We start from the raw sequence: 144,179 nt of genomic DNA, 5'->3' as shown, positions 1-144,179 counted from the left end.
GCGATGTTCTGAAACACGTGTGGGAATTTCCAGCTTCTGCTCTTTCTTTTTAGATCCTGCTAATATCATTTATATAAATGCAGACATGCAAATTTTCACACCTCAAACTTCCTTTTACTTCTCTGTTATCCTCCTCCTCTCCTTTTTAATAGATGCCTTAAAACTCTATGCTGTTGGCAGATTCTCATCACCAGCCTCCACTCTAGATCCAATTATATCTGCCTGACTTTTTTTTTTTCCTTTTCTCCTCCACTAGAAAAAGAGAGAAAGGGGAGATGGGCTAGAGCGCTGTTCCCAGTACAGATCTCCAAAGCGACCTCTCCTCTTGTGCCTGTGGAAATCATTTGGGATCCTTCAGCTCTGCCATCACTGTCACAAAGGACAGAAGTCAGTCCTTGAACTTCCTATAGTATCACTTGCTGACTCTGCCACCTTGTTTGTGAGCTCTGGCTGATCTGATATTTATGACAGGGGCTTTCTGTCTGCCCTTTGAATTCTCTCATACTGAAGAGCTGTCAAAACATTTATCAATAATAATGGTAACTGAGAAGTGTGTAGTCTGGGGACTACAACAGTAAATTGTGATTTTGTTTTTTCACCTCTGCTACTGGAAGTCTATCCTGCATGTGTGTGTCCCCTCTGACAAGTGAGAAATTACTTTCAAGCACATAGATTCCATCAAATTTTTGTTCCTCTGATTTTTTTTTTTCTCCTGTTTTTCCAAGATGAGTGGTGTGTTACAGCTCACAAGTCTCTTGACTCTCACATGATCAAGTAAAGGAAATTTATTTTAGTGGCCCAAAGCCCCTGCTAGTCTCTGCTTGCTCTGTACCTTTTTTTCAGTTACATTCCAAGTAGCTGCATAAACCTTTTCAGGCCATGTCATAGCTGAGCCTCAACACCCTAAATGCGCTTTGATTTTTGCTAGCCATTTCCATTTGACATTCTGCTGCTGTGAGCTGGGAACTGCTGAGTTTCATCCCATTGTTGCTATTGGGTGGATTTAATAACACTTTGCAATCTGATAAGGCACCTTCCAATACTAAGCTAGGTAATTCTTCTAGTAGTGTTATGTATGAGAATTAATGAAAGCACGTTCAAATATCTAGTTATATTCTAAGTGACAGAAAAGGATTGTCTTGTTTTTCGCTCCACTCTGTGATAGAGAAAGCCACAACTGAACAAAAATGCAGACTTTGGAAAATCAGGGTGATAAATCTTATTGAAAAAATGATCATGAATGTGTTCTGGGCTAAGCTTTGTCTTGGACCTTGTTTGATGAATTCTGTGAGGAAGATAGTACCAAATGTTACTGCTCTGATGCTATGCTTTAGAGTTTTATCCCTCCTTAATATCTCTGTCCAGGAGTAGTCTCCAATACCAGGGGTCTAACACATACTGCTTGAAACAGAAACAGACTTTAACCCTGCGTGTCTTTTACCCTGCTCCTGAGGGAGAAGGCTTGGCTTCTAGGATTGATCTGCTTTAATTTTTCAAGACACAGGTCATGAGCAAATACTTTTCCTCTTCAATAGTGCCACTGAGAAAGCATTCAGTTCTTTTACAATATGGTATAAGACAGAAGATGCTTTACTGAAGAAAGAGCAAGGAAGGGCATGCCCCTGGGGACCTGACCTCAGTCAGGATGTGATACTGCAGATGCTGCTGAAAGAGGGGCCGACCACTTGAAAGATCATGAGATTTGTGTGATGTTTCATAAGCTAACTGCTTGTTCATCCGCATGAAACATAGGTAAAAAGGTCATGTTGTATTTTATTATATTGCTCTTCCAAAATCAGAGTATAGTTCTCCAAATTATATAAGTTGCTCTTCATGTGTTTTGCTGTCTGAACAATATTTAGCCCCATTGGCACTTTTTAACTTTCTACATATTTTAAACTACTACAGATTTTTAAATCCTTCCTGTTTTATATAGCTTTCACTGTGTGAATCCCTGAAAAAAAATACTTGAAGTTCCCTATACTTACACTTTTGAGAGATGAAGCTGTGCCAGAATGCCTTCACAGATCCTGAAAATGGTAATTACAGAAATGGAAGTTACATGTACGCACCAAGAACCTGGGGAGCTGCGATGTTTCAAGCTGCAAATAGATACATGGCCTAGCAAAGTTTACCGTGGTGACTGTTGATAACAGAAAGGCACAGAAGAAATGTGGACCAAAGCAAGTACTTTTCTTTCTTTTTCCATTGTTATTGCTATTTTCATTTTTACTTCTGGTGACACACGGCTTCTCAGAGGAAGTCTCTTACTGGCCTCTGCTCTCTACAAGTTTCTGTGACAACCTTAGCTCTGGAAGGACAGAAAGAGGGACTGTAGTGGGGAGAACAGGACCAGAAGGCTGCTGGGTAAATGAATGCAAACTTAGAGATGGTAAGAATTTCTTCTCTGTCTATGAAAAATGCTAATTAAAAATTAAATTCATAAAAATCAGTGAGGTTTTTTTCATTCTCAGCAACTGAACTATGAGAAACTGTCAATTTTTCACCTTAGCCAAGTTTATCTATATTTTGGCCTTTCAAGGAAAAATATATTTTTTTTTTTTAAAAAGCACAGCTTTACTCAGAACAGCATTTGGCTGAAACATGCTTTAGTTTTTCTTCAGATAATATAAATCTTTCATGTAAATTCTATACTGCCTATTGAAAAAAAAAGTTCTTGAAATCAAATTGCTGGCCAGCACTCACTCAGCACTGCAGCTGGCCTGAGGCCTCAAATCGTAGATTGCAGTCGTGCTGCAAATGACTTTCCTCCAGCATTTCTGAAGGTTGCTGATCCTTCACTGCATATTTTTGTCTTGATAGTTCCTGGTGCATGGCAGCTTTGCATGTTAGCAAAGCATCCCTGTGCTGTCTATAGCTAGCGCTGCGAGTGCTGCGTCTCTAAAGATGAGGAAGCAGGCTGCCTTTAGGATGAAAACCGAAGGCCCGGGCATCAGGCTGAGTTGTACTCGACAGAGGAATCTAACATGCATAAAGAGGGACCAGCACAGCTTTTGTGATTCCCAGGGTGCAGATGTTCTCCTAGTAAGTGTTCAAGCAGCCTCAGTGCCATTCTGACGTGGCCTGGATCGTGATCGCTCACAGCGGTGTGCTTACGCTGGTGAGATCTCCCCAGGGCCCTTCTGCAAGCATTTTCTCCCTACAGGGCCTGCACCCTGGGCATTGACAGCACACAGAGTTTGTCTTGTCTTCTCAATGTTACCTGAAAATTTCTCCATGCAGAGACAACGCGTATCTGCTTCTTGGAACACGTTTATGGCTTCTTTGTGTTCCTGGAGCTGTGCGCAGGTACTGCTTTAACAGCCAGGATCCAGTCTAGAGAAACTCAGTTAGAGAGCCATGAGGTCAGCTTCTTTAGTGAGGAATTTATAATAAAGTTTGTATTTTCGTACAATAGGTGACTTAGAGTGAAAGGACACATTTAGCTTATGATGTCTAGAAACACAATGCTGTCTTTGTTGGGTTGTGATGTCATTGGTGATGAAGGTCTTGCATCACTGATCTCAAACAAGGACATTTTCTGCAGCTAATCTTTGCCTAGATGAGCAGATTCTCTAACAGACACCCTGAAGACATTTCTGTTTATTCTAAAACAGATTTAGTACCTATTTAGTACCTATTTTTCCTAACAAATGATGAATTATTATTGATAATTAAAGTAATTGTTTTATTCTTCTTCTCCATCATCTTGTTGTAAATAATGTCTTTAATCAATCACAATTCTGTTGAGAGCATTTGGAGAAAAAGAAAAATGTAAAAAGCCATTGCACCCAAAACGCTGCTCTGCCTCACTGATCATTCTCACAGCCGTCAGCTACTCAGTGCCCCAGTTCAGTGGAGAATGCCTCTGAAAAGATTTCTGTTGTTTTCTAGAAACCTTTTTGTAAGAACAATATCAAAAAGATGACAGGAAACATCCACATATATTATTCACTGCTAATACCAATACCCTCTTTCGGTCTTTTTATAAGTGACACCAGGTGAAGAAATCTGGGATGACCTGCAACAGAGCAACCTACTTAGCTCTGCTTTGAGGTGGGCCTGTACTTGAGTAAAGGACTGCTCTAAACGTTTTGCAAACGCTATTCAGTAACTCCTTTTTTTTTTTTTTTTTTTTTAATCACAGAGACAGCATTGGGTTTTGTAAATGCTTTCCTTGCCTGCAATTGCTAATAGTTTTTCAGATTACGGGAAATGGGATTATGTAAGAAACTTTCACTTGTTTTTCTCTGATTGCCTTTTACGTTTTGCCTGGAAAAATTCTAATCAATTTCTTTGGGTTTTTTTTAAATAGCCTCTCTGCTGCCTGTTTCCTTTGTAGGGCCATATACATTGGCACACTCATGTACAGCATGCTGATGGCTCTGCATCATTCAGCTATGATCCTTCTCAGAAAAGCAATCTGGAAAGATCATTTCAATTGCAAAATCAGCCCTTCACTTCTAGATTCATCCTTCTCCACTGTAGATAACTAACCTAATTGAGGTTTTAGGTGAATCTTACAAAGTTGTGCCTCATGTCTCTCCATCAGCAGTAGAAGCCAGAGGTGACTGAGCTCCTAACTTGTTTGATTCAAGTTACATGTCTGAAGTGTGGTGAGATGAATCCTGGTTACTGCCTCATGCATTTTGTGCATCTGTACTGGAGTTAAAAACATCGTCACAGAGCACAGGACCCAGTTTTGTACAGTGGGGGCTTTTGTTATTCACAGTAGGGTTTGCTGCAGTATTTCCTGTGTACTCTTACAGTCCCCTCTGAAAGCAGAACTAGTGTTTTCTGGGCAGGTTTTTTCACAGTGCTTATTGCCCTCTCCATGCTTTATGGACTGCATTGAATCAATTGCCCCATCCCTGGTTTGCTATTATCCACCTTTTGATGATAGGTATTCAGGGAGGGAGAAAGTAAGGGCAAAACTATCCATGAATTTGGGCTCTTGGGATAGCAAGCTTATCTGCACTTTTAGGGCTAGTCCCTCCTTGCTGAGATACAGCTGTTTGGTTTTTTTTGGGGAAAGTGTTTGGGTATAAGATTCTGTGTTCATATAGCTAAATAAAACAATATCCAATACTGAGCTGAAGCACTGGGCAGTAATTACTCATATCACTTGGATGGCGGGTTACTCCCCGCCGTGGCTGGGCTATGCCAGTTGGCAGTCTGTATGGCTAAGGGAAGATGGCTCCAGAGACCATCCCGAACAGGCAGGAGGGAAAACACTGTACAGTGCCTGAGCCCCTCCTTAGTCCCTGACACGCTCCAGCAAGCCTTGCTTCCTCAAACCCTCCTGATTGCCCTTATGCCAGGCAGCATGGCATGTGTATTTCACATGCACTTACTGTAAAATTGTCACTGCTGAAATCCCATGATGTGTTTAAGTCCCATGATTTCAGATATTTTGAAATAAACACCATTCCCTGTCCCAATCATGCTTTAAGGCCACACAAAGCATTACAAGGGCCCCAGAGGACATGCAGGGCCAAGTCTATGCAGTGTGGATGTGACCCACTGTGGGTCACTTGGCCTCAGTCTTGGTCTTGTTGTTATTTAGCAGTACAGATATAGGCAGAGTGGCTGGAGGTGTGGAGACAGGTACCCCTGGGAGGGAAGAGCAGGTGATGGCGGTGCAGACTGGAAGATCTGGAGCAGAGGGAGCTCCTGGTATTTAGGACAAGTGAGGAGGAACCATTTGCAGCCCAGAGGCACTGACAAAAGGCTCTTCTTTGGGCCAACAGTAATGTCATTGTGGGATTTATGCAAGCTGATGGTGCAGCCAAAAAGTGGTGTCCTGAAGGGAAGACTGAAACAGCCATTGCTTGTTGGGATTTACCTGTGCTAGTTGTCCAGGTCTCCTGCCCGTAGTCTAGATTCATATAGAATCATAGAATCATAGAATGGTTTTGGTTGGAAGGGACCTTCAAAGGTCATCTAGTCCAACCCCCCTGCAAGGAGCAGGGACATCTTTGGCTAGATCAGATTGCTCATCCAACCTGGCCTTGAACATTTCATATGTTCTATTTTAGGTGTCTAAAAGATCTTTAGATCTTAGTGAAGTGAAGTGCACCCTGAAATCAGGCACACAACTGTACTTGGATGAATGGCTGTCCCCTTTGTGCTGAGAGTTCTGGGGAAAGCTGACAGCCTGAGCCTGTTTCGCCTTTTTTTGTTTGTTTGTTTTCCCCAGTGCTATTTGGTACCAGAGTTAAATGCAGCAGAAGTTGTGCCCAGTGGGAACTTCTGTACATTTAACACTTCTCCAAGCTCTGGCACTGACAGCTAGAGCAAAGCTAGGATGAATGGACTTGATCAGAGAGGTGAATATCTGCTTCTATCAGAATATGAAAAAAAAAGGGGAATTATTTCTGATAATTTTCCTTCATGCAAGTCTGCAAGGCTTTTTCCCCAAGGAAACAGAAAATGGGAAGTACTTTTTTGGTCAGACATGTCCTCTGTAGATTCTGTGGTTTGTGCTCCTTACAACTGTAGTTACTGACTAGCAACAAGTGGTTACTGTTTTCTACTATTATTTTTAGAACCTAAATACAGACAGTGCAATAAAAGTAGAGGGAAAAATAATGTAGTGCTTCAGACTTGCAGTGTTTGGAAACCAGCTGCTGAAGTCAGAGGCTCATGCACTAAGCTCTGGTATACCTGGTAATACTGGCAGGAGCTGGATATATATGTCTGCAGTGTGGGGAGTTAACAGGTGACAGGTCTTGCAAATAAACCAGACACGACATCTGTAGATCACAGCCTGTACCAAAACCCAGTGGCTGCATTTCCTGTGCCACACTAGGAGGCACAGGGCTGAAATTTTCAGTGGTAAGCCACTAGCCTTAGGCTCTAACAGCTGGAAATTATGGAGACTGTTATCAACTAATGAATGCAGAGTAGGACCTGTCAACAGATAGCTGAGTGCTACTTTACTCCTGGCTTTGCCCTTGCAATACAGGGCAGTGGTAAAGGTCCTTCTGTAACTAATTTAACCTTTGTAACTCCATTTCCTTGTCTGCAAAATAGGACAGTTGGGTGATCACGTTTGGAGAAAAGATCCACTGATGAGAAGAGCCAGATTACAACGTGGCGCTGTGGTTGTTTGCCCGCGTGCTGAGGAAGCCTTTTCTTTGTTCTTGTTCTGTAATGGCCTGCTTGTCCTTTCCTTCACCTTGCATGTGGCATTCCTCTAAAGGGAACCACGTGGGAAGGGCCACATCACACAGCTGCAGTCACACCTGTATTCCTGTGCTGAGTGTTTTCTGCTACCTGACTCTAGAAGGGTTTCCACTGAGCCCGGTGATAGGCTTGGCAACCTGCTCTTTGGATGTGCCTTGCTCTCTTCATTGTCTAGGTACAGCAGCAGTTCATTCCCTCTGAATGTGGTCCAAAATGTAAAAGCAAAAGCCAATGCCCTTATCTTGCTTGCTTGGTGAAAGCTGAATGAGAGTAGTCTTTATGTGACTTTCATCTGGAATCTGAACTCCACTAGGTTTGCTCAAATGTTTAATCAGCGTTGCTTAAATGTTTTAGCAACTTCCTACTGAACCTCAAGACTGTAATAAAACCTGGAACTGAGCAATTTATTTGCAAGCCTTTAAGACAATTCAGAAAATTATGTTCTCTTCAGAAACGCATCCTCCAGGAGCACAGAAAGTATTAGCTTTCCATTTCACCCACAAAGAAGAATTAAATTTCATTTTTAGTTAGACTTTGGCACATTCACATCCTTCCTCTCTAGGGAACCTGTTTTACTAATGGCTATAAAGCTTTTCAAGCTCCCAGAAAGGACTGTAACAGGCAGATATTTCCATAGGACATCAGAGTTATGCATGTAACGCGAGACACAGCCTGTCTGTAGCTCAGACATTTCACCAAAGCCTCCTGCTTCAGCCATGCAGCCTGCCAGTGCAGAGGCCCTGGGAAGGATCAGGGGTTTTAGGTAGGTGCCCTAGTTCCCTTCCACCAGTGCAGCATGCATGAGATGAGGCTTAGCAAAACTCACCTACATTCCCCACTCAGTTCTGCCACCATTTTTGAGCCTTACCTGCAAGAACCTCTGCCCTAACCTTTGCTGGCGAGCAAATGCCACTCTCTGTTTCATTGCATTTATACAAACATCCACTAATGACTCAGCACTCCATCTACAGAGTGATATAGGACAAAGATCCAGAAAGGACTGAGGCTGAATTTTGGTGCCAAGTTCCCCATCTGCAGGAGTGGGGTTCACCTCTGTTCCCTCATCCTGCCAATTCCTTCCTAACCTTGGAGGTTTCTGGCCTCCATAGGTATCTGCATCTGTTACTAAGATGTTCTGCAGATACCTTCAAAAGTTACCTTTGGTAGGGCCAAGCAGGAAAACCGCTTTGCTTATGTGACAGGCTGTACTAGGTCTGGTTGGGATGGAGTTAATTTTCTTCGTAGCAGCTTGCATGGTGCTGCTATGAAAATCAGATTGCTCAGAGGCTTGTTTTTGTGGTCTCTTGGGTGTAGATGGCAAGGTTTTGATACTAGGGGGTGAGGATGCAGAAGTGGCTTCTGTGAGCAGAGGCTGGGGTTGCCCTCATGCTGCACACAGCTAGTTCCAGCTCCACAGTGGAGCAGAAACAGCAGGAGCCAGATGAACTCCTCAGCCAAGCAGCTGGCACCTCTGTGAAAGTGCATTTAAGAAAGGGCAGAAAATGCCACAGAGAGGGGGAGGGAACAAAAAGAGTGAGAAACAGCAGAGGGAACACCAAGGTCAGAGAAGGAGGTGGAGGAAGTGCTCCACAGTGCCAGAGAATATATCCACCACCACAACCTGGAAAGGGCCCAAGCTGGAGCGGAGGAAAAATGTGACAAGGAAGAAGCAGCAGAGAGAAACCCTTCTGTGCCACTTGGGGTGAGGGGAAGAGTCTGCAGTGGAGGAGTAAAGTTGGGCTTAGGAAAGGGGGCAAGAGTGTTGTTGGTTTAATATCTGTATTTTTGTTTCTTACAACCTAGATCTGTAATCAAATACCTATTTTAAGTGGCAACAAATTAAGCTAACTTAGACTCATAGAATCACAGAATGGTTTGGGTTGAAAGGGACCTTTACGGATCATCTAGTCCAACCTTCTTTGCCATGGGGAGGGACATCTTTCACTAGATTGGTTTGCTCAAAGCCCTGTCTGACCTGGCCTTGAACACCTCCAGGGATGGGGCTTCCACAGCTTCTCTGGGAAGCCTGTTCCAGTGTCTCACCACCCTCATAATAAAAAATTTCTTCCTTATATCCAATCTAAATGTACCCTCTTTTAGTTTAAAACTGTTGCCCCTTGTTCTATACGTACAGACTCTGGTAAAAAGCCTTTTTCCATCTTTCTTATAAACCCCCTTTATATATTGCAAGGCCACTATAAGGTGTCCCCAGAGACTTCTCTTCTCCAGGCTGAATAGCACCAACTCTCTTAGTCTTTATTTATAGGAGAGGTGTTCCAGCCCTCTGACCATTTTTGTGTCTATTTTCTCTTTCTTACCCCAAGTCAAATCTGTTTTTGCCCATGACAGTAATTGCTAAGTGATCTCCTTGTCTTTATCCTAACACATGAGCTTTCTTGTTCCTGTTTTTTTTCCTACTTTCTGCCCCATGCCATTGAGGGGGTGAGAGTGGAAAGTGAGCAGGTGGGTGGGAGTTTGACCATTGGCCAAGGCTAACCCACCAGAGGTAGTATCCTTAGAGCACATTTAAAACACAACCATAGAACAGCCAAAATGGCTCCTCTTGTGGCTGGAGTGTTTCCCTGTGGCATACATTCAGTCCCTTCCTCTGCTTAAAAGAAGTCAAATTCTTACCAGCCTGCCCTGTTGGCTATGTATTACTCTGGCTTTCTGCCTTGCCTATTAAAGTTGTCATTAAAAAAAAAAAAAAAAGATGAAATTTTGGCCTGGACCAGAGATGGTAGAGAAGAGTAAGCATTGCACTGACTTGGCACATTGATGCTGGCTACTGTCCTGTCCAACTGTTTTGTGTGGAGAAGTCATTGAAAGAAATGTGTAAACAGTCCATGGAGCAGGGATCAGGATCTCAGGGATCCCCTCATCCACCTGTGCAACGGGTCTGCTCAGCAGGCCAAAGAGTTGTACTCTTGTCTCTCAAAGGATTTAAGGATATCAGTCTTTGATTTGAGAGCCAGTAATGCAGGAAATTATTTGATGAAAAAGGACCCTGTCTTTTAGGGACTAGAATTTCCTAAAGTGTCCTTGGCATGCAGCAAGTCTAGAGAGCTCAAAGAGATCATGAAGGCTTGCATCAAGTTCTTATTCAAGTCCTTGCTCTAAATCAGCCAAAGTGATTATTTGAAATTATCTAACCATTAGCTGGACCTCTTTCTCTCTGGCTTTAAACAGCCAAATCTCAGAAATGGGCTCACAGCTGACATTTCTCAGCAGAGACGACTACATGTTCTTCTCGGTGGCCTTCCCTGTTGGCTAGGCTCAGGCCTTTGTTTGGTTTGCCCATTTCTAGTGAAGTCAGCTCCACTTTCTACTGCTGTGGGATATTATCTGGGGAGCCCCAAACTTCTTACTGAGGACTGTGAGGTCTCTCTGAGTAATTCAGTTCCTCTTTGGATTTAGCCCTCTGGTCAAAGTATCAAATTTGTCTTGTGATTGATCCTGGTTTTAAAAACAGGTCTCTGGAAAGATGAAACAGTATGTTGTATCCTCTAACTTTGCACATTACACAGGGGCAGGTTGGAGACTACAGCCTCTGAGCTAAACAAATCTGAGACAAACTTTTGCAGGGACCTAAAAGCATTCTCAGAGTTCCCTTCTGAGTCTTCTCTTCCTGTGATAATCCAAAACTAGTCCTTTAAAAAGTCAGGAGGCTTGTGCTTCTCTTGATCCCAGCAAGACTCTGCTAACTGTGTTGCGTTTCAATACTCTGGGCACTATCTGATCAATTGTCTTCTCATGGAGAAAAGGCAGATTTTTCTTGTATTGCCATCACTCCGGGAAAATAAAGAATAGAATAGAATAGAATAGAATAGAATAAAATAAAATAGAATAGAATAGAATAGAATAGAATAGAATAGAATAGTTTTGGTTGGAAGGGACCTTCAACAATTGTCTAGTCCAACTGCCTGATCAATTCAGGGCTGACCAAGTTAAAGCATGTTATTAGGGGCATTACTTTTGCCACGGCTATACTAAGAAATATCTTTACTTAATTAGCTCAATGGATTATAGCATTTACTCACGATCATACACAGAGGTGCCCTTGGGTTTGGGAAAAAGCTATATTGTATGTGGAAGGATTAACCGAATCAGTTCTTCCTGCAGAGTAGCCAGATGTGGTTGTTTTCATTTCCAGGCAGAGAAGCCTGGCTGTAGCCCTGTGAGGGTATAAATCACTGCGAAGACTTTCTTTGAAACTCAGCAGTGTGGGCTGATATGATCCTAGTTTCATCTGTCCTCGATTAGCTGTGAAGCCAAGTCTGGCAAGGATATGGTCTTGTGCTACCTGCGGGCTTGTTTGGGTTTTTTGGGTGATTTTTTAACTTCTTCATGTCTTAGTTCCAAGTTCTTAAGTCCAGTTTAGCTGTTGACCGTAGACCATTAGTGGAAGTAGTAAGTGTCTATGTTTTCTGTGAATTTCCTCTGAGTCATGAAGAGTTGGACAGTAAAGCAGCTAGCACTGGAAGAAATAACCAGAGTCCCAGGTGGTAATTATGGCCTCTTCAGATTAATTTTTGAACTTGTCTTTTTAGAAATTATTAATTATTTAGATACTAACAAAAGCCATAAAATAAGATTTTATTTTTTGTTGTTATTGTTCTTCCAGGAGCAATGGCTCTCTGTACATAAAACCCCAGAGAGATTGGGTGAAAACCAGTGCAAACAACATTACTTTTCAGCCACTGGTGGCTGACCAGATGAGCACAAGCAATTGGTCCATCTCTGCTGTCACTCTTCCTCAGCAGTAATGTATCTGACTAAAAAATTTGTTCTCAAGTTTTGTGTATGGCTTGAGTCACTCTCTCTGGGAATGTGCAGTGCTGAGCAATGCAGCTATTTTTTTCTAATGAATCTGGTGATATTTCCTACATTGTAAACTGTCCTGATGGCGTATGTACCTGTTCTGGGGTCATCATGCCCTTTTGCCTGACTCTGGTCAGGCACATGTGCTGCTACATAAGGATCAGCAAACACACCCCTTCTGGATCTTTAGCTCAAACTTGTGTTCTGTTGTGTTCTAATTTGGGAATTTGGAAGAAATACAAAACCTCTGTGACATTAACTTGGTGAATACTTTTGTTTAAGTTGAATTATCTTGCAAGGCAGAAGTAGACTGGAACTGAAACTTCACAGTTGAAATTCTTGGATTATATCTATTTTGTTGGGCTATATCTTGCCTGAAGGTGAATTAGATCCACTGTCGTCTAGTCCAACCCTCCTGCAATGAGCAGTGACATCATCAACTACATCAGTTCTTAAATGCTGGTTTTAGGTGTTAGCGATTTAATTCTCACCACAGAGGGAAATGTTTTTACCCCAAAGTACAGATGGGAAACCTGTGGCAGAGAATTTTTATGTGGCTGCCAATAGAGAGAACTTGGTGAATAAGAGGAAGGCCATGTGGGTGTACAGCTGTAGTGGAGTCCCATCTACCCAAGCAGAGCTAATGGCTTTTGAATTGAGGTGAGGAGGAATTGTTGGTTCTCATACTGCTTACGACAGAGGAAGCCAGGGCCTTCACTTTCTGCTTTTCAGTTCCACTTTGTAATCACAGTTTGAGGACCTGAATAGTGTAGAGCCAGGATGATTTAAATTAATCATTTAAATAGATACAGTGACTATCTTATTGAATCTCAATGAATTGTTTATGTGTGAGCCTCTGGTTGCAATGTTACCCTTAATCAAACACTAGGAGAAAAGAAGCCTTCAAGTTTTCATTGAGCTCCACTGTTTCATTTCATCTCATAATAAGAGTTTCCCTATTTTATTTCCTTTGTATCAAGCCTAAGATCAAAGCAATAACTTTGTTAAAAAGCAATCAATTCTAATCAGTTTAATAAGCAGCAAAGGAATTGCTTTGACTAAATGAAAAGCTTTTAGCCAAATCTCTGTGGCTATCAGACTGCGCTTGCTGGCACTGCTCTCTGCTGCATGTCCCAGCTTCCCTCGGTCCCTGCCCCAGTCGGTCCCTGGGCAGTACATGGCCTCCCTCGCAGCGCTGCAGCTATCTGCGTGCTTTTCCCACTCTGGGAGAGTGAGCAGTTTGAGCCTGTTCAGCTCAGATGAGAAAGGGCTGAATAATTACACCTTGGAGACTTTCCTGGAGCGAGCTGAGGGTAAACAGCAGGCAACTGGAATTTTATTCACTCATAATCTAGGCAGAGCTTACCCATCTCTTGGTGTCCAGCGTGGAACATTTGAGTTTATTACTTCTTTCACTTGCCACTGCCCACTCCAAAACCAAGCAGTAAGTTGGTGCATGTGCTCAGGACATTTACTTCCTGGGGCTTTCACATACCAGGGCCACATTTCTGAAATTCCTGCTATTCTTTAAAACATAAAACTCCAGTTACCTCCAAGCTTCTGGGGTTAACTATGTTCCAGGCACCAAACTTTACCTTTTTGTAGACCAGTTAGGAGAAGATATTGCTTCTCCAGAGGAGGCTGCTTGAGCGAGGTAGACCACAGTTTAACAACTTAATTTACTTTATGAATTGCATGGCTGATCTGGAAGGCCAGGCAAGAAGGCTGTGACTGGCACTTGCATTAGCATTACCTTCAAGACGACAAGCAGCCTATGCTGACTGGTTCTGCCTATTCTCTCCCAAACGCTGTTTCTGCTATGCACAAGCCTGCAGTGAGGAGCATGGTAGAAAAAGAGAGAAGAGCAAAATAAATACTGAAGACAAAGGCTGAAGCATCAGAAGACCATAATCTGCTGTAACCACAAATCAGATTAGCCAGTCATGCAGGACACTGGCAGCACCGCAAAGAGATGCCGTCTTTGCCATAACCAATGCAAATACTGCACCAAATTATGTATCTTGGTTACACAGGGAAAAAAATTATGTAAAAGTAACAAGCATTTTTATTGCATGGCCTCTGAATCCCCTACAGAAAAGCACCCTCAAAACTCCTTCAGGTCTCTAATCTAACTACTTACAGACCTCAGCAGTGATTTAAAAGACAAGAAGAAAACTTATTTTAGCCTCTTAAATTAGAACAGTATTTATCAAGCCTCAGATATTTTTGGTACAAAGCCACTATTTTAATGGTTTTAAAATGATAAAATTGACAAAAAACCTGGCAAAAAATGTCCTTATTATGTATTCTCACATGGTGTTGGGGGGACACTTGATAGTGATTATAATGATCTATGATCTATGAACCTTATACTCAAACTTATTTTGGTTCTTGAGCAGTGAGCAGCCAGCATTGCATCCTCAAAGGAGGCCAGAGAAGTGTTTTAAAAGCTGTCAGTGGGAGTTTTAAATCCACTCAGGACTTTGTTAGTGTTTGCGTATTTTGTAAGACATTCAGATACTACTAAAGTGATGAGCAGCAAGATAAAACCACAAAGCAGAGTGGTAGTAATAGCTACCACTGTAATAGCTGCAGTTGGGTCAAGGACAGATTAAGTCTATTTGTCAGAAGTCAATTGTTTGACTTATTTGATCTAATAGACTTCTGCGGTGAGCTGCCGGTAAGGTAAGCTCTCAGAAAGTGAATGTTAATGCAAAGTCTGTGGATTGCTTTGCCAAGTGAGGCGGAAGTCCCATTTGCTTCCTGTTACCAGTAGAGATTTCAGAAAAGCTTGTCATGACCAGTATATGTTTCCATTGCCCCAACAGATCTCAGACCCATGCAAGAAGCAAGTGCCTCATGAGAAGAGATCTTTGTTCATTACATAGCATCGTACAATCACAGAATAGTTTGAGTTGGAAGGGACCTTTAAAGGTCGTCTAGTCCAACCCCCCTGCAAGGAGCAGGGACATCTCCAACCATATCAGGTTGCTCAGAGCCCCATCCAGCCTGGCCTTGAATGTTCCCAGGGATGGGGCATCCACCACCCCTCTGGGCAACCTGTTCCAGTGTTCTACCACCCTCATTGTAATTTTTTTTTTCCTTACATCAAGTCTGAATCTACTTCCCTCTATTTTAAAACCATAGAGATCATCTTTCAAAAAAGTATATAAATAACCCACAGAATTCAATCCCATTGAAGGTATAGGTTGTAAAGTTCCTCTTCTTACCTCTTGGTCTTAATGCTACAGACCTCAGAACACTTCTTATTTAAGAACTATCCCTTACTCTCAAGGTGAATTGGGGGTAACCATGCTTTAAGAGGTGCCTAATTACATATTTAAGTGTGAGCCTGGAATCCTCCATCTCCTGCATGATAAATCTGCCAAAAATACATACTGACCCAAGATACAGTCTCTTAAGTAAATGAAAGACAGCTTGGAAATTTTCTCATTCACTATTTGCTGCTGAGACTAGAAAAGCTCACAGGGGTCTGTGGAGAACATAGCAATGGCATGGAAGATTTGACAACAGAACTGAATGCAGGCAAAGGAAATGTCTTTATTAAAGGGCTTGATCCAGCTATACTTAATGAAGGAATGTGTCTTACCAATGCTTTTGAAAGAAAATTGAATTGAGCTTGGATAAGATTTGAGAAGTTGCTGATGGATTTTAATACTGCTGTCACAGCTTTTAATCCCGTAGGTAGGCTGCTCTGACAAGGTGATCGGGAGCACTCAGCATGGCTTCACCAAGTCATGCTTGAGCAACCTGGTAACCTTCCTTGACTTCAGCCTTAGACCCTGTGTCCCAGAAGATCCACATAGAAAAGCTGATGAAGTATGGGCTGAATAAGTAGACACTGAGGTGGACTGAAAATTGGCTGAATGGCCAGGCCTAGATTGTGGTGATCAGTGGAACAAAGTTGTAGACCAGTAACTAGTAGTTTACCTAAGGGGTCAGTATTGGGTCCAATCCCGTTTAATATCTTCATTAATGATCTGGCTGATGAGGCAGAGTATCCCCTCAGCAAAACTAGGAAGAGTGGCTGATATACCAGAGGGTTGTGCTGAGGGACCTAGACAGGCTGGAGAAATGGGCTGACAGGAACTTCATCAAGTTCAACAAGGAGAAGTGCAAAGTCCTGCACCTGGGCAATAACAACCCCATGCACCAATATATGCTGGAGGCCACCAGCATAGGTGGAGAAAAGGACCTGGAGGTCCTGGTGGACACCAAGTTGAACAGGAGCCAGCAATGTGCCTTTGCAGCAACAAAGGGGTAACAGTGTCCTGGGCTGCATTCAGCAAAGTATTGCCAGCAGGTCCAGGGAGGTGATCCTTCCCCTGTACGCAGGACTGGTGAGGCCACACCTGGAGAACTGTGTCCAATTCTGGGATCTCCAGTACAAGAGAGAAATGGACATACTGGAGAGAGTCCAGCTGAGTTGATTGAGGGATTGGAGCATATCTCCTATGAGAAAGGCTGAGAGAGCTGAGATCATTCAGCATGGAGAAGAGAAGGCTTGGTGCGGGGGGAGGGGATCTTATAAATGGGAACAAACTGAAACACAGGAGGTTCCCTCTGAACATCAGGAAACACATTTTTCCTATGAGGGTGACTGCGCGCTGGCACAGGTTCCCCAGGGAGGCTGTGGAATTTCCATCCTTGGAGATAACCAAAAGCCATTTAGACGTGATCCTGGGCAACTGGCTCTAGCTTACCTGCTTGATCAGTAAGGTTGGACCAGATGATCTTCAGACGTCCCTTCCAAACTCAGCCATTCTATGATTCTGTGATTCTGTGACCTTTCTCTGTAACAGATTGTGAAAGCGGAAGATGAACTTATAACTTGATTCAAATTTAATATTAAGCATCTTTGCTCTAGCTAACTTAATATATGAGAACAATTTCTGTAATGCTTTTCCCAGATCAAATAGTTTGAACTGGAGTATATTAAGGGAATAATTTACCCGAGACCTTTGGGACTGAAGGAAGCCCCCACAGGAAGAAGAATGCCTAAAAATAGATGTGGCAGATGAACATGAGCATTTCTGGGTGCCAGATTACACCTTATATAATCATGCTCATCCTTTGCCGCCCACAACTTCCTCTGGACGTGCACCTTGGCTTGGGCAACATCAGTGGGGACCTTGCATCCTTCTTCTTCCAAAGTAGAAGGTGTGAAGCAAGTCAGCAAGAGGCGGATCTCAGCCAGCTGATGACTGGGCAGGCCCAGGTACAACAGAGTGCTGCGTGGCAGTCTTACAGAGGGCAGAGCTGTACACAGACACTAAGTAGTTCTTTACGCTATTACGGGTGTCATGACATAGCATTTGGACTGTGCTTTTCAAAGAACACTCTGCACAATTGTATTTTTAATGGCAAAGCTGTACAGAGCTGTAGCACAAGAGTGTAATCAATCACTGCCATGTTTTCTGATGTTTGCTAATGGCAGCTGTGACATGCTATTTAATATGAAAGCAGCAAGTGTTTGCATCATTTCTGCTATGGATTGACACAGAATAACCTGGCAAATGTATTAACCTGTTCATTTGACTTTAGTTTGTCTAAATGCTTCAATGTAGGCTGTGAATTATTTTACTTAGAGAGCATTCTTCCCTTTTAAAATAGAGCACCCTCCTTGCCAACCCTTTTAAGTATCTCTACTATAAAGCAGTTGCAAATACTAAAGCCAAACCAGCAAAACATGAGAATCACCAGGCGAATGCTGTTATTTTAAATTTACCTTCACATACTTTTCCTAACAGTACCAGGGGTATATTTCTTGTATTTGATAACACACATCTTGCTGATTAAGCCAGGTACTAATTAGCATACCCTGCATTTAAGATTCCCTAGTGACAATCAAAGAACAAAGGTCTTGGGAATGATTAACAATCAAAGCTGAAGATAACAGTTGACTTCAGATCAATCTGATCGTTACCAGAATGCATTTGGCTACAAAGACATGAAGTAACCCCTGTAATCCTTTAAATGAGGTTACTCCAATCATAAAGAGGCCATAAAAATAGCACTTGAAATTTAAGAGGTTTACGGTGGTCAGCGCCCTAGACTAGTTGTTCTGAAGAAACATCAAAGGAAAATATTCATTGCGCATAAAGCCTGCTTAGGCTCTGGGGGCCGTTTAACACCTACAGCACAGCTTTCAAGCTGGGGAAAATGCATTTCTTTTTCCTGTCCTTACACAACCAGTTAACTCTCAGTTCTGTCTCTCCCTCTGTCTCCTCATCTTCAATAAATACAAGAGATCTTCTCTTACGTAACAGTTAGGTGACTTTCTTTCTTTGGAGTGTGCTGTTACACTCTACTGTAAATATGATCAACTATGCTTTTTCAACTTAACGTTCTGCTTTAACTATGCTGAATCCCGAAGCATATTCTATTTTGGGAGCATCCTAGCTTTTGGCATGCTTATATAGCAAGTCCTCAGCAACCTGAAAGTAGAGTGGTGGTTCACGTCCAAGGCTGCAAATCAGCTTAGCTTGATTGCCGACGGATATGAGAGAAACACGTGTCTGCAACTATTTGTAATTTTCTCTTGCTAGAACATTTTTGGGGGCAAAAAAGAAAATTTTAACCCATCCCATTGAAAATCTCTCTCAGACATGTTATCTACATCTTCTTAACACACTGTTCTGGGTTTGGTAGTGTAGAAAGAGTAGGAAGAACAATTTAAACCTTACTGAAATCGAGCAAATTGGATTGTGGCGGCTAAGTTCAAGTGAAAGCTTCTTGTATATGAAGAGCTTACAACTATTTGACTGGCAGAAAGCCATGTGATCTTACTCTTATAATTAGAAGGGGACTTCTAGATGGTGACAATTCCTACTGCTCCTCTGGCTGCACGCGTGCAGGTGAAATGAATAGCGAGGGATGAACAGCAAGAAGGGAAGGCAGGATGCCGCTGCTCTGTTGTCAGTGCTGCCACTTGCTGTCTCTGTGACAAGTCTGTTACTGTAATTTCCACTCTTATTTATCACCTTAATGCCAAAGACTCAGGAATGATGGATGCGGTTCCTGGTGTGGTAGGTACTCTGCAAACACAGAACAAAAAGGCAATTTCTGCCTCTAACCCTCAGCTTGCCATCTAAGAATAAGATACGATCCAGCAGGATGCAGACAGCTAAATGGGAATAGGTGGGATCCAGTGGAGACATTATGCTTAGTGTCAGAGGCAGGAGGCTCCAGCTACCAGCAGTGTAGCTGGCTGGTAGCATTTTGGTGACATCATGGCAAAAGAGAATTTAAGAAATATTTGAGGGTGCACGTAAACAAGTCTGTAGAACTTCATAGAGCACCTGTCTTGTGTGATGGACAAGATGAAGAGAAATGACGCAAGAATAAAGAGAGAGGATTTGTGTTGGGGCTCCAAATAGGTCAGTCCTGACACAGTGCCTGATCAGAAAGCATGTTTTTATCCCTCTGAGAATGACTACAAGACCTAGGATGGGGTGGAGGGTTGAAGAGCTGGGAGTGAAAAGATGAGAAAGGAAAGGCATTTATGCAATGCAAGAGGAAGAGAAAGTGAAGCATTCAGGCAGCAGCACAGGAAAATTATTTTCTAGAAGGATTTTGAATGAGACAAGTAGATAGCAGCCATACTGGTAAAAACTACCTGTCAGGCTGAGTTGTTGCTTGGACATGGGGACAGAGGATGGAAAAGAGTGGCAAGGGTGTGAGGATAGCAGTGTCACCACAGCTGATCTAGAGAAGAGAAAGGAGACATGGTGCGACAGACTGTAGCCCTGTTGACTTTCTGTTAGTGATCACATATGTATAAGGAGGTACGAGAGAGACAGACAGATTTGTCTGCAAGTGAAAGGCAGGCCCAGATGGCATAGAGCAACAGATCTGTCAAATACCTACACACAGACAGCAAGTGAATCGGCTTGGATAGCAACTGGTGAGATTAACAGGGAGCAAGTATTGATGGAGAGTAGACAATCAAGGATGCAGCTCTGGGAAGGATGCTCAGGTGACTGCTGCTGCAGAGGATGCAAAGGAGGAGCAATTAGGGAGGGAGGGGAGAATCAGAAGTCACTGAAGCAAAGCTATGAAGGAAAATGTGGTCAGCAGAAGCTGGCAGGTTGCAGTGGAGAAGGCTGGTTGAGAGCTAATCCTGAAGTGTGCATTGAACCAGGTTCTTAGACCTCCCAGTGAGTACAGTGCTGCCATAGTTTTCCTCCATTACCCTCTCTTTCCTGGCACACCAAGTCCTGCTGGGTGTGTTTTAGCAGGAACAGGCATCTGGTAAGGCTATTTTTATGCAAAGAGGAGGTGCCATCCTAAGGGCATGAGCTCGGCCAGCCACAGTAGACAGCAGATGTTTTGTGGGAGTTGTCACAGCGAAGCCCTTGCACTTCCCTGCCACTGCCAGCACCTGTTATCCCTTTATTTTCTTCTCCAGCTGACGGCTGGAAAGAGGCAGTGGAAGAAGACAGGGATCAGAGACAGAGTTTGCCCAAAACAGAGGTGCTTCCTGGCCAGGTTGCCCGCTGAAAGCGGCTGTGTTGAGCAGGACCAAGGTGGGAGAGGGCTGAGCAGGCAGAAATGTTTATGGAGAAATGCTGCTGAAGTGCTACAGGAGGAGGGCAGCATTCTTATGGACAGAGGGCCAGAAGGAGAGGTTGGGGACTTTTGGTTTTAGTCCAAGTCCAGTTCATGGTGTGAGTTTGAGTGAATGTCCTACTCTGCTCTACCCTCCCTGTCATTCAGCTACCTGTAAGGTAATTGGATGGTATGAGGTTTGACTGGTACATGTGCAGTGCTTAGAAACCTCTGTGTGATCCTGTTCTCAAAGTGCAAAATATTATTTACCCCAATCTTGCAAATACATTCTTCCCACTTTTCACAAGTTATTTTGATAACTAGAGATTCTTACACTTCCAGACACCTGTTGTTATTTCATCGCACATAGAACAGAAATAAAACTAGCTCCATGAATTTCAAGAAACTTTGCTAGTCTAAAGGAACAGTCTGAAGACCATGAGCTTGTGGAGGATGACCATCTCTTCAGTTTCCTTTCTGAAAGACACCTTAATCTAGCCAAACTTCTCACATGCATTAAGCCAACAGACTTTGAGTGGTTTCCCAGGTTACAGTTCATTAGCGTCTGTACCACAGAGAACACTGAAGTAAGGACATTGCAAATTTCATTGTTGCGTGGTGCTAGCAGAGAACTCGCTTCTCATACAGATGATTAGACAGGCTGTGGTACTTCAAGTATTTTTAACTTGTGATCTGATGAGAGTTTTAGAAATAGGATAGCTGGTATACAGGATCACATGTAAATCCACAGTTCAGAGCATAAGGTGGTGCTCTTCCAAGTTTATGGCATCTAAGAGCCACTGTCATATAAATGATACCCGCGGGTGGGGAGGATTAGTTTGCTGAACGCTCTGCTGGGCTCCTCTTTCTAGAACCTGCACGCTGACAGATTTTCTGACTACAGGAGGGATCGCTTAAGTCCTGGGGGACTGCTGGAAAACTGGCACTGTTGGCTAAGACACCTACCCAAGTGTGTGGTCACAGAAAATAAACACCTGTAGCACTCTCCCCACCCCACTCCAAGGAAATATCTCCTTCAGCTGCATGAAAAACAAAGTGCCATTTAAAGGTCATGGGAGATTGGGGAGATTTTCTGTGTTTTTGCACATTCAGAGGACCCGATCTTGAAAGGTTCTTCCTGTGGGAAGACCATGACATCTGCACAGGGCTCCAGCAGCCTCAGTGGCCACCTTGTAGATGCAGTTGTCCAGCCACACAGAGCATCTTCCAAGGACCAGGGCCATCAGTAATCAGTCTAGGAGGTGTGATGGCTCATCTGCTAGAATTAGTGCTTGTCACACTGACTAGTGCTGCTTCCTTGGTCCCCAGACTCTGCTCCCTGCGTGTATCTCACCAGCTATCTTGTTCGAACTCCTAGGGGCATGTGGCTTTGGTGGCCAGTGTTTAATAGTGCCCAACACCATGGGCTCCATTGCAGTATTACCATAGAGTAACAGCAGTAACAGAAACAGGCTGGAGAGGACAGTGCATCTTTTGTGCTTGATGCTGTTTCAAAAGAGCTGCATAGCAATATACACTAAATTGCTGGAGTCTGACTTCAGAGACATTAATGACTAAGTTTCATGCTGATTAAAAGCTACTGAAGGGAAAGATGAGCCTGGAAAATGAAAACAGGCTTCCTCAATTCCTTTTCCAACTGTCCTGTGAAGGAGGAAAATGAATCTTCGTAGAAACTCTCTAGGAGTCTCTCTAGCAACTCTCAAGTTTCTTTCCTGGATTTTTTGATGGATGGCACAGCTCACTGCAGAGGTTATTGATACATTCAGACATCAGTTTCATAAATCTATTATTACTAGTATCTCTGGGCTAATTAATGCTTGCATGAGAAGTTAATGAAGGACAAAGACTCTTTACTGCTGATGGTCTCAGTGAAACAACTGTCTGGAACATCTGAAAAAGCTATTGTCAGTAGCAAATTACCTTTACAGAGAACCACATGAATATAAATCTCTCAGAAAAGGTGACATGCTCTTTATTTTGTGACTCTTATTCTAATAGTGGCCCTATGGTTCATGTGCAGTATCTCCCTGATGAACCCTTTTGGCTTTTTGATGGGCATCTGTACAGCTCAATGTCTCATCATTCTGCAGTTCTGGCAGAGTCCTGTTTACCTGCCACCTGAGACTTGTTCTTCTGTCTAAAAACTCCTTGTCTCTTCTCAGTCTGATTTAACTGTGTCATGACCCATATGATCCCTGAGCCAAACACCCGAATGTAAGCAACATTAATGTCACTGTGTGTCACTGAGCAAACAAGTGTCATGTGCCCTTCATCTCTGCAAGGTACTTCTGTACAGTGCTGCTAACTTAAGCTTTCATTTGGGTGGTACCTTTATTTGTCTAATGGATAAGGGCCAGTGAGTCCTCAGACATGGGCTTGGAGATACATTAACTCCTATGTGGTAAATCAGACTGGATGGGAGTGTGCATTAGAGCACAAATCCTGCTTGAACTCAGGCAAACTAAGAGTAACAGGACAGAGAAATGTAGGTCTGGTTAGCAGTGTTAACATTGTCTTCAGATGGGATCATGTTTGCTACTCAGTTTAGAAGAAATGTGGCATACAAGCTAGATGTCATGAGAAGCTACTACTTTTTCAGTTCCTTTTGTCCTCTCTTGCATATTTAAGAAAATATGAAACAAGATTGCTTTTCCTTCTTAGAAAAAAATCATAATTTCTGCTGAGTTCTACTTGGCTGGTTGATGAAATTACTTTCCACGTGGGTCATGATTTATCTGGCTGGCTGGGTATGAGCTGTTCCTCATCCCATCACACTGTGATTCTTCTGAGATTGCTACAAATCCCATGAAAGTCCCTAAACTCTGGCTTTTACCATTGGATTTAAATTAGCTTAAAGACATGTAAAGCTGCCAGGGGAAAGGGAGCTCCTTGCTTATTTGGTTGCTTGGGAAGTTCTGGTACATTTTTTATCCCTGCTGGTACTTGAAATAACTTGCAAAGACAAATGGTTTTTACTCAAGTTGTCTGTGTGTTGCTCAGGTTAAACCCTGAAAATGCATACCAGCTAGGGAAAAAGCCTTGAACATGGCCAATCAAGGTTTTTCACATAAAACTAAGCCTACGATAGAGAAAACTGGCTCATCTCACAAAAACTGTCTGGTACTTGAGATCATAAGTGACCCTACGAGCATCCTCCTCATTCTGTTTTGGAAGGGCAGTTCAGGTGTAGACCTGTGTTCTGGATTGAACCTTTACAGTGTCACTTCTCTTGGTCATCCTTCATTGATCTTGCTAAGACAGGAGCCCATACCTTGTTCACAGAGAGGTTATTTTTATGTAATTACTTCACAGTGGTTACACTTAAAGGAAAAAGTGTTTTTATGGAAGAGGAAGGAAGAGCTGCAATGCTTCTGTTAGCATCTTCAGCCAGGTAAGGGCACGCTGTGTGCCCTCACAATCTCATGTGTACAGAGCATTCTTATAAATATCCACACAAGCGACTGCCTCCAAGCCTGGCTGAGGTTTTATCAAAAGCTTATTTTGAAAATATCTTTAACATAATAGAGAGCAAAACTAACTTGATCTCTGTGTAGCCTTGAGGAAGAAGAAGAAGGGAAGCAGTGGTAAGAATTTTTTTCTGTCCTGTAGTGGATCTGATTTAGCTTGAGGAGCAAGATACTGGTGACTGCGCTGCTGCAAACTTTCTTGACTTCGTAATGGACAGACAGGATGAGTTACTCACCAAAGGTCATGCAGGAAGCGTAAAGCTGAGCAGGGCACTGACCTGTGGTTTTCAATAGGGACTACTACAGAAGAAGCTGTTGAACGATTATACCTCATAGTTCAGGGAATTCTACTTTCAGGAAGGGCTAGATGAGTGGAAAAGTAATTGGAGAAAAGATTAGCCTGTTGCATAAGCTGGAATGTCTGTCTTTCTTAATACTGAGTAGCATGAAGGAAAAGAAGTAAAAAAAAAAAAAATCAAAGAAACCTCATTTTAGCGACAGCGTAGATTTTCTACCCCTGCAGGGCTGGACTTAAGGGAGGACCAGTTTAGTAGCACTGGTATGTAGGTGTTATGCAAATCAGAGTAGGCTTAGCCACCCGATCAGCTGCAATTGGTAAAAACTGCTACATGCCTTAGCAGGAGCACTGAACCAACACAAACTGTAAAATCCTCGTGATGCTTTACAAACCATTTCATCTTTCAAAAGATGTCATAAATAAAAGGTTTCTTTGTGAGAAAAGATCTGGAGAAACAATAAACCAGCATATCACAAAATAGTCAGCTCCTGGATTGTCACTTCTAAAAAGGTGAATGTGTCAGAAATGATAGGGACAAGACGAATGTGCCTGACTAAGGCTGTTCAGGGAGCTCACATTAACTTTACTAAGAGCCATAAACATGTACATGTGAACTCATTCATCTGCAAATGCAGAACATAAGTGCTGAAGAGACTGAGGTAATTAGTTTGCTCATGAAAAATAAGGAAAATACACCAATATCTGTGCAAATGCAAAAGGCAGAGAAAACAACTGAACATAAAGGAAAACATGAAGGTATGATGCAGAGTGGAAAATGCTAGTGGAAAATACCCTGCATACTGGGTCGTGTGCAATAATTGTTACAGAGTTTACAAATAAGTAAAATGAAAAATAAAAAAGCATCATACTAAGGCAAAAAGCAGCAACTTCAAGTGTGAGATTTGGTATGTATATGATATGATGGAAGGTAAACAATTTTCAAACATCTGACTGGCCTTAACTACAGCGGTCAGGCAGTGATATATAAGTAAAAGTAGCAAACATCAAAAGAGAGTAAAGAGCTTCTTTAAGATCAAGAGGAGAAACTGGAATAGTTACCCAGCAAAAATGAGACCTGTAATGGAGAGAACAGAGTGGGACAGCTTTTGGACCACAGAGAGGATGCGTGGCTTTCACATCAAAGTTAAGTAAAAGCTATCTATTAGGGATGCTCAGAAAACCTATGTGAACTCAGCAGAGAGCTGCAGATGTTGGGTTCTGTATTGCTAACAGAGTAGAACTACCCTTGACATGATGGAGGGTATCCTGCAATGGTGTATTTCCATGCTAGGACTTCGACTCACAAATCTGAGGACAGGGAGCGATTCAAAACGCTTCAGTGTTGCCACAAGGAACCCAAAATATTTTTGGTGAATGCTATTGGAACTGCAACTCTGCTCTACATTACAAGAACAGGAGTGACAGGGGGACAGACTGGTAACTGTTCTCTTACCTTGAGCAGCCTTCTAGTATGAAAAGACAGCAACAGAAAATAAACTGTGCAAACAATACAGACCCCACTTTCTTGTGAAATTTCATTGAGCCAGGAAGATGAACACAGTATCTGTACAAACCCAACTAACTCTCCATACCCAGGTCATTCTTTCAAGTATACGCAAACATTGATACTTCAAAAATCAACATTCCAGGTGCATTGGTACCTGAAAAATGCAAAAAGTCCTTTACTGAAGCAAGATGAGCAAAGATAGCAGAGATATAATGAGCTAGGGTATGGATATCTGGCAAAATATTAAGGCATTTTTAATTGCAAAAGGTTAAGCAGTAAAAATACCCCACATTTCCAAAGCAATGATATTGGCTCAAGAATGGGCAAAGCTGAACAGGCAGATAAAATTGCTAAGATTTTTAAAGAATGCTACAAAAAGCAAAGAAAATGAGCAATAAGCTGTTCCTAGATGGAAGAACATTTAAAATACATTTCAGTAAAAGTAACCCTGCTCAATGGCTGATACTGTAGCTGGGACCAGCATTACTCCAGCTTGCCAAGACAGAAGAGACACTTGCCAATCAATAAACTAAAGCACTCTGAGAACTGCAGGGTCATGAAAGGATCTAACTGGTTTTGTGAAAAAGGATGGACTTGCACTTCATGGGGACATGAATATGTATAGTCGCTACAAACATGAGGCAAAAACATGACGATAGAAGACAGTGAAATATTCATTGTCTTGAGATTTGAGCATCAGCTCTTAGAAAAGACATAGGCCAAGCAACAGCTATTGGAGGGAGCACCCAAACCAGAACTGCAGAAGTGGGACCAAGTGCCAGGGATTTCCTGCAGTTCCTGGAGACACACGCTCTGGCCACAAGTAACTTCTCTGGAAAACTATATGGTAATAAAGCCTGAAAAAGCTACTGTTCTAAACTGAGAGGAAAATACTCTCTGTTGCTAAGGGAAATCAGGGCTTAGTTAACTCATCACTTTTTCATAGCAGATTCACATATATGTGAGTACAGAACATGCCTCCTGATATGCATTCGTGGAATGATCGCTATATGAGTTTATTAACTCCTTTCATATATAACTCCGTTCGTAGACATGACCTTCATGTTAATTTTGCTGTGTACATTCTAGTACCTGCCATTCTTGACTACAGTGTGTGGAGATGTTCCTTTGCTAGCTTGGGCACTGGATACTCAGCAACACAGCACACGGTTTGGTGCCAGCTGATCTGAGCCTTTACCTAGCTTCTTATGCGTGCCACATTTAGCCGTTGGGCTGTTCTTCTTACTGATGTCCCTTCTTTAACTCAGTCTTCATAGAGACAGGCTGCATTTTGCATTTTGCAAATATGCCAGTTTTAGGTAACAATTTAGCTCTTTCTGGGATAATGAGGTATGATCTGGTATAGTGAAAAATCCAAAGTACCAGTACTGTGATAACGCTTCAAATATTTTGGGGTTCTAGTCTTGGATTTTCATTCCCAGGCAAAATGTACACACATCATAAATACAACTACAATGTAATGGCAGCACTTGTCTTCTGCCTCCTTGATACTGAGGAGTTGGAGGCTTAAAATAGTGATGTGCTTTCCACACGGCCAGTATTAGGTAGACAGATGGTACGCTGTTCTCACTTTGTAATCATGCAGCCCATATTTGCATGGACCTACATAGGCAAACACAGACCACCTACTGCCTGGTAGTCAGCATGTGAGTACAAAAGGTTAACTTGCTAGGTTTGCCCTGGTAATTACAGAATTGTAAAGTGTTTTCTGCACTGCTGAGCGCATTGGTGCATGCTGATGATTTCCTAGGGTTTTTAAAATATATGTCTTTTATTTTAATAATACCTCCTGAAATGGAGAAGTATAACAGAAACTGATGTGCATGCAAAAGAGACTTCCTTCTCCCTTACTGATTGTATACACGCAACTGGGAAAGTCAGGTTCCCCTCACGCGTTGTAGTTGCTGAGTTAATTAGTGGCATATTCTATAAACGAGGTCCAGTTTTCAGGGGAATTGTTACATTTCCTTTGAAGCTCCTTCTAACACATAAACCCATGATGGAAGTGTCCTAGTTCGTTCTTTGTTCTTTTTTTTTGCATTAAAAAATCCAATCCATTTTGTAAGTCATTCTCAACAGCGGCTGCGGTGATATCACTGTTTGGTTTAAGCACCTTTTTCCATTTAACTTTGCCAGGATTATACGACTTTCTATCCCAATTGTATAAGCTCTGTAGCGGTTGTTTTGTTGCCTTTCTTTGTAGCTAAGCTTATCTCAATGTGATTTCTATTTCTTTATTTTGGAAACGTTGCCTTTATTAAACTTTTGCTTTCTTAGATAAAATATGAAACAAGCATTGCAGAGGTGTGTAGGGAGATCTATTGTATAAACAAGCAGTATCTTTTTCTGCAGATATGGAAAACCTCTTTGTTTAGGGAATTTCTCAGATAGATGAGGGGAATGAAACTCTACAGTTTCTCTGCACACACGCTCTATTAGTTTTGCTGGGGTTTCTCCAAATAAAAAAACCTAATTTTAATACTGGGTTATTACCCAGAAACGTGTTGCTAGGGCTGTACAGACAAGTTTTTCTTAATTCCCTCTTCTCTGAAATAGTCTTGTTATACAAGCCTCAAAAACACTCAGAGCACTGGGAAGACTTGGTGAGGCATATCATCTTTCATTTTGTGTGTTGCCTTGTGTACAGGTTTATCTAATCAGATGGAGATTTCAGAAGCCTGGATCCATCACAGTTGTTAACATCAGCTGAGGTTTGTTGAGTCTTTGCTTTCATCTCTCTCAGCTTGTTGGCAGAGAGCAGTTTCCAAATTGATCCAAAGCAACTATTTCTTCTGGAATGACTATAAGGAACAGTTGGCTAGATTGTGCAGAATTCATTTACTACTCTTATTCTTTTCTGTATTGTCATCTCTTTCATATGGCTTGCTATGGTGTAGGGAAAAGATCTGATTTCTCTTAAGCAAAAAAAAAAAAAAATATATATATATACACACCATTTGTTTCTCTAGGTGCTGATTCACATTGTGTGCCCCACTTTAGTCATAACCTCGTCAGGGTCCTGATCACAACTGGTGCATAAAACGATACAAATAGTGTTTGAACGCTGAGAGCTGGAACAGTTGCTGAACTGACAAATGAATCCTCAGTTTTTATGTTCTTCAAAAATTTTGTAATATAGGGCTGGGAGCCACTCAAAGTTTCAATGTTTTGCTGGCTAATGAGAGGTTTTTATGGCTGTATGGCTGTGTGTATGTGACAGGATGGACCAAGGAAAAATATCAGCCATGTTAGTGACTCTATTCTGTATTCTGCAGCATGCAGCTCTTGTTCTCTATGTGTCTTTTACAGGAAAATATTTTAATTCCTACTGGAATTCCTCCTGTGAAACCACTTTTGGAGAAGCAGAGAAACTGATACTGATGCAGAGACTAATGCATCTACCTTGAGGCTATTCTTTGTTTTTCTTTTTTTTTTTAGCACAGCCAGCCTAGCCCAGCAAAGGGAAATAAGATGTTAGAAAAGGTAAAGGGGTTCTTCATACCTTTGTTTTCATAAACACAGAGGTCTCCTTCTTATGTGCATTACTGAAAAATGTCTTTTCCTGTGACAAATTTAAAGATACCTACTAACACCGCTAATCTCTGATGAACAAGCCCATGGGAAAGAGTGAAAGAGAGAGTGATTTATGTGGTGCTTCTTGAAACTGAAGGGCACTCACTGGGTTCATCTGGGGTTGCTTTCATCAGTCTCTATGTAATTAATCCTCGTTAATATTTGTGTGAGATGAAAATCAGCCCCCTAGAGTATTGTTTATTAAGGGGCATTCCAGATACTCTTAATTTGGGAGAAATGTAGGAAACGATTAAGTTTCTTAGTGGAATACTACGGCAGGAACTATGGGAGACATTGCGTGAACACAGACGTGCATGACTGGTCAAAAATGAGCATTTGCCTGGGGACTGATTGAGAATATAGACACTCTCTGTGTGCAGCAGGCAGAAGGAGCAAAATCATGTGGAGAGGATGAGAAAAATGAAGAAACATCTTGCCAGAGGGCATGAAGAGTGACACTGAGAAAGACTTTGGAGGTGGAAGGCTAGCCAGACAGGCGAATGTCAGTTGCAGAAGGAACTGGCCGCCTGTGGCTTGGGGTTCTGATGTGATCAGCAGGACAGAATTTCACATAGCTTTATAAGTAAATCTAGAAAACTTCAAATGTGGATGAATAGTTGCAGACAGAGAGTATGGAAGAGAAAAACACAATGTACAACAGGAATAAATATTCTTCTTTAACAAAAATGCAGCATTTTGTAAAATATTTTCAATAGCTTTCCTGGTAGATAAATAAGCTACAGTATTTGAAGACCCTGACGTTAGCGGTAGACTTGGGTCCACAATGAACTTCTGAAATGTTTCTGAATAAGTGCATTTTACTCATTACTGGTCAAAACATATTAGGCTAAATTCTCAAAGTCCAGTGACATCAGCAGAGCAGACAGCAGCAAGGTTTGGTAAGATCAGGATTCCAGAGACAAATGCATTTGAATGTAGTTTGTGTACTGAAATGGAAAATTACAGAATTAAAATGTGTAACGGCAAGGGTAATAAGATGAGAAAGGAGACTTCCAAAAATAGAAAGATTTCTTTTTTTAATTTTCCAACTTTCTCTCCCTTACTGGCATTGACAAACTCATCCTCAACCAACCTGTGGTTTTTCCTCTTGCTCGCAGGGCAGGGTCACAAAGACTCAAAATAAATTTCTCTGTCCTCCAACCCCCACCCATCCTCTCCAGACCACAAAGGCATGTGCTCAGTGATCATTTCTCAGTGCCTATTTCTCTTTTTCAGTTATGGCAAAAATGGTGTGACTAATGATGATAATGCAAAATACAAGAATTACCTGGTTGCTAGTATCAGTGCTTTGGTGGAAAATACATCACCCACTGGATCAACAATACGAACCCAGTCTCTGATACATCAAGCCTTGCTACTACAGTACTGTGTGAGGCTTGGGCCTGAAATACTCAATAGAAGAGCATATTCTGCCATCTTTGGCAGTGTCTTAAATAATTCAGTTCCCTGCTGAGAAGACATGTAATGGGGAGCGAAACGTCCAGCAGTTCATGCAGAAAATCAGCCTTTCCAAATTTCTCTGAGGAGATGCCATCCAGAGAACCTGGTTGGAGCTTCCTAGAAACAAGCAATGGACAAACCTTGGCCTTCCTAACATCCAGTGTTTTCTCTGACTTTGCTTGTGGCTCTCTCTACTTCCCCATCTTCTTCACCCTCCTCCATTTGGACTGTGCTCTGTTCTGCCTCATTACATACATCAAAAGCTCCACTCTAAGGCATGTGCAAATTCAGACAAAAGATGAGTGCTTCTTTGGTAGCATGGAGGATGTGCTGGGTCTCTGTGGGGCCGAAGGGAGTGTGCTAGGCTGGGGGTTACTGCCAAGCTCTCACTGAATCAGAAGGCTGCAAAGTTCACTCAGGTGGGTTTCCGCAGTCTTCAGGAATAGCATATAGTGGAATTACTACTTCTCTAGTTTCCAGTTTCAGATTTCCTTCTGCCCTGCCCGGTTCTTTTGCATACTCCCTTGTGAAAGGGTACATATCTCCTGCATACAGATTTTAAAAATAAACATAAGTCTTCAGTAGCTCTTTAGCCCTACAATGCATCATCACATCAATCTTAAAACCCCAAACCGTAATTATACATCTGGAGAAAACGCTAGCCACATTCTTAACAGGAAAATACTTTTGCCCACATGGATTTTTAATGTAAATCACATCAACTATAATTTCATAAGCAAATATGCACAGCCCTTTATAAATCCTCAGCACAAAGGAAAAAAATGTATGAAGCCAAGTTAGGAGAAACACCTTGTTAACTGTTTGTACAGAAATTAAGAAATTAGCAAGATTCATGGAGAGGCTGGATGTTTATGACTATAACAGGTACCCTGATTCATTAGCTAGTGTAAACGGAAAAAAACCAACCTACTAAACAAACAAACAAACAAAAACTACTGAATGATCAAACTTCTTGAAGTTTCAGGATTTAAACTAATCTCCAGCTAGCTGGCATTAAAAACAAGCCTTCTTGTTGAGACTCAATTTCTTCAACCTTCTTTTGTAACCTGTAGTACTAATTGGCACTCAAGATACATGCTGGACTTGCTGGATTTTGTATTTGTTTCCACCTGCAAAGCCTCTCCCTATCTTTAATAAATTACATTCTTCAGTCATTTGCATGAATGGATGATCATTAATACTGATTCTTACTAAGCCTCTACACGCACACATATATATATTCACAATGTGCAAATTATTTTCATTTTACCTGATGGAGTTATAGAGTGATCTATTGAGACATGACAGTGTGTGCATGTTGTAAATAATTCAAGAGTGAAAGAAGCTGCATGAGCCTTCAGAATAAATATTGCACCTAAAGTCAGACAGACATTTTATTTCACTTCCTCAAAATTCCTCAGGTAGCAAAACAGATATGACTGAGAAGTTTAAAAGTACAGTTGAGCAAGAGCTAAAACATTTTATCTCCTTCCCCTCTAAACCCACTTCTCAGCAAAGTCTGAGACTATAAAATGTTTACCTGCTAAGTATCACTAGATTTTTAAAAGTGTGATGATGCCTTAGTACCTTTGAGTTCACCAGAAAAATGATGAGCATTCATCCTAGTCAGGTATTTTATCATGGCAAAGAAAAGATTTTCAGTGTTCTGGATTCTGTGGTAATGATTTTCTTGTTATGGCTTTTTAAACAGCCTATAAGTAAGAAAAATAGAAGCTAGGATACTTGCCTGTTGTAAGTTAGCATTTGAAAACCATGAGTGAGCACGCCTATGCTCAGTGTCTGTTGGTCACAAGTGATTCAGTGTAATCCCCTTTAGGAAGCTCTGGGCCAGGGCCACTGTGTCAGTGACAGCAAAACCCAGTCTGGGTTTCATGTAACTCTACTCACATTAAGTGGTTCATCTGCCTGTTGAAACATGGAAAAAAAGTATGAGAGCTTGAGCTTGATTATTATTCTGTGAGTAACTTTAAGTGTTTTTTTTTTCCAGATGACTGGCTTGCTCAGAGACTTGATGATGAGCTGAAAGATTTTTCTTCCCTTGGTCCTGGGTCTGTCAAAGTCAGTGAGCAGCAACTTGGACAGAAACACTGAGAAAAGCAGAAGGATAAGGAGATCTTTCAGTCAAGAGATGAAATGGGTCTTCATTCAGGAAGGGTACTTGATGTAAACATTCAAGAAAGAGTAGCGGTGTAGGTACTTATTAGCTTTCTAACTGCCGCAAACTGTGCACCAGTGCAAATCTCAAAAGCTGGGGTTGATGCATTCCCACCTCAAGCAACTGGGCACAAAGGGACGCCTGCCATGGCAGCTAACGCAGCCACGGCACATGGCGGGACAGGCTGTGCTGGGCATGAAGCAGAAGTAAAGCAGGAGGCAGCTTCACTCTGGAAGCTTTTGATCTCTTCTAAGGGGACAAAAACAACAAAACAAAGCTGTGCTCTTTTCCTTGGTTTTCATGGCAAAGTCACAGCTAAGCCTCTGGAGATTTTGTGGGTTTGCTTTGCATTTAATTAAAAATTCATTAATTAGGATTAATTTAAAAACTGAAAATCAAATTTTAAGGCTAGGTAAATCTTCCAGAATACTTGGTTGTTTGTTTTTTTTTTTTTAAATTAATTTGTTAGAATTTGGAAGGCTAAGACAGGAAATACAGTTCTGTTACATAGTAGCTTGCTATGTAACATTCACCTCAATGATCTGATTTATTTCCAGCTTATCAATCATCTTGATAATTTGGGCAGGAAAAGTATAATAGATTTTCAACAGTGAGAAAAACAAATTGCATAAAACACAGCCCATCTCTTCTTTTCCTTTGCACAGTCAATGCCAACAGCATAACTGACTCTGTGAGACTCCATCAGTCACAAGGCTGAATGCAACTCAGTACTTTTTTTAAGTGATTGTGAAATGGACAGCAGATCAGTTCTCTCCAGATAAACATTTATTTAGCTGTACTGCTATGCTAGTTCAAAGAGATTTGATATCAGTGGTTTTTTTTTTGTGTTGAAAATTGTATAAACTATCTTTTATCAAAAGCTGTGGAGTGAGTATATTTTATGATGACTATCACAGCCTGTCTGATGCCCTGATGCTCTGCCACCCTGTTGTGAATCGGCCTGGCTGTTCGCTTCCACGTGCTTCCAAGCCAACCGGGTGTGGGTGGGATCTGCTCCTCAGGGTTTGCTGATATCAAGGTCCCACCAGTGTCCCAAGCCTCAGTAGACCAGCCCCCTCATGCTCCCTCATAGTTTACTTAAGTTGTGAGCTATGTGGCTATCTCATTTCCCACCTGACCCTCTGCCCTCCTCCCTTCAGGAGGAAGGCACTCTCAATAGTGCATGGTTAAATCAGTGCTTCAGGCTTGTAGGATCTGGCCTGCCCTCTCTCTCCTCAAAGCACTCCTAATGTGCAGTGGCAGTTGTTTTCCTGCACAGAGTAGACTGCCACGGCTCTGGACAAGAAGCCCCACCAGTAATGCTTCCATGTCCTTGTGGATCCATGGGCAAAAAGAAAAAAAAAAAAAAAGCATTGTTAAAAGAAGAAAGACTGTTGAGAAACAGAAAGTCAGTAAAAAATTCAGTTGACCCCAAGGGCACCCTTCCCAAGGAGGGCAACTGTGGAGTGGATACTATAGGCCACCCTGGGCACCAAGAGCCAGGTGCTCAGCGTACAAGTCAAACCACAGTTGCTGTTTTGCTATACATGTATCCCACTCTGCCAGTCTACAATGACAGAATTTTTCTAATGGCCACCAGTGGTAGGAACGATTCTTCTTTTAATCATCAAGACAATTCCCAGCCCTAGGGAGAGGTTTCAGACATCTCCCAGGACCCTTCCTTTGCCCACAAGTGAAAGTAAGATGGTTTTAAGCATGACCTAAAGGGTTATGAAGAGTAACTATAGCTCAAGTCTCTAACGTTTTTTTTCTGAATCTGTTCTGAACAGACCATTTTGTGTGGCATAATTAAATGTATTAAGTGTTTCTGTGGTCGATTTGCCAATGCGTGAAGTTAATACGATCTTCATTATAGGGCCTTTTTTGAGCTTTTTTTGCCTAACACATAGTTGAAACACTGGATTTGCCTTTGTTACCTTCACTACAGACAACATACAGTTCAGTCAAGCTAAGGCTGTGTAAAGTCGCAGGAAATCATTTCATGATGTGAGCACAGGCTGCAGCAGCTAAGAGTTCTTCCTTCCCATGCTTGAGAGCTGTCATTATGGTATTTTAGGATATACAGTGACAGATTGACAAAGGTATGCTTTAGTATTTATCCACAAGGATAATTTAATACCCACTCCTGAGCAGAATGGCTCTGTGTATTCATTTGCATAATTGGAAGGGGCTTGCCATATCTAGCTGCATTTTTACTTCCACTAATACAAATCTTCTTTTTCCCATAGCCTGATTAAACTTTGCAAATATCTTGGATCACAATTCTCCAACGCTTACAGCCCACTGCTATCAGTAGGGATTGATTTGTTTGAGGAACCTGGTATTGGTGACCCTTAGCAACATCATTTCAGTTGCCTGACCTTGCTGATAATAGGACTAACTCCAGTGGTCATCTCCAAAGAGCAGTACTATCATCTCTTGTGTCAAAAAGGACTTTAGGTACTGAAAATTCTGCACAGGGAAATTTTATTTTCTTGTTACAGGTAGAAAGGTGGCCTCTGGTCACTTATAAGAAAGCAGTAAGTTCAAACACATGCTCAGCAGCAGCCCAATTAATTATATATTTTTAAATTTCAAGTTACCCCAAAGCATGTCTCTGGATTTACTGTTGGATGACTTTCTTTCATGTTTAGCTGCCTCCTCACTCCATTGTTTCCATGGTAACATCTCTGAAACATTGCTTCTTTCTGAGGACATGAAATGTAAAGTGGCTAGAATATTTGAGTGTTTAAATATTTAAATGAAAACAACAAAAAGATGGTGGGGTGAGTCAGACACGGCAGGTAGGTGACACCCACAGTAGCTGCTATTAAATTGGACTACGGAATAGTGCTACCTTTGTTATTCTCTTACTACAAGCTGAAAAGAGCAGCCAGCTCAGAGGAGCTGTGCTGAACCTGGCCTATCCTGGTGCTGAGAGCCAGCTTAGCACACTTATGACCAAGGCCAGCTGAAACAGCTGCTAAACTCTGCAAGAAGTCAGGAATAGCAAAGAAAGTAATTTGCAGGAGCGCTGTATTTATTATTTGCCAGTGATAACAATTTCTTGTTAAAATGGGCAATAGCTACTGTCTTAGCATTTTACTGTGAAGTCTGTTAGGAGGTTAACATGGAAATACTGTAAAAAGTGTTCTTGGCAATGCTTGAAAGTATGCCAATGTTTGCTTTGATAGTGTCTTTTCCTTAATGGCAGCAAACGTCAGTTATCTGGGTTTGGAGGAGGCTATGCCGCAGATGGGGTGGTTTTTGTAAACTTAAAGGGAACTTTTATGGAGGACGTTCTTCTTAAAGTACTGCAGCTGCAGCTATCTCTCTCTCTCTCCTGCTACACCGACCCTATTCAAATCCGCAGTACAAGACTTGGTCTTCAAAGTGGATGTAGTGGTGCTTGTTTCCCCTTTTAGCTCGTTTCACTTGCCCTTCCGATCTGCTTTGATTAAGGTTCCCTTTGCCTGCTCTCACAGATGGCTGTGCCTAGCCCACTTGCTTAGAACCATCTCCCTGTTCTCGTGTACCCAAGCTCTCTCTTCCTTCCTTTAAATCCCTCCTTAGACAAACACCTTTCCCCTTGCTGTTCTGAACTTGAATTCGGAACCAGCCTTCTCTGTTCTCCCCTCTCTCATCTGGTGATAATGGGGAGCAAATTAACCCTCCTATCTTATCCCTTCCACAGGAGACAACATGAAACAGCAATGAAATAAATGACCTGAATTCCTCACAGAAGACACTCCATTGAGCACTGTTCCTGCTCACTTCATTTCTCTGATTGCCATTCCCTCTAGACTATCATTTTACATTATTTTATACACTGAATTTATCTTCCCAGGGCAGGGTTGTTTTCTTCCTACTGTCTATAAGGGAACATGATTTCTACTAGCTTTACAGAAATAAACTGTAAGAATATTCTTCCTCTTCTCTGATTGACAGCTACAATTCCTCTTAGTTTTAACATGATAGCCTTTCAATAGAATAAATTTTCTTCTTTGAAAATCTGTGGTCAGATGAGGGGGAAAATTCCCAGAACTCTCCAAGCTCTGCTCACTAACAGCGTTAAAAAAAGATGCCAGCCAAAGTAGGAGGTGTAAATTTTCTTAACGTTATTCACCATCATTAAAATATTAAAGGCTTTGATAGGCAGTCAAACAGCAATTTCAGTATCAAGATGGATATTCAGTTTCAGAGCAAGCCCACTCAACATCAGGGAGAGTTGATATTGCTTTTGAAAAAGGGAATGAACAAGATGACCTCTCTGGTTTCCCTCAAGCATATGTTCTACAAGTGTCTGAATAAAGACAGTTCTCACCTTTTCCATATTGTTCTTTCAAGGACATCAGTTGCCAGGACATTCATTCCTGCCTGTGCTTATATAGCATTTGGAGTCTGCAGTTTGTTTTTTCCATAGTCATTAAGGATGAATGCTTAGTCTTTTCTTAATGATTTTTATGGACTAATATAATGAGGGAAAGGAGCTGCCCTGTTGAATCTGTCTCAGCTACCCCAACAGGACTTTTCACTGAACCTCTTTGGCCTCCAGACTTTCAAGCACGGAGATCATCTGAGGCTTTTTGTGTGTGAGAATTCTCCACAGCTTCCTCCTGTGTATTCATAAGATCACAGCAGTCTGTGGTTTGGGCTAACAACACATAGCTGTTGAAAAATTTTCTCACTGCAATTAATCAATTTTTGCTTAGCTAATGACCCTTCTCATTCTGAGGGACTAGCAAAGGGTTTTGGAAACAGATCTCAGTGGGTATGAAAGCTGAACAAAAGTGTGGTTGATTGAGGTGTGTGAAGGTGTTTCCTCAGTAGCTGTTTTGAATTTCACTGTATTTCACAGACATACAAAAACTTTCCAGAAAGAAAACAAATGGAGAGCGTTTTACAGAACTGAATTTAGTTTTTTTATTTTGAAGAGGAATGACATTATGGAGAGCAAACAAAGGTGTTGTACAGTGATGGAAGAGAGAGCTGCAATTAACCTGCAGAGCTTTGACCAGCCAGAATCCCTCATGTTTACCGTGATACCAGCTAACCTCATGCCTCACAGTTACGGGTAAACACAGTCAAATTTCCCCAAGCTTCTGGGAATAAGGCCTAGAGTCCATGCTAAGCCCAAACCTATGTGTAGATTTAAGGGGAGAGTTGAAGAGGAGGTGGAAATTCTGTGTACAGAGAGTAAAACAAATGAAAAATTTACACTGGAAGATCAAGAGGTGGGAAACAGAGTCATGTGGAGCAAACAGAGGGAAAGAACAGGGGAAGCAGGGAAGTAAGCAGAAGAGAAAGTGACTGTGAGGGCAGGGAGCAATAGAAAATCACTGGCAAAATGTAAAACCAGTAGAATCAATTGAGGGTGCGATTCAGTGGAGACAGCAAGCCTGAGAAACCGAGAAAGACAGAAATTGTATGTGTGTAGGGGAGGATATGCTGTGTAACAGAGTTCCTGTAATTTGACCCCCATTTCAGTACGGCTTTATGCACGTGCATGAGTTCTTCAAATCTGGCAAGCATTTAAGCAGATGCCTATATCCCTGAGAAACCTAGTGGGCATTAAATATAGATGCTGTGATGAATTTGAAGGACTTAGACAACACTGATTTAAGGAGGCAAATATTGAAGGTTTTCTAACAAACTCCCTTTTTTAGGTAGATATTGATCGAAACCTTATAGGCAGAACACCATATTGAATTTGACTGAATATGCTTAATGTCTCTCCTTCTGTCCTGCAAGAAGACGTTTTGGTGGGCTTAGAGAAATGCATACAGCCAATGCACCTAAATTAAAATGTGTTAACAGCACGTGGGACATCAGGAGTCAACTGATCTTATTTTCTTGTAGCTTAAAGTAGATCACATTAAGAGCCTAGATCTGCCTGATACCTTTTATTCTTATTGTATAGCAGCCTGACCTCATTCCTGGGCTTATGTGAGCTTGTTTATGGCATGTCGGATATGAGGAACTCTTGCTTGTAGCACTCCTGCATACTATGGGAGAATCCCGTTATTGTTAAGTGACTACTGTTAAACTCCCAAGTAGGGTCTGGGTGAGTGTGTGGCTGTGAGCTAAGTGTTGAATATGGGGTGTAACCACAGATGCTCATCAGAAATAGAGAGTAGCATTACCCAAGATTATTAAAGATAAATCAGCAGTAGAAAGACTTCAAGATATAAAACACAAAGGAGGAGTTGGGTACATTAAAGGAAGATGTGGTTCCATATTACAGTGTGAGACAGACGATTTCTTCATAGCATTTAAATTCCAGTTCAGGGCTGACTTATTTATAACCTTGGAAGCAAAACAAAGGTCTGAGTTAAACTAAAAAAAATAATTATATTAAGGAAAATTTTTGCCTTTGAAGCATGCAAAAGTACAGCATGATAACACAGCTGGCAACTGTCCACTAGAACTGGAAAATGGATGGGAGATGAAAATCTGAGAATGAGTAGAAAGACATTTAGAATCTTAGCACAAGGATGAGTCCTTTGATGGCTACTACAGTTGGAGTTTCTCTCTAAATCCAGTGGCCCCAGTTCAGGGTTTACTCATCGCAGAGACTCTGGCGGAACCCTCAGTTCTGGTGCCAACAATAGATCTGCTTTCCAGATTTCAAGTGTTTTTCAGTAAAGCACCTTTCACTAATGCTTAAAGAGCCACCTAAGGATGTATGGTGGCCTGAGTTACAGTTCAACATTAAAATATTGATGTGCTAATATTTGCTTTCTGCAAGATTATTTTGTCAAGTCATACTAGTGTGTGCTCCTTTTACAGGGTTTGTGTCCTAAACAAGTACAGAATTGCCCCCTTTTTGACAGGCAGGTGATTATGAACAGCACCAAGCTAAGGCTCTCTCCACCTTGACCAAATAGCAAAAGTCTGAGTCTCCTCCCTCACCAATGGCTTTCCTCTCAGTTGAGTTTTTATGACTTACGGGAGATTTTTTGGTCTTTTTTTTGAGGGAATGTTGTTGGTTTTTCTTTGATATTATCTCTTGGCCTTGTGGATAGGGGGATTGATACTGGGATGCTGGTTGGAAAAGCTGGCCTTGCGCAGGCCCCTAGGGCTGGCTGGGTGCCTGTCATAAACGATCACGTCCTAATCCTCCGGGCTTCTCAGCTGATGCATTCTCAGCTCTTCTGTGCTGGAACAGTCTTCATGGCCAACTAGCAGGGTCTCAGTTTCTAGTTACCCTGTTGTACTGCTGCTGCTTTTCCTGCTTCTTTTAGGGGGTGCCATGGAAAATTCATCCAAACATTATACTTCTCCTTTGACTCTCAGGAGCATCAATATTTTCTTCTCAGATGAGCTACTTTCATGGATCTCCTGTGAGACACTTCCGTAATTCAAAGCCTTTTGGCTGTTACTCAGTCCAAGATAATAATTGTGCTTGAGATGAAAAACAAGCAAATTTGGCAGTGCTAGTTGAAGCTAGCATTAGTCTGTGCTTCTAGTGAGACAGTTTAGCGTGGGGCATACACGGAAGTTAAATGATTACAATGATAAGCACAGTAATAAGAAAGAAAAATTGCTTCTTGCCTCTGGCTTAGTTTGAGACAACAAGTGCTATTTAATATTTTCTTCCTCCGCACTTTGTTTTGATGATATTTCTCAAATAGCTCTAATTTCCAAAACTTAATTCTTTCAGGAGAATTCCTAGATCTAGTCTGGAAAACATTTTGTTCTCATTATAACGGAAACAGAGAACATCTGGAGCATCACCAAACCACTCACTGTGAAGGCATCACTCAGAAAACCATGTATGTCTTACTCTTCCTTTTTTTTTGAGACTATTAATGGAAAGATCCCACTGAATTTATATATTGTTGTTCTGGTTACAGGAAGAAATAGCAATAATTTAAAATTTTTTAAATTAACATAAATTTCTGGAACTTTATGCAGAAAGCATTTGCTTCTTTTTTGCCTCTAACATTGTATCACTACTCACTTATACCCAGCATGGATGTCTTAAATCAGAAGAAAGTGTTGGGACATCATTCCAGTAACAACCTCCATGTGAATGGCTTGACTGTGGTCAAACAGACCCTTCAGGTACGGGTCCTGCCAGCTGTTGGGGGAGAGGGAACTGGAGCTGAATTCTGCAGCACACCACTGCCCTTTGAGACATCCTACACAAATAGTTACCTGACACATTTTCACAGGAAACACCAAAATAAAAGCGATTTGGAATTCTGTTCTGAAAGTTTAGTATTCAAGAAGAATGTTGAGGCTGCCCTGTGATCACCAGACTAATTAAAAATGCTAATCAGAAGCTTGTATGATTAGGAGATTAGTAGTGTCTGAACTTTGATCTGCCTCATTTGTGTACATAGAGAGGGAGAGACACACACAACAATGCTGAGAACTGCTTTCAAGGGTAGCAGATTTCTTTTGTGTAAAGGATCCACAAAAGATCTCTTCACTTTTTTGATTTTTCTTTCTTGCTTTCAGTTCCTCACAGGCATGGCCCAAGGGTTTCTACAGTCACTAACTGTTACCTCTAAAACAGACAACTTTTTAACAACCAGAAAAAAAGAAAAAACCCTATGTCAAAAAAGGCAATATTATCCTTGCGTTCCCGTCACTAACCACGTGCTTTGGTTTGATCCGTGTGATGTTCATAGGACCCAACAGAATTAATGAAAATCCCTCACATGTGAAACTCAGGACCTCTAACAATGCTTCAATTCCATGATCTTTGTGTAAACAACCTATAGACACAAATAAGGAATATCTGCGAATCACAGCCTCATCTCCAGACTCAAACTCACCTCCAGAAAAACTTGTCATTGCATGTCTTAATATCATTAACTCTTCAGATCTGGAGTGCCGTAGCTTTGAAAATGTCTTCAATGTAAAGAGCAAGTAAGAGAATAAACTTGGTAAATACAAAAATCACAAGGAACACCTGCCAGCTGTGGGGAGAGACCCAACCATCAGGACAGCTTCTAAGCCATGGCCCCAGTCTGCTTATCAGTGAAGGAGATTATAAACTTATGGTAAGTGGATACTGAAAAAAACAACAAATCTCTGCAATCCCTTCCAGTGTCACCATCCTTCTACTGCTAGCTGCAATCTTGTCAGCACCACAAGTCCTACTGAACATAGAACAAGGGGATGGCAGACTGGTGTTCACATTGCCACTTTGATTGGAAGGGGAGGCTTTAGTCCCAGAAAAGAGATGATAAAAAGCAATATGAAGAATTATCTCTCAGGCACTATGATAGCTGAAAGGGTATGCAGTGGCATCTAACTACGCAGTGGCATTTCTACCGACACAGCCAACCAACAGCTTCACCGGAGCTCAAATGTCTTCAACAAAAAATACAGTCCACTACAAATAACAGTCTGATCTACAGAGTTTCAGTTGCCTTTATGCAGCTTCCCATGCCTCTGTGTCTAACCAGCCTGTAAGTTGTTTTGGTCAGGGGTGGCTTTCATAATTCTGGGTTCAACTGTGAGATTTCCTGTGTGGCCATGGAGAGAAATAAAGGGACATAAGCTGACTTACCTTTACTACTGCATTTCTTTTTTGGAGTAGGCAAGAGCTTTCAGAGTTACTTTTCCTCTCTCAGCAGCTACAAAGAGAATGAAAGAGAGGAGACTGGAGTGTGTCTTAGTGCCATTCCTCTAACACACAGTTGTTTTCTGCTTCTCTTCAGTTCTCCAGCCTGAGTAATCCCTTTGGTGCTTCAGACAACTGGGCAGCCTTCAACGTGAATCCAGAGCAATTTCACAGTGTGTACCAGAACACCTTAAGCACTATGCTACTGCATCTCACTATAGCAGATATAGTTCATAAACATAAGGAAAAACCACATTTGAACGAACATGGGAAAACACAGAGGATTAGTGATATTTTATTTGTGAAGATTTGCTTTTGTAGGCTAGGATATTTGTACTATAATTATGATACCATTACAAGCAATGCCAGATACGAAGTGTTATATGTTCTGAAGCAGAAGGGCAGAGATCCAGAGGGAATCACCTGAAAGGCCTTCCATTGCAAACCAAACGCTGCATCGAAAAGAAGATCAGATGAGTTAATCTCGTTTTGTCTACATGTGCTCCCTGACACGCACAGCACTTAGGGATACTCTGATGGAACACAGAACCGAAGCCTGTAGGAAGTTCCCAGAATTGTCCTCGTTGGCTAACAGTAACCACCTAATTAACATAAAGACCAAATCTTAGTTTCCAAAAAAAAAAAATAAAAATCTGCTTTGGGGCAGTCTGGGACAAACTGCTGTTTCACAAAATGGGTCGTTCACTTTGTCATCCCGAACACCACACGTTTGTCACAGCACAAACGAAGTGCAGCGGGGACCAGGGCAGTGCCATTCCCCCCCATGGAAGTCCACCTTGAAACGCATCTCGCATCTCCTAGAGACCCGGGGAAGAGCCCGGGTGCCATCAACACCCGCCCCGCCTCTCACCCCGCGCTCTCCCCCCGGGCCCCACTGCCGCGCACCCCGCAGCCGCTGGCCCCTGCCCGCCCCTTCGTTCCGCTCCAACGGCCGCCTTCGCCCCTCGGCCCCCGCGCCCCAGGCCGCGCCAGCCCCGTCCCCCGCCGCCCCAAGGGCTCCCCGCGCCCCAGGCCGAGCCAGCCCTGCCCCCGTCCCGCACCTCGGCGCCGCAGCGCTCACCGCCGCCCCTTCCCCTCTTCGCACGGGTGGCCCCGCCAAACGTGGCACCGAGAGCGGGTCGTTCCCGCGCCGTTTTAGGGGCGAGGATTCACGCACCCGGCTAATTCCGCCCTCCCTGAAGGCTGGGGGAGGGGAGGGTATATGCGCGTTGCCATGGGCGCCGGAGGAGCACCCAGAAAGTTGCGGGAGAGGGGCGGGGAGAGGAGAAGGGGGCCGGGCCGGGCGGTGGGGGCGCGGCCGCCCGCTGGGGCTGAGTGGCCGCTCGGCGCCGCGCTGAGAGCCCGGGGGGCAGCGGCGCCCGCGGCGGCGGCTGTGAGGCTCACCCGCCGCCAACGGCTGGCGCCAGCGGGCGGGAAGGAGAGGATAAACTTCGAGCTTGGCCGGAGCGGGCAGGGAGCCGCATGGATGCCGCCGTCCCTCGGTGCTGAGCCGCCGCCCGCGGGGCGCTGCGGGGCGGCCGCTGAGAGAGGAGCGCGAGGCGCCGCCGCGCCGCTTCCTCCGCCACCGGCCATGGTGCGTGTGGGGCGCGGGGCTCAGCCCGGCCCCTGAGCGCGGCGCCCGGCCCCCGCCCCCCGCTGCCGCCGTCTTCCCCGCGCCCCCGCCCGCCTCCACCTGCCTCTCTGCTTCGCCGCTGCCGACCTGAGGTGCTGGGCATCGGCTTCACCTCCGCGCTGCAGCCCGCCCGGCATGGAGCCCGCCGCGGGAAGGCGCCAGGAGTGAGCCCCGCTTTGCCACCGACCTGTCGGCTGCCTTCCATCCCCCCAGCTCCCATGGAGCTGGACGAGACGCCGCTCGCCCCGCGGAAAACCATGCTGCTTATGCTGAGGAAAGTTCGCAAGAGGCGGGAGATGCTGCTGCAGCAGCTGGGCTTCATCTGCGCCATCCTCTTCTTCGTCTGGTGCATGTCCAGCCTGCTCTCCAGACTGGGTGAGTGGCCGTGCCGGCCGGAGCGGCCCGGGAGGGCGGCTGCCGCCCCGGGGCTTGGCGGGCTCGAGCGTCGGCGGCCGTTACCGTTCTGAGTTTCTCGGTGGAAATACCCCAGCGGGCGAGCGGGGCGGGGGGGGCGGCGCGGGTTCCTCCGGAGAAAGCCCCGCGCCGGGCAGGTGCGTGGCCACAGCCCCCGGGTGGAGCCGGCGGCGTCGCTGGTGGCCGAGGGCTTGGCCGGGCCGAGCCCGGCCGGTGGCGGCATCGCCGTGCCGCTCGGGGGGCTTAGGGCCGGGGCCCGAAGCGGAATCGCGGGGCAGCGGCCCGTCCGGGAACGGCCCTGAAGTAGTTTTCCCCCACTGTCGCTGCGTCAGAGCTCGGTCCTCTTCCGCCGCTTGTGGTCCCCGCTGCAACTTCGGGCCACCTCTCCTTTTCATCCTTAGGCTGTAAACCTCCATCAGCACAACTGCTGCTTTTCTCCATCTTCTCCCTCCACCCCCAAATTACAGTGAGGATTTGACAGAAAATTCTGCATTTTAGGCAAGGAACTGTGCTAATCTCACGGTTTTCATAGAGAGTCTTTTGCATCCTTTCTGCAAGTGCCGTGTCGGTAAACCGATGCGTTTATAATTAACGACATTATTCCCATTCGGTTTTTTTTCCCCGCCTGCTGGCACAGTTTGGGCTGTAGGTGTGCAGCTTCGGGCCCTCTTCCTGCAATGTGCTTTGCATCCCTCAGATAGGAAGTGTAAGGTGGGACAGCACATGGCTCTCCGGGTAGGGCTGCCAACAATCCTTGAGGATTTAGAAACAAAATCAAACTAAGCCCAGATCCTACATCCACGTTTAATATAAGAAAACCAGATTTCAGCAGAATTAGGCTGTGTCATCTGCTTAAATTAAAGCTGAAGTTAAACTGTGTGCTTTAGGGGAAGAAAAATCCAGTGGAACTTGTCATGCTTTCTAATGCCTCAAACTATTGCCTGGGTTGTTTTGAGATATATCTAGGATGGCAACAAGCCATCCACATAAGAATTCAGTGTCTTAGACCATATTAGCATATTGCTCATCTTAGAACTTTCAACTTTTTTTTTTTTTAAGAGTATACTGTTGCTTTCTTATTTAGAACTGTCATACCTATGCTTCTTCCCCCCCACCCCGGCCCTGCTTGGCACCAGCTAGTTATTTTCACAAACTTACTGGTTTGTGAAAGCAAGTAATTGGGGTATGATTATATTTACATAGTTTGAGGTGGGGTTTTTGTTGCAGATAAGAGTTTTTGAGAATTTTTTTAGGTTTGGATGAAAAATGTCATGACTAATTAAAGTTTTTAATCTCCTGGGTTATCAACTAAATCCCTCATAACCTAATTTTTGATGGTATGCTGCATCAGGTAGTTTTTTTTTCAGCTGCCTAATTTACAGTATATTGTATCCATAAACACTGACCATCTGTTCTCTATGCTTCTTACAATTGTGGCATCAGATTATTTTAGCAAATACTCTAGGCGAACTAACTTCCAAGCTAGATTTTTTTTGCAAGACTCGCTGTAGCAAAGCACAAGCGTTACATGATGACTGAATATGAACTCTTAAGATCAGCTGTGGAAGAATTTTTGTTATTATAATATGTTCATTTGAAATGGATAAGGTTGAGATGGAAGTGATTTAATTAAGGGGTTCTATTCTTCCTTTGATTATTATAATTGCATACCCTGTATTATCACAAGTGCTTCTTCTGTACTCTATTCAGCAAGTTCCATTGAGAATGCTTCTGGAATACGAGTTTAGGCAGAAGCTCCATTGACTTCTAAAGAAGTGTGTTTTTCTTGAGGCTTGTGGGGATTCACAGTGCAGTTATTTTCCATTTTCTTTGACAAGTTACGGAGGGATTGATATTACCAAGTATACCCAACACTGAAAAGATCAACCCTTAGACTCAGAAGAAACCAAAATGTAACTGGAACATGTCCATATGCCTTTTTTTTTTTTTTGTGAGAAATCAGTAATGTAATATGTGCAAGTGCAGATGACTAAATGGTAGTGTGATTGTTGTTTATGCCAGTGTAGCTGGGCTGGTTTCATCTATAGGAACTGCTAAGTGTTGGATTTCACTCACGACAGCTTGTGTTGAGGTACAACCTTCAGCATTTGCTTGCTGCAGAGTATTTTCCTGTTGTGGGTCACAGTCAGGTATTCTGAGACAGCCAGAACATGCTAACGGCTTGGATGCTGCACCTTCACAGCTGGTTTCACCCTTTCTAGCTAGGAGCACCTCACATACGTATGTTGGAGTGTGTCCCAGTCGCACCTTGATTTTGCTGCTTTCACATACTGATGGTTTGTCCATGCTCCTTGCTTAACATCCAGTTAAGATGATGCCGGAAAACATTAGCAACAGTGGGCATAACCTCTTTCTATTTAATATAGGCCGAGAATCAACTATTGCAGACAGAGGCGTTTTGTCAGAAATATGGAGGAATAGAAGATTGATGGCATCGCCTAATGGGACACGTGAAGAAAAGAACTGTACAGACCCAGGTAAGATGGGGAAACTTTGCAATGTTTTATAAGCTCTTGAGATGTATTGCGTAGTGCTGTCATCACCAAGCTGCAATGATATGTTAGGGTAAACATAAAAGTGTCAAACATGAAAAAAAAGCAGGACTGTCCTGTATAGAAATAAGGATTATTTTGCTATATAGTGCTGTGACTTTATCAAAAGTAAAAGTTAATGTTCAGATATAAGAATATTTTGGGGTCATTATGAGACTCGTGCTGACAATTTGATTTCTCTAATTTTGATTCTTTTGGTGATTATTCCTTTCTGGCTGATGCTGTGTGTATTGCGCTGGTAATGAGAGGTGTACTCTTCTTGAAACTATGGGTAGCTAAACATGCAGTGTTTGAGATGCCATCTGAGCACAGTCATTTGTGTTCCTTACCATTATGCATTTAATCATGTTTTGCTAGTTTAATGATAAACTATGTATGCAGAGTAGGAATTTACATTGTGTGGAGGGTGACGATGAGATAATATGGAAACTCTGGATTGATTTTACTTCAGGATGTCTGTCCTGGCCCGCTGATAATGATTGATTGAGGACAGGGATATATGACGCATTTTAATATCGGTGTTAGTCCACAGTGCTTTCATCTTTCCATCTGTCTTTCCAGCGTGTATTTCCTTTCTCTCTCTCGTTGCCTCGCTGTGTTTTACGGTGTGTGGGAGATGAGACGTTTTGCCAAGGGCACTAGCCAAATTAATTTAAAAGTTCAGATTTTGGTTTTTTTTTAAATATGATTCTGATCAACTATGGGATGACAGGAGAGTCTGCCTTCCTGCAAGCAGTGACAGCATGAGTTCTGAGATACTGTCAGCCCCAGGCACTAGAAGAGTTTGGAGCAGTACTCCCCCACCTCAGTTATATATTTGTTGTAATGTTGAGGCATCTGTTTTATAGATTGAGGATCACTACTGTGCTTATGCACTTCTGAGAGAGGAGTGGAAGAACACTGTGCAAAATAAGTGGTTCCAAAAGCTTTAACTGTATCATCTTTATGTCCAAGAGCTTCTCTGTGCTTCTGTTAAGAACTTCCTGGTCTAGTTTGCTGTTTTCTGCATCTGTAACCTTATGATGCTGTTGGTTTGTGTATCAAAGTTGTTCACAGACAAGAAAGAAGAAACAAATGACCTTTTGGGAACCTATGATCATTCTTGATGAATACTCAGAAAATGCTATTCTTTTCCACTTCTCTCTCATTTTTCTCCACATATGTGGATGCATCAATGTGATCATGTCTGAACATGTGCTTAGCAGCGCACCTGGAGCCAAGCCAATAAAGGCCACTAAATTGTAGAAGCTGGATCAGAAAGTTGTCCATCAAAGTTCTTGATAGGGATTTCCATAGTGTGAATGAGGACTTCTTTACAATGATATGATAAAACTGCCAAGGGAAAACATATGCTTCTGTGTCAATTGGAATACGAGAAGCAGTGCTTGTGGCTTTTCCAGATGTTTAGAACAAAGAGGTCAGCTCACTCCATTCCTCTAAAATTGTAAGATTAGTTTAAGACCAACTGGAATAAATAAATAGAGTCGAGTCATTTTGATGTGCTTTCTGAAATTTAGGTCGTTGAGGTGCATTTTTCTCTGTAACCACAAGAGCTGGACACAAGAGAGACCTAAATATGCCTCAGGATGCTGAGGTTTTAAGAAAAATATCATGAGACTTGCATTAAATTCATTATTTCTAGTCACAGTGCTCGAATTAGCCTTTCTTTTTAAAAGTGCTGCTTCTGTTAGAACACAGATTTACAGATCAAATATGTCACAGGATTGCAATTGTAGCATTTTTTAGTCACTTCCTGTTGTTCTGCAGTTATATACGGTTTATCTCTGTGTATCTTCTGCAGCTGAAGGGAGGATTTAGAAGCTGCAAGAGTGGCTAGATGTAAGATAGCTGCAAATAAAGGAAGCATCTAAAAAAAAAATTATGTTTGTTGGACAGGAATAGGTCTGTAAGAACCCATGATTGTTATTGCTCAGTAACAACTTCTGTAGATTTGGATTTTTTGGGGGGGGGAGTGGGGGCGGGGGGAAGGGAGTGGTTTTTTTATTAGGTTTTTTTTTTTTTCCTTAATTCGGTGTGTTAGAGATTGAGATTTGCCCTGTAATGAGAGGAAGGTACAGTGACCTAAAACTTGTCAAAAAGGAGCAAGTAGTATCATAGCTCACCTCCATGAGAATGTAACTTGTGTAACCCTATGACTACAACTGGAGAATGTAGTCCCAGGAAAGGTCAAGAGTCTTGATCAAGGTTGCATAGAAGATTGCTGAGAAAGTGTGGATTTTCGTTTGGAATATGCAAGCTTTCAATAAAGTGCTTATCCCAATGTAATGAAAATCTCAGGAATGTCCTGTCGAAAACTTTAAATAGCTAGATTTTATCTCTGATCCTTTCTTTTTTTAAAAAAAAAAAAAATCTTGAGAACAGCTAGTTAACATGCATGTGTGTTGTATGAATACAGTGCTCTGTGTAGGCTCCTTTAGGAGAAGTACTTAAAATCGTAGAATCATTACGGTTAGAAAAGATCTCTAAGATCATTGAGTGCAACCATCAACACAACACCACCATGTCTACTAAGCCATGTCCCGACGTGCCACATCTACACATTTTTTTAACACCTCCAGGGATGATGACTCAACCACTTCCCTGGCAGCCTGTTCCAATGCTTGAGCACTCTTTCAGTAAAGAAATTTTTCCCAATATCGAATCTAAACCTCGCCTGTTGCAAGCTGAGGCCATTTCCTCTTGTCCTGTCACTAGTTACTTACTCTTACCTATGCCATTTCTGTATCTGCCTTAAGCAGTGAGGGCCCTACACATGCATGGGTGTGTATATGGTGTCTGCCATTATGTGGATGTTTCTCTGTGGGTATGTCCAGGATATAATAAATTCATAGTAGCTTGGGAAGTGCAAGTTTTTGCTGAAAGCCTGTTAGACCCTTGTGTCATTGCTGTGCTTCCTCTTTATTAGCTTCCCACACAAGTCTGCAGCTTTACTTCCCTTTTCCCAAAGCCTTTTAAGAAAGTTAATTTATTTACCACTTCACCCCATTTTCTTCCATGCAAATTGAAAAAAATCCCCAGTTGTCAGAAATTGCAGCAGTAGAAGTTTATAAGACCATAAGGTCCTTGCTGTACGTGACAGTGGTAAGAAAGGGTCACCCTTGGTAATATATCTTGGGAGAAAAACTCCGTAAGCTCCTAGAAATAGGAGTTAGTTAGAAGCTTGTGGAAGCTACTATCTGCTAGAAGCTCATGTAGCCTACCGTGCCTGAGATGTTTGTGTTCTCCTGGAAACGTTTTTAGTGCTTCTGGGGCTATTGTATCAGAACAGAAAAAAACTTTGAAGTCTTGGCAATGCTGCTTTAAAAAAGAACCCTGAGGCTCTGACAAAGAAAAGGGAAATATAAGAGTGTGTGTGTATTTTTATAATATTTGGAGGTTAGAGGCACTGATATTCATGAATATCTTAAGAGGTACAAGACTTTTTTTTTTTTTTTTCTGATAGTAACTATTCTGTAGTCATAAGGAGTTACAGATACTATCTATCCCATAATAGCAGCAAAGGAGCTGTAGGTCAGTTGCAGGAGGGAGGTGGAGCATTTGAGACTACCATGCTAACCTCTGTTCTACTCTGAATTAAGACCAAATCCTCACCGAAGTTAATGTGTTGTGTAGCATTTTCCCATTAAAGATCATTCCTGGCTTGAAACTTCCTGTTTGTGGGAAGTTCCTCTACCATGAAAAGCTAGAAGTTTATATTGTCTTAGAGCCAGGCTGGAGGGCTTATATATTGTATGCTGAAGGTTCTGGACTTCAAAAATTTCAGGAGAGCCTAGGAATTTTGCATTATGAATCTTCTGCTTATTTCGTATTGAGTAACTCTCCGGATGGCTGCTGTGGGTATCCCTCTTTGAGGGAAACCAAACTGCCTTTTCTTTATGGCTCTAAAAACTTTTCCTGGGTAGATTTCTGTGGGAAGAGGGTTGATCCGACCCTCACTTAAAGCAGAGTGATCAGAAAGGGAGAGTAGTTGTCTCTAGATTCTTAACAGATCTCATTAGTTTGCAACCAATTTTTTTTTTTTTTTTGCCTTATCCAAGCTTTCGCTTCCATCTGCCGTCAGCTCACTAGCTTGCAATGCCATCTGCCCAGCAAGTCTGATTTATAGCTTCTCTGCTCCAATGGCTTGCCTCTTGTTTCTAAATGTTCCCATGACGCCATGTCCTCCAGAACTCTGAGTAACATTTCCAAAGCAATTACATGTTGGAGTGACTGGGTGGTATGAGGCTTCTAACCATGTGACTCCACTGGGTCATGACAGGCTGTTAAAGCAATTGATCTGGACTCCTTTCTATTGTGAATATTTTCAAGTGATCACTGTATACAGTACAGAACCACAAAATCATTATGGTTTGGAAAAGACATCCAAGATCATCAAGTCCAACCGTCAACACAACACCACCATGCCTACTAAACCATGTTCCAACATGCCACGTCTACACATTTTTTGAGCACCTCCAGGGATGGTGACTCCACCACTTCCCTCGGCAGCCTGTTCCAGTGCTCGACAACCCTTTTGGTGAAGAAATTTTTCTTAATGTCCAATCTAAACCTCCCCTGATGCAACTTGAGGCCATTTCATCTTGTCCTATCACTGGTTACTTGGTAGAAGTGACCAACACTCACCTCCTTTACAACCTCATTTCAGGCAGTTGTAGAGAGCGACGAGGTCTCCCCTCAGCCTCTTCTTCTCCAGACTAAAAAATCCCAGTTCCCTCAGCCGTTCCTCATAACTATTTGCTGTGAATTAGAAATGCATCGAAATATATTTCTATTAATCTTCAAACACTAGTTAGTGAGCTGCCTTGAAACAGAAAGAGTCAGTGGAGTTTTCTGTCCAGTGGTGGACAATTAATGAGCTCCATTGATTTTAAATAGCGGGGAATCTGGTTCAAGTGTGCTCCTCCCATTGTTACCAGTGGGTAAAGATGAATTGTGGGTTGGGGAAAAGGCAGAGGTTAGCATTTCTTTCTGAGCCATGCTGCCTTTTTACTTTAGAATTAAAAGGTACATTGTAGCAATGCTTTCTGTTCTTGCAGTGAGAGAGGAAGAATCAGTGAAATAAAGTGTGTTTCCCTTCAGCATGTGTATCACTGTGTTCTGAGTAACGATCAAAAATCGTTGAGTCTGTGTATATTTGACGCTGTTAGTTATAACCGTGGGGATTCATGTAGGATGTGATGCATTGTAGAGAAACTGCAGAAGTCTTAGACGTTTTTGTTAACGTACCATAGAGAGTGCAAAAGCCTGTTACTTTTTCTATAAGAATCAATGATGGTGTTCTCACTGGCTAGAGTAGACAGGACTGACTCTTCAAAGTAGTTTTCCGAAAGGACAGAAAAAGCTATTTCTTGTACGTTTATAGTAAAGACACTATAGGAAGCATCGATTCCCATCAATTTTATTTTATAAATACAGTGCTTAGTTAAATGCATAATTCTCAATATTCTGGACTGATGTATCCTTTTTTTTTTCTTAATCCTTACAGACACCTTAATATGTAAGATAATAAACTTTGTGTAATAAATGCTGATCTAAATGTACTTCTGTCGCTACTGGAAGATGTCATTTAGTTCTACTGTAAATTCTCTCTAAACAATGTGTTCACATGTATTTCTTCTAAACAATGTGCTCATCATCTTCCCTAGATCAAACTCGCATTTTGTAGCAGGGGTAAATGACCTTAGACCTCAATTTTTAAGCAAGTGGTATTAATAATAATAATTATTATTAAATTTAGTGTATACTAATATACACTAGCCTTTTAGCTCCTGAAAAGATGATGTCTGAGCAGAAGTTTGGACCGATATAACCTCCTGAGGTTCCATACAACCTGAGTTTTCCTATGATTTGGTATGGAAACCAAATGAATTACATTTCACTCAGGACATATTTGAAATCCAGAACTGAGGATTTCAAAATCAAGGTTAATGGAACTTGGGCATGCAGATCTCTATGGTATTGTTGACTGTGTCACCCTTAATGTGGGATAATGTGTATGTTTTTAGATCTGTTCTTCACTAGTATGACTGGTAGACCTTTTTTGTGTGGAAATCTGCTTCATTTTCCACCCTCAAAATTGTGCTGTTAGTATAAAAGCGATGTTCAAATTGACCCATCCTTATCCATGGCAATTTCATTTTCACTCCTTGCTTTTTACCTTATTCTGTGTGACATGTCACCATGTACTGCAGTTAAGATGGAAAATGCTGCTGTCTTGCTTTGTATCATACACAGTTGTTACCACACCTCGCTTACTGTTGTAGGAAGCGGATTGAAAAGGCATTGTAAATCAATCTGTGAGCATTAATCCATACTCTTGGGGTCGGCCTAGGACAGAGTCTTTATGAGGTACTGGAGTGTTTTGATAGATGTTAAAACTCTGCATTCATGACTTCGTCTCTGCGCTCTCAGTGTCTCATCAGTCCATAACTTGGACAACCAACGTGGAGGATTCAGGCAAAACTGGACAAGCACAGAACTGGGCTGCAGGGAAGTAAGACTGTGAAAAGCACCTGGAGGTAGAAGATGGTCACCAGAAGCTGCAAGAGGAATAGAGAAGCTTGGGGATTGGGATTGGGCAGTAGAAAGCCTGAGATTATCCAGTCATGGAGGCTGGAGTTGGAGAACAAGGACACAAAGGCACACACAGACATGAGTGAAGGGAGGCTAAGTTTGGATAATGAACCATGGGAGAATCCTGGGAATACCAGGGCAAGGAGGCAGGTCCTGGGAAGTAGTAAGCAGGGAAAGTGGTAAAAGAAGTATGAAAAAATCAAGATGCAGTGAGAGGTTTAGTTTTGGTTGGGTGAGGAATCTAGAATGAAAAGCAAAGGAAGTCTCTAAAAAGGGCTTAAATTACAAAAGGGCTACCTTTTAGCATTGTGTTTGGCACATAAAACTGGAAGCATTCACAATTTATATCAAATTTTTGATTCATTTTTCAGGTTTTTTTTTTTTAGCATTGAGTATTAACGAAGAACATTTTCAGAGCTTGTAGTAATGATACCATCTAGATACAGAACAATTTAGAAAGCTTCATGAAAACCACACCCTCCTGAGCCTCAGCTCTGTCTCTCTGAATCTCAGTTTTGGTTTGGAGGGTCAAAGTGATGGATTTATAAATACACTTAGGCACAGTGTGCAAATTCATTACAGTAAATTACATTTAAACTTTGTTCTGCTAATATGTCTGGTAGGAACCCTCAAAATTTAATTATTTTTTTCAGAGGTTACAAGATTTTATTATACATATCTATGACGGTATTCATTAATGCCAATGACTTTTTACAGAATAGGTATGGTTTCAGCTAGCAGGCTGAAAATATTCCATGAACCTGCTGACAGTTAAACTGGCATCGCTCATATTCTACAGGAAGGGAAGACCTTGAGGCAATAAAGAGTGATGGTTTCCTTTATTCTCTAAAGTTGACAGACATTGAAGACATTATGGTAGAAAATGTCTTAGCAACTGAGTCAAATTGTTTCCTTTTTTGCAACATTAAATTAAGACTTTGATGTTAATGACAGGTGCTGCATTAACAATCTTGAGAGTAACATTCTCCACCCATAGTGGGGAACAGTGGTCAATATGCCTTCCTGCTAGCAAGAATCATAGAATCATAGCATAGTTTGAGTGGGAAGGAATCTTTAAAGGTCATTAGTCCAAAACCTCTGCAAGGAGCAGGAACATCTCCAACCAGATCAGGTTTCTCAGAGCCCTGTCCAACCTGGCCTTGAATGTTTCCAGGGATGGGGCATCCACCACCTCTCAGGGCAACCTGTTCCAGTGTTCCACCACCCTCATTGTAAAGAATTTCTTCCTTATATCTAGTCTACCCTCTTCTAGTTTAAAGCCATTACCCCTTATCCTGTTGCTACAGACCCTGCTAAAAAGTTTGTCCCCGTATTTCTTACAGGCCCTCTTGTAAGTATTGAAAGGCCTCAATAAGGTCTCCTGGAGCCTCCTCTTCTCCAGGCTGAACAGCCCCAACTCTCTCAACCTGTCCTCATAGGAGAGGTGCGCCAGCCCTCTGATCATCTTCATCGCCCTCCTCTGGACTCGCTCCAACAGGTCCACATCCTTCTTATGTTGGGGGCTCCAGAACTGGACACAGTACTCCTGATGGGGTCTCATGAGAGCAGAGTAGAGGGGCAGAATCACCTTCCTTGACCTGCTGGCCATGCTTATTTTGATGCAGCCCAGGATGCAGTTGGCTTTCTGGGCTGCAAGTGCACATTGTTGGCTCATGTTGAGCTTCTTGTCCACCAGTACCCCTAACTCATTCTCCTCCAGGCTGCTCTCCATCCATTCTCCACCTGGCCTTTATTTGTGCTTGGGATTGCCCAGACTTATGTGCAAGGCTTTGCACTTGGCCTGGTTGAACTTCTTGAGGTTTGCATGGGCCCACCTCTCCGGCCTGTCAAGGTCCCTCTGGATGGCATCCCTCCCATCCAGCTTGTTGACTGCACCACACAGCTTGGTGTCGTCAGCAAACTTGCTGAGGGTGCACTCTATCCCACTGTCCATGTTGCTGACAAAGATGTTAAACAGCACTGGTCCCAATACCAACCTCTGAGGAACCCCACTCGTCACTGGTCTCCACCTGGACATTGAGCCATTGACCACCACTCTCTGAGTGCAGCCATCCAGCCAGCTCCTTATCCACCAAGTGGTCCATCCATCAAACCCATGTCTCTCCATTTTAGAGACAAGGATGTCATGAGGGACAATGTCAAATGCTTTGCACAAGTCCAGGTAGACGGGATCTGTTGGTTGTCCGTTGATAGTTTAGAGAAGATAGTTTAGATTCCACCTGTTCAGTTTCCATACATACTTCTTGTTGGACTATTCTCAGAGACTGCCAAAACCTGATGAATTCTTTTTCCCCTACATATGATGCATTGTTCAGTGGGTGGGGGATAACATGACTAGATACATTACACAGAGGTATTTAAACCTTTGAATAGCAAGATGTAAATATTCACAGATAGTGGGAAACATTTAAACCTTGGGAATGGTAAAGTTAAAATGGATGAAATTTATGTTTAGAAGTTCAAAGAGAGTGAAATTGGGAAAATATATAATTTTAATTTACTGTGAATTGTCATGTGCTTTGAATTTTGTCAGTTCCTAGCCCAAAAGATAGACTCTCAAAGATAGAGGCGTTTGTTCTTTAGGGCTTTTGGGCGCGTATCCACACTGGTGTGCGCTGCCTTAGCTCCGTGTCATTACAACCCTGATGTTTACAGCAGCTGAAGTTCTGCCCTACAAATTTGTTGGTAGATGGCGAGAGACTGTTTCTGGTTTAGTGCTTTGTTGAGAATCTTCTATCTTTATGTACTTTTCATGCCTTTGTAAAGGTTGCATTCTTTGCCTGATCATGTCATGCTTTAAATCCCTCCACAAGATCTTTGGCTACTGTTGCCTAAAATTTTAAGACTTTTACTTACCTTCTTAAGCCTTTCACAAGCCTTTCCCTTCCTGTTGCTGCTAGCCTTTGTCTGCTTCCTTTACCGGCACTTAAACGTTGAGATGGTTTTCCAATGTCCATTTGCCTTCTCTTGTTATTTTTATGCAACTGCTTGCAGGTTGCTATGTGAAAGAAACTATCTGGAATATTGTAATTATCTCCTTTTTTGAATCTCACTTCATGAGCCCTGAGCATCATGGTGCTCTCAGGAGGTTGGCCAGCCAGGATTGACTAGACAGAAGTCAAAGCTGGCATGTTAATGAGTCCTGTTTCAGTCGTGCCCAGTGGCTTTGCCAGTTGAGGGTGGAGAGAGGAGGGTCCCTATAGAGCTGTAGTGTTGTCTGTCTTGTTCTGAGGTGCAGTGGCAGCCCCTAAGAGTGCCTAATGGAAATGGACAAGGAGCAGGAAAAAGAAGACTGAAAAAGGCAAAGTGACTTGCCCAAAGTCTGCAGAGAGGGTTGGTAGCTAAGCTGCATTTTTTCCCCCTTTAATAATAAATTGTAGCCATACGAAGTTCATTGAACCTGGAGCTGTTGCTGGTACCACCATCACCTCTCTGCTCTCCGTCTTGATCAGCTCAAAATGACTTGACTCTTTTCTTGTGCTTTTTTTCAAGAGAAATGTAACTTTTCACCACAGAGATGACATCTCCCTCTCTGTATGTTTTTATAAAGCCTAACATGGGACACCAAGACTAGTTACTACTAGAAATGGGGCAAGGATATGTCCAGAACAGCTTCAGTATGCTGAATGTTTTTGATTATGCTGATAACTAAAGGTTGTCAAGTGAAGTATCCAGCTTCCCTCTTGGAAGTAGAGTGGTTACCACTTGCCAGCCAGCTATACCAGGTAGCTGAATGCTACATTACAGAGTAATTATTATTTCTCCTTCTCCTCCACTTAGAGGAAGAAGGACGGATGGAGGAACCTTGGAACAAACAGATCTTTTCAGTTGCTCCCACAAAGGGGTGAGGAGATGCCTGGCTGGCCCATCTGTGGGCCAGCTGCTATTTATTAACAGAGGATGGAGATGAAAAATTGTGACTAGGGAGGTCTCTGCTGTGGTGATGGTTCCGCCACTGGGAAATGTTTTTTCGGGACCACTCTGTGAGAGGGGCTGTATAAAATACTGACACTGCTTTGCCATACAAGGGATAAAATAAGCACCTCTTGTTGTTTGCAGACTGAAAAAGGAAACAAAGAAAGAAGGAGTTCAGCAGTATTTTTGCATGTGTGAGCAAACCTGGCTGACTCAAAGGTTTTTTAATATTTGGGGGTTTTTTATTTGATTGAGGGGTGGGAGGGTGAGAGGAGGCTTTGTCTTGGCCGTAACTGACTTTTGAGTGTGGAACAAGTACTTCAGATTTGAAGTTAATCAATTATGTTTTTTAATTCAATATGGATTTACTATAGGTATTTGGTTGTCCAGGACTGATTAGTAACAGCATCTGATGGGACAGTTCTTACTTGGAAAGACTATCTGGGATCATCTCCAGAACTGCCTTAATCTGTGGATATCCAGGGCAACTAAGTTTAGTAAGTACTACTTAGGTAATTAAAGGTTGGAGCTGGGCTGCTTTCTCTACAAGACAACAGACTGGTAAAGGGAAATTCTGTATAGCACAGTCTGGTCCCACCCAGCTCAGAGTTCGATCTTCTACTATGTTACGGGGTTTTGACGGTAGAAATAATATCATTCTTCATGTAATCTTGGAAGTAGCAAAAGTAGCCAAACCGCTTACGTTGGAAGGAGTATTTATAACTGTTTATGAAACAATCGCGATATCCATTTTGCACTCTGTACTCAGATTTGTATTAAAGAAAAAAATGCAGACTGGCTAACGAATAATTAAGTCTCTGCTAAATAACTACTTGTGAAATTCTCTTAGTAACTGTTTCACCAGTTTGTACTCATAGATGTAGGTACAAGACCAATTTGCACACAAAACAGAGATGTTACATGGAAAAAAGGACAGTTGCCGTAATCATACAAGCACTTCACGGTCTTAAGAAGTACTATGTTTCTGTACGGTCAGTGGCTTTTGAAATTGGTCAGATTTGGTGGAATGCATGCAATCGTTTGCACAATCTTTTGTTTTTGTTGGACACTTTAAAAATTTGATGTTTTCTTCCCCATTCCAACCCCTGCAGGGCTGAATGCCATACAAATGCCGCTAGCATTACTGTTCTTCTGGGGTGAGATTGCAGATAGGCTGGAAATAGTGAATAGTGATGCATGTACTATATGCTTCTTAATGAATAAAATTATGGTCTTGGTAACGGAAATTCTTCCCTTCCATCCAGTAACTGATTCCAAATGTTTTGGTCCTACCACATTGCTGCCTCCAGACTGGACTCTTAGAGTTGAGTGGGGCTGTGCAGCTCTGAGGAGGAGAGATTGCACCTCTGCCAGATACTTCTTGACAGGGGCCCAATTGTTGTGTCCTTCTCCAAAGGGTTTTCAGCTGTGAGGGGCAGCACATCTGGTAACTTGCGGAAAAGATGAGGACCTCCTGTTTCCCAAGTGTGTTGGACAACATTGTCTGCGTGCCCATCTATGCTAAGGTGCTTAGCCCTGTGACATCTTACTGTGCTCAGGCTGTAGCAGGGGGTGATACCTCCTGGTTCAGGAGTGCCTACAGACGTGATACCAAACTGACATCTTGGTCATTATTGTAAAAAACAGATTCTCATCTGTTTTGTAAGGAAGACTAAGTTCAATCGCTGTACTAAGTGGAGAGTTTTTTGTTCGTCTTGTTTGGAGTTTTTACAACAAAATCTTGCTTCTCTTTTTGTAAGTTACAGATGTTTGTTTTTAATGACTATTTTAATGTAGTAGCTGAATTTCGTGTTCAATAATTTTGTGCCTTGACATGAAATGTACAGGGCTGCATAATAACCTTATACAGTGATCTTTACTGCGAGAGACCCAGACCCAGTGTTTTAGTATGGCATGGGGACCAGGAAATCCTCAATTCTAGATGTGGCTGCAGCAGTAACTGCACTTTAATTTTCCTTTATATTCCTTCACTCTACAAAAAAATATATATTTTTTTGTTCCCAGGGAGCAAAAATTAATTGAACACTAGTGGGGAACCTAGATCCCTTTATCCCTTCTACAAATATTATCCAGTTAGATTGGGCTCTGAACATGAAAAGCACCTTTATAATAGTAAGTCTTGTTCTCCATGGAGAGTGAAGATGATCCTGGCTTTCCCAATGGTATATTTGCACCTGCTTAAGTGCCACAGTATAAATTCTGATTTAGAGTGAGGGTAAATGTGGTGTAGCCTGTCAATAAGGCACCTGTTTCTTATCCTCAGATTATTCAGTTCATTGCTCTGATAATGTCTTTTTTTTTCCTCTGCAAAAATACCTTTCATGCTTTTCTGCCTGTAAATTTTATCTTTAATATGGGAAAACCAAATGGATTACTTATTTTAAAATAGTATATCAGATTAGGCATTTACAGAAGTAAAAATTCAAAGTTTTACAGTCATTATGTTTCCCATGAGTGCATTTATACTCTCCTAGTAAATATATTTGTGTGTTAAGGAAGCAACAGTAATCCTTTTATGAGAGTAATTACTAAAAATGATCTTTTTCTTCTTTATGTAAATGATGTAGCATACCCTTTAGTGACTTGCTATTTTAGTTGCATGATGACTTTATACACTTAATCTTGGAGAGGCAACTTGGATCGTATTATTTAACAGCTGTGGATAAAAGCCTCTTGCAATTATGAGATTAACTAGAGTTATGCTATGTTTTGATTCTTCCTGAAGTCTGATGTGTGAATACATGTGTGCTTTTCAGTGGACATGTGTTTGACTTTTTAATTATCTCTCTCTTTTTTTTTCCCTCCTTTTTTTCTTTTTACTTTAAAGAAAATTTCTGTTGGCTGAAAAATTTTTCGAAGTGTTTAACAGGGTTAAATTCCATGGATGTTCCTTGAGATGCTGCTATGAGTGCCAAACAGCTTTACCACTGCAAAATAACAAAAACCAAGAACAGAAATTTGGCTTTACTGGCTGTTAAGCTGTATGGTCTACGTTTTATGAGAAAATAATTCAGATAATTTGATTTTCAGATAACTTGAGAAAGGAGTGTGCATTTTCTCCCTTCTGGGAAAACATTCACCCTCCAATATATGAAGATAGAAACACGTATTTAAAGTTATGAGAAAAATCATACTCTTGTGAGGTATTCATTGATGATAAAAATTGCTAAAATACCTTTTGGTTTTTTGTTTTGTTTTGTTTTGTTGTTCCGTGCTCCCCCTCGCCCCTCCCTGGCTTACCAAAAGTTAATGTTAACTGTAAAATAGCTACGGCTTCTTAGAGCATGATGCATCACTTTATTTATTTGTTCTTAATGAAAACATTTAACTTTATGATGTAAAATATTCTATGGGGGAAAATATCTGTTCATTCAGATGCTTGAAAATAGGACCAAATTGGCTTTCATGAATCAGCACAGCTCGTATTTCTTGATGTTGTTGTACAGCTAGTGATTTGATACTAGAAATTAAACTTCAGAAAAAGGTGATTAGTGTAAACCTCCCACATAGTGCTGGGGACAGCCTGGAGTGACATCTCAGCTGTAGTGAAATGACCCACACAGACAGGGTGGTACTTCAGTGTTACAGAACTATTCCCATCTCTCAAAGTTAGTCTAAATGTATGGCGAAATTTAGAGGTTTGTATTTATTTACTTTTGGTGTTTGGATTAATTTTAAATTTAATTGACATCTTTTTTTGTCCATTTAGTGGAAACACAGAGTACGGAAAGGAGTTTTGCAGTTGAGGTTCTAGGACACAAACAGCAGTCCCTGAAGGGGACCGTCTTTGCCTTAGGACAAAGCTGTCTAGAACTGGAAGTTTGTTACGATAACCCCATACTACAGTACATTCACGTCAGTTTAAAAGGCGGATTTTGAAGTATACTCGTGGTGGATCTAATTTCTGATTTCACTTGGCTCACTGGAGCAAACATTCTGATTTAGTACAGCATTTATGCTCAACTTTAAAATTAAACATGTAGTTAACCTGAAGTTGAAGTTGTTGATCCTTTCTCAAAGTGAGACATTTCCAATGCCTTGAGTATCCATCAGGAAGGACCATTCATGTTTCAGCCTGTGTTCAGGCAAAATGGGGATTTAGACTCATGCAGGAATCAAGGTTTTTGAGGGTTGTGTTTTTCTCTTCAAAAGAATATTTCAGTTTTGTGGCCCAACTGACCCTTCCTAAGCCACTGTTTATATCAGTAGGACTTCTCCATATACAGCAAATGCAGCACTGGACTTCTTCATCCAGTGAAAGCTAGGATCTTGCTATTATTACCTGCAGACATTACCTGCATGCAGGTTCTCTGGTTTATATCAGGGATGATACACTCTTAAGAAGTGCTGATACTTGAAATGGGGAGTGGAGATTTTAGATGTCTTTGTCTATTATATTTACGTGATCTGTAAAGCTAGTGTGTGAGCTGATCATCTAATGACCTTTAAAAATGCAGCCTTTGGAGAGATGAAGAGGGATTTGTTAGTTGACAGATTTGTGCTAGCAAGCTCCAGGTTATTTATGGAAGTCTGGAATTTTGTGCTCTTGGATTTAAAGAATACTGTGTAATTCAGATCAAAGGCAAAGTATTAAAATCTTAATTCCACCAAGAGAAATATCCTGTATTTTGGCATTCTCAGAGATACTATTCTTAATTCGTGTTACTAATGCACCTTATAAAAGAGAAACATTAAAAGTTTTCTCTTAATTTATTGTGAAACCATTTTTCTTTCACAGCAGGACTATGTAGCAGTCTGTGAAGCTTATTTGCAATTTGAAACAGTGCTGTTCTGATATTAAATTGTACCAAATCAGAGTTTGCTGTCAGATGTTCGTACTTCCTCCACGAATTACATAGCAAAAACATTGACATGCTCAGTTTTATCGTTAAAGCAGTGAAATATCCCCATGCCATCAAAATTATTAGAGAGCATATAGTTAAGTAGGAGGAAGGAGGGGAGCCAAGGGAAAGGACATTTCAAAACTATTAGTGTTGCTGTTCAAGAAAAGTCTTTAAATCAGTACAGATGGAAGATGCTAAACTGAGTTTCTGTGGACTTTTACAACCAGCTTAAAATTCATGGGTTGTACATCTGAAACAGATCACAGTGAAACTAATTTGTCTCGTGGAAAGCAAAGTAGCCATTGCTTGAAGTGTTTCCCTCTCAGAGTGGGAGACGATGAAAATGAATTACTTCCAGGCAATCTTCTTGTGCTATCTTTTGCATAGAAGTCCCTTGAATCATGGTAGATTACTCTGGGTGGTAGAACAGAAACTGTAAATCTCTCTGCTTGAGGCTGTTTGTTGTCCTTGGTCTGTGGAAAAGCGCCAGATGACGTTAGCAAGTGTTGCGTGTGGTCCGAAAGCACTGCATTCCCCTTAAAAATTCTTTACCTATTTCTGTGCGTTCAAAGCCATAGAACTGATATTGGCAGCTTAATAAAGCAAAATATTGTTGTAGTGTGAGTTGTACCCCTGCCCATAGAAATTGTTTCTCTGACAATGAAATAACTGAATATATTACTAAAACTAATTTATTCCATTCTCATTAAAGTTAGTAAGGAAAATTCCCTTCAAGAGGAGAGGGAAATGGGATGAAGAGTGAGATTTTAAGGGCCTCAGTACTTAATATATAGACAGATTCTCTGTGAAATCTTTGGAGTAAAGGTTCTCCGTTCTCTGGATCTCAGAGTCAGATGTCTTTGGCCGTCTCACTAAGTGCATCCTTAGGTACTCGGACATCTTGGCCCTTTAACAGTAGGGGAAAAGCTAAAGAAAGCCTTCTGCCATGTTTTAGAAGAACTGTATTTTCTCTCTGGAGTGCTGTAGGTCTTCAACCCCAAATCATACCGGCAGCACGCCCAGTGTAGTCAGTGAGGACTTCTGCACACAAAATGAGTTTTTGACAAGTACCTCGTGTAGGACTGGATGAGTTGCCCTTGCTACAGAATCTTTCAACTAAACATGAGGAGCTGTTGAGGTGGGGGACAGCGAAGCATCAGAGAGCAAAAGTCTCTGACTGTAGGAGAAAACTCATATTCAAGAGCTAAGCAATTCTTGTAGAGCAGGTTGGGGACTGTGGAGCTGTTTTGCCTTGCTAGCAACACTTTCTCACTCATTTTGGACTGACTTATTAGAAAATGTGCAAAGATGCAAAACTGTTACACTATATGAATGAACTTTAGGTATGTAGTTGGGATAGTTATAATCTGTAGCTCTTTTTTTTTTTTTTTGGCGGGGGGGAGAGGTGGTACTCTTGAATTAGCAACCAGTGAGATGTGAGAATGCTGGTCTGGAAATTGAAGGGTTTAGGTTTAACTTTTTGAATGAAAATGACCATAGTGACTGTGGCTTGTGCTGACTTGGGTCTTACTGAGATGTGTAAGGAGTACTTTGAGCACACCTAATTTATCTCACCTCTCTAGGGGCGTTAATGCTGTTCTACCGTGTTACTGGAGAGCAGTGCTGCTCAGGCAGAAGCTAGTTGCCTCTTTCCCCAGATGAAGGTAGCTCTGCGCAGGTGAAATTGCCTAGAGAACCCGCAAGATAAACAGGGAGGTGCTGGATTCCTGCTTCCTCCAGGGACAGGTAACTGCTAGTGCAGACTTTCTCGATCATTTCTTTAGATTTATTTACTCATGTTCTGTATTAGTCCTGTATTAGGACAAAATTTGGTGGTTCTAATCTAATCCTCCGTGTTGCAGGCCTCATTTATGGAGTCTGACTAAAAATGCTTTTCTGTTCAAGAGTACAGTGAAGTTGCCTGCATTAGACTGAGATGCTCTGCGATGGTAATGGGAGCTGCAGGGTACTGCAAACAGGAGGGCAGTCGTAACCACAGAGTACTCAACACTAGGCAGTTACACATACCCGAGATACACTTAAATTGTTTCTCAAATTGAACATTGTATTTGGAATAACTCCCTCCTGAAAATATTTAATGACAGAATTACAGACCTTTCTTGTGCTATAGCTATTGTATCTGTAAATTTTAAATAATACTCACCCGTTCAAAAACAGTGATGACAGTGGGGTTGTGTTTTTTTTTTTTTTAAACTGTTGAGTATTTGGCTCTTTAGATAGTAGTGAGCACTTACCGTTAAAAGTTTAGTTCCCTGTGATGCGTATCATGTTGATTGTTTATGATGAGAATAACTTGCATGTGACATTTGCCATTTCAGTTCAGACTGAACAGTCACGTAGACTGTGTTTAACCTCAGTGGAGACAGGCATCTCAAATACCTTGCACACAGAGGGTCGGATGGATTTGGTATCTTACTGTTCTATTCTAAAACAAGCATCCTTCATAGTCAGTCTTACATGAGAGAAATTTTATCTCCAGAGACACAATTCTAAGTACATTTTGGTAAAAGCCCAGCGGAGATGGTAGAAACATGGCCAACTTCTTTGTTAATCTACTGTTGCGTTGTATTTCTTCACATTTTGTTCATGACTTTTCATTTTACTTTTCTTTGTCTTACTGTCACTATCTGCATATGGAGAATGTGATTTCAAAATACCAGCTGATTCTTTCTCCCAGGGTCTGGCTCTCACATTGGACCCTAGGAGTATTTTAGGACTCTCGTCCTCTCCTTGCTCTTCCAGAACTGTCAATTTACTTCCTAAGTGCTATTAATACAGAGTCCTGCAAGTCTATTTTTTCCACCAAGCAGGCATTGATGACTCACTCCTCAGACGCTGTTCATCGCCAGATTTGTTGTGCGGATTCCTTCAGCTGGGCAGCCCAGCTGACACTGCTGTTGCTGTCACTGCCCCAGGCAGCAGCTCAGCCCTCTTCGCTTGTGACGGAAACCTGCACCAGAAGCCCAAGTCAGCAGAAGCTGAGACTGTTCCTTAGACACTAAATCGTACGTTGGCTTACTGGTTGTTATGTTCTATGGTGTACCCTTGAGTGCTTTTTAAATTGATTTCTTTATTGATCTACTAGGCATACACACACAATCTATCAGTAGCAGCACTGCATATCTTGTTCATACTATATATTTTTAAATTCTATATTTAAACAATTCCCAGTCTTTATATGCTCACTATACATTGTCACTAGCTCCTGTGTGGAATGTCAGTAAAATGTGGCTGGACTGCAGGCTGTCTGCATGTCTTGCTTACAAGGTATGTTACAGCTGAGGAAGTAGCTGAGGTAGTAATTAGACTTTGTAATTTTTAGGCATGCACAGCAATGCTTCTTCCATCTAAAGAACATAAACTGTCATAAACTCGGGGCACTTGCTGTAGTGTGGATCCCTTTTTGCCTAGAGGAGTTGAACTGAGAGTGTATTTCTTGGAAATGGTGAGGAAATGGGCTATCACGAGAGATTGATGTGGTGCTGTTTGTGCCTCTCTCCCTCTGCACTTAAGCTCCCCCTCGTGTTCACTTATTTATCTTATCCCTTTTTGGGGATCGTCCATAACCTCTGGGTCCTGAGTGTGAATATCGACATGGTTCCATCCATTCAGTAAAATGTATGTTCTAATTGAGTGTATTTGACCAGAAAACAAAGATCTTTTTTTTTTTTTTTCCTGTGAGTAAGTGTGCACATTTGCTGGAACAACAAAGCGGAAATATTTTGTTTGCTTTCTTTATGATTCCTACCATGTTCTGTGTTCCCTCCTCTTTGTGAAAAGCATGAGCACCTCATATCAGTCAGATGGGTGCAGTGCAGCACAGGAAATAGAAATTTGGCTGACCAGCCAAATTCATAAAAAAAAAATGGAAACAAACATCATTTGAGTAGACACACTCAAGAATAGTGCTCATAGCCGTGTTCTTCTGATATAGCAGAGCATTTCCATCATGTCCTGTTACCTTTGGAACAGCAACCAAGCCTATCCTTTTCAGACACTCAGTGGTCAGTATTATTTTATGATTCCAGACACTCATGTGTAAATTATATGCCCTGGAGCACTTTTAAAATATATATTTCTTCAGGAAAGAACTCTGAATTTTGAACTCTGAGAGACAAGATCGCAAAAGCAAGTCATGTTACTCTGGCATAATTATCTAAAAAGCCCTAGGGCTAAGATGCCAAATTGAGAGATCCTGTGATGTATATCACATGCCTGCTGTCCCTGATGTGTGCACGTGTGGTGAGTGACCGAAGCAGGAGCAGAATACACAGATGTGTTTTGTGATGGGAACATTTTGTTCGTGTTTCCAATGTTTGAATATGCTAGTGAGTAAGAAAGGTCATCACAAATTAATATTAGTAAAACCTGTGTTGTATACCATATCTTACTCTGTTTTTGTTTACTTTACATATTAAGACAAAATTACCCTGAAGTAAAATGTTTAGAAGTTTGTATTTTTTCAGAAAGACCTTTTTTCCTGTCCCCCTGCTCTACTAAGGCAGGCTGTCTAAGTAACCGTAAGTCCAACAGCACAGGCTTCTAAGTGACAAATTACTGTTAGTACACTTTTGCAACCTCATTAAATTATCTCAAATAGCTTAATTATATAATTCTACATCTGTGGATGTTTCATGGAAATATTTTAAAATCAACTGCCAGCTTGAACTCATGCTATACATAATCAAATTATGACCCTAATTCAGGAGAGCGTTTAAGCACATTATTAACAGGCTCTGCTGAAGGTAGAAATTTTGACTGCTCTTAAACAGAGACCGCAAAGAAAAAATTAATTTATTTTTTAATATTATATTATTGTGGTAGAGGTTTTAATAGTAATATTATTGTGGTAGAGGGATGCCCTTTCACAAACTGTGAAACAATACTATTGAAAAGAAAAGAATTGTGTAAAAAGAAACAAAATCTGTCTTGTAATTATTACCTGTCCTTATGTTTGTTTATGCTCAAGATTAACATAGAGCAGTGCTTTGAATCCTAAGGAGTGAACGTCATGTCACCACTTCATTTCTTCTGTTCTGAGTTCACAACCAAGGCTGGAGGTTTCTTCTTGCGTGAACCATTGATCTCATTCCAACTACTTTTTTTTCCCTTCCCACCAAATACCTATACAGATCATGTAGCATCTGCGGAACTGTTCAGCAGACACTGCTCCAGACTGAGCACAGTGAAATACATGCTGTGTTAAAGTACCTTTTCTACATAGATGACCTCCAACGTTCTCATATGTGAGCTCCTCACTTAATATTACTCGTTACTGTTAGATCTATTAAGTAATTTATTCTTACAACTTCTCTCCCTAGAGGCAGAGAATGATTGTTGGACCCATTTTACAGAGAACTGATCTCAGGAGCAAATATAAGCACGTAAATGACTGAGGCTATGCACAAGTTGAAACCGGAAACGTTCAGACAGCATTGCAAAGGTTTTTCACCATGAGGGAAGCCAGGCATTGGACCAGGTTACCCAGAGAGGTTATGCAGTGTACACCCTTGGAGATTTCTAAAGATGTGATTGTATAAGCACTTAGCAATCAGGTCTGGTTTCACAGCTCACCTTGCTTTGAGCAGGTGGTTGGACTGAAGACCCCCTGAGGTTCCTTCTTGCCTGAACTTTTCCATGATCTTGTGATTAACAAAGCACAATGAGAGGAAGAAGCAGCAAAATTTACATCAGAGTTGTGGTGTACACCATGGGTATTGCTCATGTTCAGTATCCGGGTGCCAACACAATTTGCAAACCTGAGCTTCCCCTGCAGGAATGCTGTAATGATGTGCTTGGACCATTTCATTTCACCGAGCTTAGCCCAAAATAGGGAAACTGTGGCCGTTTTCTCTCAAAGCTGTGGCTGACAGAGAGACATTGCATTTTATGTAGTAGTCTAGGATTTGAGAGGCTTGCTTGGGGAATTCATAGTGAGTTGCATCGTTTCCATCACAGCCTGAGTGGATTCAAAGCCATGTTTCCCAGGAGCATGCCCTGATGACAAGACTGTCAAGTCATCTGGCTGAGAGTATGGTCCACCCATCGTGGCTTGGATAACTGTGCAGCCATGAAAGTGGCACTAGTGTGCCTAAGGGTAAATGTAGATAGAAATAATTTGTTAATTTCTACTTTACATAATGCACAGTTTACCACTTTTTGTCTTTCCTGGAACTCACAGGAAATCTTCAATCTTAATCTTCGATCAAGAAATAGGAGCGCCTTACTCTGCAGCCTCTTACCTTGGCCAGCAAGTTGGATGGAGTGGGTTTAAGGCAAATTATTTTCGAATATCCTAGGTGCTATCACTGACAGCTATTTTTCAACATCTGCATCCAGAACAAAGACATATAGAACTAAAGAAAGAGGTATGATTATTTTACTGGTCCCCTTTGGTGTACCATTACTTCGCTATTCCTGCTCCTAGAGCTGGTACCTAACAGATCAGCTGGCTGATGTTTGATGTCGTGAAACCTAAGCATCTTTCCAGCTGTTGGCTTTAGTAACTGAATCTTCTTCATCTAGGTCATAAGCTTTTAGCCTAGATCTGGTTTTTGACCAAAATTAAAACTTATCATGTATTTTTCCCATGTGTTAAGCAATGTGAAATAATTTCATGTGCTTTATAGGTGATTCAAATATAGAACTACTAACATTTTCCCCCGTCTTCAAAACATTCCACTTGGCAAAACTAGAAGCAGGTTTTTTTTGCCAAGACATTATTTTTGTAGGTGTGTAACCTTTTAATACATCTTTTAAATTCGTAGTGTATCAAAAATAGATAGGAATTACACCTACCCAAAACACCCATGATACAAACCAGGCAGCCATAAATCAAACATTTGGAGTTAGCAGAAAGGAAAGAGTTGAAAGAGTGTGCACCTTGCTCTTATTATGTATTATGGATCTCCCATCAGTATTTTTCTGGTTTTCTTACTGATTTTTCTATTAAGCAAAAGTATGAAATAAGTATTTGTCAGAAAATTGAGTCATCTTTGAACACATGCTAAAAGAGAAGAAATTGCGGAGTACATTTTGATCTAAAAAGCATGGTAATTGTGAACCATCAAAAGCTTTTCCAAATGTCTCTTAAAACAGTGTACCTACTGTACTGTAAGCAAGATAATGCCTGCTGTTTGTCGCTACTACAGATTACTAGATGTGCTATCTTGCAGTGTTAAAACATCTAGCTGAAATTTTGTTCCCAACATAATACTTTTCAGCTTATAAAGGGGTTATTTTGATTCTGATTATATTGTGCTTTCTGGTAATTTATGGATGAGAAGTGCTAATAGCAGAAGAAAATGGAGTACGAGATGCCCATACGCACAATTACGGAAATACACATTTATTGCCTACACAGGCATGGATGTCACACATCTGTTACACAATTATGCCCCTGACATATGACACCATTAAATGAGAGAAGAAAATCCAGCTAACCTCAGAAAGGAAAACAGGGGGATCTGTAGCAGACTCTGCTTTTCTTTTTTGTAGTATGTCTGTCTGTGTGGGTGAATAAAGGGATGTGTACAGCTTTGCCCGTACTGGCATATGGAATCTGTTAGAACCTGGCCTTAGGCAAGAGTAGCAGTGCTGGGCTGCTACTTCTGGTGCTCTGCAGCTGGGTAGCAATTGTCTGGAAGGGTGTGAAATCTTAAAGGTCTTTCTGTGTCATGCTGGTTACGGTGATAAAACTGACTTAAGACAACCTAACTTTTGACCTCTTGTTCCTGAGTCATCGCTCCCATTTACAGTTACCTTTGTCATGCTGTAAAGCAGCTCAGGTAAAGCTCTAGGTAAAGAACCTACTTTATTTGAAGGCATCTCAGAATAGATGTGCATACATAGCTTGGATGGTGAGGAGAACAAAAGTGGTAAAAAATTGGGCAGGGCAGATACAAGACAGGAACTTCTTACTCCAGCTTTGCCACCACCTGAGCCCTGGGGTTCTTTTAATTACACATGGAGTTACAGCCTTGGCGCAGCACCACGTGGGAAGGCTCATCTGCTCCCCAGCCTGGACAGCCCCGTATTGTGCAGTACTGTAATGCCCGTAGCATGTCCACAGAAGTGATTTCCTGATTTCTGGGACTTCCAAAAACATCTGAGCCTATATGTGGTTCTTCCTCTAGCAAGAAAATGTCTCCTCCCCCCGCCGCCTCAGATAAACCAAGGACTGAGGAACACTTCCTGCTCTGAGATGTGAATACAGAGACACTGAAAAAAATAAAATTACTTCAGCTTTCTGTAAGGAGAGTAGATACGGAGTGTAGATCTGATAAATACTATATTTTGAAATCTGAGCATGCATGTGCAGGCCAGGATGATGGTCATGAGCTTCTGATTCTTACCTTGGTCCTGGGTAATGCAAATATGAACTCTTCCTTACTCTGGATGTATTTTTTAAGGTTAAACATTCTTTCTGTGATAAACAAAATAGTGCAGGTATATCATAGTGATCATAGAATCATAAAATCATTAGGGTTGGAAGGGACATTTAAAGGCTCTCTTGTCCAACCCCGCTGCAAGGAGCAGGGACATCTCCAACCAGATCAGGTTGCTCAGAGCCCCGTCCAACCGGGCCTTGAATATTTCCTGGGATGGGGCATCCACCACTTCTCTGCGTAGCCTGTGCCAGTGTTCCACCGCCCTAATTGTAAAAATTTTTTTCCTAATATCTAATCTAAATCTACCTCCCTCTATTTTGAAACCATTACCCCTTGTCCTGTCACAACAGGCCCTACTGAGGAGTTTTTCCCCATCTTTCCTGTAGGCCCCCTTTAAGTACTGGAAGACTGCTGCAAGGTCTCCTGGAGCCTCCTCTTCTCCAGGCTGAACAGCCCCAACTCTCTCAGCCTGTCCTCATAGGAGAGGTGCTCCAGCCTCTGATCGTCTTCATGGCGCTCCTCTGGACTCACTCCAACAGGTCCATGTCCTTCTTATGCTGGGCGTTCCAGAACCTTCTTTTGATGCAGCCCAGAGTATGGTCTGGATGATGTCTGTCTACAGTTGTTTCTCTCATGCCTATTGGAAAGATCTTGATTGTCTATTAAATTTGTTCTGTTTTATATTGAATCAAACCTCTATTTGGCTACAGTCAGCCAGAGTTTAGTGTGGACTTTTATGTCATAACTTAAAGTTTAGGACCAAGATGGTGGCACTGTTGAGATTTTAAGATGAAACTCAGTTTGTAACTAAGGAACATAGAGGTGTATTTTGTTGTTTTATTACTAGCTTTTCCACTGTTCGCCACACTGTGGCTCTCACTTATTTGCTCTTATGTAATAATTGAGGTACATAAGCATTTTGTGCAAGGAAACAGCTTGATTTTTATTCTTAGTAGAATACTGGTACTCTAATAGTGATCAGGAATAATACTGATCTTTTTGATACGTGTTTTCTTTGCAATTAGAAGTATTTTTAATCTATAGGATAACCTGGACTTCAGCTCTGTAGGTATGCTCAACTCTTACTAAAAAGCTTCACTCTTGTTTAAATCCATGAGTATCTAGTTTAGATATTCTAGTAGCTGTTCAAGCTTACATATTCTTCTCTCTAGCCCCCAGGTACTTCAGTACTTAAGTGTGGTCCCTTCAGAGCAGTGCCTAGTTCTCACTGAACACTCAGGGTTTAATTAAAGAGTGTTCCTGTACATCCAGCTGAAGAGACTGGGAAGTGTCAGTGCATGAGTGAAGAGCAGGTTCTCTGCAGCTGTTCCTCTTTTCAATGCAGACATTTAAAGGGCCTTCTCACAACATGTAAATAACATGGATTTTTTTTTTTCATTTTGAAGCACTATTAATTCAATTTTTTAAAAAAAGTCATTTGTCACTGCTGTCATCCTTTGGGATCCCTCGGGTGTCTGTCGTTGATATTCTTTTTTTCTCTTCACTCTTTCTCTGCCATCTTCGTGGCAGTGACACTCATATATATATATATTTTTTTTTTTTTTAAGTTGTCCGCTAACTGTCACCAAAACCACGCTGCTCCTAAGCTATTTCTTCTCCAAATGCATTGGAAACTTGCCTTTTGTTAATTCAGGCTGTCAGCTTTGGTGAGATCTCAGCAGAGAGACAGCTTACGGCTTCATCTCATAGGACTTGTAGTCAAACACATTTTCTTTTTAAACATTGTTATTAGGTAACAATAAGGAATGTGTGTGGGCACACACAGAGACCAACAAACGTTTTTGGAAAGATCTGTTTGGAAAGGCCTATTCCTCAGCAAATCTGTGATTCTTTTTTTTTTCCTCGCTTTCCCAATCTTTTCTTAATTCTCTTTTTTCCCCCCTGCTAATGTGGATACTAGTGCTGAGTTGCTGAATGTGTCCATTTCCCCATTATCTCTAAATTTTATCTTTCCTTTCATTCCCAATATGCATTCCTCCCGTACTCCTCTTGGGTCTGATACTGTTCATGCATGCAGCTTCAGTACTGTTATTTTCGGATATGGAAAACAGCTGAAATGTGTAAACAGAACAGTCACCTGTCGTATGTGCATCTTTTTGATTCATATGTGTATTAGTAATGAGTAAATGCTAATTCAGATACAGGTTTTTTTTCTCTTGACTTTGAAATCCTCACTTTTGAAATGTACTTGTTTTTCTCTTTACAGAGAACTTTGCTTATGATGTATAATGTAGCCTATGGCTTAATTTTCCTGATTAAAATTATTAAAGTATACAAGTTTGATGGCAGAATTTGACCTTTTATTAAAAATAAGATCTTCTAAAATGTGCCATTATCATGCCAGCCCGAGGTGACTCCGAGCGTACATAGGAGTTCTTTGGGTTCGGCTGTTGTCTTCATTTTTCACAATACGGATTCCCAGCAGGATAAACTGTTCTGCAGTTCTGACACTGGAGTGGTGCAGCTGGGGTTCAGCACCTCACCGGCAGCCTGACAGGGATCATATGATGAGCATCAGCCCTTCATTTCAAGGGAAGCTGCAAGCCGTGGACTCTTTCCAGCCTTAGTGGCTGCAACCATTTCACTGTGGTTAGCCTTCGTGTCTGAACTGCAAACCAGAGGTGGCCGAGAGAGACTTTTTGGGTTGTTCTGAAAAGATGCAGTGCAGGATGTTGCTTTCATGAAACAGGTTGCAGCAGGTGCTTACCTCTGGGTACAGTACCAAGGCATAGCGTCAGTCTTGCTCATGATCACTTTAATAGTACTGGTGTGGGCACATAAACCCAACAGTTTCCGTTGTGAAACAATGAAGAAAAATGCAGTTTTTGAGTTACCTGCAGTTTGCAGACATTACCTGCTTTCGTGTATGTAAGACCTGGGTAACTATTACTTTGCTTAAATAAGAAATGAAGTAATTTGCTGTGTTTGGTAATTGCTTCATGTTTGTACAGTGATGTCTAAGTATGGGTCTGCAACTAAGATCCTAGTGTAATGGTATTTTACAGGTCTAAAATGTAATACTATTTGTGTCTGTAACATGTAGATGTACTACATTAGCCACCAAGAACCCCTGTCAGGAGTAGAACCTGCTTTTTACAAACATTTGTGGAGATAAGCTCGTGTCTGCCTCTGTGACTCAGGGACACAGCAACACCCGTCCCTGACCAAAATAGCCCATCATCTTTTTTCTTGTTACAGAACTGAATGCCTCAGTGCCCAATTGCTTATCAGCAATTTGAAGTAATTTGTTAGATAAGTTGTTGAAAATCTTGCAGTTTTGTATCTCATCATATCTTAAGCAGTAATGATGCAAAACTGTACCCTGGGATGTGAGATCGTTACGTGACATAAACGGGTCTAACTGTCTTGAAGTCTGTGAAAAACTGGCACTTTTATCCAGCAGGAAATGGAAATCACAAGCAAATCCATGCTAATTTCACAGTAAAAAGCAACTGAATGTTTTAACAATGAGTGTAATCCAGCTTCAAAAAAGATTACTTAGCAATATATTGTATTGTCTTTAAATCCAGAGTGGATTAATAAACAAATGATTATGTGGGGTTTCTTGGCATAACCTATCCTGCAGGAGGTTCAATAGACGATTAAGATACCTGATCAGAAGGGTCCTTTCTAGCTTCAAAATGTGCAAACGCATGAAAACTGATTGGAAAAGAGGAAAAAGCATTTGCTATGATAGAAACTTATGCTAGGATGTCACCTCACTGATTTTTGCATGTGTTTGAGAACTTGATATGAAATATTCAAAGCACAAAGAATATTGTGTTTCTGATTTCAGCATTGGGAGAGCACTGAAAAAATGATCCCCTGTCAAGCGGACCATTTAAAAGAAACCACATCAGTTGCTCTTTGGAAGAATAGTGGTTAGCATTTAGAAACTGAATGTTGAAAATAAACCTTGCCTAACGTGTGAAAGATGATATCTTTTTTTTTTTCTTTTTAGTTTTTGACTTGGTTCTTAGGAAATGGGAAAACACAATGAAATTAAATTTAAGAGTAACTGAGAAAATGGCCAGTCGGCCTCTTCATTTTTGGGGGCTGCAGATGTTCAGGTTCTTGGACATATGACCAGTCCCAGTTGAGTCTTTCTGTTTAAAGATTTCAATCTTCCTGAAGCAGGACCGCCCACAAATGAAGACTGTAATTTTAATAATAGACTAAATGGTTTGCTTTCTTCCTTCTAACATCAAAAGTAGTGGTGACTAAGCTGGAAGGTATTTTTCCAAGATCCCTGTGTGCTAAGAGTCACCAAGGTGTTTCACAGAGACCAGCTTAAATAAGTAGGCGAAACATTATACCACAGCGAGCTGTGCACCTTCTAGGTTCAGCACTTCCCAAGGACCATGAGACCTATTTTTGCACCTACTTGATGTTGTTATTGATGTAAATGTTTAGATTCTGGTGACAGCGAAATAGAGTAGAAGTTATCATTTAAACCACTTTTCTGGCAGTTTGTAATATTTTTGGTAAAAAAAAAAAGCATCCTTGAGTTATTTTTTATGGTAACTTTGAAGGTATGTTTCATAAACTGTTAGGCATGAAAGTTTAGATTCAGAAAATTTATACTATGGTTGGAATAATTATATACATTATTCATTAGTACAAGTCCAAAAGCACTTTATCTTTCCTTTTCTTTCTTTTTTTCTTTTTTGCTTTGCATTTGGATGAATCACATGTGACACACCAAAAGAGAAATTAGAAATTTCCAAGGCAAATTGGATCTTACAGAAGAGGTGAAAGGTTCTTGTCAGCTTACTTTATCAAAAGCATAGACCTAATTAGTTTTTCAGGATACTGACAAGGGGTTACAGATGTTTTGCTCACTTAATTTTCTTGCAGAGGGAGTAGTTTCTTTGAAAATGATTTTCAAAATTGCCTGATGTTGTTTTACCTAATTTAATTGCTGGCAGTTGATGATGTTCTGGCAATGCATACTTTCAACCTCAAAGAAAAGAAGCTGAAAAAATAAGCGTAGACTGGTCCTAAGGGAAACTTTAATGACTTATATACACATGAAATGAGAAATGAAGGGGATAAGCAAACAGCAAAATGAATTTTCAATTACCACTTGAGCGTTGTGTATATTTGAGACTAACATTCATGCTTTTTGTTCCACTGAAGCAAACCCCTCTGTATTTCAGAGCTTGGCAGGTGGTGTCTTTTGGGTAACAGATCTTCAAAATTAAAAATGTAATAAAGGAAACTTACTGGTTCCTTTAGGCTGTTTCAGCTTGAGTGACAGTGTAAATAGTCTGATTCTAGGGGGTTATCTTTCGGGACAATGGGTGATGTGTGTGCACAAGCTTTTTGCATACAGACTCAGAACTTATGGAAGTGATTTAGCTTACCAGATTCCTTTTTGTAATGGCATTGCAATTACAACAAAACTATTTAAAAATTGCCAAAAGTGTCTGGCAGAATTTGAGAGGTAATTAGAAACGTAGCAAGCTTTTGATTGTAAAGAAAGGCCTGCCTGTGAGATGCTTGGCCTTTATCCAAACTCGTGACAATGACATAGCAGGAATGCAGATATTATTACTGTTGAGTGTTTTAGAAAGCATCTGTGTCCATGCTTCAGTGTTAGTTTCACCTTTTCTTTTGTACACATTTATAGTGAGATATGCCAATTTATAGTGAGATATGGCAGCTTATTCGTGGAAATTGTATTGTGTGTCAAGAATGCTCTTCTCTTTGCAGAATGGAGGACAGTGGATTATCACGTACACAATAATGAGTTTTACAGAGTATTCAGACACCAGAATTTGGCAGGATTAAATAAGATTTCTATGTTCTGTTCTAAATTTCAGCACTTTTGTGTGACTAGACAGATGTTAGCTTGTTCTGTATCTAGCCAGAGATGCAACTTCCTACCAGTAGCCTGGGACAGAAAATAAGCACAAGCACTCTAATATCTGTGCATTAAAGTGAATCAGTGTAGCTGAGTACACCGACTCATTTCTTGTCTCTGGCAAGAGAAAGGTCTGGTTGATCAAGTAGAGGCTTTTGGGGTGGATTTTCTGCTAGTCTATACCAGTTCACATTCTATTAGATTTCATGCAATTATTCTTCATTTATGAAGAGGTAAATAAAGAGGTAAATAAAGCCTTTTGCTTTTTGGATTGTGTGTGTCATGCAATAACTTTTATTTTTTAGCGGAGAAAGGTAAGGGGAAACAGAACACTTTATAAAGCAATGCATGGGGTGTCTGTGACCCAGATACACAGATGTTTCAGAGTGTTCCAGACATGCCTTGCTAAGGCTGTCTATCCTAATATTGATAGAATAATGAAGGAATTAATTTCTCTCCTCTAATTTGCCAAGCAGCTAAGCACATAAACAGCTAAGCACAATGCACTTAAGTGTGCTGTGTAGTCCTCTGTGTAATCTCAGCATCACCCCCCCTCATCACCTGATGGACCTACCTAGGTCCTTCTCTCCTAGGATTTGAAGGGTCATACTGCTTTGTGTCTTGATCTTTGCTAATCCACCTTATGATTTCACATTGAGATTTCCCATTTTTCTGCTTGAAGCACTTCATAAAGTTAAATTTCTAAGAAGACAGTGGCATATTTTCTTGCTTGCTTGACAGTCATCATGATGTGGGAAGTCACAGGGTTTCCAACAGCATATTTGTTGACAAGAACTGAACTATCAGTCTTGTAACTGGAATTTTATGAGCCACTTCTGCATCAAATATTGTTCAGAAATCTGATCAGATGTGAATTATGTCTTGCAAAACAAATAATTTAAAATGAAACAAAATAAAAAGCAGCAAAGGTATATTATAGTGATGAATTCTGCTCTGGTTGACAGGTAAATTAAATGGCCTGGTAGGTTTTGTCCACTTATAATTGTATCCCTGGCAAGCCACACCAGATGGTGCTGTAATACATAAGCTTTGCAGTTATTATTCCTAGCAAGTTAATGCTTTCTTGGGAAGATAAACTGTGTATTGGCACTTTATTTTTTATTCCAGATTCTTTCTAGTACAAGCAGTAAGGACTCATCTTGAGCCTTAATCTTACATTAGGATTATTCTTGAAGCATAGTTATTTGGCTTAAATTTCTGAACTTTCTTAACATTCAGTTTCTTAACATTCAGTTTGACTACCTCATTTTGCAAGCAGTATATTTGGTTTGAATACATATTTAAAATTTCACATATATTGACTATTAATAGAAAGTATTTATTCTCCTCTTCTAAGTACCTAGAAAGTGCTGGAAGGTTGGCCTTTGGCCTTGTATCAGCCATAGAAAGCTCAGTGAAGAGTGCATCATATACAGCCAGGTAGTACTCATGACATTTTTTATAACTGGAAAAGTTTTCTAGGATTCTGTTCATTGTATCTTCATCTCCTTTCTTTCTTTCTTTTTCTCGTATTTTATACACGTCATTTTTCCTTTGTTTCTTTTTGAGGAAGAAAGGGATTGGCCCACAAAAATTTTGGAAGTCTCTGATTCTTTACATAGGGTGCTGGAAGTTGAGCTCTTAGACTGTCAGTATGGCAGCTTTTGAGCTGGAAATAATTACTCTGTTCTACATAACATTTACAATTGAATTCTAAGGTAATTGGCATGTTAGAAGTGTTTAAGTTGGTTACTTTACTTGGAAACTTTCAAGGTAGAGTCTTAATGGAATTTCTTGTTATATCCACTGATCGTAGTGTCTCTTCTATTACACTGCACATGGAAACCAGAATTTTAGACGTTTTCCCTGTAGTTTCATGGAATCTGAACTTCCTAGCTGAAATTTTCACAGTTGATTAAGGGATTTGGAGACACAATTTCAATAACATCAAAACAGGGCTAAATCCTCCAGTTATTTTTGAAAACTTGCATCTTCATTCTTTTGCTACTAAGTATTCCTCTTCTGTGCTGTGGTTTTGTAAGATCAAGAATGATGCTTCTGGCTTCTTAATTGCTTGCTTTGGTTGTAGGAGAAGGACTGTTCATCTCAGTCCTTCTGTATCCTGTTGTGACCGGAGTTACCTTAAAATAACTGGTTTTGAGAACTTCTAAAAGATGGGAATAGAAGGAGAAGTTATTTAGGGCTGTATTGTAATACAGAACAGAGCTGTATATTGAAAAGACTAGGAAGAATATATGGGGAAATGTTCTATACCCTTGCTCTGGCCAACAATCTCTCAAAATAAAAAGCCCCAAACCAAAACCCAATGCAGTCTTTATTTATTTTTCTTACAGCTGTGCGTTCTAACCAGCTTCAAATATGTTCTAATTCAGTACATGAAAAGGAACCTGAAACATTATTTCTTCCTGTATTTTTCTTATTTCTAGAGGTCTGTAGGTTTACAGGACACCAAATAGGATACCTAGGAAGATATGTATCGCAACTGAAAAAAAACCCTAGCACAGCCCCAGATCTTGACTTAGTATAGTGTGTGTTATTGTTTATCCTTATTTGAGAAAGCATATTTACCCGTGCTTTCAGGTGTTTCCCTGGATTCGGGCCTAAAATAAAATGTAGGAAAGTGACTGAGATGCAAGAAGGTCCTGTGAATGCTGGACCCCTGACAAGAAGGCTGTGGATTAGGGGTGTGATTTACAAAGGCCTGCCAACAAGTTTGGTGCAAAGAGAGTGGGAGGCTGAGGTATGGATGACAAGATGGAAATGTGAAGCTGAGAGCTGGAGAAGTGACAGCAAATGCTCAGGTTGGATAATTACTGAGAAACAGGCATATATGATCATGATGCTCAGACATAGTTTGGGGCACCTGTGCTTGAATACATCAGCCAGATGGAGCTTCTGCACCTCCAGTCAGAAGGACATAGGTCTGGAAGAAAAATTCTGAGTCATCTAGATTCATTTTCCTTTGGGACAGAACTGGAACAAACACTCTTTAGCAAATTCAGGTCTTAAAACTCCCACTCTAAATATCTTCTGCCCCACCTGTCTGCCCCCTTTTATTTGAATTAGTGTTATAATGGGATTTAGGAGCTGTTTCTTTTTAAACATAATTGCAAGTTTTCAAATAGTTAGAACTTTGAAAGTGGTATTTGATGGTCTTTAAAAATTTACACCCTACCCCTAGTGCTGGGTTCTTCCTTTCTGATTTTGATAGGAAGTACGGCTGTTCAGCACAGCACTGCTTCTAATACATCTCCAGTAACCCATTATCTTGCTATGTTTTAATAAAAGCTAAAGAGTGCAAGTTATTTTATATTAAACTCAATTTGATCTCAGATGATGAAATTCTTTTTCTATTTTCCCTTCTTCAGGAGGGTCATATAATGTATATGGTTGAATGGGAGAGGGAAAATCTATTAAGTGGACTGAGTTAAGTGGGAGTTTACTTGGGTGTGGTAGCACAGCTATTTCAAACCTGAGCTAACGTGCTGTTTTACCTGGTTATGCAATTCCAGGAATTCCAAGTAGAAGAGGATGCTTCCAGTTCATTCAACTCAATTTTTTTGCTCGATGTGATCAGTCTGCTTTGGCTCACCTGATAAAAAGCAGTGTTGTTTTTACTGCTGCAATTCAGCAGTTCCTTTTGCTAGTGGAAAGGCAGATGCTAACAGGATCAGGTCGTCTCAGAGTTTGCAGAGTTTAACACTTCAAAGCATGACACATAGCATTGTCTAAAATTGTTTTCCCTGGGACCACAATGGCTGTTTTGTGCCTCTGCAGAACATGTACTCACATTACAGTGTATTTTTTTCCTTTGCTGAATTTCTATTTAAGAAAGAGGCAAAATCTTGAGACCATTATGTTTGGTATCACTAAAGTCTGAAATATTTCCAGCAAAATAACCAAAATGTACACACACCTAAGCATATATAGGCACATATATCAAAAGTAGAAAACCGCAGCTAGCTCGTGTCTGTTTGATATTGTTGACTATGCTTTTACAGATACAAAGATTGATGTAATAGCAAGTCCAGCTAACAAATATCTAAATGATCCAGGTCCTCTGCATTTCAGTAGATGTCTTGAAATTGTATTCTTTATTCTTACTGGTATGTTTACATCTGATAACAAGGAAAGTAGTTTTTTAGCTTGCCATTTAATGTAGGTACTATTATTTACCAAATCTTCAGGTGTAAAACCTCTTTGTATCCCAGTCATCAGAAGAGACAAAATGGTGAGAAGAGAAAAAGATTATCTGAATCCAAGTGGTTTATTCAAGGTCATGTGTCAGGGTACTGCCTGGATTGAGAATAGAACAGTAGCCTCACTATTATAGTTTATTAATTAATATTGTTCAAGTATCAGCCAAAAAATAATTTAGATTTTGGCAGAGAAAAGACTCTTAAATCTAAAGAAAAATGATGCTGAGTTGAGCCAAAATGTGCAGGGGAAAGCTATGATGAAAATTATTTGGCTTAAGTAAATACTGTTGAGTTTATTTGACTGTGTTTTAGAATTTGGTACTGCAAATTGTTGAAGTCATGCAGATTACCTGCCCTGAATTGAAAGTTTTACCTGACTGGAGGTGTTTGATTTGGCTCTTTTTGGTTGTTTTTTTTTGTTTTGTTTTGTTTTGGTTTTTTTTTGTGTGAGTTCTTTGCTGGTGATTACAGTTTGACTGTTTTGGTTAAAATGTTTTGAACATCTGTGGTTCCCACAGGTTCACTTCTAATGAAATATGTGGGGCAATTGCCATTTGTTCGTGTGTCCGTCTCCTTGGGGAGGTCACTGGGATAGTTCTTGATGTGCCTGTACCCTTCCTGTTGCTACCTCTGTTTCTTCCCTGCTCATCTTCTTTTGTGTTGTGCTCTATTGCATGTCTTCTGCTTTACTCATAGTTTCCTTGACTTCCTTGTTTTTTTCTTTTGGCATAAGTCATGTTTCTACCTTCTGTTGTGTTCTCTTTTTTATAATATCTTCAGCTCTGCTCTGATGAGTTCAATCATAACTTTTCTGATGGTAATTTCCAAGTATGTATATCTGTGCCTGCTTCTCACACATTTTGCTGTTCTCGGATCTTGAAACTTCAGGCAATTTTTACTGGATGTCCTCATGTCTCATTAGCACATCGCTGAATAGTCAAAAATGGTACATCATTTTGCCTCTCAGTAGTTATTCCTTACTGTGCATGTTTTGTGTGGTTTCCTACTCCTCGTTTTATTTTCTGCACTTCTCTCCGTATGCTCTGCACTTGTTTCAGTCATCTCTTTCTTAGGTCTTTGTGTCTTCTTAAAAAGTCTGCTTTTTTTCCTTAAAACCTTTTACTCCCATAGCAATTTCTTTATGAGTAGTTTCTTCATCCTCTGTAGTGTTGTCTATGATTTCTTTTTGTTTTTATGACATTGACTGTTGTACTTAGTTGTATTATAATGTACATACCTTTTACAAATACTGTATATGTAATAAAGAATTTTAAGAATGCTATGAAGATAATCCACTACTTCGGCTTTTCCTAACAAGGAGAACATGCCATAATGATGGCATGACTTTTGTGTGAGCTGATTTACAGCTCTAATTTGTTGGATTTGAAATGTAGGAAATTGCTTACAAAATTAGTCTATTACTTTGATTTTTTTTTTTAATATATACCGGCCTGTGACCTCACTTTCCTGTCTCTACGATGTCAGTATGGTAGCTTTTAAAGGCTTACTAGAAATGCAGCTGGCATTTAAGCCAAATGGATGTAAACTGGCTTTGTGGAATCTCCTCCAAACACTTCCCTCCTGCAGTCTGTATCCCTTAACCCAGAGCTATGCCAAGTGGGTGTTGGGTTTTTTTTTTGAGGGAAAATGAAATATTTGATTGCATATCAAACGTGTGGGGAAACGTGACTTTGTAAAGTCTGCATATGCAATTATTTTTTTTTTTCTGTAGGCATTAACATTATTTAGTATCCTGTATCTAGTTTTTCTGCAGCGCTCTTGCGGTCACTGCTTTTAGCAGTGCTTTATTCACTGAAGGTTAGTCAACGTTCAGATGCCTTTGTGTGGCTGCACTTATTAGTAGGAAAAGGTTCAACTTGTCTTGTGATTGTTCACATCAGTTATTCCTGGGTACACTGTTCCTTCTTTAAATGTTAATTTTAGACAATTACCACCCCCTCCGCAGCCTCTTCCAGCTGCTACTGACAGCTCCTCAGCCTGCTGGCACAGCTGGGCCCTCCTCCTCCTCCTCTCGGAAGCTGTGCCTCCTTTTGGTTCCAAACAAATTCCTTCCCACTTGATGTGGTGGCGGAAAAGCCCTGAGGACAGTACCCCATCACTCCTCCTTGGCTGCAGCCTTCTCTGTCATTACTGTACATTGCTGGTATTTGTTAAGGTCTACAGTTATTACTGTATGTGTCAGAATCTGTCGTCTCTTACATTTTCACCATTCGCAGCCCAGTCTTAAGTTTGGTGTGCCTCCTCCAAAAACCAGGGCAGGCCTCTTCCAGTGTGAAACACCGTTTGTGTCTTTGAGTCCTCTGGTGATCTCCTGTGTTCCAGATATTTTCACAAGTAATTGAGTTTATTTCAGTCTGGAAATTACATTCCTAAGTGCCGAGCATCCCTTGAGTAAAAGGGGTAAAGGCTTTGCTCGGGGTATTATCAGTGTATGTTACTGTATACAGCTGGAATTCTCTGATACTTGGACATTACCTTTGCTTCCTTAAGGGGTTATATTCTGATTGCTTTCTACAAGGAATTTGTCTTAGGTGTGGCGGCTGTTTTGGCACCACATTTTAAGAAAGTGCCTGAGTAATTCAGATCATGTCTATACAGGGCTACCACTGGTTCGCCATGCAGTTAGCGAAGCATCGTGCCCACAATGCCTAGATTACAAACCGAAATGCGGAGCTTGGTCTGACGTAGGTATCTCAGTAGTTTTCCCCTCAGTGGTGTAGAACGCAGTACCTGGTGCTTCTGAACATTTAGCAGAGCCTGTGTGCTGGCTCGGCTTTACTTTGTCTGTGCTGTTTTTGTAGTAACTGCAGGACCTGGACTTCTGTTAGCCTTACTTGTGTGAACCCATTAGAAAAGGGCAGCAGTGCCATTGATTATAATTAATGGCTAAAATGTCAACATATGTTTCTCAATATGTAGGATTTTGTTTTGCCTACCAGTGATAATTCCTTGTAGTTATCCTTCAGTGTAAATAGTACTGTAACCTAGTAGAAAGTGGTGTTTCTGTTTAGTTACAGCTTGAACTGTCTTCAGTGAAATAAACTGCAAAGGCAAATATGTCTTTGCATGGTGACTTTTTTTTTTTAGAGAAGGTCATCACAGGAGCTATATCAGAGTACTTAAATAGGTGCCTGACTCAAAAACCAAGACATCTAAGTGAAATAGGACCAATACTAATAGTAACATCTGTAACGGGTGGGCTGGGTTTGTGCTGATGACCTTACAGGGACACAGCATTCAGCCCCTGATGGAATCTAGGTCCTTGATTTGTACCTTGTAGTTGTTATGAAAAGCGGTAAAAACTTTGTTTCTGTGTTTGTTGAAATGCACCATCCACACATTTTTTCTACTTCAGTGTTCTTTTGTCTAGTTCTAAACTCATACTTGAGAAAAACATCATGCACTTACAGTGTTTGCACTGTTTGTGCCTCTGAACCCTTCTAATTAAAGAAAAATATGTGGGCTGGAGTCTCAAGCTGATGTAAATCAGCAAAGCTCCATTAACTTTTGTAAAGCTATGCTTCTTAATTTCAATGTTAACGTTTCAGCAGAAATATGGTTAAGAAATGAGAGTTAAAGAGAACTGAAATTGAACTGAAATGAGTTTTACTTGAATTTGTTCTGTCTGCCAAGTGCAAATATGTTAAAATCCCCATGTTGACAAAAAAAAATAATCCATACAATTATTTTGCTCACTGAACCATTTAAGCCGTTGATTCATCTGTAGACACATTTCAAACTCTCCCAACTGTTAAATTTAGGGGAAAAAAAAATTGAAATGAAAAAAACCAAGCTGTTAGTTGGTCAACTGCCCAGTCTTCTATTAAACCACGATATATGCTTTCACATTGAGAATGGGAAGAGATTTGTCTAGTAGATGGAACAACTGCTGGAAATCAAACTGGTACACCAAGTGTGGCATTAACTACGCCATGCAGTTGGGAAAATTATATTCTCTCATTCAGCCTGTGTCTCCACTGCAAAATTAACTTGAACCATCTATCTTGGATTAGCTTAACATAGATGAGAGCAACTGCACTGGAAAATAACTCAGGAGCTTCACACAGTGATTGAATGACTGCAGAGTCATTGTGTTAGTGGCTGATGAGATAAATCATAGAATCATAGAATGGTTTGGGTTGAAAGAGACCTTAAAGATCATCCAGTTCCAACCCTTCTGCTATGGAGCAAGGACACCTTCCACTAGACCAGGTTGCTCAAAGCCCTGTCCAACCTGGCCTTGAACAGTTCCACGGATGGGGCATCCACCACCTCTCTGGACAACCTGTTCCAGTGCCTCAGAACCCTCATGGTGAAAAATTTCTTCCTTATATATAATCAAAATCTACCCTCTTATTTAAAACCATTACCCCTTGTCCTATCACTACAGGCCCTTGTCAGAAGTCCCTCTCCAGCTTACTTGTAGGCCCCCTTGAGGTACTGGAAGACCACTATAAGGTCTCCCCGGAGCCTTTTCTTCTCCAGGCTGAACAGCCCCAACTCTCTCAGCCTGTCCTCATAGGAGAGGTGCTCCAGCCCTCTGATGATCTTCATGGCACTCCTCTGGACCCTCTCCAACTCCATGTCCTTTTTATGTTGGGGGCTGAAGAGCTGAATGCAGTACTCCAGGTTGGGTATGATGAGTGCAGAATAGAGGGGGAGAATTGCCTCCCTCAGCCTGCTGGCCACACTGCTTTTGATGCAGCCCAGAGATGCAGTTGGCTTTCTGGGCTGCAAGCGCACATTGCTGGCTCATGTTAAGCTTCTCATCCACCAACAGCCCCAACTCCTCCTCAGGGCTGCTGTCAGTCCATTCTCTGCCCAGCCTGTATTTTTGCCTGGGATGGCCACGACCCGTGTGCAGGACCTTGCACTTGGCCTGGCTGAACTTCATGAGCTTCATGCACAGGCCTACTTCTCCGGTCTGTCAAGGTCCCTCTGGATGGCATTCCTTCCCTCCAACATGTTGACCGCACCTCATAGTTTGGTGTCATTGGTGAACTTGCTGAGGGTACACTCTATCCCACTTTCCGTGTTATCAACAAAGATGTTAAACAGCACTGGTCCCAATACTGACCCATGAGGAACACCACTTGTCACCAGTGTCACTTGATGTCACTTGTCACCAGTCTCCACTTGGACATAGAGCCATTGACCACAACTCTCTGAGTACAGCCATCCAGCCAATTCTTTATCCACCGAATAGTCCATCCATTAAATCCACGTCTCTCCAGTTTAGAGACAAGGATGTCACGTGGGACAATGTCAAATGCTTTGCACCAGTCCAGGTAGATGATGACAGTTGCTCTTCCCTTACCCTTCTGCTCCTGCAGCCGTCTTCCATCAGATTTCTTACTATGATTCTGGCTCTATTTTCTGGTGCACAGCCCGAATACAGACAACGACCATATTTCTGTGTGGCAGATTTTTTTTGCCTAACAGTTTGAGACAAACCTGAATAGATACGTGTAGAAAGAAAATAAACAGAATATAGATGTGTATTCTGTGTATTTCTAATATGTATTAGGAAGGTGAGTTTTCTTCTTCGTCTGAACAAGTGATAGGAGAGAAAAAACAGTTTCTGAACTACCTTGTGCAATGAGACGAAGATGATACTGCATTACTCTTCTTTCTTAAAATAAGCTTATATTATTCCTATATGTGCAGGTGTGAAAGCATTCTGTGTGTTTTGTAGCTGGTTATGTCTTGTGTGGTCCCAGTGCGTTGAGTGGCACTGTGGAGGATGATGTGGGTAACACTGGAGTCTAGCCTTATTCAGACCAGACTAAAAAAGTTCCCTTGAATCAGCTGTTTCTAACTACATGTATTTTGCTGGGTGCCATCTTGGTGTGATGCTTCTTGAGAATATTTTAGATGGTGCTCCTACACATTTTTTAACTTCACAGTGTATGATCTCAGAAAGTGCTTTATAATGTATCTGTCTTAAATACCTCCTGCTGTTTGGTGTGACTAGGTGAGTATGTAATTTTCATATTTCTCCTCTTGTTAAGAATTTAGTGCATATATTTAACTGATTTTTTTTTCCTTCCTTAGCTTTGAGAGGTTGATTCTTTTCCTACTATGTTCTGAGACTCTCCAGAATTCCTTGTCTTCATTTATATAGTTACCTCAGTGCTCTTTATAGACGGTGATTGTTTCCCATGGGTGTCTTTCTGAGACTCCAGATGAGTGTACCTTTCTCCCCTCTCAAAGCCAGACAGTGTAGTTTTGTGCCCGTTGAGCCAAGTGCAAATGTCCATCGAGTACAAACACATTTCTGATGTGCTGATTTGGAGTTTTCTGCTGAGGGTTACCCAATAGTCTGTACGCATGCAATGTAGTAAACCAGTGCAGAGTAAGCTGGAGAGAACTCCAGGTACCGCTTTCGTCGATTTGCTGGTCAGCCAATGAAGTCTGGAAAGAAATTAAAATAAAATCTGCTAGCACTTTTAGAATTGTTTGCACTTCTGATGGCTGCTCTGGGATGAGAAGTGCTGTTCTCTGACTTGGTTTCAGACCGTGTATGTGCACGCAGGATTGTTACAATGTGATGCTTGTTTTTAGAAAGCAACACTCCAAACTTACAGCTGGAGTATTTTTGCAGTAATGGAGAAATAGCTGAGGTTTGGTGAACTAGCTGTGGTACCAGCAGCAGTGAAGCAGAAGCTCCAGGTGTGACCTATATACCCCGCTGCCGGCTGGGCTTGTACCACACGTGCTGAAGCTTGTGTGACAGTAGTTCCCCTGTTACTGGTAGCTGACCTGGCTGGATTAAAGAGAGATGTGCGTTATGTTAAACTATACATTCTTCTCCGCTTGCTTCTAAAGTCTAAAAAGACCACTGTACTAATCTTTCGTGATTGGGCTGTGATATCACTAAATCAAAGTACCTTTTTCCCTCCTTTCTTTCGTTTTCCTAATTTCATTTCTGTGGCCTTTGGCCTTGTACTCAGCTTTGTGTGTGCACTGCTCCAAGTAAACATTATGTCTCCTTCTTTATGTGAATTGGTATGAGCTTCATTGCAATATTCATTTACAGATGCTAAATAATCGTGGAATAGGATTTCACGTGGATGAAGACAGTGTGAGAAGTACTGTAAATCAGGATTGTGGAATTATTGTAATGTTTATCTTTTTGCCTTCCAGCAGCGGACTCTCCTGCTGTATGATTCTATGCCTCTATTCTGGATTAAGATAGCTTCTATTCTGGAATAATTACTATGCATTTAGGAAAAAAATAGTTTTCCTTCCCTGAAATCAGGGAGTCACTTAACCAGCATCTTAAGTGTCACTTAAGATGCTGCTAAGTATGTGGAATTCTCCAAATCTTTTAAGAAGCTGTTCTTACTTACCAGATTTCATATCAAACATGAGGCTGCTGAAGTATGTAGTAGAGGCTAGGCCTGAAAAGAGATCATTCTTGAAGTACTCCAGTAGTGTTTACAGCTCCTTATTGAATTTCTAGAGTAAGGAGAAACTGTCCCAAGGGATATTGTCTGGGGAAAAATAACACAGATCTGTGCACATCTGCCATTTGAAAAATTATGTATCTAGTAAATGAATCCTGACATAGGAGCTGAAGGATTACATCTTGGTTGCCTTGAATGGGATTACTTGTGTGGAAAAGGTGAAGTAGGCTTTAGCCTGTGGTATGAGAAACATGTTGGCATCATTTTACATCATCAGGCAGAAACCGCATGCTGAAATATGCATATGTTTGTGACTTCGAGCTAAAGCATATGAACTGAGGAGTAATGCTGGTAATCCTGTGCTCACAAAGTATAAATCTGGCCCTGCAGAATGGTGATGTTTGTTTAAAAGATAAACAACAAGTCTGAGTCTCTTTTTGTTTGTCTTCTGGGTTTCATAAGTGTTTTAGATTTTTGGGCTTAGGCCTTCTTCCACAAACACAAAGATTAGAAGCAGATTTTTTTATTTTAAATGAAAGCTGATGTTCTTATAATTGCATGGTTCCAGGACCTTGGCTTCAGGAAAAGTAAAAATCAATTATCACATGAGTTACAAAAAAGTAATAAGAATTGGCTACACCACATGAGCATGGCTCATGGGCAGAAACTTGTGCTTCTGTTTGTCCATATGAAAATGAGTCTTTCAAAGCGCCAAGGGGTGCATGGAACAAAAAAATAGCCTAAATACCCTACTCCAAAACTTGACTTCATTATAGATCCACTGGGGTTTTTTTTTTGAGAGCTTAGTATGTGCAGCTTGAAACAATTTTTCAAAGTGTTGCTTCTTTTCAAAATAAAGGCACAATTAAGAGAATGAATCAGTGGATCTCAGCTTGTGGCATCAACAGCCTGATTTTTGTAAGGGCTGGGCATAGTGTCCGTGGTGAGCTGAGTTCCTTCAAAATCTTGGCTGGCCGGTGCTGAACCCTCTTGGGAATTCTGTCCCCAGAAAGGTCACCTAATGAACAGTGTTGAGGGGCTTCCTCTGCCTTATTATCGTGTCTTTGTATTTTATGTAAGTTCCTTCTTAGTATATGGAGAATTTTGGACAAAGCGTAAGAAAACTCACTGTTGGAAACAATCCTGGATTGGCAAAGGGTGGAATAAATGTTTGAGCAGGTCTTTTAACTGCTGCTTTCCAGCATTTTCCTTCTATATCCAGAAAGAAAAACTTCTAAGTAAATAAAGTTCAAACAATACTCGTGCCTGACTTTTTTTTATGCCTTTCTCTTGTTAGGTCTCTGTAGGCCTGACTTAAAGTCTGCTGTTGCTCTGCTACCTCGTGCCCATCTGTTTCTAGAGAACCAGTTTATTTAACTTAATCTTAGCCTGGTAGAAGATATCATCTATAGTTTTTGTGCTGTTTCAACTTGGAGAGTAACACAATTTTCCTGGATAGTTAAAATCCCTACTTGGATTGGGTATCAGGAAAACAGTAAAAATACATATATTTTAAATATTGAATTTTATTTCCTTTTCCATGCATTTGGGGAAAAAGAATAGCATGTGCCAATACAGCTGCTTTTAAATGAGCCATACTGCAGCTTTTGCTGAAGTAGAAGAGATTCAAAAGCCTATTATTATGCATTAGCTGTGCGGAAGGCACAATAGCACAGTTTCGTCTAAAGTGCACTTCTGTTCTGAAAGATAGCTGCTCTGGCAGCTCTTGTGGCTGCTTGTTTCTTCCTTCTCAGTGTTTTTTACATGTAATCTGCTCAGTTTTCAAGTAGCTTTTCTAGCTACCAGCAGTTCAAACTTAATCACACTTAATTTGTGGTCAAAATTTGATCAAGTCAAATTTTGCCATTTTGCAGTTTGAATGTGTTTGTCACTTCAACTGAGGATGTACCAGGCAGGAAATCACCTCCAATTCTGTGCTATTTGAAATCCATCTTTAGCAGGTATAAGGAGGTAGTAACACCCTATTTTATTCGTTAAAGAAGACTAGGAAGAAGGTACTTGGTTGTATAGAAAAGTGCTTTTATAGTCAGTTTGCAAGCAGAGACGTTCATTAAGCATTATCAGTGATATTTTCTAAGGAAAACTGTTATTTCCTGCCACTCCATCTATATCCGTTCGTAAATGTGATCATCTTTCATATTAGCTCTGTCACAGGTAGCCAGCTTTTCATTTTGTCTTTGAAGGGCAGTTTTGATCCCGTTGTTACGTGGCATCAGTGCTGCATCCCAGTTTTGAAATGGGTGACATCTGCCAACTGAGCTCTTCAGATGTTCAGAGAGGAAGGAGACTTCAGCCCTGGGCCACATTCACTTAACTGATCCTTCTTGCTTGTGTTAAAGCAGCACAGAAAAGAGATTCTTCCAGCTGTGGAATTCTGTAGCATAGAGAAATCTGTCAAGGACAACTTCTGTGGTGATTGTTCCTTGTACACCTGCTGGAAGAGTCATTTTGGGAACAGAGAGGGAGGTAGTGGTCTACTTTGACTGTAGAGCTGTTCATTAGGCATAATACTACAACAGTATATATAAAAGCAGCTCCAAAGTATATTCAGTAACAAAATTGGGGAGTTACAGTCTACCTTCTGTAAAAACATCCTTCTTTTGTGCCAAACAGAGTGTGTTGTTTCAAAGAGGGTTACTAATCTACAGTGTTTTAAAATTGTGTTACTCTTTTCATAATCTTTTCAGTAAGTGCTACAGCTTGCCTGATTGATTTTCAAACCCTGTGGTATTAAGATCAGACTATCATTTTCCCAGGCTGTACAGCTTACTAATAGATTTGTAGTGAATTTGCCTTGCAGAAGTCATTGACGTTGCAGACATCACAGCCTCTCCTTGGCAGCAGACTTCTGGCCTTAATGTATAGAGGCAAGCAAATGGAGTTTATGAATGGATAGGGTGAACAACTAGCATAAATGCTTTCCATCCTGTAGTTATGGAAGAGATTTTAAAGTCTGACTGGGAGCAAAAAACTGCCAAAAATTTTTTACACTGAGGGTGGTAGAACACTGGAACAGGTTGCCCAGAGAGGCAGTGGATGCCCCGTCCCTGGAAACATTCAAGGCCAGGTTGGATGAAGCTCTGAGCAACCTGATCTAGTGGGGGATGTCCCTGTTGCTGGCAGTGGGGTTGGACTAGATGACCTTTAAAGGTCCCTTCCAACCCTAAGCATTCTGTGATTCTATGAAACAAGAGGCTGCTGACCATATAAACCATCAACTTTCAGGAAAAAAAAAAAAAGAGAGAAAGTTGAAGGGAAGAGAGGAGGTTGAACATATGAAGCTTAAAAGTGAGAAACAGAAATTCCATGAAGAAGACACCAGTTTTTACTGGTGACTGATGTCTGTGGTTAATTCATAGACCAACCATGAGGTAGTAGAATTTAAACCTGTTCACATTATTACACAATAATTATTCAATCCTCAGTGGAAGATGAACCGTATTATTCCCCCTGAGCTGGGAAATGACGTGTCCAAATAAACCACACCAGTGCTGGACCCTGCTAATTTTTGAGCTGCTTTGGCAACGTTGGCTCAGAGTAGTGTAAACATAGCTGAGACAGAATGAGACAGTAAGTAAAAAAGAGGAGAAGGTGAAAAACCTTTTAGTATCCTGGTTTAGGAATCTGAGATGTAAAATAAAAGGGTTGGTGTCCTTGGGTGTGGTTTTGAAGAATACACGTGCTTTGTGGAAAACCAGTATCATCATGGAAGATATTAGCAGAGTTCAGAGTTTCTGTGACTGGTCTCTGAGACCAACAACTTATTTCGCGCAAGCATTGGAGAGCCGTCAAACGGAGGCAAATTTAGGGCACTTGCACTACACTGAATTCAAATCTTTTCATATAAGTTGTGATGGTGAATTTCACTAATTTAGAAATGTTCATGTCTTCATTCTTACTTACTTTGAGTGAACTTCGCAGTTTGATAGCTGTACCAGAATCCTGGATTGTGGCAGAGGTGTTCCAGATGGGTTCTAGCTGTCTTCTATGGATCTGCTACTTTGCAGTGAGGAGATTGAGATACCGCTGTATGAAATCATCAGGCAGGAGCTATCCGTATGAGAAATTAATGTGAAATAATCAACAGTTGCCAGAAAGAAAAGAAAACTCATAATGAGGTTCGTGATCTCTAGCTCTTTAGAGGCACTTTCTAGAAAGTATATCAGCTGAAGGCCAGAGAGAAAAAAAAAATCTACAATCCCAAACCTTGAGGTCCTTTTAGAGTTATCTTGGGGACATTTAAAACCGTTAACACAAGGCCCAGTACGCATGAAATGCTGCACTCTGATACGCTGATGCATCCCTATGTTGCAGTACTTGTGCATCCATGTGTCACCACTGACTCCCTGGATCAGGAGATGAGATTACATCATGCCTTTAAATTTTATTTTCATTGTCAGATAATTGTTAATGTATTTTTAATGAGTACAAATACTTTTCTTTTTTTTCTGACAGAGAAAAGAAACTAAATGTAAGTCCAGGATTTAATAATGTATTAATGTTAATTTTCTTGTAGCTAATCCGGTTTTATATAGATATTTTCATACTGATGTAAGGAGAGTTTCGAAGGCTATTTCCTTAATACGCCATCCTTTACATATATTAAATAGATTTAATAGTTTAGAGTTGAGTCAGTTATTTGCTTCATAAGCTGCCACTTACCATTGCACAGATAATCGCATTTGGCAGTCTTCTTTTGGGTGAGCAACGTGAATTGAGTTAATATACCAGAGATAAAATTCGCTCGTCATTCTACTGCTTGTGAGGTGAGGGCTATGGAGCAGGATGCTCACTGTGCCTCCTGCCATATGGTACTTTGCCTGGAAATAGAAAGCTTGATCTTTGGCATCACGTGGCATTACACTGATGCACAAATGTCTCTCAAAGAAGTTGGGTGGTGTTTAATATCATTTATTTCATTGCACTTCATTTGAATGCTCTGTTGCTGTCCAGGTGGTATAATCCATGAAACCAGGTTACTAAAGAGTTATCTCTAAAGGAATTTCCTTGCAGAATTTTTCAAGTAAACGTGTGCGTTTCTTTGAATTGCCCATTCCTGATTTGCTTTAACACTGGTGCCTAGATTAGCACCCAGCAGAAGCTGAACTGAGTATTTGAGGGAAAATCCACGTCAGCCTGCTACAGAAAACTGGAAACAGCTGTCTAATGGGAATGGGAGCTTAAAGCTTGGTAATTCTTTTTTTCTTCAGATGGCATCCAGGATTATCAGTGAATTGTTCTTTTTTTCTCCTTTGGTCTTTGTAAGATTTTTACATTACCAGCTTTCGTATGTGAAAGCACTTGCTAAGTATACCATTTTTTTCCACTGACAATTCAGAGTTAAGGACATCTTAGCTTGTCGTGTTAGAAAGGGTTATTTTAAAATTTGAGATTTATGTGATTTTTTTTTCATTAATTTAGGCTCTCTGTAATTCTGTAAAAAATATAGCTTTAATGTACTATGGCACATTTATGATTTTCTTATGACTGTTAAAATTTGCTATATCTAATTTGGGAAGTAGTAGTAAAGAGGAGGACTTTCGTATAACACATTTTATATATGAGTAAACTAGATTCACTGTGATAATGTGGTCTTTGGATTGACTTTGTTTCTCCTGTTAACACCGGAACACATAACTAAAACAAGTCAGTACTTTTCTATGAGGGAAATCGACCCTACTCCTCTTTTCTAAAGCACACAATCGCTGTCATAATGCTGACGGTGCACGGGTTATGCAAGAGGATCGGATTAGTGCATTATGCCATTCCCGAGACTGCCCACATGTTTGGCTGCACTGAGCTCACCGCAGTCGTTTCTGAGACCGTCGCCACTCTAGCCCCTGAGCTGGCGTGTGAAATGTGACAGGGGACTGACTCTCTTGGTGTTGGTGATGAAGAGAATATGGGAAGAATTTCACCAGTTGCCATCAGGATGCTTTCGAAGTGGCTAACTTTCTCTCTGTAAAAATTTTCCCAGTGCACTGATTTTGAAGAACAGTATGGGCCAAAGCCACGAATGTTTTGAAAGCAGGAGTGATTCTAAGACATATTTATCCTATTCATTGCAATTCAGTTCATATAGGGCCCCTGCATTCAGGGAGATGTGGTTGGTAGAAGTGGTCGTTTTCTGGCTTTCACTCAAATCTAACAGATTATATTAGTACAGAGTTTTAAATTAGTGCAAGCTGCAGTACTGTGAAGGCTGTTGCAGTTTCAACTCTCGGTGCACAAACTGTTGACATTTTACTGCTGACACCAGGTAAGGATGCTTGCATTTGCTTGGCGAGTATAAAGAAGCTCATTTCTGCACACAGTGAGGAGTTTGTTTGCTGCCCCTGAGGCACAAATACGTGTGCATGAACACAACTCCAGGCCTTAGGAAGATGAGGCTCTGCGATATGAAAAGGGAATCGCACGTAAGCAGAAATACAGTAAGTGCAGAGGTGCCTAAAGCTGCTTGTAGTGCTTAAATTACACAAATTTGAAATATTCAAGCTGGCTTGTGAATATGATTATAAAAGTGGAAGTACGTAATTCTGTCTTCTGCCTGTCCTTCTTCCCCTTAACCTCTGCCCTGCGAGAGTCTAATGATCTACAGCGGGGCAAAGGGGTAGGTATCACAATCTGTCGATGTAACGTGTCCTGAAGGGACAAGAGGAACAACATCCAGGCATTAAAAGAAGTGGGCTTCTGTGTGCATCGTTTGCCTAACGCCCTTCCTGCAGAGGCAGAGCAGAGCCCGTTGCGTGTGTCCTTTCAAACAGCTACAGCTCCCTTCTGCCTGCGAGGAGAAATTAAAGAGCTGTAACAGGCTTGAATGCTTAGCAGGTATTAAGAGCTGGCATGATTGTTGCCTCTGTGAGTAAATCAACTGCTGCTAAGGTGAAGAAGTCACGTGTCAAGGCAGGTTATAAAACCACAGATCCATGTGATTGTTGAGATGTTCTGTCAGGCTTAGGAGATTTTGAAACTTAACTTCGTTGGCAGACTGCCTGTCACAGTATGAACAGGGCATATGGGAGCAGTGCTCTGATGGTACCCAGGAGTAATCCAGTAACAGCCTAAGTCCAGGCAGGTGTCACCAGCATGCCTGGGTTACCCCAGATGCTGCAGGCTAGATCTCGACTCCAGAGCCATGCAGGCAGCCTCAGCTGTGCAGCTGCTGCTGTATTCTGTTCTGTAGCGTGCATGCTATTTGCATGCCTTGTGTAGCTCTTTAGCCACCGACAGCTCATCCAGAGCTTTTTATCAAAGGTGAATCATCCTTTCTGTCATGGCTTAATCAAGGATTTTTTGTTTCAATCACTCAGAGAAGAAGGTGGTGGTGTCCCTTCTAAGTCATGCCTGGATGATCTGCTTTTGTTTCCCCACTCATTTCATGGTTGTGGAGAGAGAATGAGCTGCAGAATGATGACAGTTCCAATATAGACTTGGCTGTCTTGGTGCCCTCCCTTCCCCGTCAATAAATCTGTGCTTGATAAGATGAGCTGCAGGAGCCTCGGGTTTGCAACAGTACCAGCAGGATAAATATTTCTGTATTTCTAGCTGATTTTAAGATGATTGGTATATGTTCACCTCCTTTTTTTTGGCAAAGGTTAGCCCTATTAGATGTACTGCTCTTCATTTCATCTCCTTTGCCCATCTGTTCTGTCTCTTTTCAGTAGAAACCGAGGAGACGTAGCTCCCACTCAGGCTGCCAGATAGCTCAGTCTCCCATACATGAGAAAATATCTCTGTGTGAAGTGGAGCGGTGCCCTGCTGCGCACACACATCAGGTTGTACCGTGAGGACAGACTGTGTTCTCGACTCCGTGATAATGTTATATCCCCTCTGTCCACTCATACAGATGGGAGTGTACCTCTGCCTCTCTCAGTTAAGTGATGTTGATTCCCAGACCTAAGCTAGGAGCCAAGAGAATCCAAACAGCCTTTTCCTGAGCAACCAGGTTATCATAGCAGTAGGTAAGAAAACAAATCTTTGTTTAAGATATTAAAACCGTGATACAGTGAGTAAATAAAGAACAGGGCATGTAGATAAAGTATACAGAATTTATAGATGACAATTATACAAAACCTATGATTATCTGTATAATAAAGCTATAGAACCAGCAAGTGCTTGTTCTGAAAAACTCCAGACCTTATTTTGGAACTCATTGGCAGGTGGCCACTTCATTAAAGAAGAAATCTTTCTTACTAAGCTTCAGAGCCCTGCTTCATTTCCCTGACTTTTAAAGAAGATTTAGTAGTGTCTGCATGTGTGAAAAATTGCACACCATGAGTTCTGTGTAGAGAGGTGCATTATCTTTTAGAAAAGCTGTCTTCATGTTAATTCATTTAAAATTACCTCTGTGAGGCAAGCAGCTATTTATTACAAGTAGTTACAAATTAGAAATACTACATCACCAGACTGTATATGAAGCAAGATGGTTTGCAGTGAAGCTGATTTGCTTTTGCTCGGTGATCAGATGTCTGGGCTCATTTCTATCTTCTGGCTCTTACTTTTGACATATTCTGGTTTTCTGATTTCCTATTTAGTATTAAGTTTGAATAGGTAAAGCCACGTGAGAAAGATTAGAAAGATACTGATTTTTATTCATGCTTCTTGAAATTTCAGTTTATACTGACTTAAACATTTTGAAATGGTTATACTGTGAAATATTTTACAGTCACCTGAATGAGATTACCAGGTAGGTAATAGCTTCCCAAATGACACATCAGTTTTGCCAAGTTATGGGACAGGGGCATGTTCCCTCTGCTATACCGTGGCAGTAAGGGGGATGGTGCACCTGGCACAAGCACCTGTCATTGGACCTGCAAACGTTTGCATCCCATCATCTGAAAGGATGTACCCCGTGTGCAAGGTCACCTTATCATTGCTAGAGATTCAGGGCAGAGCTCTGGCCTCTGCGTCCTAGTGCGTTGCTGGAATACATGTATTCTCACAGCCATGGCTTGGATGGAGGAGGCAGAGGACAAATGGGGGATGCAATAAGAAAAATAGTATACATGTCCTGAATACATCCGTGTGGGCATGGTATTTTAGCTAGTGATGCAGGGACAACCATATTGTGTAAGATGCCAGCAGCTGTAGCTCTGTGTCTTCTTTCTCAAAGAAGTCTCCTTATTGCTTTTTTAGTTATTAATCATTGTTAGTGGGCAGAATTTATTTTAAACCACATGCTTTGGCTGCTGATTAATTTTTTGCCATACTTTATTTCATGTGGTAGGGTGTAACTCCTCTGAGAAATTTTGCATTTGACAGCTAGTGTAGCTGACAAGAAGTTCTTAAATGTGATGGTATTCCAGTATTATTCCAGAAAGGTATTCCTCCCTGATTGCTACACAGGGAGAATGATATGACTGTATTTTACTGTATTACGTATCACTATATATGGCAGTATATTACTGCAGGGAACCTGCTTGGCTGTTGCATGCATCTAAGGTAACAGTGATGAAAACGAAACAGAAAGGAAGATGGTTTATTCACATATTTTGTTTTCAGAAGTATTTTAATTTGTTTGGCTCAATAAGCCGATGTCTTTTATTTATGGTGTGGTTTGGATTTGTATAGCAATGTTGTTTCCTCAGACTGTTTCATAAGGTCCCAAATCTCTTTACAGTGCAAATCACTGGCCTTCAAGACTGCAGAGTTCTGTAGCAACCTAGACCCGCTTTCTTCAAGATAAACACTGGTGTGCTGCTGGTCTTTAGGCACACCCTAAAGTGCTCTGCATACCCTTGAATTCCATAATTCAATGAGTGATTGGGTATTTTTGTGCTATTGTGTTGATGCATGTGTATATTTATATCCAGTAGTGCTTTCATTTTTCCTGGTGATTACAGAAGGAGGAGCAGGAATAGAACATCTACCTAGGAGTAGAAAATCACATTCAGGAGTACCTAAGCAAAATTTAGTATAGATTTATACAGTTTTTGTTGTCTGAGATTTAAAAGAAAAGATACATCTATATCTTGTGAAAGCTCTAATCAATGTACCAAGTGCTGATATCAGTTCCAGTTAGACCACAACAGTAAGAACAGGTCTTATTGGAAAGCCTAATGAAAATAAGTAAAGGAATTGCCGTCAGTCATTGTTGATGAACTTTTATTTTATGATAAATATTTTATAGACTGTTAGTAGTTTTAAACAAAACTATAGTGGCTTTCAAATATTAGTTTGGGAGATATAGAGAGATTTCATAAATTAGTAACTTTGACTTTTGGAAGGAAGATATGATTTATGTATATAAGGTTTAAACACTGCCTGCTGCCAGTGTATTAATTAAAAAATAATACATTTATGGTAGTGATTTATTCAGGTAACTCAAATTAAGAGACTCTAAAAGCATTGTCTTCAAAGAGTTACAGTGCAACATTTCCTGAAAATAAGGCTGGCTTGGAGTGTTAGAGGTTTAGTAGCTAAAAACATCAACTATACCTCAGACTCTTGGTTTCTACGTTCATGGTTATTGTTTGCAGAATTGTATCTAGAAAATATGCCAGTAAAATTGTAAGTGGAACAGCCTAATTATCATATATTGTGCTCTTAAGCATTTATTTAAACTGGGAGACTTTAATATAGGGAAGATATAGGGAATACAGGGAAGGTGATAACTCTGTTTCCTTCCTTGAGTTTCAGTATATTACGGTGAGTTCATAGGAGCCTTCTGGAGCTTATCTTGTGGTCAGCCTACATCTCCAGCTCCTTGCAGAAAGGAGCATAGCTTTCTGAATAATAATTTCATTACTTCAGTGCATTTGGATTCCAGTGACTGAAATATTTTTCACCCTTAAACTTCCCAGACTCCTGTCTGAGGCACTGTAGATCCCTATCCCTGCCTGGCATGTCAATCTGGGTGCTTTTTCTCTCATATATGTCTTCAGGTCTTTGATTTAGTTGCTGTCTTTGTCTCCACCATCTGGAATCTTTTTTTCACTGTGTTGCCTTTGTGTGGAACATAGATCCTTTAACTGAACTCCACACAACTTCACTGCCTCGCAGAAATAATCCCAAAACTCATGTCTTTGCACATTCTTATCGTCCACCTGCCATTCCTGTTTCATTCCTTCCTTCACCAGATTTAGATAGTAGACTTTCTGGAGAACACAATCTTTGTGAACTGATTTGCAAGACTGTGGAGCCCTATAAAAGTCTGTAGTTAAGAACCTGATGGAAGGTTACAACTGTTGTGTAATTTTTCAAGCAAGGCACACTGAAAGCCAGGAATATTATTTCAGAATTAATTTTTTGTGCCTGTGCCTGTCACGTTGGAAGTATGTTTAGAGGAGACGGTAGTAAAAATAGGGCATTAAGAGTGTGAAACTCTTAGTACAGTGGCAGTTGGTGTAAGTCTCTGGAGTGATGATAGTTAATAACACTGAAGTATCTCAGTTCCCTGGTTTTTTTTTACAGAGCAGTAAAGAGATTCTGAGGTGGCAAGCTATAATGTAATAAATTGGAAGATACACACACTCATGTTTGGTCATATATTTCTACAGGGGCAACCTTATTTTTCAGTCTTCTGTTTATAGATGCTTTTAAAAAATATGTGTATTTCTTTTTCAGCCATTAATGAATTTCCTGAAGATGTATTTACAAATAAACAACGGCAGCAAGGAGGAGTTCTACTTCATATCATTGCCGTAAGTTTTCCCCTACTGTGCTTGATTTTGTTTTATTTCTGTTTCTCTAGTAAGATGTTAATCATCCTAGTGGCCTTACTAAATAGAGCTCTTTATATATCAGCATGTTTCTAATACTTTGATTTCAGTATTTATAATATGTCTGTATGGGTACAAATGCTCAAAAGGTATCATCTTAGGGACATGGTTTAGTGGTGGACTTGGTAGTGTTAGGTTAGTGGTTTGACTCAATTATCTTCTTCTAATCTAAATGATTCTATGATTTATTTAAGAAAATGATGGAAGTCTAAATTTGCAGTGCTTATGCATCCATCATCTTGGAGATAAAATCCTGGCTGCATGGATCACAAACTGGTATTTGTATTCCATTTTGTATAAACAGGGTTTGGAATTCCTTTGTTAATGACATCAAGCATAATGTGGAAGATTCTTGATTATCTTTTTTTACTATCGTGCCTCTATGCAAAAGATGCAATTGTAATTAAAAAAAAACCCCAACCTTGAAGAAATACAGAAAATGTCATGTAGAGTTTTATACTTTATTGTAGAAAAAAAAAACAAAGCAAGTAAGGCCTGCAGTCTCCAGTTTATCATTCCCAGCTCAGGGAAAGTAAAGTAAAAAGGAGTTGTGTTTGATGGACAACAGCAGGATCAGGCCCACTGCACGAGCACAGCAGATAAAACCCCGTAAGACAGTGGAGGAATCGCATGTTTGCAGGGAACCAGAATCGTTCCTGAGAGGTTTGGTGCAGTGAGCCATAGTCAGGGTCCTCTTATTTTCAGGTGTGATTATTTCTTGAGTATTGTTAATCAATCTGAAATATTTCCTGATTTTATTTTCTTTACAGGCTCTTTATATGTTCTATGCTTTGGCTATAGTATGTGATGACTTCTTTGTTCCATCCTTAGAGAAAATTTGTGAGGTATGTTAAAGAACTTTATTCCTCTTTTGGCAACTTATTTTGGAGAATATTATAGAATCAAACATTTTGTGACATTGTTGTTTGGAGTTAATTCCTGACCACTTTTTGGCGTTGACCCTTTTCAAATGATTCATTTTTCAAATGAACCTGCGGTCTGGGCACATTGGTCCCCCTGGCCACACTCAAGGAGAAAAAAAGATGAAAGATTTAATGAGATCAGATGGCAAAACCCACTCTTAAACACCTGAAGCATGTAGCTAGGGTGGATATGACATATGGATGAGTCAGGTTTATTATTGTACTCCCTAGTTTTAAAAGTCACTTGTGAAAAGAAATCATACATAGACAAATTAACGTGTTGCCTGTGCAAATTTTATTCCACATCTACCACTGTATCAGCAAAGAGAAAGCAAGCATATGGGGTCCTAGCATAATGTGGAGAAAAGTGAGAAAATGGAGAATGCATGAGAAAAGTATGTACTTTGGTTTGATATGGAATGAGAATACGTATTTTATATGCAAAAAGTTAATAACTTGTTAAAAAGTCTGTTTTCCTATGGATATATGTACTAAATTCCTATTAGTGTTACTCGGAGCTGTGTACTTACACTTATCAGTAGAAAAACAAATAGAGAAATAAGGGAAGCAGCCAGTAATAGTAAAATGTTCAATAGGGATCTTCTCTTTCCCTTTTCAGCTGTTTTGTCTTCAGCATACACCTGTGTACACCTTATTTAAGTTCTACCAGTAGGGTTGTACCAGTTGAGTTGTCGTTGATCCTTCGTAAAATCTTTGCTTCTGGTCTCATATTCTGTTGAACGTTAAAACAACTGTGAAAAATTCAGATAGCACACTTATGTTTAAGCTCCTGCAACAGTTTGGCTGGTAGTAGGTCAAATGATACAGTAAGGGCTTGTGTTTGTTTTGTCAGGTTCTGTAGGATGCCATTTTCATCAGCTCAAAATATTGTATACTGCCTGAAAAATACAGGATTTCTGTACTGGTCCTTTTGTCACTAATCGCTTTTCTATCCTTGGAAGAAAAATAAGGTACTAAAGATGAGTCTAGAGGTTCTCAAGAAGGAAAAGGCTCCTCCATAAAACCTTCTTTATAGTTCAAGAAAAAGGTCTTAAGACAGTATTAAATTAATGCAGCCCACTTGTGGAGCTGCACGTGTTTCTGCTGGTCTGAGAACTTGAAGTTATCTATATCCTATTAGAGCTTAAGAGACATTGTCATAAAAATAGATCTGTCTCCAATGCACAGGCTTCTCTGTGTCTAATTGGACTAATTTTGTCTGTGTCAGCAGACTCGCTTTTGATTAACACAGTTGTAAAGTGAAGCCAGAATCAGGCATACTGTTTAAGATTTATTCAGGGAGGTTAGATTTTACTCTTATGGATTTTTATTTTCAGATTTTAGAAGCCCCAAGAGTTGCCCTCAATTCTTGAATGATTGTGTTTACAGTTCCAAAACTAAATTAATGAAAACAATTTGAGATGTTTGCAATCTTTTTGAATCAGCAGAGATTATTTTCTCTCATCAGCTACATGTGAGCCACGATTGGCTATTCAGTTATATGTAAGTAGGTAATTTTATCTGACACTTCACTGACTTAGGGTATAAACATTTTGCTTGCCCAAAGTATATTTGCCTTCTCAAAAGGCAGTTCTAATTTTGTATCATAGTGACTGTTCATCTTTTAATGACACTGTGACCAGAAAATGAAGAGCTTCTACCTTTACAGCTGTAGAACTATGCAATGTAAATACAGTAGCAGTGCTGAAATTACCAATGCTTTTTTTCCAGAAACTACATTTGAGTGAAGATGTTGCTGGAGCCACATTTATGGCAGCAGGGAGCTCCACTCCAGAACTGTTTGCATCTGTTATAGGTATGGAGCCCACACGCTAGCTTTTATGAGATATGCTGTTAAAAAATCAGCAGCCAATCAAGCAGAGGTATCCAAAAGTGGTACCATTCTTCTGTCAATTTATAATCTGCAATTGCAGCTGTCAGCTAGTCTGTGGTTCATGATATAATTAACTACTCAAAATACCCCATGAAACTGTGAATCTCCTCTCAAAACACAGAGGAACGGCTTATTCTGAACATAGGAAGTAAAGAGATTTGTTGCAGTCCCCTGAGAGAGAATTTGAGATATTTGATGCTTCTTTTACTTCTTTCTTCACAAGTAGAGAGAATTAATTTTAGCAGGGAGGTAGGAGAACAGGGAACATGGGAAGAGAAAAAAATAATTTATGGATAAGTCAGATCTGTTAAAGGCAGAAGGACATAGTGTACATTACTTACAGATTTATTTGAAGTAAACTCTGAAATATTAAAGATTATGGGTATAGACAGGATGTCTAAATGGCAGAAGCAGTACCTATTAAGAGAAGGAAGGACACAGGATTACACTGATGGAGAAGGGGGAAAGCAGCAAATTTCATAGTATCATAGAATACTTTGGATTGGAAGGGACTTTTAAAGGTCATCTAGTCAAACCCCCCTGCAAGGAGCAGGGACATCTCCACCCAGATCAGGTTGCTCAGAGCCCCATCCAACCTGGCCTTGAATGTTTCCAGGGATGGGGCATCCACCACCTCTCTGGGCAACTTGTTCCAGTGTTCCACCACCCTCATTGTAAAAAATTTTTTCCTTATATCTAGTCCAATCTACCTCTTTCCGTTTAAAACCATTACCCCTCTTCAGAACAGGCTCTGCTAAAGAGTTTCTCCCCATCTTTCTTACAGGCCCCCTTTAGGTACTGGAAGGCTGCTGTAAGGTCTCTCTGGAGCCTTCTCTTCTCCAGGCTGAACAGCCCCAACTCTCTCAGCCTTTCTTCATAAGAGATGTGTTCCATCCCTCTGATAATGTCTGTTGCCCACCTCTGGACCTGCTCCAACAGGTGCATGTCTTTCCTGTGCTGAGGACTCCAGAGCTGGACACAGTACTCCAGATGAGGTCTCATAAGCAGAGTAGAGGGGGAGAATCATCTCCCTCAATCTGCTGGCCACACTTCTTTTGATGCAGCCCAGGATGCAATTGGCTTTCTGGGCTGTAAGCTCACATTGCCGGCTCATGTTGAGCTTCTCATCAAACAACACCCTGAAGGCCCTCTTGACAGGGCTGCTCTTAATCCCTTCATCTCCCAGCCTGTATTTACACCGGGGGTTGCCCTGACCCATGTGCAGGATCTTGCACTTGTCCTTAGTGAACCTCATAAGGTTTACATAGGCCCACGTCTCGACCTTGTCCAGTTCCCTCTGTGTGGCGTCCTGTCCCTCAGGTGTATCAACTTCACCACTTATCTTGGTGTCGTCTGCAAAGTTGCTGAGGATGCATTTGATCCCACTGTCTATGTCATTGATGAAGATACTAAACAGTACTTGTCCCAGTATGGATCCCTGAGTGACACCGCTCATCACCAATCTCCATCTAGACATTGAGCTGTTGACCACTACCCTCTGGATGCGACCATCCAACTAATTCCTCATTACCAAACATGCATCCATCAAATCCATCTCTCCAATTTAGAGAGAAGGATATTGTGGGGGACTGTGTCAAGTGCCTTACAGAAGTCCAGATAGATGACATCCGTAGCTCTTCCCTTGTCCACTGATATAGTCACTCCATCATAGAATGCCACCAGGTTGGTCAGGCAGGACTTGCCCTTCGTTTTACCAGCAGGTCTTGACTCAGCCATGGCGGTCTCTTGCCTTCCCTTCCTGATTTCTTACACCTGGGGATCAAAAGCTCTTGTGCTCCATGAAAAACGTCCTTAAGGATCTGCCAGCTCTGTTGTGCTCCCTTGCCCCTGAGGGCAGTTTCCCACGAGGTCCTATTGACTAACTCCTTGAAGAGATGGAAGTTTGCTTTCCTAAAATTCAGGGTCCTGACTTTACTCTTCACCTGACCTGTATCCCTCAGGACTGGAAATTCCACCAGTGCATGATCACTGCAGCCCAAGCTGCTTCCAGTCTTGACATCATCGATTAACTCACTTGCATTGGTGACCCACAGATCGAGTATATTGCATCCCCTCTGGTAGGACTCTCTCTTACCTGTCTTAAGTTATCCTCAGTGCACTCCAAGAGTCTCCTGGATTGCCTACAGCTCTCCATGCTGCTTTTCTAGGAGATGTTGGGGTGGTTGAAATGCCTTGGCAGGACAAGAGCCTGCAAGCACAATGCCTCCTGTAGTTGGAGTAAGAAGACTTTATCAATAGGCTCTTCTTGATTGAACAGCCTGTAGTAGACACCAACCACAAGGTTCCCTTTGTTGCCTTGGTCTCTACTTCTTACGCATAAGCTTTAAGCTTGCACATGGCTGTTCTTCAGAGACAGCTCTTCACAATCTATCCATTTCTTGATGTAGAGGGCAACCCCTCCATCCCTCTTTCCTCGCCTGTGCCTTCTGAACAGCCTGTAACCATCGATAGTCGCGCTGCAGTCAAGGCCAGGTTAGATGAGGCTCTGAGCAACCTGAGCTAGTTGGAGATGTCCCTGCTCCTTTTAGGGGGGTTGGACAAGATGACTTTTAAAGGTCCCTTCCAACCCAAACCATTCTATGATTCTATGGGATTTGTCTCACCAAGTTTCGGTAATGGCAACTAGCTCCTAGCTTTCTAGCAGCACGGTGACTTAAATTTGATGTATGTTTTTAGTAAAGCCTTAGTAGGCTTTATGCTACTATCCTGACTGACATTTTTACAAACTTTAGGGAAATACAGTCTCAAGGAATGCACTATAACCTCATGTCCAACTTATTAAAAAGCAGCGAGTGTAAGCCTTTAAAGCTCCTTTTAGCTGAAGATTTAAAGTACAAGTACATACAGCTCTGTAGTGCATTCACATTGTCTTTGGTTCTGTCTCAGTGCTGAACATTACATGAGATAATCTCTGGAGGTAACTCCAGCCATTAATTTTTGTCATTCTGTTACAATTATGTTATAGATGGGGCACAGGTAGGTTCAGTAGTAAGGGAAATCTGAAAGTTGGTTCTAGAACAGGTTAAGTCTAAATCTTGGTTGTCTGTTCACGTCAGAAGGCGAGCATTACTGCACCCAAAGTGGCTACCATTTTTTTGAGGGAAGAATCTCTTACTCCTGTGAGACAATGCAAGGAAGAACACACTAAATATTAAACACCTGAGAGAAATGTTTCTGTGCTTTATTATACTGTTTGGAACAAATTCCATGCTCCTGATGTGATTGGAGATGTTTTATACTCATTTGAATGGATTACTGCACCACTGACAACTCAGCTGTGAAATATAGGACTTGCTGTTGAACTAACTAGCTAAGAAATCGTTTACTTTTAATAAAAATATGTTTGTAGAGATGTTAAAGCAAAAATCCAAAAATGAGGAGCTACTAGCTAGACTATAAGTCCGAAATGTTCCACAGAGAAGCGAGCATTTATTATGAAACATATTTTGGTTAAACTTTCAAACAATATCTTGTCAGGTAGTACATGTTCTAAGTAATTCCCTATGACTTAAAATGAAATGACAGAGGCAATAATGCATTTTTTGCTCCCTCTGCAGGTGTATTTATCACTCATGGAGATGTAGGAGTAGGGACCATTGTCGGTTCAGCAGTTTTCAACATCCTGTGCATTGTTGGTGTCTGCGGAATGTTTGCAGGACAGGTAAGACAGACACTTATCTTTATGGAGTTCAATTGCTTACAATTTAGAGGTTTCCCGTGAGCAAATATTTTTTTAAAAAGGGGATATTAGTCAAAAACAAAAATGAGCTGATGTTGTGAAAAATGTCAAATATTGGAAAGAATTTACAAATGCTTTACAAGTAGCAAATGTTTCAAAAAATTCAGCTGTAGTTTCAGCACTCTGAACATGTAGCGTACAGAGGAAACTGGTTGCTCTTCATACCATACTGGATTCGTAGTCAACTGATCAGTGGCATCTGCTAATCCTTCCTGGTCCTGATGGTGATCAAAGAATCCAGGACACAAGCATGAGATTTGCTCCATTTACTCTATAGGTGGTTAGACTGTGTATCCCCTTTTTTCAGATATTAAGTCAGATATATCCACAAATATAATGAAGTGGAAACCATTGATTTGCTGCAGTACAATGAATTATACTTTACAATTGAAATTATGAACAATTAAAATCTCATTAGTAAGAAATGTATTTCATTAATGGAAGTTTCTGTATGATTTTTATTACTGGTGGTTATTGTAGATGCATGGTCTAACAGACTGGTATGTCTTCCTGTTAGCATAAAACTGTGGTTGGTTCCAGAGTCGTTGCTAATAATGTCTGCTCACACACCTGAGTGTTTGCAAGATAGAGGTCTTTGTTTTGTCTTTACAATTGCATATTTTTGTTGGCTGAAGTTGTGATATTTTTCAGGTGGTTAGTCTCACTCAATGGGCTGTGTTCCGGGACTCTGTGTACTACACATTGTCTGTGATTGTACTTATTATTGTAAGTAGTTCTCTTACCTATTAATGCGTTTCATTGCTTGAATTTTTGGAGGAAGAGCCTGCTAACTGTTGATATACACTGATAAACAATTATTTTCCTAGCCTAGTTCTAGTGACATCTGGAATTGAGGGCTCAGCTCCACAATATGGTCCAAATATGAAAATGTCTTACGTTCTGCCCCACAGAATATGTGTGCATCGTGTCCATAGTGTCCATTCATTTTGTACCTACAGTCTGTAAAGTTCTGCAGGCTAGCAGGCTACTGTTACACAGTGCAGTTAGCGTGCTCTTCTCACCTAAGGGACAGCTTGTTCTGGAGATGAAAAATTTTGAGCTGCATCTGTATTTTAAATAGGGAAGATGCCTTTTTTTGTTTCTACACAGTCATTTTATTTCACAGATTCTGGGTGAATTTTTCTAAATAGAGCACAGATGAGATACCACTTTGTTCATCTGGAGCGGTGCAATATTCCTGAATGTACGCATTTACTGTGTCTAGTGGCAAGGAGGGGAAGGATCTGCTTAGTTTGTCTTGTCATAACTATGGATCACTAGCTGCCCACTTGGTTACAGGAGTTAGGTAGGGTGGAGTAAAATATGTATGACCACTTGGTCAAAGGGCAGAAGTTAATTGACTGCCTTTTCTGCTAAAACTAGTCTAGCTGGTAAAAGAACTCAGAGCAAGGTCTCTCTCTTCAGAATACATGACTTTGCTGTCATTTATACAGCACAGCGAGTGGGTACATGTGTACATATCTGTCTGTCTTTCACACGCTCACTGTTTTACTAAATAGTATTTATAACAATCACTGAGAGGGATCCATGCCTTGTTCACAAGTTTTGTGCTTTGTGAGGGGCACAATCCATACAGTGAAAGTTCTGGTTAGAAAGGATCAAAACTCAAGTAGCTTCTGGCTAGATATGACTGATATTTATTAAAGAAATTTCGCTGCTTTTCAAGGTAGATCAGAGAAATGGTCAATTTATGTGTTTCCTTTTTTCCTTTTTCTAGTTCATATATGATGAGAAAATAGAATGGTAAGTTGTGTAAATTATTCCCTACAGTCCCATATTTGCCATGAGACTGATCAGTATATAGAGTTGCAGTGCAATTAGTTTTCATTCATACATGCTGGGAGTATGAGCTGGATTTGACAGCTAGGAAATCCTGTGTATTTTCTTTGGTTATATTTTTATGAGGATCAGGGAAAAGTAAAAGAAAATTTAAGAATCTGGAAACACGAACAAATTAAATAGGCTATATGTAAGGCCTGAAGACTCAGCGTGCAGAGAAGGTAGCCAAAGTTCTGCTGCCTTGATCCTATCTGTTAACATTTATGGGGGTGGTAAGTATCCCAAAGAACAGCTCAAGGTGGGATCCTAGCAGAAGATCATAAGCATCTTCTAGAAGAGTCCTCTCAGAGTGCCTGGCCTGTGCTTCGGCACTGAAATGACAAAAGGCCTTGGCGTTATTATCCTCAGAGGGCAGATATGGTTTCAATCTGCATAGCACATTTCTGAAATATATGCATTAAATTTTATTTGCATGTTTATTGGAACTTGAAAGTCTGCTTCCCTGCTATTCTGCTGAGGCACCATCTGATCTTAGTGATGTGAATCCTGTGTACACAAATGTGACTTGTACTTGATGTTTAATGCACACCTACATAAAACTTGTAAAGCATACAGCTGTTTGAATGACCTTTTAACACTTTTTTTGTCTCTTTGAGGTGGGAAAGCCTTGTACTCATCATTATGTATTCATTCTACATACTTATCATGAAGTAAGTGCTTTTCTCCTCCATATGCTCTTTAGGTGTTAATTGGCCATCATTCTTTTGGTGTGGTTTTGTCCTTGGCCTTCCTGCTGAGAACAATACAGCCAGTGATGTTTCTGTGTAAGATCCCTTGCTTTTTCATGCTTAATCAGTTTTGCTTTAGATTTTTGCTCAGTCAACAGCAAATATTTTCATGCATCCTTTTCATAGCACACTGAGGGAAAGTAGCTTTCAGAAACAGTTGAGAGAAAATGTCGTTTTTACAAACATACATGAAAAAGTCCACCAAGTACTCTGGATTGTAAGCAAACAGCATGTCAGCTATTACACATATTTTATAACCTCTGGAGAACAAGGTCAAGGAAAGAGCATATGTTGATCTTCAGACTATCTCATACTGTATACTGATATCCTTCTGTAGTGTCACTGCCTCTGACAAGAGAGTCGGAGGTCTGACTGTTTCTGCAAGGGTTTGTGAGTCCACCTTTCTACTGCAGGTTGCTTAGACTTATTCCTTGGTGAATAAGGTGCCATCCCCTCATGAATCACCCTTTTTGGAACTTCAGCCTCCCTTTTATCCTGCATCAGGTCTTAGCAGAGTTCATTAACAGGTCTCTTAGATCCCACCCTAGTGCTAAAATAGATGCCTTCTTTCTTTAGAAGAGTGTGGTCAACAGTCCCATAAATGCTCAAGTACCTGCCATGGGGGACACCACTTGGAGAAACAGTGAGGTGAACTGCAAGCTGATGCAGGAGGAAAGAAGCCGTTGTATAGTGAATGTCCTGACTCCAAAATCTGCAGCTCCAGTGTTTTGCCTTCACTAAATCTCTACTAGTGTCTTCTTGCAGTTTGCTGTATCTCATGAGAGATAGGTGCAGCCCTGGCTTTCCTATCAGCTTGCCACTGAATTGGGTAGTCCTTTCTCTTAACTTCCTATTAGTTGTCTGAGAACTTACATCTAGATTTTACTGCCTGCCTGCGTAAGTTGTTCTCAGACACTTAAAAGTTTGATGAGGAAATGCAACAATCCAGCCTTTTCAGACCTTTCCTTTGTACTTTCAGGTACAATGTGAGGATGCAAAATTTCTTCACCCTTAAGAGCAAGAATGTTGGAAATGGTGACACAGTCAACAATGAGCTGGAAGATGGTAATAAATGTTATGCCTCTAGTTGTGATGACCCATCCATTCCATTACTATGGAAAGGTAAGGCTGAGCAGACAGGACTTGGAAAAAGAGTAGTTCGCAGGATATCCTTTTTATTTCTTTAATGCAGATCAAAACAGTGGTGCTATTCAATCATAAGCAAAAATTTTTATTGGAATAACTTGACAATTCAGCAGTCAGACTGCCAGATGAAAAATACTGAATCAATTTTTTTTTTAATATTCTGAAACAAAGCTGCTTTGCACATTGGCAATTTTACTCCCTTTTTATCTCCTGTTCAGTGATGAGCTATAATGCTGTGAAAGAAATATTTTCTTTTTTTTGCCAGGAAGAAGGTAATTTTCACTTCAAAAGTTAGTTTGGAACTAGAAGCTGAGACTTGGGTGTTGAAGGAGAGGACATGGGCAGATCAGTGGGCAAGAGGGATTACATGTTGAGTTGAGATCCTCAGAAGACTGATTTTCACATCCCTAAATAGCTCTTATTACATTGCCAAGCACATATATAAAACTGAGAAATGCAGGTTCTTTGCTGTCTGTGTCTTTGTCCTAAAGGGGAAGAAGATGATACCCAGCTTCTGGTACTGAAGGTAAGCAAACGTACCTGGGTATTTTTGGCTTTTTATAAGCCTGTTTTTATCACTGTCTTATCCCCTTTCTCTTCCATTCCCTCTTTTCTCTGTAGAGCACAAACTATATAGTTTAGTGAGCACTTGGACTACTCTTATTGAGTGAGGTCTCCTTGCATTATTCTTTGCAAACATCCACCATTTTAGGAGGCTGAGCTTAGCAGCAGTGCAGGTGGCATTTGGGAGGGAAGGTTCTCTTGTAATAACAAGTAGCAGCAAACAGCAATTTAGAGCAGACTCAGAGAATCCCACCCTTTTCTGCTTTTAGTGTTTAGGCTGGGGTCTCTTCAAGCTAGGTACTGTCACTTACTACAGGTTTATGCAATGACAGCACACTGATACTCTGGTCTCAGATATGGTGTTTAGACAATAGTTTAATAGAGATTTCAAATTACTTCTCAAAGGGTATAATAGCATAATTGAACTAAGATATCTTTGAAATACTTTGATCCCATTTTACAATTAATTTTTGTGAATGTTGACTATGATATAGTGAAGTCTGTCACTTACATGTGGAGGTATGGACCTACAATGTTCAGATGATACCTCCTAGGGCAGTTGTTACTTACATATTCAAGTGAGGACACAGGAGAAGGGTTATCCAGTGACAGAACACAGATATAAGTGGGTTTTACTTCTGAGGCATTTGTTGGGTTCTGATGTCATCTCCTTGCATGCTCTTGCTCCATAGCCACTGTGTGATAAAGGGATGATAGCACAGAGTGCTTGCCTGTCCACCTATTTGCTTTTCAGGAAATAGGAAGAATATTTAACGCATGTGAAGAACAAGCAAAACGTTTCCTAAAAGGAGCAAGAAAGATAATAAAAATCTGGACTCATGAAAATGATATCTCCACTAGCACCTGTCCATAGCATATTTCTTCTCTAATTTCCCTCAAAGATGCACTGAGACTGCAGTTTCAGTCAGATTCCCTTTGTTTTCTCCAGCGCCTGTTACACAAATTCATGCTGCGTTGGAGGGACTGTTCTTCAAAGTGTGAGAGTGTAGATGTTATCACAGGCAAACCTACCTGGGATGAGAGAGGACATGAAGAAGAGCTTAAGGAGGTGACAAGGTTTAGAGTGAGCAGTGTGGTGTGAGAGGTGGGTGGCAGTGTTAGCCTAGCTGCTTTGTAGATGGGTGCTCTATGCGTCAGGAAACTGCCCTAGAAAACCATCACATGGCTGCCTGTTGCATCTTCCTCCCTGTTGAGTTAAAATATACCATGTCCTATCAGTGACTCGATCTTAGTTGACACTTGAGTGGCTTCACAAGCTGAGCTACGTCTTCCCCAGCAGCAGCTTTCAGAAACATGAGCACTGCTAGTAGCAGGGAGAGAACTAAAGCTGGCCTCTACCTTTACCTCCAACCAGTGGTTAGCAAGTTTCAGGATCCACTGGAAAACCTCCCTTGGCTTCACCAAGGTGTGGGTCTAACTTTAATCTGATTTTCCACAGGAGTAAAGTCTGATTACTTCCCAAAAATGAACAATTGCTTTGACTGAGGAGCTTTCTTCCTACCAAGGATGGTTAGTCTGTTGCTCAAGGTGCAGATAAAAGAGGGTTCATATGCTGCACAACTCTCTCTTATGCTTGTAAGTTTTATTACTTTCAAGAGCTTCCAATGGTACAATAGAAAAGCTTCCATTAGTCAAGTTTCAGAGAGAAAAGAAGAGCTTTTCACCATAGGATAAATTCAATTTCAAGAATGAGTTCTACACACACAGGTAAAGGCAAGACATTTGTACTTTGTGAGTAATGCTCCTGTTTTAAAAGCACAAACCTGTGGCTCGCTGCCCTTGGCTTTTATTATGTTGACCCAAATTTCCACCAGGTGGCATGGTTCGATTCCTGCCAAAAGCCAGAAACTCTTGAAAAAAGTGGTTTTCTGAGGGCCTGATCAGGAGTCAACTAAAGTCAGCAAGAAGCTCTCTGATTTTGACAGGGTTGTTGGTGATGACCCTTCGTGGTGAGCAGGACATTTAGGCAGTTTGTTAAAAGGAAAAGCTGTTGTCAGAAGATACTTTTCTAAGGAATATCACAAAGGAGAAGTGAAAACAAGCTTTTCTCTGTCTCACATTTGTGAAAACCACCTCTGCGGTTTTTAGGTAGAGCCTGTTTGTACCATATGGAGCCAAAGCTCAGCCTGGAGAAGAGAAGGCTCTGGGGAGACCTTATAGCAGCATTCCAGTGCCTAAAGGGGGACTACAGGAAAGATGGGGAAAAACTCTTCAGTAGGGCTTGTTGTGACAGGACAAGGAGTAATGGTTTTAAAATAGAGGGAGGTAGATTTAGATTGGATAGAAGAAAGACATTTTTTACAATGAAGTTGGTGAAGCACTGGAACAGGTTGCCCGGAGAGGTAAACATTCAAGGCCAGGTTGGATGAGGCTCTGAGCAACCTGATCTGGTTGGAGATGTCCCTGCTTCTTGCAAGGGGGTTGGACTAGATGACCTTTAAAGGTCCCTTCCAACCCAAACCATTCTGTCATTCTATGATTCTCCGTTTATGTGCATAAGAGAGTGGAGAGCTGTTATGAAAATGTAAGAACAATGTGCTGCAGTAAGTCAAAACGGCTACAGTTAGTTATATTTATAGTGACGCTTTCTACATCAGTGCTGAGTTTTTTATCATAGTATTTCATCAAAGCTGAGTATGTTTGGTCACTGTCTCCTTAGGGCTCCAAGAAACAGTTCCAGAGTACCTGCAGTGCTTCCATGCTTCTCATGACACCGTAAGATAAAGCTGCACTTTGGAGACTTCACTGGAGAAACTCAGTTGAGAGCAGTTAATCTGATGAGACTGTTAAAAATATATCTGGCCTTTTTTGCCTTATCAGGATTGCTGTCAAACATTTCTTTCTCTTTGTCTAATTAAAGCAAATGTTAAGCTGCCGTGACTGAGTCCTCTTCTGTGAGGACTGGTTTTTAGGTAGTCTCTTCTATGAGGACTGGTTCCTAGGAAGCTTCTCTGGCTATATCGACAGAAAAGCTGCTACACTCTAAATGTAAGAGTCATTGGAATGGATGTGCTCCTTATTTGCGTCATCAGCTGCAGTACTCAGCAAGGTTAATTTGTTTTAGATGTCGGGGCGAGGGAAGGATAATTGCTCCTTTATGTTTAGCCAATGCAAAGTTACTACTAGTTGTATTCTCCATTAGAGATATTAAGCTGCAAGACAAGACTATAGAGTGGATTGAATAGGGCATATTTCTTCGTGAAACCAAAGATCTTTTTATGACACTTCAGGTGATCCCAGAGCACTCATTGAAAACTCATTTTAGTGAAACAAAGCAAGACATTCAAATGCTAAAGGGCAAAAGTTATAGCTGTTTACTGGTGATTTACAGGCTTGCTAGGTTTTTCTTGTTGGATGATAAGGAAAGGATGTATTTCTTCAACTTCAAGTATGCTGGGAGATGCTTGAGATAGCAAAGCTTTTATTGCATGATGTGATTTACAAGCATGCATGGATCCAGTCTTCTCCCTGAAAAACAAAAATGTTTCAACACTGTAACAATGCAAAAAAAAAAAAAATATAGACCTCTGTGTGTTTAGAACAGGTCCATTTTAATTTCTTTCTTTGAGTTGAATGTTTTCTTAGATTTCCTTTGCTTTCTGACTGGAACCATGCACTAATAATTATCTTTCACTTCTACCTCCTAAATTCTCTTCCTCTTCTTAATGTAAGTAACTTAATGCAAAAGGGGAGCCAAGCTAAGCAAAGCAGAAAACAAGCAGCAAAGAATTTTGGTTTTTTTTTTCCCTGTACCTATTATTACATGTAGTAATTAATATTTATTACGGTCATATGCATATTTCCTGCCCTGCTTTCTAACACTACATGGGTATGTCTCCTGTCTGCTAAGCCTTACTCTGCTTGCTATGTGTAGTCTGTAGCAGTTGTGAGATTATTGGTTTGTTGTTGAGCTCTGAAAGTCCTTGTCTGTAGTTGTGTTGATTCTCAATATAATTTTGTGTCTCTGTTTGTGTTCTTAACACAGTAGAAGAAAACTCTTAACCTTGGTACAAGTTCCTTTATATTAACAAAAGCTTACTCATAACATACATTTGTTCTTGACAGTTGTTGCTTTTCATCACTTCAAATCTTGTCATGTTAGAGATATTGATAATATTTTGTGAAGGTAAAGTGAAGATTTCCAAAAGGAGTGAGCGCAACATTAGGGACTTCCAGATGTGCAGCACTTTGATCCAATGAGGACAGCTTTAGAGGTTTCTGGAGTGCTGTCTACTCTGTCAGAGTGCAAGTGCTTTTAGAGAAGGCTTACAAACTGTAGTGGGACATAAGCAAAGAAAACTGGTACTACAGCATGAATGGCTGGGTAAAAGTGCTCGCACTTGTCTGAGAGTGGGCTGGTGGCTACCTTAGCAGAGTGAAATCCCTTTTCAGCATGTGATCTAAACAAAGTGCACAACTGGTGAGCAGATTGACCAGGCTGCAGAAATATTACAGGAAAGTCACTTGTAAATTCAAGCATTCGGATGAATATTGCCCCCACCTGAGCCTGAAAAGAATGACTCTGGGTGATGGGAAGCATGGTTAAATCAATTCCACAACTAACTCTGTCCATTGTGATCGTTAGTGAAGGGGATGCAGCAGTATGGCAAAAACAGTGTTGTGATGGTGGATGAGATCATCTGCTCCAGTCCCCCCAAATACCGATTCCCTGAAGCTGGATTACGGATTATGATTACAAATAAGTTTGGACCACGCACCCGAATGCGTATGGCAAGCCGACTCATCATTAATGAGGTAGGTCCATTAAGAAAACAATAAATGTCTTTGAGGCAGAGAGATTGCCAAAGAGCCATGCTCATAGTGATTCTGGAATTCAGATTCTCCCTTTTTCCTAGGGATGGGCTAGGGCAGCAGATTTGAAGATGGATTCCCAACTGGTGATGCTACCTGTCTTAATGGGAGGGCAGTCACCAAGGAGGGACTCCGTTATCTGCCTGCCAGAAGATGTTTGTTTCAGAATATGTGTGTGTGTGTATGAGTGCACATTTGGATTTTGTTTTCAGCAGAAGAGTTGCTTTTGATCATTACAAAGGTGGTCAGGCTAAGAAAGTATACTGGACTGAAAAAACAAAAATCTATAAGAACTGCTCTTATATTAGCAGCACATCAGGATCACATCAGATATTTGCCTGCCTCTTTAGTCTTCAGTATGGTCCTCAGCTCAAAATGAGAATGGACCAAAATATTTTCATGAGGGGGATTTGCCCTGGACAGTTTCAGTTAACTCTTACTTGATATATTGTCACCACTGTATGTTTCTTGTTTCATACCCTGCAGCTGAATTGACAGTACTGGCCAAGTGATGCTGTTCTGAGCTTGTATGAAGTACTTGGGGTGAAATCTTTGGCCTGCCAACCTTGGCTTATATGAAGGCAGGATTTTTTTCCTTTGCTCCCGACAATGCCAAATATGAGAGATTTTTACTCTGGCAAATAAATTAATTTCAGTAGTTTAGGAAATACAAGCTTTAGCGAGTTCGTAGAATTTGAACATCATAATACAGTTTATGTGTCAACCTAGCATTCTGAATACTCCAATGAAAGAAACTAGCACTAATATATTTGTAACAAAATTCTAATTTAACAGTAAAACAGTGAAATGTTTACTAGGAAGTCAGCTTGGTGTCTTAGACACAATGGCAGAAGATCAGATAGGGCAGACAGCAGCAATTGACTCTGTAAAAGTTCTGCTTTAAAGGCAATTCATTAATCAGAAAAAAAAATTCATTTCTTAATGGATGTATGCACAGAGAGCTGAGACTTGCTAGTTGAACATCTGCAAAAAATATTCTTAAAACCAGAGCATTTTGGATCTATGTTCTTACGTATTCTTACTGTATTCAGATATGAAAGTATTCAGATACAAGTTTTCTCTATTTTTAATTACAGTGTGTTAATAATAGTTTCAGAAAAAAATTTTGTGTTGTGCACTTACTTTATTTTTCAAGACACTTCAGAGCACTTTTTAGGAAGTTGCAACAATTTTTCGTGAAAAGGAGAACATATATCATCCCTGCATTATCTCATCTAACAAACTAAAATAATTTTTTTTTAAATAAAAGTAGGAAATTACTGTTACATCTCACATTCTCTGGTCTATTAAAGGGTATATATACTGACATTTAATACCTATCCCTGTAATCGTTGTACTACATATTGGAACTGTAGCAGTCTTATACATGTCTGCAGGGACAATTATGAGCTTCATGAAAGTATGTACTTTGACAATGGCAACAGGCATTGGTCTTGCTTTTGAAATTGTAAGTAGGACTTTTACATTTACCTCAAGGAATGAGGATGAGAAGGAGGGAGAAGAGTTAGACCTAAGAGAGATCTTGGGTAATGAGTCATTCATAAACGAACTCGAATAGTGCAGAAATGTCTTGAATGTTACCACTAGACTATGGTGCTGTTGCTGGTTTGAGTGGGAACTGTTGAGTGAGAAGTGCTTCAGAATAACCACGCTTATTAAAACATAGTGCAGAAGAACAGATATGATAACTGTCTCCGTTATGGCTTGAAAGACTACTGCGAGTAATTTTGAGGTGGATGGTTAACACTGGCCTGATGAAGACAGGTAGGCCACAGACAGATTTGTTTGTTGCTGACTGGAAGGAAGGCTTTGTGAAGAAACATCACAGGTCACGTGACTGGGGCTGGACAGACAGCAAAACCCAGATGTGACAAAGTCAATATTTTCCAAACTATGGGAGTTTTGTCTTTGACACTGTGCAGCGTCAGCGGTTGATCCAGTCTGCTAATGGCTCAAGCAAACCACTTCAGAATGGGAGACATGAGAATATTGAAAATGGGAACATCCCTGTTGTGAACCAAGAGGAGGAAAGTGAACAGGACAATCTATCTCCCTTTTCATTGCCAGGTAAGGCTTGCTTTCCAGGTATTTATAGTAAGGAAACAGAAGATAATTTAAATGCCAATTGGGTTGTAAGACAAGACAGCATATGTGGAGAGAGAGGAGGAAGGGGATTGATTTGACTGTCTGAAGGATGGATTTGATGACAGTAAAACTGGGCTGGAGGCTACATGGCTAAAAGCAGATCTTAGCAAAGTGTTTTCCAGCCATCACGCTGGAAGTGCTGGTTTGCCAGAGGTAAAGGGAAAGCAGGTAAGGCAGGTTCTATTAAAAAACACATCAGACCAACCCGATAAGCACTGCACTGCTAGTAATTTTGAAGTCAACAGTTAATAATGGCCTAGTGGAGATTGCCAGGCCAGAGGCAGCTAGGTGTGTAAATATATAATAATTTGTTTTAGTGCCTGTAAAGGAGGCTTCTTGGATGAAGAAGAATGAAAGTTTAGGGGGAGAAGGAGTGTTTAATGTCTTTGACAAAGTTTAAAATTCTTAGAATAGCAGTATGTAATAACATTCACCTTTTGAAATTTTTCAGAAATTCTTCAGCGTGAAGGACTACGTATAACCAACCGTATTATGTTGGCACCCTTAGCACGTTAACTCTTCCCCAAATGCTTTGGAGATTAGACAGAAGAGATTAGATCACCCCTCACAGACATGTAGTCAATAGTCATCTGTCACCCAGTTACTGTTTAACACAAATATTACTTGGCATGAATTAAATTCACATGCAGTGAAAAAGAAGGCAGAATTTTCCATGTTGTGTATGATCTTAATTACTTAGAGATCCCATTGCTTCAGTTGCTAACATTTTAGAAGAGGTGTTTGTGACTGGACAAACGTTGAAGCTACTATGTGAAGACTGGATAAAACTGTATGTTTTTGTGTGTTACTGTACTGTGTGCTCTTGCAGGACCTTCTTGCAGTCAGCAGTTACGGACTTTCATCGAGGGTGAAGAATAGAAACAAACTGATTAGCTGAAGAGAGGCCCATTAGATGGGCTCCTGATAATCAATGAGATAATGAAAAAAATTGTTTTATTGCATGGTGAAATAAGTGGATCCAAGTCAGCAGTATGCCTGTGCACATGAACATGTTGTTAGCAGTAACAGTAACAACAACAGTAATGACAGTAACAGTTATAAACACATTCTAAAGAACAAAAATGTCTCCCCAAACCATCTTAAACATGCAAGATTCAATGCATGTGTTGGCAAAGAAGATTTTTTAACTTAATTGCTTTTAACAAGTTTTTGGATTCAAGTTTTAATTAGAGCAGTGCAATCATGCATTTCTTCTTACATTCCAGGACAATGCAGAAATCTTAAGAAGTGGCAAGCATTACTTGGAGACCATATTTGTATTTGTTTAAGACTCAGACAGATTCTTTATGAATAAAAAATAGATTTCAAAATAGAGCTTCCTAAGTGTATGACATTCACAACAGATAAAATGTTTTGAACTAAGGAGGGAGTTATTAGTTTGCCTTTGGCCTTTATAAAATGCAGTTTCTCTGCATTTTTGAGAAAGTCTTTAAGGATAATTGAGGTGTAGCAGGCCAAAGTGGAACCACTGATGACACAGTTCATACTGGAATGGAGCAAAAGTTCAACATAAACTCAGAATTGTGTAAAAGTGGTAAAGTGATTAAAATCCTCGTCGTTATCTTCAGGTTTTGTTACTCCTGTTGTCTAGAGATGATTATCTATTGGTTGGATTCTCATTACTCAGCTCTTATATTCTGAAGGATATTTTTTTTTTTAATTTTTGCTTTCAGAAGTGCCACCTTAATAACTTCAGAGGAAATGTAAAAAACCAGCATTGTGCTTTGTTGTTGTTTAAGTACTGTGGCACAATCAGTAGCCTAAAAAAATCCTGACATTTAAAACTGGCTTTAGGGAAGAGGTAGTTTGCAGATAATTTCCCAGAATCCTCTCTGTTCTTCTTTTGATATATTTTCAGGCCAGGAATAAGGCACATACATTTTCTAAAGATCAGAAGTTCATGTATTCTTTCAGTGCTGTAAAGAGCTCTATGAAGAATAGGCTTTCACTTTCCAATAGGACTTTCCACGTCAACTGCTTGCAGTGTAAAATTCACTCATTTTAAGAGCTGCAGTAGAAATCACCATGAATTGACCCAAACCCTTTTTTCTGCTGTTCTGTAGTCACCATTTTTAGCCTAGTTTGGATTTGACTTTCCTCCTTCAAGTTGCAGATTCTAGATCCTTTTGCAGAACAAATTTTTTCTGAAACAAAAATAAATGTGATTTTTAAAGCACTACATCATCTCTTGAGTGATTCCCAGTAATCATTCGCCATCAGTAAGTTTTGCTTATTGTTTTCTTATATCCTCTACCAACAGCAGTGCTCAGCAATAAGTGTAGGGGTTTAGCACACAGCGAATAAAACTGTTACATGAAAACAGTCTCAAACTACAGCATCCAGCCCAGATCCCATATGTCGAACATCCAGAGGGATTCACCCCCAGGGTGTGATTCAGGCCCATCTTGAAACAGGAGACAAGACAGTTTTTTATAGTATCTACATCAGTATCGTACAAACCAGCCTTTGGATATAGTTTCTATGTGGGAAAAAATATTCTCTTTAAAAGAGGAATTTCTTTCTTGACCTAACTTTTAGGCCATGATGATTATCTTCAAGAGAAAGGCTCATTTGATGCTTTACAATTTGATTACTCTACAGTTGTTTGGAAACAGATTTTAAACTTTAAAAAAACCCAAACCAGATCAGAATAAAGCAGGATGACAGTGAGCAGGCATATGTTGACAATGAAATGATGTGTAAATCCCTTGCATAGCTCAGTAGCCTTTTAGAGCCCAGACTCAGAAAAGCACTTCTATGCAGCTCTTAATGGAGGCTTAAATCCCATTCACTGTCACAGTTCAGGATCCTTGAAAATACTCAGTGTTCTCAGCTCCTGCTGGTTTCACAGAAATGAAGAACTCCTTCTCTTAAACAGGATTGGATCATGAGTGCTTTATATAAGTCGTGATGGTGTTAACTAAAATAGGAACAATAATTCCCGGAGCTAAAATAAAATGGCAATAAAGGAGATTAGCAATCCTGCCCATTTTTGTATGCATCCAAAATATGAAGACTACATGTAGGATAGAAGCAAAAAGGAATTAACAATATCTACTAAAAACATAAAAAATATTTGTACTTGATCAAACCAAATGTTTGTCTAGGCCAATATTCTGACTCCAGCCATGACTTTATGAAGAAGCCTGGGGAAGGAGACAGGACAAGTTGGCCTTCAGCTATTTTTAGCTCAAGGAACTTCCTGAACTGAGTGTAACATCTGATTATTTAAAAATTCTTAATGTATTTCTTCTTAATTAACGTGTATTTCTCCTTCATTAATGTGTATTTCTCATAGAATCTTTGCAAACATTTAACACCCACAGCATCTGTTGGGAAGGAATTTCATGGTTGTGTGAAGAACCGTCTCCTTTTACTTGCTTTGAACCTGGCTTCTACTAGTTTCATTTGATGTCTTCTTTTATTGGAAAACACAGTGAACAAAGCAAACCCCACATACCTCACTTGGACATTCAGCATGCTGTAGCTCTGTGTTACATACCCTATGGAGTTGTATGGTTGAGCTAGAGACAGAAGAGAGTTCCATGTAGAAATCTCTGTAGTTTCTGTCTCTGCAAACACTGATGCAGACAGTTCTTTTAGCTTCTTCACAGTGCCCTTCTCTCAGTGCTGCTTTATACTTTAGTCACCAGTGGACCCAGCAGACTTCCTGCTCCTAATGTATTTGAAGCAAGATGCAGTGTGAATTTTAATTCCTCTTTGCAGTTGTTCCTCACATTCTCTTTTTGGCCTGCTTTGTGCTGCTTTTGCCAGTTTGGAAATGTGATTTAGATGGCTGAGTTAGGAAGAGAGCTTCTTTGATGTAAGAGAGCAGTTCTTCCAAGAAAGTATTTCAGAGCAGGACCTAACTGTACTATTCTGAAATGCTTTTTTTTGAAAGAGCTTTCTCTTGCCCGTGTAATGGCATATCTACCTTAGAATTTTATTTCAGAACACATGTGTGCTTCTGAGGCAGATTTCTCTGTTGTCCTCCTATACTGCACTCATTTGTGTCCTGTTCTTTGAGCTCCTCCTTTCTACACTCCTTTTGTAGAAAACGAAACTGGAAAATGTGCTCCAGAAGAGAAATGAGTGTGCTCTACCTTGGAGGAGGATACACAGGATAAACTGGAAGAGAAGTGGGCAAGGATGTAATTTAGGAAATCAACAGTTCACTCTAAAAGGGCAAAGAGGGACTTGAGGAAGTCTATAAATCCCAGTTCTACCTTAAAAAAACATAGATAAAGTAGACAGCAAGGTTAAAAGATACAGAATAAACTGTGCCAAAATCCAACCAAGTCAAAGATATAGGGAGTACCTCTACTCAATTATATTTTCTTTTTGTTTAATATTTTCCTGTTCAAACCTGTAGTAACTCTGAGAGTAAAGCTTATTTCTGCATACTGGAAGAAATTCATTTTTCCAGACTAGTTTCCACTGTACCAAAAACGTGTCTTTAAAAGAAAATTATTGGCATAGATCTGAGTATGCAAAGTGTGTTAAAGGCACAGTCTGAAAATAGAAATCTGGGTTGTTTTGGACAGATCTCATGGTCTGGAATTTGGAACTTGTATTCTGGAAAATGGAACTTCCGAGAAAAGTGTCAGTAGTTTGGAAAATAGTCTGTTTTGGATGAGGATGAGAAGTAAAACCTTGGTATTTTCCACAGAAAAAAAAAAGAACTGTTTCCAAAGCTCTGTTGCAGGAGAATTATTTTGATGTGTCGGCTACCCACTTGGAAAGCTGACAAAGGTTGATCCTTCTTGGAGACCCTTTTACGCACTGTGCAGCCTGTCTCCAGTCTGGTAACACAGAGTCTCTTGCCTCCACGGTTTCTGAGGAAAGTTGCAGAGCTGAAATCAGTAAGGATTTTCCAAGAAGGTGGAGAGACAGTTGTTATGTTAATTTTCCTAACAGCAAATTGAAAATCATGTTCTGATAAATTTTTTTTGTTTTGCAACAAAGGCATTTTTCAGTGGAAAATAATTCTGATGGAAAATTCGTAGTGATTCTAGTTTGTTATGCCTATTTTAATTGTTTCTATGTTGAGTCTCATACTTGGGACAAAAATATATATTCCTCTGTTGGGTTTTGGATGCAGTACATGCTCAGAAATTAATTAGGCTTTCATATTGGCTAATATGTACATGTAACATGTATTAAAGTTTTCCAATCAGCCTCAACTCTGGTGAACAACAGCACTTTCTAAAAGAAATTTACTTGTTGTCTGGATTATTACAAAGCTCCCAGTGTGGAGGTGTCTGTGTTAGTGTTACACATTTTCAGGTCAAGATTTGAATTAATATTGCTAATTATATCTAGGTGTAAAAATATCTTTGTAAATATAAAGCCTAAATAGGACCAAGGGAACACGTGATTTAAAAATGCCTTTTCATTAGGGTAAAACCAGTGGGTTTTATTTTTTCAAATGAAAAATGGTAGAGAGATTTTAAAAGATAAAAGAGGAATTTAAAAATGATGAAGTGGAGCACCAAAAAAAATCTGTAGCAATAATCTTCCTAGACCAGCCTAGATGTGCCTTATTTTTTTCTAAGTTTACCACTGTCAAAGGCAAAAAATCTCAGAAAAATAGAAATCAATACTAAACTCCAGAAACCTTTCTCATTTTGCAGATAGACTTAAATTGGCGAAAACCTTTCCCATTTTTCAAGTTATCTTGAGTCAGTGATTTATATGAATTCATAACAACACATTTATGAAAATCCTGTGTGCCAATTAGATTAATTATTTTCAGGGATGCTTACTTTTTTTAGATCCATCAGAAACTAATTGCTTTGTATAAGGAGATTTTTTTTTCACATGTGGAGGTTTAGACATGCTCTGAAGTAGCTAATGTGTGGAGTGGTGGTCTATGCATGACTGCCACACTTTTAAAGAGAAAAGTGGAAAAGCTATGAAATTTAATGAACTACAGTAACTTAGATCTGACTCCTGATGGTGTATTTGCAGACTCCAGTCTGTCTAAACTCAAAAAAGTGTTTTCTGTGGAGCTTATTGACTAGGACATGTAGGCTGTCTGCACTGTATGTGTTTGGAAGTTCTGTTTCAGACTAGCTCTAGATTGGAGAGCACACCCATTGACTGCACACCCATTATTATTTGGAGCGCTTTTCAGTTTGTGCCTCTGGTTCTCATTGATGTGATGCAAGGCTGCTCCATGTTGCAAACTAAAATACAGTAAATTGCAAACCAAACTACAGTAAATGAGAACAATCAGGAGATTTACTTCAAGGGTACACTCCTGATCTGAATGAAAACACAAATGTAGTTTCACACTTTCATACTGAGGTCCTCTCAACTCTGTGTGAATGTTGTGAATAGGACAGTATTTTTCCTATAAAAGGCACTTTCTTTAGTGCCTTAAGGAAACACTAGTTTCCTTGCAGCGCTATGATGTGTGTTGTTGACTTCATTCACCAGGACACTGTGTATGTGAAAGTAATTAATTGTGAGCATAACATCTGGAAAGATGACAAACCCAGAAGTGTATTGAAAATTAGCAAAGGGCTCTTTGTTGTAAGGCTGCCACTTCATTTTCAGAAACATTGTAATCAAGCTTTTCTGTAATGATAGCTCCGAAATACTTGGCATGCATGGCTTCCAAATATCTGGAGAAACAGAAAAAAAATGGATGTATAAAGCTGGAAAAACAACTTCATTCAAAAAACCTAATCTCTCTGTTTTACAGCAGGGTAAAGGGAACAGAATATAGACCAGTGTTGCTTTCTGTAATAAAGCAATATTATTTCATTGTTGTTGTGGAGGGGCACAACAAAGAAAATACCTCAGCTTTCCTCAGCTATGTGGGTTGTTGCAGGAGCCCTCAGACCCAGGGCTCACCGGAGTGGCCGGTACTGCTAAAACAACTGAGCTAAGGTCTTGCAATGGGACTGTTTGTCTGGTTTTGCAGAACAGCTATGTATCAAATAATAGCTGATAATTTTCTTCCTTGCAGATGTGCTAGGGAGCTAAGCAACAATCATAAAACAATTTGTCATGAACTAAAAGCATACCTCAAATTAACAAATGTATCACTAAATAATTTTAATTATTATTTTAGAGTGGATGGTCAAAAACAAAACAACAGAGCAGTACAAGAAGTCATTTCAAAAGAACTTAAAAAAAACCCAATTCAAGCTGTGTATTATTTGTGCATTCATCTGAGCCAGGTGAAATGAATTAAGTCATCCATTTCCTGAAGAAATGAAGTCTGACTTTATTGAGGTTGCTGCTAAACTTACTAAATTCTTACAAAACTACCAAGTCACCGCATAAGAATAGATGGCTTGTGCACTGGATGCCACACAGTTTGCATGACCCAGCATAGTAGGAGCTGAAGAAAAGGGCCTGAGGCAGAACCAAGGCCAGATGTACTTAAGGCTTTATATAAAAGTCTATAAAAGCTGGCAAACCCTGACACAAGAGGGAGGCCAATGTAAAGTGTGTCAAGTAGGCTGCTTTGGCCATGGTGGCTCGGAACTATTTCAGGCTAAGTGCAAATGGGCAGTCAGCTTTTCTGTTAACCCAGCAAAACCCAGAATTACGTGCAGTTGTTGTTCCCCAAAGTCTCAAGCCTGGTTGCCATTTAATGAGTGCAAATATCACTTCCACAGACCATCTAGCTCTAAAAAACAGTTCTGTCTCATGATGTTGTGTGGCTAAAGCGTCATCACTAATAGAGCCAGGAATTTTGATCTGACATACATCCTTTCAAACGGAGCAAAGATAAGGGAAAGGCAGGTCCTCCACCACTAATATTTCAGTTTTCCTGGAACTGAGCAAGCACAGCAATGCTAGTGGTAAGGCACTGTGAATTCTCACAGTTAAACATTTGTTTAAGTAATTCAGGGCACTAGACAGGATCCCTGACAAGATGCATATTCCCCAGCAGAGGCTGAGTGCGTCTATTTATTCTCTATTTGTTCTCCAGGCAATTTTGTTTCTTTTATTAATGTTATTTAAAAGAGAAATGGGACTGAATCTCCTGCATGTAGCAGCACTGAAGTCAGTGAGATTATACCCACACCAGATCAGAATTGGATCCATAGTTTTTCCTTGTCAAACAGTCACCCACTCACCCTGCGTATGGAATTACGTGCTGAGGAAATTACCGGCCTAGGCCCTGCTGACTTGTTTGACTATGAACCAAGCTTAGCAACATGGGTAGACAAAGAGTACAAATTAACTAGCAAGAGTCTTTTAATGATCCAAACTGTTACAAATTAAACAGGAGGAGGTATAAATTGCCATAAGTTATTTACAGCCTTGTTAACAGAATTAAAGAGAGATGTGAGCTGGGCAGTGCCGTTTTCTGGACAGTACAGATGAACCATAACTGTATTAAAAATCTGTATAGCAGTATATGTAACCAGAGGGGAAAAAGGACTTTCCTGTAAAATCTGTAACAGATCCCCAGTGACGTGTAAAATTCTGGAATTAGAATTGACCCTGGGAGACTTCAGTAGTTTTATGTGTTACAAGTTCCACAGCCACAAGCAAAATGGGAATAAAGAGCCAAGCTTACTCTAAGACTTCCTGGTGGGTTGATGGCATCTCAGAATTCACAAGGAAATTTCAAGCGAAGGAGCTGATTCATAATTTACGCAAGACAATTTAGTACTAGAATACATACCAAAGTAAATGAATAAAGACTTGCATTTGAACTCACCAAGTTAAATTAGACTAGTAAGTAGCCTCATAAATTACAAAAGTATTATTAATTTTTAAGTGTTTAACTTCATTTCATCTGGTACACATTGGTCCAGAGGACATATTTCAGTCTAATAAAATTCACTGACAAAAATTCCCTTTAAACAGATCCTAAGTCCCAGTGCCTTTGCTGAAAAAAAATTCCTGGTGAAACTGACAGGAGTTTTCACTGATTATTACCTGCCCTTTATGGTTTAGCTAAATAACTTCACTGGAAGATGCATCTGATCATTTTCTTCAATGCAGTCAACCGTTTTATTCAAAATGGCATATTTTGTTAGATCTCATGCATATAATTATCCGTTAATGATGGAAATCCTTACTAGCGCAATTCTAAAATAATGTAAAGAAAACTCAGACAAAACCCACCATGCTGTTGGCTGTGATACTGTGGTTTAGCCTGATAAACAAACTTGTTATCCTGCTTGCAAGATACCTCCTGAATGATAAGTACCCCATTTATTTATAGCCCAGCTATAAAATTATTCTCTTTTATGTATTGAGATTTATGTGCAAATATACAATACTTGACATTTTTAAGACTGAGAAGGTGTGTACTTTTTTTCCAGTAATGAGTTCTCTGGTATTGCTCACCAGTTGATTTTGGAGGGCTGTATGAGGGCAGTCAGTATCTTCCGTTTCCTTTTATAGAGGAAAAGAGACCATCTCAAGGTGGTTTTACATGCAGTGTGAGAGAGTTAACAAGTCTAGATCTCCTAAGTACCGGTTTAAAGTTCTGCCCAAGTGACCACAGTGAGGCATGTGAAACAAGTTTGTCAAGTTCATAGGTTGGGTCTGTGCTTCTCTTTTCTGTGAAAGTATTTTCTGTTGCTGCACAGAAGGTACAAGTTATTTTCACTATAAGGATTTCCATTTTCCTTTTTAAAGGTGAAGGGAGTGGATTTTTTTGGTTGGTTGGTTCAGGTTTTTTTTAAATAATTTTGAATTGATAGTAATACAAGTATTTGACAGAGCAACAAACATGACTGTTTTTTACTTTAAAAGCAGCTATGCTTTTAAATAATTGTAATTCTCTCAATTGTGAGTCTCTCAGGACTTGGCAGGCTTAGCTATAAGGTTCTGGATGTGGATGCAGAAGTTGGCTGAGAGTGACAACAGCAAGTATAGATGAAGGGTACACTGGAAAATGAGCTGATGTGCACAGTTGTAAATAGCCTTCTTGGATCTTCTGGGATCATCTGCCATTCAAAGAGGTGTAACTGGGCCTGGGATAATGATGGGAAGCTAAACTGGTTCTTTCCTTTCTTTGTCCTCCAGATGGAAAAATGAATAAAATTAAATGGATTTTGACATGGCCGTTGATATTCGTGCTCTTTTGCACTATTCCAAACTGCAGCAAACCACGCTGGGAGAGGTGTTTTATGGTGACATTTATCCTATCCACTCTCTGGATTGCCTTGTTCTCCTACTTCATGGTGTGGATGGTAAGTGCGGGTAGCAGGACTTCCTATACTGAATGAAAAGTGTGTCTCAAAATAGATGGTAGATCTTTTGTGTATTTGTTAAAGAAATCGTGTAATTGTAGTACAGTCTCTTCAGCTCATACTCTAATTATTATAACTAGCTTTCTGCTGCTCTTTTCTGCACAAATAATTGGGCCTTTACTATATAGGGCCCAGTACAGTACAGGAAGGTGCCAGCTTGATTTTCAAGAGAATGTGAACATCCACATCCTACTAGTAAAAGGGAGTTTAAGTGAAAACATTTAACTCTCAGCAGCTGAGACACCTTCAGAAATTTGGCTACAGGGTCTGATACTGAAACATGCGTAAAAGGCAGAAGGATAGCAATATTTGAAGACTCAGAAGTAGTGTAAAACACCTCAAGTAGATGGAAATAATGCAAGAAAATCCTTCTTAGTGAATAGTATTGTGATTGCTGGTATTTTTCCATTTGCCCTAGATCAGTGAGAAGTAGTGTATCAGTTGTAGATCTGAAAATTGTTGTCAATTCTGGAGCATGCTTACCTGAAGATTTGAATAAGCACCTATTTTTTCTTTCTTACCCTCCTTCAGTTTCTCAAGTTTGTATTTTCAGTCAGAGAAGAGACATGACTAGGAAAGCTCCTCAGATTAGTTTCTGTGACGGAAAAATTGGCCATACTTCTGAAGTATAGAAAGCTACTTTTTTCTACACTAAAACCAAAAAGTTGTATATACCTATAACTGGAAGATTGGTAGGATGTGCTGCTGAAGAATTTATATGCCCATTTTTCCTTTTAAAGGAAAATATAGTGCAGAAACCTTCAGCTGGTTTCATACTGGAATATATATAGTTTCACATGTATACACTCATAGTCATATATGTATACACACACTCCTCTGATCACGCATATGGAACAATTTTTGTTGATGAGCATCTTCCCTGCAAAATCTTTTTTGGGTGCAGAACATCTCTACCTTCCTCAAGTGTGTTAGGCATTTGCTGACTGCTTTATGTTTCCTCTCATGGAAGACTGTGTTTTCGATATACTTTTTGCAACTTTCTATGTAAATTTTGCATTGTAAACTAATCCTCTTTTCTCTTAACATAGCCAGTGTTGGAGAAATTCATATGCCAGCCACTTATTCTGCCTGGGGTAACAATGCCCACACCACACAGTCATTTCATACCATATGTGCTTTGCAAGGCCACACTCTCTACCTACCTTCCATCTACCATTTGTAGATATCCCTTTCACAAATAAGAAATGTGCTCATGAAGGCTGAAACACAGCTTATTTTAAGAGGCAGCCAGACCTTAATACCCCATTACCGCTTGCAGCAGAAGAATCATGCCTGCTCGTACTTCTGAGTCACAACTTGCCCCTGAGAATAAGGTTTGTGAGTGGATTCCTAAAATATACTTTTTCTTTGGTGAAGGGTCCAGTTTTCCTCATGTAAGAGATGAGCAAACTATTTCAAGAAAATAACACAGAGCCTTAGAGACGTCCACTCTTAGCGGTCTCAACAGAGAAGCAGCTGCCTGATTCAGTCTTCTCGCTCTCACAGGCTATTTCCTTTTCAGCTGCCTGTTCAGCCTTTTTTCTTGACACTTTTTCAGTCTTCTTCAGATGGTCCAGCTAAATACAGTTCCCTGTCCTTTCCAAGAGTTCTGTTACAAGCTTCAGCCATTCCCTAAGCTCTTTTAAAGCTGCATCTGGATTTGCAGGGGGGTTGGACTAGATGACCTTTAAAGGTCCCTTCCAACCCAAACTATTCTGTGATTCTATGATTCTGTGTAACCAGACTTGCACCCTTTGGGATTTTATCAGAAGTCATGCAAGTAACTGTTTCTTTCTTCATGTGTTGGGATAAAATAAGTTCCTTATATCTCTGCACATAATTTATATCACATTATAAATTAGTTGCAGTCCTTTTAAGAATAGAGCCAGTGAGAATCTTTTTTCTTGGGAATAAATCCCCCTCACCCCTCAGATTGTGTTATGTCTGTGTTCCTCCTTAAAATATCAGTATTCTGATATCAGTATATCCTGTTAGAAGTACAGAAAATTGAGCTTTTTGTTTGCTCATAAAATGTTGAGTAATATGACTCAAAGTACTTTTCCTTTTCACAGGACTGGTTTTAGGCTGATTATTCCACAATTATTTAATTTGCAGAAATGGATAAATAGCCTGAGTCTAACCCTGTTAGCATCCACAGCAGAAACCAAAGTTAAGAGTAAGCCACAACTGTATTGGAATGAGGAAACGTTCCAAATATGATAGGTTAATCTATTTTCCTCACTGTTCAGGTGACTGTGATTGGATACACCCTTGGGATACCAGATGTGATCATGGGCATTACCTTCCTAGCTGCAGGAACAAGCGTCCCAGACTGCATGGCCAGCTTAATTGTAGCCAGACAAGGTACTGTTTCTGCTGAAGTATAACTGCAGTCTTACATGCTTTCTCCATACAAGCAAATTCTCAATGCAATTTTCTTCTTTTTTAAATTTTATTTTTACTGTTTCAGGGTCTTGTTAAAAGCCAAAACACTTTGCTAATTATTGTTAATCAAAAAAATAATCTGTGTCCTGTTATCTTTTGCTTATTGGGACTGGGGCCACCCTGTCATTCTTGAAGGTCACACAACACTTAGATATCCCATGCATGGTATATATCAGTCAGGGTAAAAAGATAAAAGTAGTAGGCAAAACTGGAATATCAACTATTAAAAACTACATCAAATAAAACATGTTGACTAGCACTTGTCCTTGTAAAACTTACATGGATTTCTAGAAGACGTCTCAAACCCAAGGAAGCAAAGTGGTTTAAGAAGATCTGGCGGAAGTGATCTTGCTCCAGGCATGCTTCTCATCCGAATGTAGACTTCTTTCCCATTGGGACATATGAATGGCGGTACTGGAAAGGGTTTTAGATAAATGTCAGCTATGTTCTCATCAGCTTTCCAACTGAAATTGTCAAAGGCTTTCTCATGTATCTTTAAGTTTTGATTAAGGTTGTTAACATTTTCTTTTTCACTTAACTACCTGCAGCCACATCCCTTCCTGTCAGGTTTAATGTTGAAAAACATTAAACCTGGCAGTGTGATTTCCTGTACTGTAGTAGAATAAGAAAAGGTCCAAATTGTATTCTTTTCCACTATTCCAATTCCATAGTCTTTTATTTTTTTTTTTCAGATAATGAGATCTGCAGCACTCACCACTGGGCAAACAGCAAGGGTTCTGAAGTGATAAATCAAGTACTCAAAAGCCCCACCTTTGTAGTAAGAGATAGGAGTAGTACTCTTAAATGCTGCTTGCTTGAAAATAATTATGTATTTTGAATATTTCATTTTCCATGTTGTATTATTTATTGTATGCAGGAAAATGTCACAAAAAGCAGTACAAAAAAGTATTCAGGATTCTTATGGAACCATCTTCCTACTAAATTAATTTTCCATATGTAGTATTAAAGTGAACAGATTTTTGCAAGAACGGAAGGAAAACATGTTACATTTGTAAATGAACAGACTGCTTCTTCAGATTAGTTCTTTAGTATTAGGCAAAACTACTGTAGGGATTGTTTCCCCTGAAAGTGAAGGTAAGCACTAGCTTGGCAAAAAGCAGCCCCGTTCTCTCAAAGACAATACAGGGACTTTGCACTACTTGGATTCAAGAGATGTTTGCTGACTGATTGCAGACAAATATCTAAAGAGCAGAGGCAAATGCTACCATAATAGAGATACAAAGCATAAACTTTCTCTCAGCATCTTCCTGCAAGAAGATACTGTACTTACGGTCTAGTAGTGTCTATTTCCACACTATGTACTCTCAAAGTATTTGTGGGACATGTCCCATTTATGTTAGAGTTCCTCTTCCTCTCCAGTGTTCACTTTGTGGAAGTGATTCAATAGTTAGGCCAGTGCCTAAGAGAAATTAGCAGGGGGAGAGAAGAATTCTGCCCACCTCACATCTGTTGACACTGGTGCAGAATGAGATGCCAGCCCATGATGAGCATTAGGAGTAGATTTTGAGTAATGCCTAGGGACTTCACCACCATTCACTCTTTTTTCCCTTTCCTGTAGCATTTTATTGTTCCTGAAGTGAAATTGTTGCTGATTAAGCCCCACAGAAGTGCTTAATACCTTTGACTGCCATCTGGATGGGTTCTTTTCAGGATCACTTTTCATCATTCACGTGAGATAAAGGCCACGTGTCCACATACTAAATCCAGTACATAATCACCAGGTTCCCTGTGGCTGCAGACTACCTAGAACAAGACTTGGTTTTTTTAGCTGGCATTGAACTTGGATGCTTAATGGATACCACACACCCAGTAAAGGCTCTCCAAGACACAAGGAGGATGTAGTTGGAGTGAGCAATTTTTGCACACTTTTTTCAGAAGCCATGCAGAGTTTATGAAAGTTGTCTCCCTACCTCAGATACTCTGGCCAGTCCAAGGGGGCTTGGATCAATGCAGATTATTCCCCTTTCGTTTCCTCTAGTATGCAGAGTAATGGTCCTATACTTTGTTTTTACCCAAGAGTTGTTTGGTTTTTTTTTCCTTCTGCAGGCCTTGGTGACATGGCAGTATCCAACACAATAGGGAGTAATGTCTTTGACATTCTGGTGGGCCTTGGCGTTCCATGGGGTTTGCAGACCATGGCAATTGATTGCGGATCAACTGTATGTATATTTGGCAAATCTTTAATTTCTTCTATTTGTCTATTTTTTAAAAAAATCCTAAAAAGAAGGCATGCAAATAATTAAAAAAAAAAATTAAAAATCAGCAACCTACTGAGCATGTTACTGGTTGCTAAATAAGGTGTTATTTCTTTGCCAATGAGCTAGGAATTAACAAACCAATTCTCCTTCCACAAGCTGCAATTAATTACCAGTTTGTCAACTGGAGTACATTATATTGTATAGCAGAAAAATAACACCATAGATGTCTGTTCATGACTCTTTTCTCTCTACACAACTTCAAGCACACCTGTCTGTCTCCCTGTACCTTTTTTTGTCTGTCAGATATAAATAACAGCATATCTCTCTCTGCTGAGGATCTTTTAGCATAAAATCCATTATAAATGCTGGTTTATTTTTTTAATGTAGATGGGATTACTTATATATTTGTTTTGATTCCTTAATCTTCCTGTTCTTCATTATGATAAATCTGTCATGGATTTGCATAGTTTGAAATGTGTAAGTCAGTCACTATTCAAAACAAAAGGTGGGCCATAAATCAGTAGATTGATTTCTGATCTCTAAAGCTCAGATGTTATATGCTGAGCATTCTAAAGGTCTCTTCTCTGTCTGATTCCCACAGGTTAAGATAAACAGCAAAGGACTGGTCTATTCAGTTGCACTTTTGCTAGGATCGGTGGCACTTACTGTAAGTATTCGAGTGTCTCCAAGTATTCCAATTGCAAAATAATTATTACATATTTACATGTTGTAGAAGGATAAAATGGAAGTACTTATTATCCCCGAAGCATTGATTCTTGTAAAGTATCCATCTTCCAGCGGTGCCATGAGTGGAAGAGCTACCATTGTCCTCAGTGGGGACTGAAATCTGACATTTCATGCCAGAGATGCTGGATACGTGTAGGTCCCCTTGATTTCAGTGGCAGTATTGAAGTTGTGGGATCCAATATTATTCCTGTGCTCCTGTGTCCAGCTGCATACCCCAGGTCTGTCTCTACTTTGTGTTGGGGCAAGACCCAGGTATGCTTAATCACACTTTGCCCTTGTCTCTGATTTCCAAAACCAGCCAGAACTAATAAAGTGCTGTAGCCAAAACCTGTAATGAAGACTAGTCTGTGAGGACTGTGAACCTCAGGACTTTGAATAGGCATGTTAACTGTCACTCTGCATAAGACACTTAAGACATGACTTGTTAAGGTGAAACAGTAATTCTATTTCAAAAGCCAATTTTGCTGGTACTTAAGGTCTGATCCTGCTGACTCCCAGGGAACCCTCTGTGGGAAGAATCAAATCCCAAAGGTATAAAAATATCAACTTTTACTAACATCTTTTGCTGATTGCCTGTGGAGGCTCTGTAGAGGAGGGGATCGTCACTGGAGATTTCCCACTGTTGCATGACTGGGTCTTCCAAAACTCCACATCACCTGTGCACGACTTAATGATAGAATGACCAGGGCTGTTCACTCTGCCACTAACTTCCTAATGCATCTGATTTATGGGCTTGGGAGCCTGTTGTTTTCTTTTCCTGTCCCTGGTTCTGCCATACTGCACAGTGCCTGTGAAACAGCACAGACGTTCTGTAGACATTGTATCTGATGTTGCTGCATGCATATTGGTAATCAGCACTTTGGAAAAAAATGGGAAGGCTATGCTAGCTGTTCATGCTTTTCTGAAAAGAGTCTTTTCATAGCAGAAGCCATATCACCTGGGTCTGAAGCATCTACTAATGTCTCATTTGTTCTGCTAGATACGCTGATTCGCAGAGACCCTCCCAGCAAAACTCAGTGGAGAGTTTTGAGCAAAACAAATAATAATTCAGAGGCACTCAACACCATTGAAAATAGCTGCCTTTGTGAGGACTTCATTGCTTTGCTATCTGTAACTTGTAACTTCCCTTAGTTCTGGAGTTGAGCAAGAAAGCACCTCTTCTGAAGCTGCTGAAAAAGTAAACATTAGGTGCTGGTGTACTACTGGCACGTAAAGGATCTATAGGGGAACACTGGAGGAAGAGGCATTTGTGTAGTTCCATGCGTTCCTTTAGTTCATACTGAATCAGTGGCTGAGTTCTGCTGGACTAGAATGTGACCCATGTACTGAAACTGAGCACCTGGGGGCCTGTTTCTCAGTTACATGAAGAACTTGTGAAGGGGCCTTAAAGTGTGTCCATTTATTATTTTGAAAAAGGATCTTAGGATAACTGAGAGTCAGGCCAGAGTTTGAGTTCTTAGTTTGGGTTTGATCAAAAAGCCTATGTTGCATTTTTGATCTGTAAAATACTGAGAATATATTTTTATCTTTGTTCAGAATCTCTAATTCAAAAGGCTCTCATTTTTAGCTTATAATGGTTGTTTCCAAAAGTCTCCTTTGGGACTTAATTAACTAACACTTTGTTTGCTTGCAGGTGTTTGGGATCCATGTAAATAAGTGGAAACTTGACAGGAAGTTAGGCATCTACGTGTTGTTTCTTTATGCGGTTTTCCTGTGTTTCTCTATATTGATAGAGTTTAATGTCTTCACCTTTGTCAACTTCCCTATGTGCCGAGAAGAACTTTAAAACACAAGGAGAGAGACTGAAATTCTTTTGATTACATGTGCTGTAAATGACAGGAGGCATTTCACATTTCTACCTTCTTTCCATCAGTAATTTGAGTGTCGTTCCTGCTTCATCAGCTAACAAGCACTTTTACCTGTGTGGAAGGAAAGCATACCTTTCTTTTAACATGCTAGCTCAAGGCAACCAAAGCATTTTCCTCCTCTTTGGATATTGCTGCTCAGTCATAAAGCTGCGTGGATCTTATGCAGAACTCTAAAATGACCGATTCTGGGACATTCTGTTGTGGTTTTCATTCTCCTTTTGCAGACAATCAACCACCGCCACCAAGGTTAGCAAGAGGACGGTAGAAAAATCTTTATAGTTCTTTTGGCTTTGACATTTACTTTCCATCAAAGAATAAGAGGCAAGTTCAGAACTTTTCTTGTCTCGGTCAAAATATCTCAACTTACAGGACTAGAAAGTCCAAGGCACATAACATGGCATGCACTGTTGAGGACATCATTTCCCCCTTCAAGCGCTCTGCTTATAGAGGAACTGCACTGACAGTTTTTGATGGCAGTGTTGAATATTTATCACTCTCTTCAATGAACGTGAAGAATGTGGCAGAGAAAGAAGAGGAAATGGTTGTATGTTGTATCACTTGTGATGATGCACACTACAAGTCAGAGCTGCACATCGAAGAAGAGAATTACATGCAGAAATTCATACTTGAAAAATATGTTTTGCTATTAAAGAAGAATGCTGTACACATAAATATAAACTAACAATTGTGGAATATTATACCACAGGAAAAACTTTGCATTGGTCCTTGTAAGCCCATTGTGTAAAAGAAACTAAACAAATAAAATATAACTGGGTGCTCAGTAACTATCAGTTATTGTTATCAGCTGAGAGTAGTATCTGAAGATAATCCAGATTTTCTGACAACAAAAGCCACCCTGATTATTATTTGATTTGATTGGTGGGGGGAAGAAGCTTATTTCATCTGTCAAGAAGCTGGTGTGTTCTTCTCCATTTTTTTTTGTTTATTCCCAGAAGCTGAATGAAGATGAGTGTCAGACACTGAGCAGTGCAGATAAGAAACACCTAGATAAAAGTCTGTCAAAAGAACAGGGTCCTTGATTTGATTGCATGCAAGTTTTGAAGTGTGATGTACTTCTTTTTAACCCCCAGTAGAAGCCAAGTTTTAATATCCTTTCCACCAGCATAAATCTAATATAAGGAATTAGTCTGGATGTAATTGACAGCAAGATCTGGCCCAGAGTATTAAAAATAATGGGTAACATTCCACATTGTAGCAGTCATATGATTGCAAATCACTGAGACAGTGTATTTTGAATTGCTACTAAACATTAAAAATATGTTAAAGCTGTATGTGAATGGTCACATGACATTTCTAAAAAAGCACAGTTAACTTTATACATAGATTTTTTTAGTTTTTTAACGTTTATAAACCGAAAGAAAGCTATCAACTAACAGTTAATGCATTTTTAAATACATTTAATATTTTGCACTTAAGACTATATATTAAAAAAATCCCATTATTGTGTCAATGAGAACATACTGTAAAACCTTAGCAAATAAGCACTAAATCAGAAAGTTCCTTATTTTCACATACATGACAAAAAATTCTGTTTAGCCAGCTCACATGCAGAATACTGTTTACACCAGGCAATGTGTTTACAATTAAGGCTATTTTTAAAATTATTTTGGTACAAATTAAGAAGTGTATTCTGCTCTTGAATTTTTTTTTAGGAATTGGATCCTTTCAAGTAATCCTAAGGAAAAAAGAGGAACATACTTGTTATTTGCTTTACACTTTGTTACAAATATCAGTATTAGTATCCATTTAGGGGTTTTCAGCTTAATTAAGGAGTTACATAGTTAAACTAGCCAGTCCTAAAGATGGCAATGAATATAGCATTATTAAAATGCTTTATTAAATAGGCAAGCATGACAGTGAACACGTGTGATCCCAAGTATGCTAGCGACCCCATTTCCAGACATCCAGGACATTTTTGCTGCGGTGTAGAGCTGAGGAGGTGGAATTCATGTTCATCTTTGTGAATCTTTGGTTGCAGAAAGGCTGTGAAGATGCAGAATACTGCTGCACCACTGTAGGAGCATCCCTCTCTAGCCTTACTCTCTTCCCTGCTGCCTTTCAGGAGAACAGTTTGCTACTGAAAATCTTGTTATGGCTTGGATATGAGGCTGAAAGGAGCAGAGAGAGAGGCTGAGTAAATTGTTTTTTCCTGTGTTCGCTGTTGGATGGCCTTGGAGAACTCTCTGTCTCCAAGCAAACATTTGCCCTTCTGTGCACAGTTCAGGCAGCTTAGATGTCTTTACACTACGGAGGAGTAGTTCCAAAATTTAGTTTTGAATGCCTAGTGATCAGCTGAGTTGACAGTGATGAGGGCATCAATGTTTACAGTGCCAGACCTAGCAAATTGTACTGTACCTTCATATTTCTGAGTCAGGCAAGTCTGCAAAACTAGGGGCACCAGTTGGTTCTGTAGCAGCTGATCCCCAGCCCAAATATGCATGAAATTGTGTTTGGTAATGCCATGAATCCTTCAGACATAATTCTGCCTAAATTCAGTATCACCTGCTCCAGAAAACCAGAGGGTTCTGTTGTAGCAAGAGACAGTCTCAGAAGGTAACGATGACCTTAAATCTCATGGCCAATCCTGTATAACCCTCCCTAAAACATAGACCAGTCACTTCAGGACAATTTATATTGAATTCTAATGCTGCATTTCATGAGGTGGTCTCATATGCATCTTCTGCTATAAGACAGGTATTATGCCATGCTTGTCATTCTAAATAACATTAGTAGGTTTTCTCCTCTGACACCACCGCATGACCAGGGATGTATTGTTTGCCAAAGAATTATTAGATGCTGTATCAAGGCCTTGATGACACAAGTATTTTGAAGAGTCCCTATGTAGTCACTATCCATATGCTAAAATAGATAAAGATGGCAGTTGTAGACCACGCCATGCAGATAAACTGAATGGCCCAAGAAAGATCTGATTGATTGACAAATTGTTGTACGTCAGATAAACCCGCATCAGAATGTATCAGTAATTCAGGAGGCTATTGCAGGGTAATAGCAGACTAGTGCCTTTCATGTGTATACAGAAAAAAAAAAAAATTGCTCATTACAAATTTTGCCATTTCCCAAAAAAGAAGAGGAATGATTTGTGCTTGGCTCTCTGCAATTAGTACAGTTCTATGTTGCATCTGTTCAAAGTGTGTCTAAAATTTTGTAGCCATTTTGTTGTACTAACCATTGCAAAAGTTAGTTGGCTGAGTTTGGAATGTGTGTCACAATGTTGTGTAAGTTAATGTTCAATCCAAGAGTGAAATGGATGTGGTGGATGTGAGAGGGAAAACTGTTACTGTGATCTGCAAACTGCCAGCATACTCACACTGAAAAGTAATACAACTCAGAAAAAGATCTCCCATATCCAGCAAAGCTTAACTTCAGTAGGATTGATTCCATCCTTAAAGCTAAGCATATCTCCAAGTGCCTTGCTGGATTTTGTCCTAAGATGACAATGGAGCATGGTTTCTGGATTTTCTATCATATTGAGATTTTTTAATATTTTATTGGTTTTGTAGTATGAAGATTCTCTTTCTTCCTCAAATTAAAAGGTTTGGCCAGAATTTGTGGACTTCTGCTTGTGATACCACTTCAGATTTCCACTCTTGTAAATAAGAGAACTGGTTTCTTGTCTCAGACTTCAAAACTGTGCATCTCCCCTGGTGTACAAGCAGGATCGAAACTGAATTACCACTCACCAAGGAGAGCTTTTAGCAGCTCTTTTCCACTGCAGTTCCATGGGAGTGCACAGTCCCACACAGACCCACTGGGTGCAATCTTGTCTGTACTGAGGAGGTGGGAGTGTTCCCATTGAGTTCAGCAGTGTCTGATTCCACTTACATACCATAATAATTGTACTGCATTACAAAGTTGTGTGATGGAAGTCCAGCTCCTGGTACTCTGAATCCTACTGATTCACGGAAATTATTGCCTGAGTAAAGATTTCAGACTTAGGATCTACATGTCTGAATCTAAAAAGCTACAGGTATAGTTATCTTCATGACTATTTGATGATCTAAGGGCTACTCTCCGGGCTGAAGTCGAGCCTAGAAGAAGACCTTAAGTCTTTCCAACAGATACAGCATAGTCAACCATTTTTCTGCTAGCTCAGTCATTGGTGTGCCAATTTCATTTTATTTTATTTTTATATGCTTGCTGCAGGTGTAACAAACATATAATTAGTTTCTGGGTTTAGATTATATTTGTAAACATTCTATCAACATGGAAAAAGTTGTTCTACCAGCAAATGGAAAAAAGTCTTTATTAGTCTAATACTTAGCAATTATAGAGAAGATTCTGTTCTGTCTTTGATTACACACACTTGTTCCTATTATGCGTTTGCTCTAGTTGCACAAATCCCCGATGAGTTTTGTTGTCTTCCTTTCTTGGATTTCTTGCAATTTTAATGCCATTTGTTTGCATCCTACAGTTAGATGCTTTTGGTAGAGTGCTTTAAGCTGTGTAAATACTGCCTGATTATTCATGCCAAGGAAAGTTCAGTCCTAATGTAATATGAAACAGACACTAAAATAACACTGATAGCCAGGTGAAACCAAAGAATCTTTTAATTGAAATACATCACCTTTGGGCACAATTTTCTGTCATTGCAAGCCTCAGATCCCTCAGTTACTTGTGTTTAAGCACTCAGAAGCAAATCTCTGGAGCTCATGCATTTACTACACAATTTCAGTTCTATTTGTTTGAGTCTTTCTTTGGGTGGTGAGATTTATGTGACGGTTACACAGGTAAATGACAGCATTTAGTTCCAACAATCCTATACCAAACCTTTTAATACTCCCTTGAACTGTTTTGAAAACTCTGTATGCAAGTGATCAACGTTCTGCTGAAGAGAAGAATGTTGTTCAGCTGACATGTGCATTCCAGTTTCTGACCTACTATACACATGTTTTAAAACCTCCTTTTGAATAACTTGAGCATGCATTTTCTCATATTTCCCCTGTGTGAGGTCATGATATTTCCTTCCCAGAGAAAGCTGTGAAATCCTGCACATCCCTGTCCTGAAATGTGAGATACAGGCAGCTTCTTCTCCATGGGCTGAGATGTGTAGTGATTGTGGCAATTTGTACATCGTGTGGTTCTGCTTGCTACCATACTTCTGACATACAGTGCACTGTCTGAAAGGAATGAGCTATTATGGGAAACTAATGCCATTTGGATATTTTCTGAAAAGAATTACCAATTTGAATTTAATTAAATTTATTTTTCTTTTTTTACTTGCACAAAGAATGTAAGTGATCATTGCCATCTTATCACTGAGATGCTCTTGGTAAACTTGAAAGACAAATATAAAGGTTGATTTATAGCAACAGGGAATTGTGACAAAATCTAAAGGTATCAGAATCTATCAAAACCAGACAGGCATAATCTCTAGAAAGACTAATGCCAACTGGGATGCTTCCTTTCAGAGGGTTTTTACAGCAAGATTATGGCCTTCATTCATATACAGGTTGTGTATGCAGGGAGCACTTGTAAATCTGCTTCCTCAGCAGCATCCATGTCTCAGATGGCTGAAACTCGGCAGCCGTTATGACCAAATTCTTGCCTTCACTTTCTTAGGAGTGGTGCCAGTGCTCATTAATGGCCTGGTAGTTGGCACAAATTTATATCAGTGGAACTGAGAGTAGAATTTGCTCCCACTGTCTCCTCCATTACAAGGAAGTATTTGAAATCATTTATGATCACTGAAATATCTTCTGAACCTTTTAAAATTCCCTGTGTTTCATACTTGCAGGCATTTGCAGTGCACCCTTAGGAGGTGCAATACCTCTTTAAATATTGTTAAAACTTTCTAGAACTGCTTACTTTGAAAACAGAAAGGGATGGGTTTGTAAACTGTAAATAACAGAAATCTATTTATCATGTTATTTATTTTTTCAATGACTGTGACCTTATGCACTGTGAATGCTCTGTGATATGGGGTCCTTTGTACAGATAAATATGTCATGAAATCCAAATGGATTTAATGTGATAATTTGTTACAAAATGTTGGCATGATATTTGATTATTTTTGTTGTGAAAATTCTAAAAAATAGTTAACTCAGCATTTATAAAAGGTTATAGCAGTCAGTATTGTAATGCACTGTATAAAAATATGTACACTATTAATAAATTATATAAACAACCAGAGTGTTTGCTGGTTTTTTCTCAGATGATGAGAACATGTGAAACATTCTCATATTTATTTTGGAAAATCTAAAATTTCAGGACCCAACTATGATATATGCCTGCACTTTCGTGGCGAAATCTGGACCCTGCTGAACTGAATGACAGAAGGCCCACATTTTCATCTATTCTAGGGAGTATCACCTGGATCAAGCCATTTTGACGGGTAAGTTAAGTGTATCGGTTTGATTTGCAGCAATTCCAAAACACATTATTTGCTCTTTTGGGACTAGTAATGGGTGGTTTGCTGAGAATACAGTTTGCTGTACTGAGGCACCAATGCAGAAGCAATTATGATCAACAGTATTTTGACTCCTCCATCCCATGGTACAGTGTTACCCAGCAGATTCACACTGAGTACTGAATGCTGACTAGAGGGGATGGAAACAAGGGCCGAAAGCTGCAAAGTACTGCTTTCCTTTCCCAGTTACCTGGGCTCTGGAGATATTGTGAAGAGAGGAAATAATCGCTCTTACCCTTGATTGCCCCTTTCCAACATGCCTGTAGTCCACCCCAGGGTCTACCATGACTTCTGGTATACGTACATAGTTTCCGGTGCATCTGTTCTGGGCTGACTAAAAGCTTTTGAGTGCAGTTTTTGGAAAAAGGGAAGCTAAGAGTTAACTTTATCTCAAGTGCTGGTGTATTAGCAGTTCAAAAGAAGACAAGAGTCTTCTCATGAATACTCCTAGCCAGTTTACTACCAGGAGATGCAAGTTAAATGAAAGCTTGGCCCTTGCTTTTCTTAACCACAATGCATGCTTTTGGAATCCCTGTTGCTGTATAAACCTGTCATTGGCCACTATGGTTTTTGTGCATCTACAGAAGAGTCCTAGCGAAGGGGAGAAAAGGGATAACCTGCACTCTTTGACTTTTGCGTAAGGGTTCTTTCTTTGGTGTGTGCTAGGCTAACTGTTTCTAAGCTGAGGAAAATAAAAGATTCCTTCTTACATGCAGAATTAACTTTTAAAAATCAAAATCGAATGTGGAAACTATCTCTTCTTTTAATCCCCCATAGGTTTGACATGGTGACTAGTCATGATATGCTACATAATAGACTCTATAAAAGCCATATAATCTATGGATTAGTGACACAATAGGCATGACAATTCCTATGGGGTCTTATCATATGCCGTGTTATTGAAGCAGCCGCTTCCTACATTGAGGAAAGCAGAACTGTCGTATAATCTGTGCATATGCTGAAAGCGCTTTATTATCGCCAAAGTGCCCGTTGTACTGAAGGGCTGCCCCCATGAGCCATTCTTAAACCTTTTGTATGAAAATACAAAAAAGGGCTGCAGCATGATGTGACTTAAGATGGAAAGGGTGATGCAGTCCTAGAAAAGACAATATTATTTTACAATATCATTATTTTCTCATTTAGCTTTTGCATAATTGATTACTTCCAAAGCCTCATAGTAGAACAGTGTCACTTTCCAAAGTTGTCAAATCCGTAGCTTAAAAAAACACGCAGCAAAGATCAAACAAAATTTCTTATGTTAAAATTTGTCATTTTCGTATTTTATATATTTTACAGAAATCCTTACCTATGTTACAGAAATACTAAATATTTTGGAGAAAAATAAGAGATTTTTTCCATGAAGTTTGGTCAATATCTTTAACAAAACTACTTTCAAAATTTTAATTTTCTGAAACTCTACATTCTTTAAATTGCAAATAGTGTGAAAGATTTCACAAAAAAAAAGAAAAATCCAAAAATGAGCTTCTCTCAGATCATGTGAAACTGAAATAGCACCAAAGTACTGGATTTTTGTATTCTATATTTTTGCCATTTCTTTCCAAGGTCTTTTTAGTAGTTCTAGTCCTTTTGTTTCTTCTTCCCTTCATCATCTTTGGAAATGCCTAACATTCTCTGAAAAGTGATGTTCTGCATTTGCAAAATCTTAGGTCTTTGCCTAAGATGGCTGCATATTTGTGTGAACACAGATTTCCCCCATCTGGGCAGGTCCATGCATGCAGAGCAGCACACCTTTACAGTTTTTTGTCTCAGCAAACTTATTTTCCAGCGAAGCAAGGGTAAACTCTGAGTGGGCCTGGTCTCTGTTGAATTGCAGTGGTGGAAACTAAAACCTGGGGTAGAGTTGAATTTGTGTGATGCATCTAGGAGATGGTTTTCACGCCAGTACTCAAGGTGCATTTCAAAGGTGCCCAGCT

The 144,179-nt window shown here is 40.4% G+C and overlaps 1 protein-coding gene across 1 annotated transcript; it reads left to right on the top strand.

Annotated features, from left to right (window-relative positions):
• The first annotated feature begins 47,154 nt into the window (after positions 1-47,154).
• Positions 47,155-136,578, top strand: SLC24A4 (solute carrier family 24 member 4). The gene is made up of 16 exons (XM_086748225.1): positions 47,155-47,229; positions 100,234-100,310; positions 101,159-101,233; positions 103,043-103,127; positions 106,784-106,887; positions 107,617-107,691; positions 108,704-108,729; positions 109,422-109,475; positions 110,533-110,675; positions 115,870-116,039; positions 118,040-118,184; positions 128,292-128,458; positions 130,768-130,882; positions 133,031-133,143; positions 133,784-133,849; positions 135,563-136,578. Exons 1-16 carry the CDS (start codon positions 47,181-47,183, stop codon positions 135,713-135,715), a joined length of 1,617 nt encoding a protein of 538 aa, XP_086604351.1. The 5' UTR covers positions 47,155-47,180; the 3' UTR covers positions 135,716-136,578.
• Positions 136,579-144,179: the final 7,601 nt, after the last annotated feature.

The sequence above is a fragment of the Chlamydotis macqueenii genome, chromosome 5 (assembly GCF_036417535.1).
Source record: "Chlamydotis macqueenii isolate bChlMac1 chromosome 5, bChlMac1.mat, whole genome shotgun sequence".
In the NCBI taxonomy this organism is placed as follows: Eukaryota; Metazoa; Chordata; class Aves; order Otidiformes; family Otididae; genus Chlamydotis; species Chlamydotis macqueenii.
This window is presented reverse-complemented; position numbering and strand designations above follow the sequence as displayed.

Coding starts and splice junctions, on each gene's coding strand:
- SLC24A4 (XM_086748225.1), top strand. CDS start 47,181: ATGGCATCGCCTAATGGGACACGTGAAGAAAAGAACTGTACAGACCCA. Junction 118,185..128,291: donor ATCTCCCTTTTCATTGCCAG/GTAAGGCTTGCT, acceptor TTTGTCCTCCAG/ATGGAAAAATGAATAAAATT. Junction 133,144..133,783: donor CAATTGATTGCGGATCAACT/GTATGTATATTT, acceptor TGATTCCCACAG/GTTAAGATAAACAGCAAAGG.